Source organism: Phacochoerus africanus, chromosome X (assembly GCF_016906955.1).
Source record: "Phacochoerus africanus isolate WHEZ1 chromosome X, ROS_Pafr_v1, whole genome shotgun sequence".
NCBI classification, from domain to species: Eukaryota; Metazoa; Chordata; class Mammalia; order Artiodactyla; family Suidae; genus Phacochoerus; species Phacochoerus africanus.
In genome coordinates, this window is record NC_062560.1 from 86387840 (window position 1) to 86528307 (window position 140468).

A 140468-nucleotide genomic window follows, 5' to 3' on the forward strand; every position below is an offset into this window, starting at 1 on the left:
TTCTGGGTATGTCTTTGGGCCAAGTTATTCAATAATTACCATGATGTGTTTTCTGTTATGTTTTATTCTGCCAATGCCAGAGGCCCAGGATGGGGTCAAGGCCAAGAGGGGTTGCCGTGGGTGTTGAGGAAGACTTGGTGAAAGAAGGGCCTGTGTTGCTTGCTCCCCTGTTTGGGCCAGAGTGTGACTGGGCTGGCTTCAAGGCTGCAGTGATCTGTGGTATGCAGCTCTGAACTCCCTTAGATGCACCCTGGAGGCTGGCAGTCTTGGAAATTGCCACTATCCTGTAAGGGGATAGATAATCTGCATGCATGTGTACCAACCTTTTTAACAAAAACATGCCTCTGGATTTGTGCCTAGGATTCGGAGTGATTCTGCCTCCAGCATATGTGTATATGTGTGTGTGTGTGTGTGTGTGTGTGTGTGTGTGTGTGTGTGTGTGTAGCAGGGATTTGGGTTTTGGAGGGATGATTTTTCCATTTAATATTTAAAGATATTCACAATAGAATATGCTATGAAAGCAGCAGAGTGTTGTGGAGTATCTTTGCCAACGTAAGAAATACTCATTTATGAACTTTAAGAAGGCTTTGGTTGTGTGACAAGATGCTTAAAAGAAAATGGGAGGGGTTAACGTTTAGACTACGATTAACTCTTTGTAGTCATTCCTTTGGTTCAATAACATAGTGGAGGCAGGGAATAACACCAGGATGTGTTTGTTTTCAATATGTACTTAGTGTATGCTAACACCCTACAAGAGCATATTGTGAAAAAACAGGATACTCTTTTTCATGATAGTTTCATTTTTTGAAGCATTCATTTCAATAAAGACTGATTGAAAGCTATATGGAGAATTTTTTCTCTTACTCCTGTTCTCTAGTCATGGACTAGCAGCACATAATCCCCAGAGCCTTTTATTATTATTATTAAAATGCAGTGAAATCCCGAGTTCCGTTGTGGCTCAGTGGTTAAGGAACCTGACCAGTATCCATGAAAACACAGGTTCAATCCCTGGCCTTGCTCAGTGAGTTAAGGATCTGGTATTGCCATGAACTGTGGTGTAGATCGCAGATGCGGCTCGGATCTGGTCCTGCTGTGGCTGTGGCATGGGCTGGCAGCTACAGTTCTGATTCCACCCCTAGCCTGAGAACCTCCATATGGCCAGAGTGTGGCCCAAAAAGAAAAAAAAAAAAGATGCAGAGAAATCCAATGAAAGAAGAAGGGGTTTCAGAGTCAGACAGATCTATGTTCAAGTCCTGGATCTGCCACCTACTAGCTGTGTGACCTTGGACAGATTATTTAAACTAATCTTCAGCTTTTTTTGTTGTTGTTTTCCTGAAAAAATGGGGATTACTCTATCCCCCTTCCCACACACACACACACACACACACACACACACACAGGGTAGTTGATTGAAGCACCTTACACGATGTGGGGCAATTAGTAAGTACTCAGTAAACATTAGATTCACTTATCTTCCCTGGGGTGGGGGGAGAAGAAAGTGAGTGGGAAAAAAATTATTTGTACAGTGTCCACTACTTTATCTTAGATGCCATTTTCCTGCTAAAGAAGGTAATGACATGCACTCAAGAGTGACAATGTATGGACGCTGTCCCTCATGTCACAAGACCTCATACTGTAGCCCAGGTGTGTTGCTCTGTCTATAATGCAACTAATGTACCTTTCCAGCAATGATTCCGTGTAGCTGTATCACCTACTTAGATGCCATGTACATCCATTTGTGAATGGATTGTCTGTATCCAGGCAAGCACCATGCTAGTTTGATGTGTTTTGAGGATATTGCTAGTAGGATTGTCTTTTCCCAGCAAAAGTGAAGAGAAACTTGTTGGAAGAAAGGTCTTTATAAGCCAGTACTTCAATTTTTTGAATTTTTAAAAATTTTATTGGAGTGTAGTTGATTTACAATGCTGTATTAATTTCTGCTGCACAGCAAAATGATTCTTTTTCATATTCTTTTTTATATCCATAATTTTTTCATTTTTTATTTTTTAGGTGAGAATTGCAACTTTCTTGTTTTTATTTTTATTTATTTATTTATTTATTGTTTTTTAGGGCTGCACCCGTGGCATATGGAGGTTCCCAGGCTAGGGGTCAAATCAGAGCTACAGTTGCTGGCCTACACCACAACCAGAGCAACACAGGATCCGAGCTGCGTCTGCAACCTACACCATAGCTCGTGGCAATGCCAGATCCTTAATCCACTGAGGGAGGCCAGGGATCAAACCCACAACCTCATAGTTCCTGGTTGGATTCATTTCCACTGCACCATGATGGGAAATCCTTTTTTCATATTCTTTTCCATTAGGATTTATCACAGAATATTGCATATAGGTCCCTGTGCTATCCAGTACTACCTCAGTGTTTATTCAATTTTTTTTTTAAATAAAACCTTTGAGGATATGGTAACACCAGATCAAATATGACAACCTCACCCAAAGAACTCATGTTCACCTATAATGAGGAGAACCAATGATTAACTCTCAGAGCAACCGGCCTATTTTTCCCAGTTCCCATAAACTGTGTTATCTTTGGCAATGGAATCAGTTCAGTCAATATCAAATGCATCCACTATCCAAAATGTTTAAGTGTTCAGAATGCTAAAATTTTGGGTGTTGGACGGGGGAGGGAAATACAAGAAATTCACAGTCATCAACACGGAACTGAAGTGTCCAAGCAGAGAGCAGACAGGCCTGATGATTATCTACAATCAGTTCATCCAAGGTCAGCATCATCTAAGAGCACAAAGCCAAACGCAAGCCTTTAGGGGCAGCCATACTTGAAAAGTAGGAGGAAATTAAAACAGCAAAGTAAACCCAAAAAAGCAGTGAGAGGGAAGAAAAGCAGGATATTACAAGGTCAAAACAGAAAAAACAAGAATCTTCAGTGGCATCACATGTAGCAAGAAGTTCAAAAAAGAGAAGCAGTAAAAAGTGATTTAACCAAGGGGAAGTTAGCAGAGGTTTCTGAGGTTAAGTGGTTTCTGACTGGGCAGGTGGTTTCCATTATATAAACAGTGGCTTATATGGAATGAGATATTTAGATCAACAACTTATTTCACACAGAACATTAAGAAGCCATTATAATTAGATTCACTCATTCATTTCATTAGTGTTTGCTGTGCTCTTACAAATGCCTAACTACTAAGCTCCAAGGGGCAGGGATACCTAATAGAAAAGCCATAATTAAATCAAAATGACTTCTCTCTCACAAGGAATCTGGGGGACATTTTAGACCCATGGCTTAAAAATGAAACTCTTTCGGTTTATGTATTCTTTCCTGACATATTAGCCTTTTGTTTTCCTTTTTGAATGGTTTGGTTTGCCACATCACAGGCAAAGTGTCAACCTTGCAGGGCAGCAAATTTAAAAAATACCAAATCTCAATATGTCTTATGGGAGGAATGGTGTTAAGACTTTTTTCTACAAATACAAACAAAAGTCTATACAGAAAGTATAAAGGAGTCAAGGCTTCCCCATTTTGCACACACAAAAATGCATACATTGCTTTTCCTCTCATAATTTAATCAGTTTGGCTGGCTGGCATCACTATTAGAGTAACAACTTGGACTCTGACAGGAGGTTAAAAACCCCATCTCAAAGAATCCTATGTGGGCTCTGAGGAAAAACAGAAATGGCATTTATACCTTCTATTAGGGATTTCTTTTCCATGAAAGTTTGATGCCTATGACATAAACCCAACCTCTCATAGGAATAGGCCAAAGCTGCCAAGCTTTCCACACTTTCAGAAAACATACCCACAGAGCTCTCCTTCTCCAAATGGAGTTCAGAGTCGCTTTGCAGTGGGCAACCTGGTCCTGGAAATGAGACAACCCAGAGGATTATAAAATCCACCTCTACCTTTGTATATGCCCACGTTAGCTAGAAGGGACTTTTCTAACTGGCCATCTAAAATAAACAGTGGGATGGACTGGGAGCTTGGGGTTAATGGATGCAAACTATTTGCCTTTGGAATGGATTAGCAATGAGATCCTGCTGTGTAGCACTGGGAACTATGTCTAGTCACTTATGATGGAGCATGATAATGTGAGAAAATAGAATGTATACATGTACGTGTAACTGGGTCACCATGCTGTACAGTAGAAAATTGACAGAACACTGTAAACCAACTACAATGGAAAAAAATAAAAAAATATAAATAAAATTAAAAAATAAAATAAAATAAACCCACCTTAAAAATAAACATACCAACCCACCTTAAGGGTGATGCAGGGTGTTTTTTCTCTTCCTGCCTTCCATATCTCCTGTTGTTTTGTTTTTTTTTTTTTTCAGTAATGAGGAAACATTTTTAACTTAAAAAAAAATAAAGCTTTAAAAGGTTCTTTAGGCCATTCCAGTGAAAAATATCCAGTTGAAAATTGCTCTGATTACCCTTTAAATAAATCTGATTATCCTTTAAATCCTTCTTTAGCTTCACTAATTCCAGTAACTCTGATTCACTGCATTTGGAAAGTATTTTCCAATTGTTTTATCATGATGCTTGATGTCAAAAATCACCCATCAACTATTTTAATGGAGAATACCCTTTCTCTACAGTAACTCCAAGTATTTTAAACCATGGACCCCCAAGTTCATTATTAATCTTATTTAACTAGGAGTTTTTATCCACTTTCCTTGTAACTGTGATTGCATCCCCCTGAGCATCAAATACAAGGACCGTAAATGTGTGGCAAAGATGAGCTAGGTTCTACTAATGGTTGTATAAAGAAGCCCAAAACCAAAGAAAGAACCGCCCCATTCCAACTTGAATTTTAATTATTGATTCCCTGATTACCCTGAAGGTACAGGTTATATATCTCTCCCTATCCAGCTTTTTTTTTTTTGTCTTTTTGTCTTTTTGTCTTTTTTTTTCAGGGCCGCACCCGTGGCATATGGAGGTTACCAGGCTAGGGGTCCAATCGGAGCTGTAGCTTCCAGCTATGCCACAGCCACAGCAACTCAGAATCCGAACCTCATCTGCGACCTACAGCACAGCTCACCACAGCGCTGGATCCTTAACCCACTGAGTGAGGCCAGGGATCGAACCTGCATCCCCATGGATGCCAGTCAGTTTTGTTAACTGCCGAGCCACGACGGGAACGCCCTTATCCAGCTTCTTAATGTAAACTAATAAAAAAGTCTGATGTCTAGAAAGCTAAGCATATGCTATTTCACAGCAAGGAATATAATCCTTTCACAGGGAATAGTTTTTGTAAACAGGGACTTTAGATGAGAGTCAAGACTTGAGTTTTACATTTCCTATTGAAAACTACTCCAAGGAGAAATGGGGGGCTTAGCACTCTCAGTGGAAAACCATCATCCCAGCAGATTTTCTGCAAGTTAATTTAAACATGATGATTCTAGAGGACAACACTATTTATTGTGAAAAAGATTTCCATTTATTAACCAAAAGCACAAACCAAAACTAAGACTACTAAAGTTAACAATATGGACAATTAAGTCATATCAACCTGGTAAGGACATTCCAGCTAAAGCTAATGAAGATGAGTTGTTTTAAATTCCTAAAGCAAATGCAAAAACTCCCACAGTAATAATTAGAACCTTTCAAACACAGGGGATATGTAAATGGTAGTATAAAGACCTTAATTTGGAGGCAAAGACATGCACAGTGTTGTGTGTTGCAACCTGGTGCATCACAAAGCATTAGTAGTGCCTTATAAGACTTGAGTGCCTTAGAGATCAGAGACCGTTACCACCATTTGGCAACCCTGATGAGGGGTGTTATCCAACTACTGGCTGGAATTAAATTACACAATGTGACTCTCTGCCTATCAGCAGAACAGAGACTATGAAAACATTTTAACTTCTTGACACGGATTACACAATCACACCAGATAACCTGGCTGGGAAAAGGGCCAGTCTGGAACAGTCAATTTTCAATCACATTTCATCAAAAGCAAACCCACAGTGGCTTTCAAAAAGCCCCACACCAAGAAAAAGAAAAGTCAGGAAGAACACAGTATTGCTTCATTTACAATTTACTAAGCTCTTCCAGTGTTTCGGGGTGATATGGGGATTTCGATGATCTAACATGAATGGGACAAAAGGTGGACTTCGAACATATCAAGCAAATGTCTTGATCGAATCAGACTATTGATGTAGTTTTTCAACCTATTGATAAGTAATGCAGGTCTTCCATCCAGGCAATCTTGTAATTCACAGGGTGGGGTATAGGTATGTTAACATCCTAAAATTAAAGAAAAAAAGTTAATTTGCTTGTAACCCAAATTTCAGTGTCTGTATTCATTTGCACACATTTTAATCTAGTCTGCTAATGAAGACCTTCAGATGTGAAGGGCACCATAGGGATTATTAATTCAGCCACCTACAGTTCTCATGTTTTATCAATCAAATACTGAAGTTACTGAAACACGTTTCCCTAAAATCTGGCTCCTGGTTAGGCTAGCTGAGTTTATGGCCCTAATTATAGTCCACCAGAAGACTGCAATAAATGGGAACTAGTAAAAAGACTAGAGAAAAATGTCGGTATTGATTAAGAACAGAGCATACCTGCCAGGGACCCTTACAAATAAGGTCACTAGTGGGATTCTCTTTACTAGGTCCAAATCTGTTAGAAGGTGACCACTCAGGCTCTTTAGGCTGACATGTGTAAGTAAGCCCAAAGAGGCCCTTCTGTCCTTTTTGGCCATGGCTTGTACTGAGAGACCTGAGGCAAACTAGGTTCATCCATCACAAGTATAAGCTGGAGTAAACACCAACACTGATGCAACTGAGGACCAAAATGAACCTACCTTAAAGTTGGAGAGGAATAGGCCCATGTTACACTATCTCATACTGGTTATTTGTTATGGCACGAGAGAGGCAGTAGGCTAGAAAGATTCCGATCAGCTGGAAATAAAATACAAGCAAAATTACACACACACACACACACACACACACACACACACACAAAGCTTAAAGACCTCAGGATATACGTATATGCTTCTTTCACTTCTAATTCACTACTCATTTCCTTCCTTATGTTCGCTACAATTATATAAGCAGATAAGTGAAGCCCAACTACTACTGTGATCTGGAATTTCACAACCATCACTGATAAAAATCACTCAGGAAAACCTTGAATGTCTTAAGTTTGGGGGAAATTTTTCTTCCTCTCAGTTATCATATTCTTTTGGAGGATCTGGAGCAGTGCTGTAATGATGAAAATGTTCCGTAATATCTGTGCTGTCCAACACAGTGGCCACTAGCCACATACGGTTTCTAAGCACTTCAAATGGTTGAGGAGCCAAAATTTTAATTTAATAATTATAACTTCCGAAAGGTGGCTAGTGGAGATTCAGACATACCTAGGAGGGCACCAGGTCTTAGAGAATTTTGTAGTTGAAGAAACCAGTGTGGAAAAAATGTAAGACTGAAGACAACCAAAAATTGGAATGAAAATAGCAAAACAAAACAAAAAAAAAATAGCAAAGCTAAATAAAGACCAATCACAAATGACAGACTACATGTTTCAGATGTGTTTCTCTATTGTGATGAGCCACTGAGAGTTTTGTAAAATGTGACTTCTTTGAAAACACCCTTGTTATCCAAGCCCCCGAAGCCTTCAAAGTGGAAATCTTGTAGCGTACACTACAATAGCGATGAAACACATTTCTCCTGATGACAGGGACTTACCTGGAAGCAAGCAACTCCAAAGGAAATTCCCGCAACAACTCCCATTTCTGACTCTATAATGGTCATCACCTTTATGAAACAACCCTGATAGAAGAGAAATAATACTTTGATCACACATCTCTTGAGTTTCCTTATTTACTCAGTAACACCTGCCCTGCCTCATTTCAGACTAGGGTATTGGGCATTGTGAGTAAAAATTCAAACATTTTTTCACTCCTTACTTCATTGTTTACTTTATCTGCATCTCTCTGAGGAGAACAACCTTCAAGTTTACAGCAGCTCTTGGGAAATCCTTTCTCTGAATAATAATTAGTATCCTTCCAATCTCTATAGTCGGTGACACCACAACAATGCAACTGAAAAAAAAAAATCCAACAAATGCATTTATAATTCATAATACAACTCCGCAGTCAAACAATTAAACCATCATCTTAGATTACACTCAGTGATCTCTATCCTAAGACATATTTTAAAGTAGCCATCCTCTCTTGGCATTGTAATTCAAGAGATTAGCATTTGGGGACTGGCCTTACTTTCCTGCTATAGTTGGCACTAAGGGTATTTGATCCAAGATGTAAGTGGGGAGTGAAGAGGTGCACGAATGAGGGGAATGGTTAGAAGAAATGGGAGATAGGTCACTTAGTACCATTCCACACTTACTTCCAAAGACATGGCTCCATTCTCTCCTAATCTGAGATTATAATGAAAATATAGCACAAGTGGACAACACCCGGTAGGAAGGGCCCCATCCTCTGAGAGAATAGGGAATGTGTTCCCCTCTTGCAAAGCCACCCCTGGGAGCACTTACCACTTATGACCACTTACTGTAGTTTGGATCTTGTCTACTGCATCGCTTCTATAATCTCCCGTAGCATTATATTGTTTTAACGCTTTCTCATAATTATTCTTAAAGCTGTTCTTAATCTACAGCAAAGAAACACAAGGCCAAATAAGAAATTGGTCAAATGGTCCTCTCTTTGAGAGCAGCAACGGGTGTGGTAATTAACTTCTATGGCCCAAGTCTGTCCTCTAAGTGATACAGTTTAGCTATTAGCTAAGGGGACTCCTAAGCAAAACGTTCCAATAAAAGATGATAACCACTAGAAGTTCAAAGTCCTATGGGAGGCTGTATTTATTCAAGTGGCAGCTCTGTACTACAGTATCTGAAGTGGGTACTTTTAATTTTACAAAAAAAGTGGGCTAGGTTTTTTTACAAGAAAGCCATTCTTATCAGGTACAGATTGAAAAGTCAATGATTTTTAAACTAGTGAAAGCCATCTTTAACTCTTTTACTTAATTAATCCATTTCTGCCTCTTAGAGCATAAATTTTATATTAAGGCTCCTAAACTCAGGCTTACCTCATGTCTGAAAACAAATCCTACGATGGCGGCGACCAGTTCGACCAAAAAAATAAGAGTCAGAAACATTGCATACTGCAGGATAAAAAGAAAGTCAAAGTCAACATAAAGAAGATGCATCACAGTTGCAAAGTGAGTCAAAGGAAAAAAAATTGTCTGCTCAATCATTTCAGAATGTTTTTATTGAAAAGGGCAGGAAAAACAACAGAAATGGGAATCGGCAGCTAAATTGTTACTTGGTAAGTTTTCACAAGGAAGAGGAAAAATCAAAAAGGGCCACCCCAGTTCCAAGAAACAAAGCCTACAACATATAAGCCTTTTCAAAAATCAACAACCAATTCTAAGAAGCAAGGACTCACCAGTTTTAGCATCCATGCAGAAGCTCGGCAGGTAGCAAAACAACCGAAGGTGCCCAATAGAATGATGACAGTGCCAGTGCCAATGAGCACGAAGGGGACATTGGTGGCCTTCTCATTTAAAAGGGAAAAATAATTCTCTAGGCTCACCTTGCCCCAAATGCCAACGGCAAGAAGGATTACACCGGTGATCTATGTGAGAAATCATAAAATACAAAGTAACACACTATACAAGGCAGCATCTTCAAACCACAAACCACTAGGTGCTTACGAAACAATAGGTGTGAAAATTGATTTAGCAGTCTGTGGTCACAGAGCTGTGGCTGGGATGTGGCAGACGAGGGCGGGGGGCAGCTGTACAGGGGTTGGGAAGGGAAGCTGCACACAAGGACACGTCTTGATAAATCCACACGCTGGAACACTAGGTAGCCCAGGAAGCCAGGGGCCAGCTATGAAAGGTATCTTGACAAAATTCAACTTTACCCAGTTCTTTGGGTAAACACAAGCCAACTTCTATATTTGCCCTAGGTATCAGAACTTCTTAATCTTCCCTCAGGTCGGGGTAGGGGTGGTTCTAGGAGTCCCAGAAACTTTCCCCTTCCCCCCAGTTCAGAGATGAGCACAGGATACAAAGGGATGATACACAAAGCAAGCCCAAAGATAGATTGGCGGGAGTGGAGCCTTTACCATACTTACCTACGAAATACTCCCCTCTTATGAAGCAGTGAAAAGAAAGAGACTATTATGCAAGCGAGACCTCATGGGGGCCGGGCAAGCCTGGCCTCTCCAACGGTCCGGGGACACCCTCTGCTTCTTCCGAGGGGAGCAACTCCCTTACTCGCCCCCCATATCGAATTCGAACGCTGGGCACGTCTGGGTCCCGGTTCAGCCTCTCGGCTGCCGTTGCCGGACACCCCGAGGGCGAGATCCCCGAGCCAGAGCTCGAGCCCCTGCACAAAGTCAACAGCGCCCGGGTCCCAGCAGCGACCGCCGCCACAACCTCACCCCCGATCGGAGCTCCCAGCGCTCGGGGTCACACCCCCCACTCCGACCCATCCCCTCCCGTCCCCGGGCGCCTCCGTGTCTTACCCAGAAGATGAATGTGTAGATCAAGAGGACGCTCTTGAAACAAGTGATCACCGGTTTGGTCTGCAGCCTCCGAGACGGGGACGCCATGACTAGCCGAAGCCCCTGGCCCACCGCGCCAGGCGATCGGAAGAGAGTGAGCTAGGCGCGGAGTCCCCGAGTCTTCCCGGAAACTGCCGAAAAGTTACGAGCGTCCGCGACTGAAAAGAGCCGGAAACACTGTACAATTTTCTAAAGGGTAAAGTCCGGGAGGCCGTTCCGAAAATGACGACAATTTCCGAGCGCCCCCTGCCGAAGGTTGCCGAAAACTCTCTACAATAGGTTCTACTGTCGGAAATTCCTTAGATCTTCTAGTGGAGCTTGCTTCTTTTTTTTTTTTTTAAGCTCAAGGAATCTTTCCCGCCCCCCACCCCTCCCCCAGCCCTTATAACTGCATCATATTGTTTCTATCACCAGCAGCGCCAGCAGCGCTCTGAGATTGGGCCTCGCTGGCCCCTGGTGCCCTAGAAGGAAAACAAAAATGAAAAGAGGTTAAAAGTGACCTAAGGATATTTTATTTCGCAGCAAAATACTCTCAAGAAATATGGTTCCAAAGAGAAACAAAAGCAGATTGCAGAGCGATACGTACAGTCACAAGATTTTAGACAAAAACCGAAAGGAAAAGTACAATTTACCTGAGTAGTGGAATGACATTGATCTTTTTTCTCCCTTGTTTTGTGATTTTTTTGGAACATTCTTTTATGTGGTGGGGAGGGGGCATAAGAATGAATGGATTGTGGGAAATGATAACTTGTTGAAAGAATCCCAAAGGTAGGTATGAAAGATAATGAATTTTAGAATTTCTCTAGGAGAGTTTGTCAGACTCTTTTACCTCTTCTCCTCCCTTATCCTCTAATTGGAAAATTGAGGGAAGGCGTTTTAAAGTAATTAATCTTGAAATGTAAGTTCAGCTATTTGCTACAAACTTTAAAAAGAGAAAGTACTACAGAGAATGCAGGGTAAATCTGACCCCCTTTTAAATGCTAAAACTGAAAGGCACTGTAGTATTTCAACCCCCCTGGTTTTTCAAATCAAGAACCAGCTGATCACAAAGAAGCTGAAATCTGATGTCACAGATAATAGTTGAGTTCACACAACTAACAGCAAAGCCAAAACTAGAGATAACTGTGTTTTCCAATCCCTTCTCCTATTATACAAGCTGTATGGGCTATTTGGTATCTGCTCATCCCCAAGAAATTCTCCCATTTGCTTAGATCTTCCTAGAACTTGAGGCGTGTTCCTAAGGAGTTCAACTGCTTACAGGATGGGAATGAATCATCAAGAAGTTTCCTGTCCCCTGTGTCCACAGACAGCCCTGAGTCAAGCTTTGGGGTAAAGTGGAATCAAAAACAAAAAACAAAGAACAAACAAATAAAAAACCCAGCCCTCTTCACCTCGTCTCCGAAACAATGAATAAAAGCTTATCTTTGTTCAAGGCTTGACTTTAGGAATGATTAAATGGAAAGACAAGTCTCCAGAGAATTGAAAGGCCTTAGAAAATGGATTATGCAAATCAGCAGAGCCTGATTTTTTCCTAGGCTTTTTTTAGGCTTCGAGAGTGACCAAATGACTTGGAGTTCCCGGCGTGGCACAGCGGAACGAATCTAAGAACCATGAGTTTGCAGGTTCTATCCCTGGCCTCGCTCAGTGAGTTAAGGACCTGGCGTTGCCATGAGCTGTGGTGTAGGTCGCAGACTCAACTCAATCCCGAGTTGCTGTGGCTCTGGCGTAGGCCAGCAGCTACAGCTCCAATTAGATTCCCTAGCCTGGGAACCTCCATAGGCTGTGGGAGCGGCCCTAGAAAAGGCAAAAAAAAAAAAAAGAGTGACCAAATGAGCCATTTCAATTGTCCTTAATTTAAATAGGTGATTTCACTTCTCAGGGAAACCTCAAGAAAGGAATGTCTTTTTCATTTATTAAGGTCTGGTTTCTCAAAGTGTAAGCTCTTTGAGGGGAGAGACTGTGTCGTGTGTGTGTGTGTGTGTGTGTGTGTGTGTGTGTGTGTGATATTTCTAGAGGGATAGGATTAGAAGGCAGCATCAAGCTCCCTCTCCAACCCGTTACATCATCAGCTGACATCATCACTGACACAGAGTAATGTCACAAATGGGCATCTGCTGCATTGCTATGGCAATAAGTCCTGCATTAGTGAAGAAGTGGATGCCTAAACTTTTTTGCCTGAAACCTTGCTTTAAGCATATACCACAGAACCAGAAAACAGGAAAGTTCCATTGACTTGGTTACACAGAGCTTCCCTGTGCTTCAAATATTGACCTAGGACCAGCTCCTACAGCATCATGCCAGATGTCTCAGGTCCAAGAGAGCAACTATTAGAGAATGAATTATTGCCCTGCCACGCTTTAGACTAAAATTTTATCCTAAAATTAGAAAAACCTAACACATAAGTACCTGGGGAGAATGGGTAAATGATACATCTATACACCTTGTAAACACTAAGGCAAAGGTCAAGGTCATCAGGAAATACAGCAGACACCAATTTATATGCCACAATGCCATTGCTAGAGGAAATGAGGTTTAGGGGTGCTCTGAGTTACACAAGGCTTTCTCCCTGGACTGAATAGCACTATCTAAGAGGTTCTCATATTAAAACAAAAAAAGTATGAAAGGAGGTCTTGCTAACTTATTTTCATTTAAAGGGAAGGTTCCTCTGAAGCTTAGGTTTGTACCATATCCTCAAAGGGATTTTCGTTGTGAGCCTGAGAGCAAATAAATATTTCTCTGACTGAAGCAAAAAAAAAAAAAATGTAAAAAGCCACATCTTATTTCCAAGAATGTGTTGATTTTCCTCCTCTCCCTTCCTCTGCCACTCACAACGCTGCTTTGTTTGAATAACAGTTGGTGCCAAATTAAACCAAAAGCTAATATGGAATTTAATATTCCTATGGCCACAACACCTTGCACCAGTGCCTTCCACCCTGCTAGCCCCACCCCGCCCTCGGTTGCCATGCCAACAAACCCAGAAATTCCGTTTAGTTCAAATCTAAGCCTAGGTCTGGGTCCAAACCCAGACAAAGGGGCATCTAATTCCATCTAAGCAATGTAGAAAGTCATTCTCTAGGTCATAAGGTAAATTTATTCTTTAAAGTATTAATAATGACTGCAATATTAAGCATTGACTCTGTACTAACCACCGTTGCTAAGCGCTCCACAGGACACGTATTACCTCATGCATACATCACAAAAGCCTTTATTGTGAGGTCAAGACTACCACTGCCCACATTTTACAGATGGGAAGACAGGTTCAGAGAGGCTCAGTAACTTGCCTAGGACTAAGTTCTGGCAATTTCTGTTTCCCTCATCAGCAATGAGGCCCCGCTCTGTGATGAGACATGGCTGCCATTGTACAAACAGCTGTCTTGGCTGGGAATAACCCAAGCCAAGACAGCTGTACTCAAATGTTTAACTACAAACAAGGTCTCCTCGGAGCCCCTGAAGCACAAGAACCTCAGTGGTTTCCCCAATTCTGCCTTGTACTTGGGGTTTTTGTTGAATTTTATTTTTGCCTTCTCTCAATAGCCCAAGCACCTAGAAAAGTAACCCTGCCTGTCCCAGAAAGTAGAGAGTTCAACATAGTTTTTCAGATTCAACATCTTAATTTCTCCCCCTTTCTGATCACAAAAACACATGCCAGATGCTGAAAATGTAAGAAAAAAGGAAGATACTTTCCTTTTTCCTTATGTATTGCTGTTCCTTGTTTCACATTCAGTATTTAGTATAGATTAATGTCCCTTCCCCATTACCTCTTGAACCCTCAAGATTAGTTTTAAATGTTTCCCTTTGGCATTTAAACAAGTCCTTCCCCAACACACGTATCAACTTATTTCCTATAGCTTTTCCCAAGTGAATTTTCTGTACAATAAGCCAGTATGATTATCTCCCCAATAAAATCTTCCCTACTCCCCTCCCACTCTCCAAACTCAAAATCCCTGCCCCCAGCTTAAGGTTCAGCTCAACCCCAACTCAATGGGATCACCCCCCAACCCCCCCACCCCCCTGGCCACACACATACCTCTTTAACATCAGGGCTTATAGTCTGACCACTCACATTAACCCCTACCTTAAGTCAATTACTATGGTACCTGCTTGTAGTACCCACTTGCTTCACTACTTACCTGTCCTACATCCTGTTGTCTACATGTTCAGAAACTACTGAAGAGCCAGTTTGGCAGGGCTCCTGCACCCCCTTTTATACTCTCCAGTACCCTAGGACACAATGCTCAATTGATGAGTTCATCTGGTGCTCAGCCAATCCCTGTCCAGCTCATTGCTCGTGGTCATAGCTGGTCTCTGAGGCTAACCACTTAGTGGTGACTTAAGGTTTGATTAATTCAATGAAATGAAAAACTAAATAGCTAAGCCATCCCAGTATCACACCGACATAAAACAGAAAAATTAAGTTGAGCTGCTAGCTAATGTCTAGGGACATTGCTGCTCCCTGTCTTAGGAACCAATAAAAAGACATGAAGCATTTCACACAGAATACATCTTATCTCTTATTCACATAATGATCTTACCCTTTTCATTTGCTAATACCTTTTTGAGACTCCCTCCAATTACCTTTGGCTAAGTGCTTCTCATAAAATTTAAAAGCACCTTCCACTTATTTTCTTAAAATCTCATGTTTTACATTACAACCATTAGATAAACATCATTTAAACAGATAATTTAAACATCATCATTTAAACATAATTCACAGGTACAGTTTTACAAATCAGTTTCCTAACAAGGAATATTTTTTATTCTTCTTGTCTCTTGTGTATTCTCATTATTCCTCCTCTGGAATTCTCTTCTGTGTCTTTTTTATTCAGTTTTTTTTCCATCTACTCTTTTCAGGTTTTCCAAGAATCCTTTTCCAGCCCTGCTATTGCCTTTTCTGAAAAGGCTCATAATATACAACATGGGACACATAGAAATGAGAAATACTCCTAAATGGTATTAAAATTCACATTTCCATGTCAAATTGCCTCAGTCCATTTTCTAAGAAAGATGTTTCTAGTCTAGGCTTATTAAGCTTTGCTGAGACCTCAGCTAGGCAAGTCAGTTTCCATAGCTAATATTTCTTAAAATAATATCTCATTGAGGGCTGAGGGGCTTCATACTAAAAGTCTTGAACTTGAAAATGATACTGAACTTTAAGAATTTAAAAAATCTATATTTGTCCTGCTGCATAGCACTGGGAACTATGTCTGGTCACTTATGATGGAGCATAATAATGTGAGAAAAAAGAATGTATACATGTATGTTTAACTGGGTCACCATACTGTACAGTAGGAAATTGATGGAACACTGTAAACCAGCTATAACAGAAAAAAAATAAAAATCATTACATAAAAATAAAATAAAAACCTAGATTTGTATGAATGCAGTCAATCTTTTTGTCTCCCTCATCTTCCCAACTAAATCATACAGAGGTGTTTTATTTAACTTTATATCCCCGCAGTGTTTAATACAGTGTTATCCACACATAGTAGGTGCTGAAGAAATGTTGGTTTTTTTAAAATGACCCCACCTACTTTGGGTAAGAACTTCATATTACTGACCCCAGTGCTTCATAGGAAAGATATCCTTCTCATCTCATTAATCCCTTACTCTGATCTCCCTATGATTTCCATAATCTTCCCTTTTACTTTCTTCTTCAGCGTCTCTGCCACCCCTCTGTCCTGCTCCTTCCATCTCTAAGTGGGACATGAGGCCTTATGCAGTTCCTCATCTTAGCACATGCTGGGCTTTGTGTTTGGTGCTGGGGGAATGAAGAAGACTAAGGCAAGTTCCCTGACCTCTAGGCATCACAGTCTAGTAGGGTACAGGCATGAATCTGAGATGGAATAGACTAGTATAGTAGGGGACAGAGATCGTCATGGATCAAGAGTGAAAATTAGTGTGAGAAATCCTGTAATTGAGACATGCACAGAGTGATATGACAGGAAGGAAAGTGAAGTAAACCAGCTCTGGCTGGGGTGGGCTGAGGGGAGCTTCTCAGCAGCAAAGATGAATAATGTCTGAACAGTCCAGGAAAGAAAGGAAAGGGATACAAGATAGAGTAAACATATCTATTCTAGCCCACCAGGGTGTGAAAGGAAGAGCAAGAAGTTCAGTGTGTTCAGAATGAAGAGTAATGGAGTGAACGTTTAAAACTAGGCTGAGGATATAGGTGAGGTTTGCTTGTGCGGGGTATGTTATGCCCTGCTAAAGGCTTGTTCTGTACTCTTTGGCAAGAGGGAGCCAGTGAGGGGTTTTTTTTTTAAAAAAAAAAACAAAAAAAACAAAAAAACAAAAACAACCCTGGTAGAATTCATTCCTTAGCTCACTCACTCACTCTCAATCTCTCTTTCTCAATTTCTCTCTCTCTCTCTCTGTCTCTCCCTCTCTCTCTCTGTCTCTGTCTCTGTCACACACACACACACACACACACACACACACACACGCACACGCACACACACACTTAATAGATTCATTATTCCCTACCACATAAATTTAATATAAACTCCTATATCTGATTTCGAGGGCCCCAAAACTGGCTCTACCATATTTATTCAATTTTGTTTCTTACTGCTCCCATGAACCTGCTTACCGGTTAGCCCATCCCCTGCTGACCTAACAAGGAGCTCTTGTTTATGTCATTTCCCTGGCCTGAGAGCAGATTAAGGCCCATATCTTCCCACTAAGTCCTCACAGTGTATATCATAGCTTTTGGAAATGTATATAGTGTTATATAATTTGTGTCCCCTTTCTCTCCCCTAGTAAACATCAACCCTTTGGGAGCTGGAGAGTAAGTGCCACAAGATTAAAAATCACACAGTTCTTATTCACCATGCCTCCCGGTCCTTAGCTTATAGGAGATACCCAATGAAGCTCAGTCTGCTAAACACACATAATTGTCATTAAGATCACTTTTTGTTTAATGTCTATCTCCTTCAGTACATGAGGGCAAGGGTTTACATCTATTTTGCTCACTGATGTCTCTCAAGTACCTCGATGTGTGGCACATAATAGATGCTCAGCAAGTAGTTGTTGAATTAATTATGGATTAGGATGTCAGGGATTTTTGTCCACCATCCTTAATCCAGTAAATGCCTGATAAATGTATTGAATGAATGAGGCCAAAACCATGTCTTTGGCTTTTTTTACATAACGATCACACTGTCAAACACATGTTAAGCACTCAATACATATTTGTGATTGATGGATGGGAAAATGAAACAGACTTGCTACTGAACATTTTATTATCGTAAGCACAATTCTCCCCTTCATAACTGAGAAGGGGTTACCAACTTTCTTGCATACACAGGAAGAAATCTTTACTACAGCAGCTAAAAATTTTCTTCTACAAGCACTGCATTTTCAAGGATGGAAATGCAACGCCGAGGGGAGGGAAACTACCAGGAGCTGGTCTGTATCATGGTAGAACAGTCTCATTATCAGATACTAAAATGAAGAAAGCTGGCTTAGTGAAGAGAAACACAGCCCTCCATCAGAAACCACTGACAAACAGCTTAGCAATGGCTATAACCTTGCCACACACAGATAGATCATCTAGATTCGCTTAAACAGCCACCATCTAAAGCCACTCTAAGCATGCTTTCCCTCCACGCTTATTACAGGAAATCAGTTTTGATTCTGCAGGCTAGAAGCATATGGTATTTTTTTGGCAACAACAAAATTTTATCAGTAACTGAAGTCCGAAGAAGTTAGGTCATCAGAGAGTGTTTCCAAGTAGGTTTGACCCTGTGCATAGAAATGTCAGGGCAACTTGGAAATGGGGAGTACAAAGAAACTACAGGGGAAATCTCCAGGGAATGTCAAAATCAGCTCTACTCTCCCTCTTCCCCAGGAGTTTGTGGAATTGTTTTCATTCAATCCTGATGTCGTGCTGAGTCATTAAAAAAAAAAAAAGTGTTCTTCGGTGCGCCACATCGCTGGAGGCCCTTTAGCCAGCCTGTTAGTCATTACTATATTCAGGGGCTCGGGGCCAGCACCATTCACACTTTCCTCTGCTCTGCAGCAGACGAACTGAGCTCCTCTCATCCTTGTGTTCCTTCTCCCCCACCTCTCAAAAACTCTTCTCCGAGGGAGGAACTGCTATATCTTGGGGATAGTATAGCTTTAAGGAAACTTCTGGCAGATGTTGATGTCCTAACATCTGGGCAGTGTTAACAGAATCCTGGAGTCCCGGACAGACCGGGAGCCACTCGTTCTAGGAATGTTAAAGTAGATGTTTTTCTGACTAATGAGAGGAGCAGAAAGGAAGGAGAAAGAGAAAGAGAAGGAGAGAGAGCACAGAAAAACCCCAACAACAGGTAAGATCTGCTGCTTTACCCCTCCACACCATGCTACTCCATTTCACAACCCCTGGGCGGTAACAAGACCCAGGACTTGGGTGAAGTGGCTTGGGAGGGGTAGTGGGGGGAGGGAGAAGTTCTTTTATGAAACTGGACTATATGCTGCTTTCCGTTTGAGCCGTGACCTGGCTGCAGACACAAGTTCTCCCTACATTCCCAGCCCGGAGCAGAGGGATGGCCGACTCCGGTGGTGAGACAACTTTTCAGTCTGAGATTGGGGACAAGGTGGGCAGGGAAGGGGTCACTGACTCAGAACTCTGGATCTGCAAAGGAAAGCCTCCCTCGATCCCAAATCAAGGAACTGGATGGGAACTGCATGTAGGAGAGGATTCAATGACTAGTGCCTCTAGCAGTTCATTTTCCTGAATCTCTATTTCATATCCTGTCTCATCCTTTCATTCTCTCTTTCTGCTTTTATCTCTTGCTTTCAGCTCTGGCATATTTTTTCCTTTCATTCTTTTTTTTTAAATTTTCTTTTCTTTTTGCTGAGCTTCCTTCCTGCATCTTTCCTTCCATGCTGCTTCCTTGCCACTCTCTAGACAAATCTGAAGCCAGGTAGCAATGAATCGGAAGATGAATTTTTGCCATTTTTGGACTTCTCACGTCCCTTAGGGATGCTAGCCAGAATCTGCCATCTTTTTGTTCCTCCGTTCCTGGGACTGACTCCTCCCCTGAGCATGGCATTTCATTGAAAGCCTGTGGGTGAATGGGTGCTTGCTGAGAAGTAGCCAGTTTATACCAATGGACAGCAAGTTTTAATACTGTCATTTACAAAGTATTTGCCTAATGGGAACCACAAAACTCTCATCCCATTAGAGTGAGGATAGGACTGGAAGTAAGAGGGCAGCTGGAGCTTGCTTACCCTCTCCTCACGTACCTCAGTAGGCTCTTTCCAACCTCACTGACTTCCTGCTGGCTCAGCGGGGTAAAACCAGAAGGTTAGGCTGGACTCGAAAGCCAGAAGCCACTACCAAACCACTAAGCCTCAAAACCCAAAGCTAAGAACAGAGCCAGGGTGTAGTTACTGCCTGAGAGACCAGAGAAAGGAGACATCCAGTCGTGTTCAAGACAGAGTTGGTAATGATATCTAATATATATGGATCACTTCCCTATGTGCCAGACAATAATCTATTCTATAGGGTTGATACTATTATTATTCCCATTTTATAGATGAGGATACTGAGGCTCAGAGAAGACCCCATAGTAATAGGGACAGAATTGGATACACATCCTGATCTGTGGGACTTCAGAGTTCCAGCTCTTAGTCCATATACACTAACACTTTCCCAGATTAGTGATTAGGAAGTACTAGCTAGACTTCCTAACTAGTAAGTCTAGGTTAAACTTACTAGTCTAAGATTTAGATTGCATGATTCCCTCTTGGTTCTATATGACTTTATGTTGGCCCTTTCTCGGTATTTCAGTGTCCCTCTCTGTAACTTAGGCCATGGGAACATTGGCGTCAGGTATCACCAAGGCCAATTGAGAATGGGTTGTTTTAGGTCCTCCTCCTCCTGGGAGGAAAAGAGACCATAAATAAGAAATAGGGTCTTGTTATCCTATAGAGTGGAAGATCCTTACAAGGGGGGACCATGTAACAGGCATTCATTAATGTCGGAATCTCTCTTCTTCCTCGCAGATCCTGCATTTCTGCTCCCTCTCACTTTTGGAAGTTCATTGACAGCTGATTTCTGGAAGTCATTTTTCTTTGCCCGGGTACTTCTGGCCACATCCCTCTATTCCTCTCACCCTACCTCCACCACCGCCCCAACTTCCCCACTTTTCAAGGATGGCCCTTCAACTAACTCAAAGAGGAGCTCTCTCTCTGCTGCTCTTCCTCACTCCAGCCGTGACGCCAACGTGGTATGCAGGTAAGTTCTAGGAGCTGTTGTTCACTATTTCCAGGAAGAGCAGGGCCTAGACCAAGTCTTGGAGAAGCGAGGAGTTAGACTGCAGTAGGAGGCACTTCAATGAGATACAGAGAACTATGCTCAACAACAAAGGTGGTTAAACGGGCTAAGCCAAAGCAGGCTTTTGAGGCACACTAATAAGAAATATTTGAAAACAGACTGCACCAGCATAAAAATGAGGTCAGTCAGTGTATCCTTGTAGCTTATTTGTACAACAAAGGGAATATAGCAAATATTTTATAACAACTATAAATTGTGAATCACTGTATTGTACACTGTAATTTATATAACATTATACATCAACTATACTTCAATAAAAAATAAACTTTAAAAATGAGGTTGGTTATCGTGGCTTTTGAGGCCATTATCTTACCTGCTTCTGCACTTAGGTTTCTCTCTCTCTCTCTCTCTCTCTCTCTCTCTCTCCATCTCCCTCTCTCTTTTCCCTCACAGACTTATTTATAGGGTGAGATTTATATAGCCCCTTCCTGCTAAAGATTGTTAATGACAATTCAGATCACATTCTCTTAAACAGGAATTCTTCAGTTTCTTCTGACTTGCTTCTTACTTCAGAAGGGATGGAGATTTCTTGATCCATGAATGTTTCATCCTTTGCCCCTGGAGACATAGGGAGCTCAAGAGAACAGACTCAGCAAGGAGAGGGGAAAGAGGAGGGGAGGAATGAAGGAACGGTAATGAAGTGGCAGACAGAGGTTCTCGATGGGCCCCAGCTGGCATTCCAAGTGCTAAGAATATTCTGTGGGCTGCAGTGTCTGACTTCATGGGGGCTGAGGGGAGTAGGGGAAGGAGACAGGCCCAACTAATGGAGTTAGAAAAACATCCAGAGATGAGTAAATAACAAATCGCTTCCATCACAGCTGCAGTCCTTGTAGCTAAAATTTTCCACATGCTCTTAGCTCCTGGTGGAGGCCTCTGGCAGTAGCTCTGTTTGGAACAGCTGCATTAAGCTTTCAAACAAATATGCGAACTTCTTCCCCTCTTTGGCTTAACCTGGCTTTGTAGGGGGTGAAGCACAAGGGCTGACATTGAGATGGAGAAATTCAAGTCTAGCCCTTGGCAGAGTACACACTCTTTGGGGTTAGAGGAGCCCCAAATCCCCAGGAGATAATATGTGCAGCCATCCTCCCTAGCCTCCGCCTAGCTTCAGTTCAAGTACATGAGACCCAAATCCAGCCAAAGTCCACAAGACTATGGAGTGGAGGTTAGATGGTTCAAGCGAGATTTTGAACACCTGTAAGAAACGTCATAGCATGCAAGGGACTTTACCTTCCCCAGGGGGCAAGCCTGAGCTATTGGAGTCTTGAGGACAGTGCAGTTTGAAAAAAAAAAGCAACTTAGATTCACTCGAAGCTCTCAAAGGGTTTGCAATGGTGGCCACTGCCCATTTTCCACAAGAATCACCATGCTCGCCACTCCTTCTCAGGGGTCCAGGCTGGGGAATTCTCTGACAGGCCTGCAGACACACTCGTTCTGCCCTCTTCTGTTCTTAGGAGGCTATGTGATGAGAAAAAAATTGTAATTTCCCAGTACTCCTCCCCACATCACTAGCTCATCTGTTCATTTCTTCATTCAGTAGCTATTTTGTCATCACTCCCTACGTATCCAGCACTGTTTTCTTCATGGCTAGAGCCTTGTCCTCCAGGGAATAGTACAAGAAAGCAGCCAAATGTGGATTCGGGGCTAATCAGAAAAAAAGGACCCAGGGAGTTCCCGTCGTGGCTCAGCAGAAACGAATCTGACTAGTATCTGAGAGGATGCAGGTTCTATCCCTGGCCTCACTCAGTGGGTAAAGGATCTGGCATTGCTGTGAGCTGTGGTGTAGGTCACAGACACAGATCGGATCTGGTGTTGCTGGGACTGCGGTGTAGGCCAGAGGCTACAGCTCTAATTCCATCCCCTAGCCTGAGAACCTGCATATGCCACAGGTGCGGCCCTAAAGAGAAAGGACCCAGGAATAATCAGCTGGGGGTGGGAAGGGTTAAGAATATAAATCATGCCAACAGTGGGTTAAAAGTGTGCATTGGCATATCTGTGCCTTTCAGGAAGTCAGACAGTATTTCTTACAATCTAAGCATTAGTGTGGATCTTAAAATAGTCGTCAAGTATCAGTTACATTTCCAACCACACCTTTGTGAAGGGTAGTGCTTAGAGGGTCTGACTGTGCGATGAAGTTGGAGGAACCCAGTAACAGACCACATAGTAACCACTGATTGGCCTAAAGGAATCGTGGCCCGCTGCCCAAATTTCTCCCCACCAGGGCTGAAGAGGGACAAAAGCAGATAGAACAAGTTGAGAAAGGGGCCACCTCTGGTTTCTTAGATCTCATATCTGTATCCTAATAGTTGCAACAACAACAGCAAATACCCCAAAACTGGCAAAGAGGGAAAACAGAAAGGCTTAAACTGGTAAGGTGAATCTAACTTATTCCCATCACAAAGCAGACTTGGCACTGGACCAGCCACCTCTGTCCCCTGCTGGAGACTGTAATTATCTGACTGAGTCTCCCCCTCAGCTTTCCCACATCCCCTGTAATGCTGGAATGATGTGAAATGCTCGGTGGCCTTCGATCCCACACACGCAGAGTAAAAAAAAAAAAAAAAAAAAACTGAATTGCAAGAAAGATTTTGGATTTTTATTTCTGCTGAACATTGTCCAAAGCTCTCCCTACCACCATCTTTGATGGAGAGTCAGGGTTTGGTATCCAGGGGCTCAAACAGCCCTGGGCTGGAATGCCCCCTCTGCTCCTTAGTAGCTGGGAGACTTGGGCTGTTCCTTTAACTCCTCTGAGACTGTTTATTCATCTACATATTAGAGAGCGATGAGGACGTCTCCCTTACTGAGATGTCAGGATGATCTAATGCCACAACATATGCAATGGACTGAACACAGCATAGGTCTGAGTAAGGTTAGCAGTCGTTGTTGTTATTGTAGTTGTTGTCCAGCCCTAGCCCTCAGACACTGCTGTCTGCTCCTCTGGTAAACAGAGGCTTGCTCCCTGCTAGGCATTTCTTCACAAGCGAGCTCTGTAACAAGAGTGCGGGGACTAAATCCTTTAGAAAAACATGCACATCTGGCCTCCCGTTTCCAGGAGCTGCAAGGCTTTAAGGCTGATACTAAATTGAAAATTGAAACAGCTGACAAGAATTTGGTTTCTGGGAGCTCCCTGGTAGCCTGGTGGGTTAAGGATTTGGCGTTTTTCACTGCTGTGGCCAGGGTTCAATACCTGGCCCAGGAACTTCTGCCTGCCGTGGGTGCAGCCAAAAAAAAAAAAATTAATTAATTAATTAATAAAGTCCTTTTAAAAAAAGAATTCTGTTTCTCCCACAAAGAGACCTTTCAGGTGGGAAAGGGGCGAGAAGGGAGAGGACACCTGAGGAGAAATAGAGGAAAGCCAGGAGAAGCACTGAAGTGGAAAAATGGAGAAATAAATAAATAAATAAATAAATAAATAAAGGGAAGGAGAAAAAATGAACTCTTTCCTCTGGAATGAGGGCAAACCAACAAGGACATGATTTCATAAGGCAAACTTTCAGTTTGATTCATTCCCTTGTTCATCAAGTCCCTGGTTTCCCAACACAACCCCTCCCCCAGTCTGGGGCCTGTGGGGAATGGTGGAGCCTCATCATCTACCCTCTGCTCCACCCTTTAGTCCAAGGGGCCCCCCCACCCCCGACGTGCCTCTTCCCAGAGAGGAGGCAGGCAAGCTTGTGGTCGGAGTGTTTACACAGGCCAAAGGGCTTCGGCACTAAAACCCAGCCCTGTCCTGGTAGCACACCCCTCTCCTGGAAATGAGGAATTGTCTTCTGACTCCAGCAGGACTAGCTGCTCTATTCCCGTGCGTGCTTTAAGGCTCCAGGAGGCTGGAAAGAGAGCTTCCGGAAACTTCCCTCCGGAAAGAACCAAGTTGTATTCCAATTAGTTCAGATTCATGACCCATTTCCTGCCGTCTGGTGGAACACACTGTTTAGTCTCCCAGACAGCCGCAGACCGGCCTCCACCAGGACGGTGCCACTAAACGGGATGGGGGTGGATTCAGAATGTTCTCTAGCTCAACAGCTCCCTACTAAAGCTGCTGCCCATTGGAGGAACTGGATATTTCCCCAAAGGACTCTGCCTTCTTTTTTGCTTCAAACCAGAACAAACTGCCCAAGATGTGAAACTCTTTTCATGCCCTCTCACATTTTGAGCCCTCCCTCTTGCAAAACCTTGGCGAGCCTGGTTTTGCAGTGGCAACCAGGTGGCAAAAGGCTGGTGTCCTTCAGGCTGGTGGGAGCTTTAGTAATTATTTCCCTTTGAGGACTGTGAGAAGGCCTGTCACTAACAGAAAGACTTCTTGCCCTCAGGCTGTCTTTCCCTCTTATCTTGGACAATGGTCCATCCTTAGAAGTTGGTCAGCAGTGTCTCACTAAGACTCATGTGCTGCATCAAGTAAATCGGTAAATGGGTCATGATACATTGGCAGGACTGATGGGTGATTTTAAAAAGTTTGGGGATTTTTTTTTTTTTTTTTGCTTTTTAGGGCTGCACCTGTGGCATATGAAGGTTCCCAGGCTAGGGGTCAAATCAGAGCTGCAGCTGCCAGCCTACACCACAGCCACAGCAACTCGGGATCCCAGCCATGTCTGCAACCTACACCACAGCTCACAGCAACACCAGATCCCTGACCCACTGAGTGGGGCCAGGGATCAAACCCACATTCTCATGGGTACTAGTGGAGTTTGTAAACCTCTGAGCCACAACTGGAACTCCCTGGAACCGTTTTTTTCTTTTGAATGGAGGCTTCTAGTGCTACCAGTAAACTGTCACCCCTCCCCCATCAGGAGCTCACACTCCATGCACCTGAGGTGTTGAGATTTGACAACGATAGTTCTGTTGCTTTCAGGACAGGATTTTCCCCACTAAAGAGCCAGCTGGCTCCCTACCCACGGAACGCCATGTCTTCAGAAAGGGACCAAGTTGGAAAGGCGAAAAGGTGGGGAAGGACTTCCATGGGAAACCAATGTCCTGTTAATATTGTCTTCTTCTTTCTAGGTTCAGGCTACTACCCAGATGAAAGCTACAATGAAGTATATGCTGAAGAAGTCCCCCAGGCCCCCGCCCTGGACTACCGAGGTAATCCTCACTGCTTCTCAAGCTCAGGCAAGGCCTTTTTTGGCCTAAGGCCTAGGCCCTCCTTGAAGCATCCTCACCTGGCTTGGCTCATTCGTGTCAAAGCTGAAGCCCAGAAGGGATGTTCTGTTGTGGCTCATTGGGATAAGGACCTGATGTTGTCTCTTCGAGGATGCAGGTTCAATCCCTGGCCTCGCTCAGAGGGTTAAGGATCCGGCATTGCCGTGAGCTGTGGTGTAGGTTGCAGATGCAGCTCGGATCCCGAGTTGCTGTAGCTGTGGCGTAGGATGGCAGCTGTAGCTCTGATTGAACCCCTAGCCTGAGAACTTCCATAGGCCACAGGTACAGCCATAAATAAATAAATAAATAAATAAATAAATAATAAAAATTTTAAAAGCTGAAGCTCAGGAAATCAGGGGTGTGGTTTCCAGTCATGAACATGGTTACTACTTGCTGTGTGATCTCACCTCTCTAGCAGTAAGATTGTCATTAAGTATTGCCTGAGTACCTACTGAATGCCTAATCCTGTGTAAGGTAAGCCTTGGGCGATACAAAATCTAAGACAGGGTTTTTTTCTGCCTCAAGAAGCTTACATTCAGCTGGAGGATGTGGGTGAAGGGGCAATCAAATTAGCAAGGAAATGTGAAACCCTGTGGTAGCAGTAAATCCAGTAGGAGTTAAGAAAAAGAAGTGCAGTTCCCATCGTGGTTCAGTGGTTAACAAACCCGACTGGTATCCATGAGGATATGGGTTCGATCTCTGGCCTCCCTCAGTGGGTTAAGAATCCAGCGTTGCCATGAGCTGTGGTATAGGCCGTAGACACAGCTTGGATCTGGTGTGGCTGTGGCTGTGGCTGTGGCTGGCAACTGCAGCTCCGATTCGACCCCTAGCCTGGGAACCTCCATATGCCGCGGGAGCGGCCCAAGAAATAGCAACAACAACAACAAAAAAAAGACAAAAAAAAAAAAAAGAAAAGCGGTTTGCACCCTATAGGCAGCGGGAAGTAGAATGATGGAGGCTTGCTAGTCATTAGCGTAGATGGCTGAGCTGTCTGAGGGAGCAGGAGAAGAGTACCAACAAGGAAAAAGGCGATCGTCAGAGGCCAGTTGTGTAGGAGGAGATCGGGGTAGCATCTGTCACATTACAGAAGCCCTGGGAGAAGAGAATTTTAAGGAAGGGGAAGGGATAAAAGATCTACTGTGTCAAATATTGGAAAGAAACAAATGGAAGGTGTTGCAAACAGTATATTTGGCAACAAGAAGGTAAATGGTGACTTTTGAGAAAACAGTTTCAACAGAGAATTGATCAGAGTTTGGGGTCCCTCTATGCTTCTCTCTAGCTACCTTCTACCTATCTTCTCACTGCCAAATGGTCCACACACTGCCTATCAGTCCCAGCATCTGCCAACTCCCAAATTCCTCTCCATCCCAGCATCTGCCAACTCCCAAACTCATTATATACTGCCTGTTTGGTTCATTTTTCCTTACCATCAACAAAACAGTTACCTCTTTAACAGAAGGAGCCATGTCTGACACCCCATAAAGCTATGTCAAAAGTAGATGGCTCAAGAAATGTTTACTAACCTAAATGTCCATTGACAGAGGAGTGGATAAAGAAGATGTAGTACATATACAAACGGAATATTATTCAGCCATTAAAAGGAAAGAAATAACGGCATTTGTAGCAATGTGGATGGACCTAGAAATTATCATGCTAAGTGAAGTCAGTCAGACAGTGAGACACCAACATCATATGCTATCACTGACACGTGGAATCTAAAAAAAAAGGACATGATGAACTTTGCTGAACAGATACTGACTCACAAACTTTGAAAAACGTATGTTTTCTAAATGAGACAAGTTGGGGGGGGAATGCACTGGGGATTTAGGATGGAAATGCTATAAAATTGGGTTGTGATGATCGTTGTACAACTATAAATGTAATAAAATTCATTGAGTAATTTTAAAAAAGAAATGCTTACTGGCTGGTGGGCATTCTGGGAGCAGAAGCCAGATTGTAGGAGACTGTAAATGGGAAAAGTAGAATGGAAAAAGAGCAGCTCCAAAAGGTATTTTCAAGGGGTCCAGAAGCCATGTGATTAATATTAACCTTCCTCATTGGTTTATTTTTAAATGTTTATAAAACCATTTAGAAAAACGTAAGTCACATGGTGGCCTTTGGCCTTGAGGTCAGGTATTTCATGGCTCATTTGGGACTTAAGTCTCAGAGCGTAAAACTAATTCAGTAAGGTTATCTATGTTGAGGGAGGAGGGGTGGCCAGAAAAGTACAAGCAGAGATCCCAGCATTCCTTATAAGACCTTGTGACTTCATAATCAACTCTGCAACTGCAGTGCTTAAGAGAGTTTCTGTAATTTGGGGATGGCATCTCCAGATGGCAGCAGCATGTTTTTGCTTAAAGCAACATGGGCCAGGGGCTCAAATCCAGAAACTGATCCAGGGAATATTACTCCCATTCTCAGAGCTATATATATTTACACATTCATTTTCATTTGATCCTCAAAACAGTCCCGTGAAACTGGTTTTATTATCCCCATTTTACAGATCAGTAAACTAAGCTCAGGTAAGTTCAATTTGGAGAGTCACAGAGCTAAAGAGTGACAGAGCAGGAATTTAAACCCAGGTCTGTCTGACTTTAAAGCCATGGTCATTCCATCTCTTTCAGTAAAAATGTAACTCATTGGGGTTTTTTTAAGTTTTTTTTTTTTTTTTTTAAAAAGAGTTAACCAGTAAAAACCAGATCATTATTTTAGAGCAAAATGTCCATGTACTTTGGTGCCATTTTCACTAAGCTTGCACTTTCCTTCATCTCCTTAAACTGACTCCTAGTTTGGAGTCAGAAACCCTTCTCTGGGGTATGTCTCAGTCCTCTGAGCCACCACTTGCCCCTCCCCCCACCCCAGATTGCCAGAGCTCTTGAGCAAGCTGGTAATTCTGAGTTATCTGAAGATAATCACAAAGAAGGTGCTTTCAACCCTGTTGTCAGCACATTGTTTCCTATACAATCTCTAGAAGGAGATAGGTGGAGAGCAGAGACCACAGGCCTAAATTCATTTTTTTTTTTTTATCTTTTTAGGGCCATACACCTGCAGCATATGGAGGTTCCCAGGCTAGGGGTTGAATTGGTGCTACAGCTGCCGGCCTACGCCACAGCCACAGCCACAGCCACACCAATGCAGGATACAAGCCACGACTGTGACCTACACCACAGCTCACAGTAACGCTGGATCCCTAACCCACCCAGGGATGGAACCCACAACCTCATGGTTCCTAGTCAGATTCGTTTCCACTGCGCCACAATGCAAACTCCATGCAAGCCTAAATTCAAACCCCAGCTCCTCCACTTTCCAGCAATTTTGACCCCGGACAAATACAAATTATGTGCCAGTCACTATGCTTTGTATTTTATAAATGTTATTTAATTTCAGTAAATGTCATGCTTGCTATGGAGAGATGGGGAAGACCCCTAAAACACATTAAGTTTATTTTTAAAAGCATTGATGGGAACAGTGGACATAATATGCTACTCTGTGTAATAAAGCAGAAGGGAAAGTGAGATTTGCTTTATGTGTGTAAAGAAAATATTCACAGTGGTTCTGATGAGGCAGGACTAAGTGGGGGTAGGCATGGGAGCTGGCTGGGAAGGAAAATTATACTGTATAACTTTTTTTTTTTTTTTGCTTTTTAGGGCCACCCACACAGCACATGGAGGTTCCCAAGCTAGGGCTCGAATGGGAGCTGCAGCTTCTGGCCAACACCACAGCCACAGCAATGCTAGATCCAAGCTGTATCTGTGACCTACACCCCAGCTCACAGCAATGCCGGATCCTTAACCCACTGAGCGAGGCCAGGGATTGAACCCGTGTCCTCCTGGATACTGGTCAGGTTCATTACTGCTGAGCCACAATGGGAACTCCCTGTATAACTTTTTATATTTGGGTTTTGAACCATGTGGCTGTATTACCTATACAAAAATGTTAATGTATACTTCAAAATAGTAGCCTAACATGCTGCAATAACAGATATTGTGGTTAGAAAAAAATGGGTTTGAGATGCAGACCAAGCTTGGGTTCAAATCCCAGATCTGCCCCTTATTTGCTGAGGGATCCTGGGCAAGTTACTTCCTCATCTGCAAAATAAGGGATAAACACTTATATACCTTACGGGGCTGTTGGGGGAACTATATGCGATGCTGGATGGGCAAATGAGAATATAAAGCATGAAGTCTAGCACACCATAGCTACCCCATAATGACTAACACATTTCTTATCATGTTCTCGGTTTCAATTTCCTATCAACATTCTTTGGGTACATTGGTTCAACCAGTTATGAATCTCCCTAACTGTACTATCACCTCTCCTATATTTCTTCATCTCATCCACATCCATGGCATGACAGGCATTGTCACATGCCTCATTTACTTCCATGGACTGCACCCACCATGTTCCATGCTCTACCAGTCCGGTGAACATACCTCAAAAGGAAATGAGGTCAGCCTGGAATTACTTGTTCTCGAGGTCACTTGGAGATCATCACTTCTCTATCTAACTGCTCGTAAGCCTGTGTTTAACTGTTCTAGAACACTTTGCTATCAGTGCTGTCAGTCTCACGAGGCTGTAATTCCCAGAGGCTGCCTTCTTCCTTCTGGGGATCTAATGTACAGCATGGTGACTACAGTTAATAGTTCTATGTTGCATACTTGAAATTTACGAGGAAAGCACATCTCAAATGTCCTCACTACCCCCAAAACGGTAACTATGTGAGATGAGGGATGTGTTAATGAACTTGGTTGCAACCATTTCACAATGTATTCGTATATTAAAACATCACGTTGTTCACCTTAAATATATACAATTTTATTTGTTGATTATACCTCAATAAATCTGGGAAAAAAAGAAAATTGGGATAGTGTTTTTGCTCTTTCCAGCCTTCCAACATGTTTTGTTTTGTTTTTTTTCCCCTTTGGTAAACTTCCATGCCTGTAGTTAAGTCTATTTGTTCCCCTTCCAGTTTTGTTGAGAGTAAATGCTAAGCGTTCTCATCACAAGGAAAATGTTTTTCCTCTTTCATTAATGTTGTATCTGTATGAGACGATGGATGCTCATTAAACTTGTGCTGTACACCTTAAATTGATAGAGTTTAATGTTTATCGTGTCATACGTTACATCCCTAGTACTTATTTATCTTATTTCTGGGAGGTTGTACCTTTGACCACCTTCATCCAATCCCCCCTCCCCTCACCCCCTGCCTCCGGTAACCACAAAATTTCAATGTTCTCTTTATGCCGGTATTCCTCCAGGCCAGCAAATTTCAACTTATTTACAAAATAGCTAGATCCTCTATTACTGTCTCAGCATTTATCCTGAGGTTTGTATTTCCCTTTACTACAGTTCCTTGTTCTATCCATTCCAATTTTATGGACATTTTCCTTGGCAGAATGTGGGTAAAAAATAGGACGGGAGTGATTGTTTGGGTCCCAGCCTTGAATGTAACATCTTGATATGTGCTGTGACCACATAATCAACAGATCTGTAATAGTCATGCTTAAGAGACTTTCTGTCATTTGGAGATGGTGTCTCCAGATGGCATCTGTGTGTCACAGCCACAGGCTCAAAACTGATGCTGGAAGCCACAAGCCTGTTGAGACTTAAAGGATAGTTTTCTCACTGTCATCTGTCTTCATTCTCCAGCTGCCCTCAAACTGAGGCTCTAGCCTTTCTTTGTTCCTTTAGCTCCTGAAGAGGTTTTTTTCAAAGGCCCCCCCCCCCCGCTTTTGTTGTCTTAAATTATTTGGGAACTAAATGAGCTCCTATGGGGCTTTAGCCTTCCTGACCCCAGGCTATGAAATCTATTTCATCCTGTGTATGCATCCTTGAGCAGGTGGCCCTCTGCTTGTTTAAAGTGTTTTTATTTATTTTTATTTATTTATTTTCTGACCACAGCATGCAGCAGTTTGATGTGGGATCTCAGTGCCTAAACCAGGGATTGAGCCTGGGGCAACAGTGCTGAAGAGCCAAGTCTTAACAACTAGGCCACCAGGGAACTCCATGACCTCTGCTGGTTTATTTGTACCCCTTTAAAGTCTTAACCCATGCAGACGCGGCTCGGATCCCACGTTGCTGTGGCTCTGGCGGAGGCTGGTGGCTACAGCTCCGATTAGACCCCTAGCCTGGGAACCTCCATATGCCGCTGGAGTGGCCCAAGAAATAGCAAAAAGACAAAAAAAATAAAATAAAAATAAATAAAATCTTAACCCACTGAAGAGTTGTTTATTTTGTGTAGCCTATGAGGCATCTTTATGAGGCCTTTATAATTTAATGGCTCTGTTACCTTTTGTGCTTGATACTGAAGTGGGATCAGACTTTCCTTCCTAAGGAGCCTTTGATAATTGCATTCCCTTTCTCTCTCTAGCTTACATCTTTGTGTTATTTTTTAAATTATTGTAAATGCATGCACTATAAAGTTCACTCTTCTTGGCATACAATTCTATGAGTTTTGACATACATGTAGAATCAGGTCACTAGCACCACAGTGCCAAAATAGTTCCATCACCTCAAAAATTGCCCCTTTGACGTTATCCCTGCCTAGAATCCCTGATCTTTGGCAATCACTGATCTCTATCTCAATATTTTTTGGCCATGCCCAGGGCATATGGAAGTTCCCGGGCCAGGGATGGAACCCACGCCACAACAGTGACTCAAGCCACAGCAGTGATAACGCTGGATTCTTAACCCACTGAGCCACCAGGGAGCTCCCTATCCCAATGTTTTTTGCCTTATCCAGAATGTCACATACATGGAATCTGCAGCCTTTTGAGTCTGACTTCTTTCATTTTACAAACCACAATGGAGATTTGGGCAAGTTGTTGCATGTATCAGCATTGCCTTCTTTTGTATGGATAAACCACAGTTCGTTTAACTGTTCACCCACAGTAGGACATTTTAGTTGTTTCTGGTATTTGGCAATTATGAATAGAGATACTTTAAACATTTGTGTACAGGGTTTTGTATAAACACGGGTTTTTGTTTCACTTGAGTAAATATGTAAAGTGAGACTGCTGAGTCACCTGGCAATTGTATATTTACCTTTATAAGAAACGACCAAATAATTTCCCAAGGTAGCTGCATCATTCTGTATTTCCCCAGCAATGAAAGAGAGTTCCAGTTTCTCTCCATCCTCATTAACACTTAGTATTGCCGGTTTTTGGCCATGCTCATGGCATGTGGAAGTTCCCAGGCCAGGGATTGAACCTGAGCCACAGCAGTGACAGAGCTGGATCCTTAACCCCCTGTGCCACCAGGGAACTCTCTTGCCAGTTATTTTTTAAGTTTAGTCATCCCCATGGGTGTATAATGGTATCTTTTTGTAGGGTTGTTTTTTTTTATTTTTTATTTTTTTTATCTTTTCTAGGACCACACTTGTGGCATATGGAGTTTCCTAGGCTAGGGTCAAATCGGAGCTACAGCTGCTGGCCTGCACCAGAGCCACAGCCACACCAAATCCGAGCCGCGTCTGCGACCCACACCACAGTTCACGGCAACATCGGATCCTTAACCCACTGAGTGAGGCCAGGGATCAAACCTGCAACCTCATGGTTCCTAGTCGAATTCGTTAACCACTGAGCCACAACGGGAACTCCTCTTTTTGTAGTTTTAATTTTCATTTCTCTAATAGCTAATGATGCTGAACATCTCTTCATGTGCTTATTTGCCATCACCTCTTCAGTGACATGTCTGTTCATATATTTTGCTCATGTTCTAACTGGATTGTTTTACCTTTTGACTGTAGAGTTTTCCCAGTTCTTTATATATTCTAGATACTAATCCTTTGGCTGATATGTGGTTTGCAAATATTTTCCCCCAGTTTGTGATTTGTCTTTCATCTATTAACAGTGCTTTCTACAGAAGAAAAGTTTTTAGTTTTAACAAGTTTCAATTTCTTTCTTTCTTCCTTCTTTCTTCCTTCCTTCCTTCCTTTCTTTTTTTTCTAGGGCCGCCCCTGCGGCATATGGAGGTTCCCAGGCTAGGGGTCTAATCGGAGCTGTGGCCACAGTCCTACGCCACAGCCACAGCAACGCCAGATCTGAGCTGCGTCTTCGACCTACACCACAGCTCACGGCAATGCCGGACCCTTAACTCACTGAGTGAGGCCGGGGACCATATCTACAACCTCATGGTTCCTAGTCAGATTCGTTTCTGCTGTGCCACGATGGGAACTCCACAAGGTTCAATTTCTTGATTCTTTTCTTTTGTGAATTATGCTTTTGTTATCATGTCTAAGACCTCTTTGCCTAAGCCCTAAATCCTAGAGATTTAAAAGTTTTATAATTGGATTTTTTTCACTCAAGTCCATGATCCATTTTGAGTTAATTTTTAAGATATAAAACTCTTAGGTCGAAGATCTTTGCTTTGCTTTTCCTTTTTATTTACTTATTTATTTTTTTGCCTAAGGAAGTTCAATTGCTCCAGCATCATTTGTTCAAAAGGCTATCTTCCGTCCCCTGAATTGCTTTTGCACCTTTGTCAAAAATCATTTCAGCTTATTTGTGTGAGTCTGTTTCTGGGTTCTTTATTCTGTTCCATTGATCTATGTGTCTGTCCTTTCACCAATACCATGCTGTCTTGATTACTGTACTTCTAGCTTAATTTTCTTCTATTGCTACAGTCCCCCGATGGTGTTATACATTAAATATCCAGGATGGAGAAGCCACATGCTACTCACCGAGAGGAGGAAATTATCACAGCAGCCTGGGCACTCGTTGTGAGCTCTCCTGCGATCGGGGCTTTCGGCTGATTGGACGGAGGTCGGTGCAATGCCTGCCAAGCCGCCGTTGGTCTGGAACTGCCTACTGCAGGCGTAAGTGGTGTGTGTGCATATGCTGACATGTGCATGTGAGAGAGGTTAGATGACCAGCCAGCATGCCACCCAGGATATATGCCTGGAGGTGTTACTATGCCCTCTGTCAAGTGCAAATTGAAAATTATCCACGGGCTCCCAATAGGGCTTTTCTCCATCCTAACATTCTGGCTCATTTTCTCTCCTTGTGGTTATTGCTTAAGCAACATGGGTATTTAAGTAGCAACCAGCCCTCCTGGCTCAGGGGACCAGGGAGTGCCCAGAAGGCTTACCCCTAGAGTCTGCAGTTAAGGATTTGGCATTCTCACTGCTGTGGCTTGGTTCGAGCCCTGGCCTGGGAACTTCTGTATGCCAAGGGCCCGGCCAAAAAAAATAATAATAAAATAAAAAATAAGAAGGCAATTAGGGTGCTCGCTTTGGCAGCACATATACTAAAATTGGAACAATACAGAGAAGATTAGCATGGCCCCTGCGCAAGGATGACACGCAAATTCATGAAGCGTTCCATATTTTCTGTACTTTCCTTCACAAAAAAAAAAAAAAAAGAAGGCAATTAGGGAAAAGAGGCAATTAGACACAAAAATGTCAGGGCAGTTTGGTGTAGGGTTTTCTGTATTTTCTGCTGTCTCCAATTTAGTTTTCCATGTGCTACATGCCCAGGCCTCACTTTCATGTCATCCCACAGGCGACTGAGCTTGCTACTTGATTCTTTCTTAGAGATGAGATGCCACGCCTTGCCGATCATCACAAGTGGCACCTACACGTGCACAAATGGGGTGCTTCTTGACTCCCGCTGTGACTACAGCTGTTCCAGCGGCTACCACCTGGAAGGTGACCGCAGCCGAATCTGCATGGAAGACGGGCGATGGAGTGGAGGCGAACCTGTATGTGTAGGTAAATGCTCCCGGTTGTCCTGCTGCAAAGAGCCAGCCGGGCATTATGTCCATTGCAGAAGGCATTCCTGCTCACTGTGAGGGTGGCACCCTGGGTGCAGGCAATCGCTTTCCTGGGAGCTGGGCCTCCTCAGTTCTGCTGAGCATCTTGAACTGAGAGGCACCTTCTACCTACACAGTGTTGCTTCTCTGAGTTCATCCCAGGGAAGGCAGAGGGAACTCCGAGTCAGTACTTGATTTCTGATCTTGGCAGACATAGACCCCCCCAAGATCCGTTGTCCCCACTCACGTGAGAAGATGGCAGAGCCAGAGAAACTGACTGCTCGAGTGTACTGGGACCCACCCCTGGTGAAAGATTCTGCAGATGGGACCATCACGAGGTGAGTAGGGGATGCCTCCTGTGCCCGCCACCAGCTTATCCCAGGTGCTCAGGCTCTGCCCACACCGACCCACACAGGCTGAGAGTACAGTGATGACATGCCACAGGCCCCAGTTCTAGGAGTCACTTTCCTCAGTGGCTCTCTCACCCTGTCCCATGCAGGGTGACACTTCGGGGCCCTGAGCCTGGCTCTCAATTTCCTGAAGGAGAGCACGTGATTCGTTACACTGCCTACGACCGAGCCTACAACCGGGCCAGCTGCAAGTTCATTGTAAAAGTACAAGGTCAGAAAGAAGCCTTCCTTTTCTCATTGTTTATTATTCCTGCTCTTCCCTGACCCTCTAGATGCCCATCACAACCCTCTCTTCTCTGTCCCTGAAACAGACACCTCATGTATATTGGGATTGGGGAAAAAAACAAGTTCACTACACAGTTCATTCAAGAAGCCTGCATTACATGCACAGAGACATGTTCCAGAAACTCAACTCTCCATCAAGATTTCTCATTCTCCTAAATCTAGATAAAATCCACAAGGATTGGAGTTCCCGTCGTGGTGCAGTGGTTAATGAATCCAACTAGGAACCATGAGGTTGCGGGTTCGATTCCTGGCCTTGCTGGTTAAGGATCCAGTGTTGCCGTGAGCTGTGGTGTAGGTCACAGACGTGGCTTGGATCCTGCATTGCTGTGGCTCTGGCATAGGCCGGCAGCTGCAGCTCTGATTGGACCCCTATCCTGGGAACCTCCATATGCCCCGGAGTGGCCCTAGAAAAGACAAAAAGACACAAAAAAAAATCCACAAGGATAGTCTGCATCCATTTCTTTTCTTGGCCTTCTGATGATCAAAGCTAATCAGCCTTCATTCTTCAGCCTTTCTCCTCTGCTGAAATTGGTGGTATTGGCTGCCTGATTCTTGCTCTTTGTTTTGTTTTGTTTTCATCATAAAATTAATTTATGCTCATTATGGGAGCATGAATACATATGGGAAATTAAGAAATATACAAAGGGGAAAAAAAACTATTACCCTGTCATCCAGAGGCAATTGTGAATCTTTTGGTATTTTCCTTCCAGTCTTTGATTCACACATATTTAAAAAATATACAGTTGAGGTCATACTGCATATCCAGTCTTAGGTCACTTGTGTTTCATTATAACACAAGTCACTTTCTCACATCCTTTAAAGTTGCTTCAGAAATATTTTAATGACAGTATAATAATCTACTTCTAAGAATATATCATACTCTGCTTAACACTTCTCCCACTGATGGATATTTAAATCTCTTCCAGTTTATTTTTGATATTAAAAAGTCATTTGGGGAGTTCCCTGGTGCCTCAGCAGGTTAAGGATCTGGCATTGTCACTGCTGTGGTGCAGGTTCAATCCCTGGCCCAGAACCTCTGTATGCCATGGGTATGGCCAAAAAAAAAAATAATAATTTTGTAAGATGGTCCTCTTTATTCAGGGTGTCCCCAAAGTATAAATACAAAAAACAGCAATTTTTTTAAAAGATTGGTCATCTTTGATAGCAATCCTTCCACGTTTTATGAACATCTTTGTCTAATTTCAGATTTAATTCTGTAGGAAAGAAAACTTATGGCTCCATCCCTGGCCATTAAAAACACAGAGAAGTCATTCATTCTTATCATCCTGGTAATCTAGAAAACCCAGCATGGGCACCCTCTTAGCCTTTTTTTCTTTGTTTTTCTTTTTTTATTTTTTATTAAAGTATAGTTGATTTACAGTGTTGTGTCCATTTCTGCTGTATAGCATAGTAACCCAGTCATATATATATATTTTATTAAAGTATAGTTGATTTACAGTGTTGTGTCCATTTCTGCTGTATAGCATAGTAACCCAGTCATATATATATATATATATATATATATATATATATATATGCATTCTTTTTCTCATACTATCTTCTATCATGTTCTATCCCAAAAGATTGGACATAGTTCCCTGTACTGTACAGTAGGACCTCATTGCTTATCCATTCTAAATGTAATAGTTTGCATTTACCAACCCCAAACTCCCCATACATCCCACTCCCTCCCCACTGGCAAACACATCAGCTCTCCATGTCCATTTTGCAGGTAGGATCATTTGTGTCATATTTTAGAGTCTACACATAAGTGATATCATATGGTATTTGTCTTTCTCTTTCTGACTTATTTCACTTAGTATGGGCATCTCTAGTTGTGGCCATGTTGCTGCAAATGGCATTATTTGCCCTTTTTATGGCTGAGTAGTATTCCATTGTATATATATGTCACATCCTCTTAATCCAGTCATCTTTCAGTGGACACATTTAGCCTTTTTTTAAAAAAAAAAAAAGAGATGCAATAGCCCCTAATTTGAACTCCTCCCTGACAGTGAGACGCTGCCCAACTCTGAAACCACCGCAGCACGGCTATCTCACCTGCACCTCAGCAGGGGACAACTATGGTGCCACCTGTGAATACCACTGTGATGGAGGTTATGAGCGCCAAGGGACCCCCTCCCGAGTCTGCCAGTCCACCCGCCAGTGGTCAGGGTCACCACCCGTCTGTGCTCGTGAGTGAAACTAGGGTATGGGGAGAGTAGACATAGTGACCAGGGCTATTTTGGGGGATCTCCCAATGTCTATGGCACAAGGGCCAATAGCAGTGTGTATGGTGTGGGAATGGGGGTTCTGAGATGGTTAAGGGCCAGTGTTCCCCTTAGAACACTCCATCTCTAAGAAAAAAAAGTTTTAAAATCTCTAAGTGCTCTTTCAGGATTTACCCCCAAGAGAAGAGAGAAACAACCAAAAAAGTTTAACCTGAAAGCCTGGAACACCTCAGGCTGTGGTGACCCACCCTGTGATAAAACAGCAGACCATTCTCTGACCCCAGCCATGTGCTTCTACCCTAGCTATGAAGATTAATGTCAATGTCAACTCGGCTGCTGGCCTTCTGGATCAGTTCTATGAGAAACGGCGACTCCTCATCATCTCAGCCCCTGATCCCTCCAACCGATACTATAAAATGCAGATCTCTATGTTACAGGTGAGAACCAGTCCCCCAATCAGGGCTCAGCTCCTTCACACACCCCCCAACCCTGCTCCATTGCTCCCTGACCTGTTGTCAATCAAAGGCTTTTGGTGGACAGCATTTAATCAGTTGTACTGTGGACCTGTTTAGCTCATCTTAAAACTGCTACATTTTACTGAAAAGGCAGTGAGGCCACTGGAATGGTGGGTTGCAGTGGGGCCTGGTGAAGGATAAGGCAGTGTGGCAAAGCACTCTGCAGGGATTTCTAGGATGTATGATCAAATGTAAATGGGTGGGGTGGAGTTCCCATTGTGGCTCAGTGGGTTAAGAACCCAACTAGTATCCATGAGGTTGTGGGTTCGATTCCTGGTCTTACTCGGTGGGTTAAGGATCCAGCGTTGCTGTGAGCTGTGGTGTTGGTTGCAGACACAGCTCAGATCTGGCATTGTTGTGGCTGCCGTGTAGGCTGGCAGCTGCAGCTCCAATTTGACCCCTAGCTTGGGAACTTCCATATGCTGCAGGTGCAGCTGCAAAAAGGAAAAAAAAAAAAAGTATATGTGAGGGATTATGCTTCTTTCTTTTTTTTGCCTTTTTTTTTTGGTCTTTTTTTAGGGCTGCACCTGCAGCATATGGAAGTTCCCAGGCTAGGGGTTAAATTGGAGCTACAGCTGCTGGCCTACGCCACAGCCACAGCAACACTGGATCTGAGTGGTGTCTGCAACCTACACCACAGCTTACGGCAACGCCAGATCCTTAACCCACTGAGCGAGGCCAGGGATCGAACCTGCAACCTCATGGTTCCTAGTTGGATTCGTTAACCACTGTGCAATGACGGGAACTCCCAGGATCTGTGCTCTTAACCATTACTAGTGGCAGACAGAAGTGTCATAATATTTCAAAGTAAAAGGAGGGAGGTGAGTGATATTTATTTTTTTTCTCTTCGGCCACACCTGGGCATGCAGAATTTCCTGGGCCAGGGATCAAACCCACGCCACAGCTGTGACCCACGCCACAGCAGTGACAATGCCAGATCCTTAACCCACTGAGCCACAAGGGAACTCCATGTGATGATTTTTAACTTTCTACCAGATCCCTAGTTATAAAGCTACATGTGGGGGAAGGAGAAGTGAAAAGGACAGAATAGATATGACCAGTGGGACTTATAAAAAGAATAGACTAGGTTCTATCATTATTCTATCACTATGTTGTACACCTGAACCTTATAAAGTATTATAAATCAACTATACCTCAATAAAAAAATAAATAAGAATATAATAATAATAATAAATATGGAAGTTCCTCGCCTAGTGGTTAAGGACATGGCATTGTCACTGCCGTGGCTTGGGTTACTACTGTGGATTGGGTTTGATCCCTGGCCTGGGAACTCTGTATGCCCCAGGTTCAGACAAAAAAAAAATAGACTAGGTTCTTGAAGAGAATTTAAGGTTTGCTGACAAGACTCCAAGAACCAGCTCTGATGAGCCGCAAAGGGCTAGATACCCAGATAAAAGAAGAAGCTGTTTAGGGGGTTTCTAGAGGTTGAGTCTTATAAGTTACCAAGTCAATATTCAGAGGCCCATGATGAAAGCACCTTCATCAAAATAATAACCCTGATTATCTAGGCCAGAAAGGACCTCGTTCCTCCAGGGATCCAAAGTAGGAACAGCAGTAAGTACCTCAGCTTGAAGAGAAAACAAGAACAGGAACAGGAATCAGCCAGGAGGGACTGTGACTTTGAGGGCCAGATCTAGAGGAATAGCCCAGATATTAAAGAAGGGATTGGGGAGTGCCTGTTGTGGCTCAGCAAGTTAAGAATCCGACATAGTATCCATGAGGATGCTGTTTAAATCCCTGGCCTCGCTCAGTAGGTTAAGGATCTGGTGTTGCCGTGAGCTGTGCTGTAGGTCGCAGAGGTGGCTCGGATCCAGCATTGCTGTAGCTGTGGCATAGGTCACAGCTGCAGCTCCAATTCAACTCCTAGCCCAGGAACTTCATATGCCACAGGTGTGGCCATAAAAAGGAAAAAAAAGGGGGGGTGTGTGGCACCAGGCAGTGTTCACTGATGCTTTAAACCCCACCCCAGGTAACTGGCTAAAACCTTGTCCCTGCTGGATGAGGCAGGACAAAGAGCCAGAATAGAGTTATGGGGTGTCTTGCTCAGTTAGGAGGCAACAAGGGGTAAGGAAAAGAGCACTGACACTATTTTGGAGAAATTTTGGAGACTGAGAGAAGACAGTGGCCACCTAGCCTAATGGTGAGGAGCACACACTTGGACAGGCAGCTTCTGCCCTCATTTTGAATTTTGCCTGGGCATCTTATTGTCATGCAAATGTGAGCAAGTTACTTTCTCTTCTACAGAATAAGAATGATACTACCTACCTTGTTAGGGGTGTTGTGAGGATTGTTAGATTATTCTGGCAAAGCATTATGTACGTGTGTTCAGTAAACAATAGGCATTATTATCCTAGCACATTAGCTATCCATCAAGAACCTATGTAGCTTCCAGTTATAAAATAAATAAGTCCTGGGGATGTGATATATAGCATGGTGACTATAGTTATATTGTATATTTGAAAGTTGTTAAGAAAGTAGATCTTCAGAGTTCTCAGTGCAAGAAAAAAAATTGTGACTGTGTGATGATGGTTGTTAACTAGACTCATTGTGGTGATCATAATATAGACAAATATCAAATCATGAAACTGTACACCTGAAGCTAATACAATGTTATATGTCCATTAGTATCTCATTTTTTAAAAAAGAAATTATGTAGTTTAAAACCTATACAAAACTAAGCGAGAGAGATGATGTTTCTGCAATTTATCAATTACATTTCTCTTTTCTACCCCACATGGTGTAACCAGTTTCCACACTTTGTTAGCGTAAAGAAAACATTGTTAGGACAAGTGCTTTAGGAATGACAGAGGGAAGAGGTCCTAGATCCCCTGGTGTGATGGTTGGTGGGGGAAGAAACCCCTCTTTCTCCACCTTGGCTCCACATGGTCCCTGGAGAAATCGGCTAAGTAGCCTTAGGTTTGAGCCTGACAGCCTATTGCAAAAAACCTTCTATCCCCTCCTAGCAATCCACGTGTGGACTGGATCTGCGGCACGTGACCATCATCGAGCTGGTGGGGCAGCCACCTCAAGAGGTGGGACGCATCCGGGAGCAACAGCTGTCAGCCAACATCATCGAGGAGCTCAGGTCCAGGAAGGGCAGCGACCGGGAAGGGGTGGGCAGAAACCGTAGGCAGGACACTGGCCCCAGGAGGGTTGTGGGACAATCAGCAGACACTAGTCTCTTGGGGCGCTCCTTGTACTTGAACTCTTTGGGTATGTTAGGTAAGACCAGAAAGTGGCAGGGCATCAGAATCAAATGGGGGGGAGCACTTAAAATACAGATGACCACTCCAAATCACCCGAAGAATGTGCCTTTTTTTTTTTTTGTCTTTTTGCCATTTCTTGGGCCACCCCTGCGGCATATGGAGGCACCCAGGCTAGGGGTCGAATCGGAGCTGTAGCTGCTGGCCTACGCCAGAGCCACAGCAACGTGGGATCCAAGCTGCATCTGCAACCTACACCATAGCTCACAGCAACTCCGGATCTTTAACCCACTGAGCAAGGCCAGGGATCGAACCCGCAACCTCATGGTTCTTAGTCGGATTCATTAACCACTGACGGGAACTCCCAGAATGTGCCTTTTTTTTTTTTTTGGCTGCCCCATGGCATAGAGAGTTCCCTATGCCAGGGATGAGATCCAAGCCGCAGTTTCGACCTATGCCACAGCTGTGGCAAAGCTAGACCCTTAACCCACTGTGCTGGGCTGGGGATCAAACCTGCGTTCCAGTGCTCTGGAGATAAGGCTGATCTCACTGCACCACAGTGGGAACTCCCAGGACTGTGCTTTTATAAGACACCTCAGATGACTCTGAAGCAGAGCCAGAGCTGAGACGCAGACCCAAACATGACTAGATAAGCCCCAGATCCTGTTACCTTAACAGCCTTATCCCTTCTCCTCCAATCTCCAAAGGAGCAAAAGGCATCTTTAGGCACTGAAGTCTGAATCATAGCCATCTTCCTACAAGGGAAGAGAAGACTTGAGGGGACAGGTGGTAGAAGCTGACCTTTCTCATGATCTATCCATTATCACCCTTCCAATACCTCCACATATACTCAGAGCAGTAAAGCCATCACTGCTCTGTGTTCTACAAAACAACACCCGCCCCTAGAACTCAATCCCAGTAGGGCCAGATTCAGTCCACAGTAGAGGAGATGCTGGGAACCACTCAGAGGAAGGAAACTGTAGACTTGGTGATATTGATCAACCTCAGAGCTGTCATGTATGGTTGTGCGGGCTATGCCCAGCCCAACTCTAGGAAACACTAGTCATGTCATAGTGCGTGGGACTGGTGCTCCCCAGAGTTATTCTCTGCGGCCTGCATTGCTGTGTGTGATAGACCTGCTTAAGAGGGCCTGCAAGGACAGCACAGCCTGGTAATAACAAAGCTGCTCCATTGGGGCTGAGGAAAGGCCAGCTGAGCAAAGCTGGACAGGTAGGGACAGCAAGACTTGGGTCTGAGCAGAGAAAAACAAAGGGTCTTGAGATATGCAGTGGAGGGAATGGGGCCAAGGGATTGGGTGGGGGAAGGAATCAGTCCATCATTGGAGCTGTGTAAGGTCAGAGGTCAGAGCCTGGCAGGATGACACCCAGACAAGGTCTCACATCTCCCTGGGCTCCTCTCTCTAGGCAATTTCAGCACCTCACTCGCTCCTACTTCAACATGGTGTTGATTGACAAGCAGGGAATTGACCGCGAACGCTACATGGAACCTGTCACCCCCGAGGAAATCTTCACATTCATTGATGACTATCTACTGAGTGACCAGGAGCTGACCCAGCGCCGGGAGCAAAGGGACATGTGCGAGTGAACTTGAGCCGGGGCATGGTTGAGGTTCAGGGGAAAATCCCCCCCCCCCCAATCAGCCAAAACTGGGGCCTAATAAAAGGGGAAAAGGACTCTTAGGGACTCTTGAGGTGGGTAAGTTTCCTTGATCCTGGGACATTTCCAGGCACTTTTAAAGAACCATGTAATAGTTTCCCTATGCAAGTCTCTGCTTTAGGTAGCACTGGAGGAACATAAGAAGCTAGGGAGGGACTGAAGACAGGCCCTGGGAAGCAGGCTGTGGACAGAAGTTCTTGCTTTTCTAACCTGAGCCTCTGCCCTACTCTCCAAAGTCTTCCAGATAAGTAAATCCTGATTTCATTCTCTACCCGGCTGTGTTTTAAATGGTTCCTCTACCCTTAGGTGACAGCAGAGGGCAGCACCATCATAAGAGACAACCAGGACACTTGAGCCAATGTAGCTAGATCTTCCTTAGGGATTAACTGTGTGACTGGAAGTGGGAGGAGCGACAAAACACTCTTGAACTTTTGTGTCCCCCTTTTAGGGTATTGGGCTATACGTGTTCTGTTAATAATTGCTTCACCTAAGAGTTAGCAAAATGCTGCAGTGGGAGGGAGCTTGGGAAGAAAAATCTGGCCAGAGCTAGCTCTTGGGTAACAGTGTCTTATTACTGAGCCTCCAGTTCCCACAGCAAAAAGGGAGCCAATGCTGCCCTTTCCTCAGAGGAGCCCCCAGCTCGTGATCTAGGAAACCTCAAAACCACCAACCACAAACTAAACCCATGAAAAAGGCAAAAAGACAGACCCAGCCTCATGTAGTAACTTACACCCACTTGGAAGAAATGAGCACAGAGCAGGTGGAAGCTATGGCAGCACAAAGGCAAGCCTTCAGAGCCAGGCCTGCAAGGAAATTGTGGGTTCTTTGGGCTCTCGTGAAGCAGAACCACACTCAGACCCCTGCTCTGGCATCGGCCACACCTGAGCATGTGCTGGTGTTTGAAAAAAAAAGCATTCTTGGCATTCCCGTTATGGCTCAGTAGCTAACAAATCTGCCTAGCATCCATGAGGATGCAGGTTCGACTCCTGGCCTCACTCAGTGGGTTAAGGATCCGGCATTGCTATGGGCTGTGGTGGAGGTCGCAGATATGGCTCAGATCCTCTGCTGCTGTGGCTGTGGCATAAGCCAGAAGCTACAGCTCCGATTAGACCCCTAGCCTGGGAACCTCCATATGCCGCAGGTGCAGCCCTAAAAAGCAAGAAGAAAAAAAAGAAAGAAAAGCATTCTTCCCCCTGCTGCTGGGAACCTGCTTTTCTACACTCGTGGAACCTAGTGTCATGGTTCAGACTCAGCAGCCACTGACCTTCAACTTTACCCAGGGGGTCATCGGTAGGAAATTAGAGGGCAGAAGGAAGCAGGTTAGGTGGAAAGGAAGAGCTAAAATGCTCGCACACTATGTGCCAAGGGCTCTTCTAAACACTTTTAACTGAAATCTTCACAAGAACTGTATAAAGTAGGTCTCTTGTTATGAGCACCATGCCACAGACATGGGGATGGAAGCACAGGGAGGTTAGGGAACTTGCCTAATATCACACAGCTCAGAAGTGGCAGAGTTGGGATTGAAACCCCAACAGCCTGGCTCCAGAGTCAGTGTCCTTAAATATGCTATGCTGCCTCTCTACTTTTTCTACTTTTCATTTAAAAACAGCTGACAGCTCCAAGCAAGGAGAGAGGGTTCATCTTTATAATCTCACTCAGACTGAATACTCAGAGTGTGCCCAAGAGGTAAGAGGGAAAAGAAAAGCTCTCAACCCAAGAAAATTCACTCTCTCAAGCACAGTGATGGGACAGAAATCAAGAGCCCAGGACCAATGGCGGTGGGCGGTGGGCAGTCGGGGAGGAGTCATGAGTCACAAAGAGGCTGTTTTCACTGGGTGGTTAACGGACATCTCATTTTTAAAATGCAAAATTAAAAGTCAGGCAGTTTCTGGGTGAAATGGAACATGGAGGAAATGATCAAACTTGGAGCAAAAAGTCCCCTTCTCCCCCTTCCCTCCAGGGAAATATAGGAGCTCTGAAAGACAGGAAGCAAGTTATGGGCAGAAGGCAAAATACAATGAGTTAATGTGGGAAATCTCCGGTCAGACAGGGTCTGTGGCTCCAAAGTCAAAGACTGCACATCAGGCAAAATGAATGCCCTTCCTTGTCTTTATCACTAACCCTTCAGCGGGTCCAAGTCCCAGAGTGATAACATGAGAAGGCCCACTGTCCCCCAAGCAGAATTCCCACCTGGGTCTGACTCTTGCATATAAATGCTCCTCTAGCTCCAAAAAATTGAGAAGCTTTTGTTTCATCTAACTGCGTAGTCAAGGCAAATCAATCTTGCTTCCTTTAGGTCAAGCTTTACTGTTACCTCCTTTGGATTACGATTTAAGAAACCCCAACTCCTAAAATAGTGGAAGGAGACAGCAGTGGAATCAGGCCAACAGCCATACCCAAAGGGGCTAACCTCACTGGACCCTGCACTGCCTTTGTTCCTGGGTTTCTCCTCTTCCCTTCCTCCCCGCCCCCCTCCAGGGAGCAGGCACACACAAGCTATTCAATCAGCTGACATCCAAAGCATTCTGATTGTCCTACCCCATAAAGTAAACTAAACTTATTTGAGGGTTTTTTTTTTTTTTTTTTTTTGGTTTTGCAGGCCACACCCGCAGCATACGGAGGTTCCCAGGGTAGGGGTCTAGTTGGAGCTACAGCTGCCAGCCTACACCACAGCCACAGGAGCATGGGATCTGAGCTGTGTCTGCGACCTACACCACAGCTCACAGCAACGATGGATCCTTAACCCACTGACCAAGACCAGGGATCGGACCTGCATCCTCATGGATACTAGTTGGATTCTTAACCTGCTGAGCAAGGCCAGGGATCGAACCTGCATCCTCATGGATACTTGTTGGATTCTTAACCTGCTGAGCCACAACAGAAACTCTGAGATATTTTAGAAGAAAGGAGTCAACGCTTCCTTTGACTCTTGGCACATAACACACATATCCTCACAAGAGTCAGCATGGTCCAGTAGAGTCAGACCTCGATTCAAGTCCCAACTCTGTTGCAAGATAGTGAGTTTGACTTTCTTTACCTGTAAAAATGGAGGGTTTCCTACTTCATAACATGCTTAGAGAAATTAAGGAAATAATATATGCCTAGGAGAAAGCTTTGTACGCAAAAAGAATTCAATATATATTAATGTCCTTTTGTACAAGAAGTCAAGAACCACCTGAGCTCTACCTAGAAACCCAGAGCCTTATTTCTGAGATAAGTTATTTGGCATCTGGATTATTTATGTCTCAAAATTAAATGGTGGGTGAGTTCCCGTCATGGCTCAGTGGTTAACAAACCCGACTAGTAACCATGAGGTTGTGGGTTCGATCCCTGTCCTCTCTCAGTGGTTTAAGGATCTGGCATTGCCATGAGCTGTGGTGTAGGTCACAGACATGGCCTGGATCTGGCATTGCCGTGGCCATGGCATAGGCCAGTGGCTACAGCTCTGATTTGACCCCTAGCCTGGAACCACCATATGCCATAGGTGAGGCCCTTAAAAAAAAGAAAGAAAGAAAATTAAATGGTGGGAGTAGGAGTGAAGGAAAAGGCCATACCTCCTAGAGAAAGAGAAGGATCCAGAAAGAAATGGCACAGGATATCTTCTCTTCCCGTGCACTCTTCTCTCCTTCCTGCAGCTGCAGAGGTGGGGGGAGGGGCCACAAAGGTAAAGGGGTGATCACCTTGGTACTTTAGATAAAGAAAGAAAAGTGGTGGCACTTTTAAGATAGGCACTGATTCTCTTCCTAGATACCAAACACAAAGGTCAATGGATCAGAACTCAGCTATCAGGTAGCGATGTAGGGACAGGGAAACTGTCTTCGAGCCAGCACAGGATGGTTAGGGAACGGCATTTGTCACTTTGGTTTCTATCCTTGAAGCCATGTGAAAAGCAACAAGAGTAAGTCAGGACATCAGAGACAAAAGCATCAATAGAACTAACCGATGCAAACGCTTGACAAGGGAGAAAGCTTTATTGAAACACACATACATTTCATGGGGTGGAGAACAAAGGAGGAGCAGGTGACAGTTCATGATCCCAAGTTATGCCTTCCATTTCAGTATCAATCCACACGAGATAAACCTTTTAAAAAACACTCTTCCATTCACTTCAAACGTACAACAGAAACCGCAGGCTTCAATCCGGTGTAGGCTTACATACAGGAGAGTCCGCTAGCAGCCGACTCTACTGAAAGGGATTTCTTCTCTAGTACAGGCTCCTTTCACAAATGACTTTGTGTAGATACAACTGTGAGACTAAAAAGGTCAGTTTGCAATAGTGAGTTTCAGAAAATGAACCTTAGCTCGCTAGACCCTTCTTAGCAAAGTTTCAACCTATCACACCCAGGTTATATTGAGGTCAAGTTCAGGAAACTATAGAAAAAATGGGAACTGAAATCACTTCAAGAAAGGAGTCAGAAAAACTGGGAGATGCTCTGAACATGTTGTTTGGGACACTAACAGTGCTCAACCCGGAGAATCCCTGGACTGGTTTTAGACCATACGTGCCTACACAATAGCATACAGACCATATTATCGATAATATTCTGTGTGGTAACACAAGGTAGACACAGGAGCTAAGAAAGGTGTGATACATGTGAAGATACCTTTCATTAGAGAAGTTAGAAGCTCTCTAACAACTGCTGTATCAATTTAAAATGCAAGGAATTCAACACAGGCTGGGAGACACTTAATCATCGGTCCTCAGGGACCACTGAGAAGCACTCACCGGGCATGCTTGTGACCCCATCCAAAGGCCATTATCTACTTAAAGTGCTTTTCTAAAGTGGATCCCTTGTAAGGGTCCCCCAAGAGTCTAATGAAGGTGCCCAGAATTGGAAGCAACCTAGACATTTTCTTAGCATTTCCAGGAAAACCATTAGATTCAAGCAAGGTGGAAACTGCTATGAACAAGGAGTTAAAAGACGACTTCCAGAAATGTGTCAAGGTAGAAGTGGAGTTAAAGGCATAAATTGGAGAGAAAAGAACGGACCTACTCACCTCTCTGCCACCTTCTTCTGTCTTTAGTAGCCCATCCCTGCTTCCTGGAGCCTTGGCCTCAGACCAGGCACACCTTGAAATACAGACCAGTACAAGTGCCAAAGGCAGCCAGGGCTCCCTGAGGAAGGAGGAACAAGGACAGCAAGACAGGTGATAAAAAGGTGTTCTAAAAGATAAGTTAATTGAATCTCATAAAAAGAAAAATGGACTCTGAAAATATATACTAGCTTATGCGCAAATAAAAAAATTTTGAAGAGACCCTTATTCTTGAGCCTGCTTTAAAAAGGGGAAGAAGTCTACATCACTCTAGCATAATGAGAGTTGTCGAAATACACGTTTATACACACACATACATAACATACACACACACATTAAATTAGAAGTCTTTGCTCTTGGTTTCTTCGCTTCCTCTGACTTGCCCTGGACAGGGCTGGGCCTGCAGTGAAGGACAGGGGCTCACAAGCCCAGCTTCTGCTTGGCCATTGAGGCACGGAGGTGTAGAGTCCCTTCTGCCCAAGACCCTGGGTACTGTCGCATCTTCTGCCACAGGCTCACTTCTTCCCCAGTCGAGTCCATCCAGTCCACCACTTCCCCATTACTGATTCCTGAGGAGAAACATCAGAGGAAGCTCAACAGGGATCCCACTCCTCAGCCAAATGGAAAAGATGGGTTGCTACAAAGATGGACTGATGGGGAGAGCACTTTGGGGATGCTCCCTGTTGACTCTGCATGGCCATTTCTGTGCTCCTGAGACTCTATCAAGAGACTTCGAGTTGATAAAGTGGGTCTCTAAATAGCACATGGTAGTTCAAGACCCCTTATTCTGAGGCTGTTACAGCTACAGCTCTTCTGTTACTGCCAGTTTGACTTATAATGTAAGGGAAAGAGAGGGAAGGGGAGGGGAGGGGAGGGGAGGGGGAAGTGAGGAGAGAAGGGGAAAGGGGGAAGGGAAAGGAGGGGAGGGGGAGGAGAGGGAAAGGAGAAGGGGAGGAGGGGAGGGAGGAGAGGAGGAAGGGAAGGAAGGAAGGGAGCTGAACGACTTTTTTTTCTAGCTGTAGAATCCAGGCTTGAAGTTTAGACAATATGGGATCATATGTGGCCTCATTTTTATTCTCTTACATGTTCATTTCATTCAACAAACATTTACTGAGTGCCTACTGTGTTCGAAGTACCCTTCCAGGAGATGGAAATACAGTGGTGAACAAAGCAGAAAAAGTCCTCCCTGAAGGCAGCTCACATTTGAATAGAGAAGACAGAAAATACAAAAGTAAATCCACAGGAAAAAAAAAAAAGTAAATCCACAGGAGTATTTCAGATAGTGAGGTAAGTGTCATGAAGCAAATAACCAGGATGATTTGTAGTGCCTAGGTCAGGGCCTCCCTTAGATGAACCAGTCTGAGGGTCCCTCTGCAAAGGAGACATTTGAGTCAAATGCTAAGGAATGAGAAGGAGCCAGCCATTCCAGGCAGAGGGAACACTAATTGTGAAGAAGCTTGGTACATTTGAAGAGCAGAAAGCAATCATGGTGTTTGAAGCACAGTGAGCAAGCAAGAGAATGTTACAGGATGGATCAGGTAACAAAGGGTCCAGATTACACAGGGGCCTGTGGGCATGATGAGAAATTTGGATTGTCTTCTAAGCACAAGAGGCGACCCTGAAGGGTTTTAAGCAGGAGACTGACATTAACTGGCTTACATTTGTAAGCACATCATTCTAGATGATTTGTGTTAAATGCTTTATGTGAATTATTAATATACAAGCAATATTTCCAGCCACAGGAATGTAGAGACTATAGAGAGAGAAAAGAAGGTTTAAGACTAAATCTTGGAGTTCCCTGGTTGCCTAGTGGTTAAGGATCTGGCACTGTTACTGCTGTGGTGCAGGTCACAGCTGTGGCATGGGTTGGATTCTTGGCCTGGGAACTTCTACATGACATGGGTGCAGCTAAAAAAAAAAAAAAAAAAAAAGCCTTGAGAAGCACCAATATTTAGAGTTCAGGTGAAGAATAAAGATGCCACAAAGAAAAATGTGGTGTCAGTTGAAGCTAAGCATTTCAAGAAAAAGGGAGTGATCAGCGAAGTTTAATGGCCCAAAAATTCTAGGAAGAGGAAAACAAAATTTTGGCATTGCTCAGTGGCATGGTGGGACAGAAGCTAGATCACAGACTGAAGACTGGACTGAAGACTAAAGAAGAGGTGAGAACATGGAGACAACTCTTCTTAAGAAATCAGAAGTGAGGGACAGGGTCAAGGGAAGGTTTGTTTCTATTTCTTAAGATGGGAAATACCAGAGCATATCTGCTTTCACCTCCAGGAGGGAGGTAGAGAGAATGAAACTGATCAGACAGGAGAGAGAGGAGATTCCAGAAGCGAGGTCATTGAGAAGGTGATGGTGTGATCCAGAAGGCTTAGAAAGAGCGTAACCTTTGCTAGGACCTTTCTTTCACTGTCACAGGATAGAAGGTAGAAGTCAGAGGTACAGCTCCAGGTAGGTTCTTAGATGTTTTTGGTGGGATGATGATGGAGTTCCTGGCAGTCAGGGTCCTGTTTATCTGTACACATGACCAGTGCATGACCTCAGCCTCCCCCTAGCCCTGTACAGCAAATACTGGTTGAACTCAGTAAATACAGGTTGAACGTTAACTGCCGGAAAGAAGACAACTCTTGACGCAGCAGAGCTGTGTAGGGAGGGGGATGGGTCTCTTCAGAGTGAACTACCCAGGAAGCCTTGAGGAGAGTGAGGGTCGGGGGAGAGGCTCTCACCAGTGCCAACACCCAGCCTGACCCCTCCCAGGAAGTCATTGCTGGCCAGGGGCTCCCGGTCCCACACAGTCAGTTCCAGGCACATGTGTTGGAGATCTTCCAGCCTCACACCATTGTAGACAAATGTATGGTTGTAGTGGGGATTCAGGGTCTTCTTCATCACGGGAGTCTTACGCTTATTGGCCTTGTTCCTCATAGGAAGGAGGTATCTGGCAGAGGGCGGGGAGGAATCAACAGCCTATTCGAAGCGGGTGATATCTATCTAAATTCCCTTCTCCCCTACCCTAGACCTAGCCTAGGAAGCTGAGTCAATGCTCAGATCCGAGGACACACACTCCCTCCTTTGAATCTGCTGAAGCAGAGCTCCCAGTACCTCCACTAGATCATTCACCTGATTCACTTCCTTTAACCTGAAGAGAAAATTAATACAATATTGTTAGGGAGCTATTGTCTATACGCCACCAAAAATGGGTTTAAAATACTCGATTCCGTTTCCATTGGGTGAGGTCTCCTTTAATAAAACCAATAGAAATAACCGTAGGCATAGCTAAACATGATGTGCTAGAGAACTTAAGTCAGTGGGGTGAGCTGTCACTTGGGGAAAGCTGGCACTGCTTAAATATTGTGGGGAACAAAATCCTGAATCCCCAGGTCTTGCCAGTCAGGGACACAGATTTTTATTCAGGATCAATTAAGAGTGTAAGTCTGTAATAAAGGGAAAGTCAGACCTAACTGTCTCCTCTCCTGTCTGGAAATCACCCCTACAGCCCAGTCCAAACTGAGCTCAGACCAGTTGCAAACGTGGTAGTGGGGGTTGGGCCATTACCTAATTTCAGGAACAAAGTTGGCTGCTAGAGGTGGCAGGACACACGGGGATAATATCCACAGAGGAAGGTTAAATTGGGTTCCTCTCTTAGCTCTCTGGTCCTGAAACTGGTTAGTTTGGTGCTGGTCCAGGGACTCACCCCTTCACAAAGCTGTCTGACGTCCCTCCTGATTTGGCAGCCATCAGGTTCTTGGCTTCTTTGATCCACACCTGGAGCTCGCCGCCTTCCCCAACTTTACCTGGAAGGGATGTCAGCCATAGCAAGTGAGCCCCAACACCCCCAGATTTCTTTTGAGCTTTATCTACATAGTAGTTCCTCTCCTTGCCCCTGAAGACAGCAAACTCCATGATAATTGAACCACATCTGCCTTCGATTCTCAGAACCTAGCACAGTGCCTGACAGTGAGCAATAGGCACTCAATTCATAATAACAATAGCAATAAAGGCTTATTGAAAGCTGGCTACATGCCAAATTCTACATAAAGCATTTGTTCCTCAAAACAATCCTATGAGATATACACTATTACTGTCCTCGTTTTATCCATGAGAATATTGAGGCATAGAGAAAGTTGCCCAATATTTGTTGAATGATTGGAAAGGGGAACTCCTCCACTTGTATCCTGGATCCCATCCCCATGTCAACAAGACTTATCATGATTTCAATGATTTCAATCCCCACTTCCCATTTTTAATATCTCATTCTCTACTGATCCCATCTCCTCAGTCTAAACATATGTGAATCTCACTTCCTCTTTTAAAAAAGTCCTTTTAAAAGAAAATCTCCCTTTAACCTTATCTCCATTTCAAGCTCTCTTCCATGGCTCTCCTCTCTATCACCATCAGTTATCCTGGAAAAAAGTCCTCACTCATTGCCTCTACTCCTTTGCCCCATTCACTCAGCCTAGTTTCTACTGAAATCTGGCTTCTGCTTCCACTAATCCACTGAAAATGCCAACTAATGCCAATGAGCTGTGTCTTTTCATTGGGCTGACATCCCAGTGGTATTTCAATTCTGTTGACAACCCCCACTCCCTTCCTCAAGCTCTCTCCTGCATTGTTCTCCCATGATAACCCTCTACTGCCCTGGCTTCTTTTCCCTTCTTCATTCTTTAAAATGTTCCCTATGGTTCTATCCTGTCTCTCTTCTCTAGTCATTCTGCACACCCTTCCTGGGGACCTCATTGATTTCCCCAAATCCTCTAGATCAGACCTTGCTGCAGGTAACTTTTTAAGAACTTTGGCTCCCCGTGGTCACTGCATCAAGTTCAACTCCTTACCATTATATTCATGGCCCTGTTCAGCCAGGCTCCAGGCTCATCAATAATTGTAGCACCACCCCCACATCTGCATACCATAACTCCAGCCCCACTCAACTAAGAAGTTCACTGCCTCACACTCACATATAACCCCACATTTACCAGGCCTTTTTCAAACCTTCTCCCACACTATCTCCTCTTCCAGAAATGCTCTCCTCACCCCATCCTCTTTTCTGCCTGGTAAAGTCTTAAGTCCAGTATCATTATTACTTCCTCTTTAACTCTTCCAAATATAACCAGACAGAACTCATCACTGCCATCTTAGCATATGATTGTCTTTCTTTCCAAGGGGCAGAAAATATCATGTCTTATTCACCTCCATATCCACAGTCACTAGCACCGTGCCTGGTGTGTAGATTTACTCTTCCTCAGCCTTCCACTTCCTGCCCCTTATACTTATATACCACCCCTTCCAACCACCCCGTCTCAGTTCCAAAGTTTCTGTTCTGTTCTGACCTCTTAGTAGCTTGCCAGAGCTGGACCAAGACTGAGTTAATGGCCTCAAAACAACAACAACAACAACAACAACGAGTTCCCACCATGGCACAGCGGGTTAAGAATCCGACTGCAGTGGCTAAGGTTGCTGCAGAGGTATGGGTTCTATCTCCGACCTGGCACAGTGGGTTAAAGGATCCAGCATTGCTATGGCTGCAGTGTAGGTTGGAGCTGTGGCTCGGACTCAGTCCCTGGCCCGGGAACTTTCATATGCCACAGGTGCAGCCATAAAATTTTAAAAAGTAAAAACAAAATAAAAAGCAAAACAAAAAAAAAATATTCCAACTTTAAGGCCTTCCCTTCTGGTTGAAAAACAGAAATGTCTTACTGAGTAAAGAAATCTTCCCTAGAAGATGATCTAGTGCACTTTGCAATCTGGTCTCTCCCACAGCGCTAGTCGCTAGCCACCACCACATCACACAGATCTTGTCCAGAAAACTAAGAACTAAATCCAGGGCCCCAAAGAAAACTCACTCTTTTTCCGGTCACTTCCAACAGGGAGCTTGGAGGCTGGGATGTATTTCAATGAAACCACCAACTCGCCTTTGTGTGATGGCAAGCCAGTTGAGGCCTCAGCACTGACCTGAAACACAGAAATCCAACAGGTCAAGACTTGTTGAGACCTCTTGCTGAGGAGATTCTAAAACTACCCCCCAAAACAGCTTCATAGCATAAAAGCACCCTCCTCCTTATGAATATCTGCCAGGATCACTAGGCCACGGCAGCCACAGATTCTAAGGCAGTTTCTTCAAAAGGAGCTGCAGAAGAACTAACAAAGAGTCTTCCGCAATGCCCACTATTTTGCTATTTAGGGGATATAGTTACTAGATCCCAAATACCCTCAAAGGCCTTCCAGTAAGGCTGTCCATACAAACTCACAGGGGACTGACATTATGATGAAGAATCTTACTACCAACATTGTTAGTAATAGCTGCAAAGTGGGAACAACTGAAAAGTCAGTCAATGCAGGAAAGGTTAAATGAGTGATTTTAATATCCTCATATAGCATGTGGCATGCAATCATCAAAAAGGATGCAGTGAACCTCTATTTGCTGACATGGAAAGATATCCAAGATGTACTGTTAAGTCAACAAAGCAAGATGCAGAAAAAGTATCCCACTCATATTAATATATTCATATCTGTACATGTGAATATATATGCATATAAATAACAATTATTATCAATATTATTTCATATAGAATTGTGTGCCAAGTAATGTTGTCAATACTTTAAGTATATCATTTTGTTTAATCTTAAAGATAGTCCCCATGAGTACTACTATCCCCATTTTACAGATTATGGAACAGAGAAGTTGAGTAACGTGCCAAGGTCACACAGCAATTGACAGAGCCAGGATTCGAATTCAGACAGACTGGTTCCAGACTCCAAGCTTTTAACCACTATATGACATTATATAGAAAAACCCAGAAGGATACAGACAAACTTAACACTTGTATCTCCTAAGGTGGGAAGTAGGATGGAGAAATGAAAAAGGACCTTTGCTTTTTACTCTGTGTATATCTAAAGTTTTTTTTTTTTTTTTGCTTTTTAGGGCCACATCCGCGGCATATGGCATTCCCAGGCTAGGGGTCGAATCAGAGCTACAGCTGTGAGCCACAGCCACAGCCACACCAGATCAGAGCGGAGTCTGTGAGGTACGCCACAGCTCACAGCAATGCCAGATCCTTAACCCATTGAATGAGACCCAGGATCGAACCCACATCCTCACAGATCCTAGTCAGGTTTGTTAACCGCTGAGCCATGAAGGGAACTCCTAAAGTGTGTTTTTAATTAGAATAGCATGTATCACTTTTATGATTTTCAGACATAAAAAGTCCTTTTTTTTTTTTTCCGGCTGCACCCACAGCACGTGAAATTGTCTTGGCCAGGGACCAAACCCGTGCCACAGTAGCAACTCAAGCTGCTGCAGTGACAACGCTGGATCCTAACCCACTGCACCACCAGGGAAATCCAGTTTATGTTACTTCTGATTAATGACTGTCTCTACCACCAGGATCCAAATGCCAGGAGGACAGGAATCAAGCCTTTTTGTTGTTGTTGTTCATCCTAGTATGCCTGACACTTAGCAAAGTACCTGGCACATAGTAGGTGCTTCACAAACACTTCCTGAGTGACTACAAGCATGAGTGGGTGTCTGGGATGAGCAGCAAGTGGCCTTGGGCAGCAGCACTGCTTCACTGTATCGGCCCTGTGTGACTTGCTCCTTATGCTTTGGTACCCAGAGCATAAGTTGGTGCTCTTGCTGATCACAGGTACTCTTTCACTGGCCTGTGTTCACTGGGGCTCCTCTAACCTAGGGCCTCAGTTCTGAACATAGTATGTCAGGAAGACATAATCCCCACTGGTTTGGAAAAAGGCACCACATACCCACAATACATAGAAGTGTAGTATATGGGAGAGATACGAAAAAATTGTGGAGATGGAGGCCAAGAAAAGAAAACTGAATGGGAGCAAACAGATCACTATGGCAGAAAAAAAAGAAAACTCTGAGTCAACAAATGTGGAATGTTTTTAGTTAAAGTAGACATGTAATACTGGAGTGGTCTTTTTGTTGTTTATAAAATGTCTACACAATTTATTAGTCTCCAGATGTGAACTTCAGTGGACTCTTAAAAATTGTTGGAGTTTAGCCTTAGCTGGAAATTGGAGTATTTGTTTCAGTAGCAGATTTTCATCCCGGCTCAAAATAATTGCAATGAACACACAGCTCCATTCTAGTGCACCTTTTTCTTGTGATGTAAGGCATTTTTTATTGGCAGTTTACATGATGTTTTACAGTGACATTTTCAATATAATTTTATCAACTATAGGCCCCTGAGAGAATAACTTACATGCCAAATGCTTAAGAAACTCTAAATTTCCAATAATGTACTATAGTTTGGTAATAACTGCTTTCCCGTTTTTATTAGTACTTAAAGGGACATCTTTAATGTCACTATTTTTGGAGGGCCGTAGCTATCAAAACACTAGATGTACATGTCCTTTGACTCAGCAATTTCACCACCAAAAATTTCTCCTACAGTTACATTCACAAATGAAAGCCAAGATATATTATTACCGCAGAGCTTTGATAGCAGAAAGAAAAAAAAAAGAGGTAAACAATTTTCATGCCATCCGTGGGGGGACTGTAAATCAATTCTAATACAGGCACATGAAGAATACTCTCCAGCAATTAAAATGAGATAAATCTATTAAATGATGGCCTAGAAAAAATGTCCATGGTAAATAACAAATTATTAAATAAAAAAATCAAGGAGTTCCTATAGTGGCTCAGTGGTTAACGAATCCGACTAGGAACCATGAGGTTGCAGGTTCGGTCCCTGGCCTCGCTCAGTGGGTTAAGGATCTGACATTGCTGTGAGCTGTGGTATAGGTTGCAGACGCAGCTCCAATCTGGCACTGCTGTGGCTGTGGCATAGGCCAGTGGCTACAGCTCCTTTTCGACCCCTAGCCTGGGAACCTCCATATGCCACAGGTGAGGCCCCAAAGAAGACAGAAAAAAAAATCAAGATCTATATACACAATGAGGTTTACATGAGTCCATTTGTGTAAAAAAGAAAAAATATAAATTCATGTGGGTCTATCTGTGCTGTTTAATATAAAACTTCTATGAAGATATCCAAGTCATGGTTATTTCTAGGGAATTGAATCTGCTTTTCTTTTTATATACTTCTACATTATTTCAAAAAAAATTTTTTTTTGGCCATGCCTGCAACATGTGGAAGTTTTTGGGCCAGGGATCAAACCTGGCCACAGCTACTTGAGCCATGCAGTAACAATGCTGGTCCTTAACCCACTGAGCCACCAGAGAACTCCTGTTATTTTAATTTTGAACCATGTGTGTTAAGAATAAACCCTTTTCTTCTTAATGTTCTTAATAAGCAATATATGTAGACATGGTAAAAAGTTCAAACATTATAAAATGTTATAAAAGGGCATACACATAACTAAATCACCCTCCCGCCTCAGTTTCTCTTTCTAGAGGCAGCCACTACTCCTAGTTCCTTGTCTATTTTCCAAAGGTATTCTATGACCATGTACTGTTTTTAGTATTGAAAATGCTAGTGTAAAAAAGTTTTATAGAAAAACCCTGCCAGGGAACAGTTTTGATAATTAAGGTGTCAAAACTCTGCCTTATTTTTTTTACTTTTTGTCCTTTTAGGGCTGTACCCATGGCATATGGAAGTTCCTGGGCTAGGGATCCAATCAGAGCTGCAGCTGCCAGCCTATGCCACAGCCACAGCAACACAGGATGGATCCAAGGGTGTCTGTGATGTACACAACAGCTTGTGGCAATGCTGGGTCCTTAACCCACTGAGAGAGGCCAGGTGATTGAACCTGCATCCTCATGGATACTAGTCGGGCTCTGAACCCACTGAGCCACAACAGAAACTCCAAACTCTGTTTTAGCAATTTCATCTTAACCAGAATGACAGTAACCTACTAAATGTCCTGTATGTGCCAGGCACTGATTAGTACTTTGTATATGATCCTGCGCAAGAGGAATATTATTATCTCTATTCTTCATCTATTATTTTACAGATGAAGAAATAAGGTTCCCAAAAGTTAGGTGACTTACCTAGCTGGCAAATCCCAGAATCAGGATTCAAATCCAGGTCTGCACTCAGTTCCCAGGCACTATTATGCACATTGCTACACTCTCACCTGAGATGCCAATTCCAAAGTAAAACTGTTCCTGGCTTATGTGACCAAGATTATGGCCATTGGAATTCCATGAATTGCTTTACTTCCCACTTCTTTAGTGAAAAGGATAGCTTGGAAAAGGAGTGCAGATTAGGATAACCAAAAGGTTAGCTTCCAGAAGAGGCATAAGTTAGGATGTTATGGCATGCTCAAACTCTGGAAGATTAGGAGGCAAAGCCTGGCATGCATATGAAAGACTTCAAAGGAAAACCATGACTTCGTCCTTTGCCTGGCCTACGCAGAGATTACTCACACTTGCCATTCCAGTGCATCTGAAATGACTGTTAAACTCAGAACCCCCAGCAGAGTGTGCTAGAACTCCACACAAGGCTACATTTCAAGACTACCAACATGTCCCAGCAGAAGTCAGTGCAGACAATTCTACCTCAGATTCAAACTCTGTAAGGAGTTGTTAAAGTCGACTACCTTGCCATGTAAAGGGAGGCAATGATCCAGTTTCTTATCAAGCATCCAGGAATCCATCTGGACCTCTGCCTCTCCAAGGAAAGTGTTTCTGCCAAAACGACCATGATGCCAAACCGAGAACTGCAAAGTCCTTTGGGACAGGACAGATTCTGGGATCTCATACTGTGAAAGGAAAGAAGCCCAACATGATTAGTTCATGGTAATTCCTCAGGAAAAGACTACTCCAAAATCTGAGCAACCAGACCCAAAGTGAATATCAAATTACTTTAGTCCTTAAGCACTTTGAGGTTCCTCACTCAGAGCTTCCCCTTACCCTATTTCACAAAAAAACCTACCACATTCTGTGGAAGGGTCTAGAATATTCATTTTTTCCTTGAGTGGGCAAGAGAACACCAGAATATTCAAAAAGAACTGCCTGGGAGACTCCTGACCCCAACTGGCTTTTCAGCTTTTCAGAATGAATTTGTGGCCACGTGGAGCTCAACAGCACAGCAATCCAAGAAAGCTAGGTCCGCTTTTGTCTCTTCTCTAGGAGGCCGGAACATGAAGAGATGCCTATAGGATATCTTCATACACAGACACAGCCATGGAAAACTACGTGGACCAGCCAGGTGACAGAGACATAGCTACAGCTCAGCACACAAGACAGAACAAGTTCTACTCTCGGGCTCTAGATACTTACTGTGAGGATCTCATCATAGAGCGGGTTAACGGTGTCCCGCTTGATGCTGGTTTTTCTTTTGCCTTGGCGGGATTTGTCAGGCAGAAGGTAAGTCTTCACATAGCTAGAAACCAAGGAAAACATCAAGTAATTCCCTGTCTTTTCAGAAGCTCACTCTTCACTTCCCTGCTCTCCATATACATACACCATGACAAAATGAAAATGTCACATCAGGCCCTCTCAGACATGTCATTATTGCATCTTCACAATTCTGGTCCCCTTCCCACATCTCCTTTAACCATCCTCAATCCCACCTCCCTGTCCTCCCAGGAAGTGGTGGCCTCGGTTCCAGGGTGCCCAGAGAGATGCCGGGGTCTGAGCCATCATCTCCGAGCACCACACCGGGTCCAGAAGCACTCACGGGTTCGAATGCTTCTTGGCTTCGTCGGCATAGGCCAGCTGCTGGCACTCTTTCACATGAATAACCAGAGTCTGTGTTTGCTGCTCATACTTCAGTGAAAAGTTAACCTTGCCCGTCACAAAGATGTTCCCGAAGTCACCAGCTTCGCTGTAGATGCTCATCATGCTGCCAATGGTACTCTGAGGAGAAAGCACCCACAAACATCTGGCGAAGGTATGCTCCCCCGCCACACTGCTCATATTTTCTCTCAGGAAAAAGCCCCCAGTCACAGAACAAAACAAAAGCCCCTTCAATAAATAAGCCAGTACCACCAACCATCTCATACCCAGAATATAAGAGACAGTGCACACTCCCAACTGCTTAGGGTCATCTATCAGCTCACGGCTCCCCTAGACTCCAAGCTGCTCTTCTTGCCCTCTTCCTACACATTTTATTGTTAATTTTCAACTGCCCCAGAAGGTGTGCAAGGAAGAAAGGTAAGGTGCAGCTGAGTCCAATTTTGGTATATGTTATATATGCTACAATGTTAGCTAGAAGGAGTGAGTTACTAATTAAAACAAGGGGACTTCATTATCTGTGGGTTTCTTTTATCCACCTTATTCCTCTCAAGACCTATAAAGGAAAGTGCCTGTATCAGAACTGGTGGGAGGATCTCAGTAATAATCCACTCTGCAAGCCCACCATTCTCTTCCAGGAACATCCTGTTTCCCCTAAACATTAATCTTCATACTTTAGACAGAAACTAGTCCCCGATTATTTTTAAAAAAATTGTTTTCTTATTATGGCCACACCTGCAGCCTATGGCAGTTCCTGGGCCAGGGGTCAAATCAGAACTGTAGCTGAGATCTACGCCATAGCCATAGCAACACTGGATCCTCGCCACCTCTGCAACTCCGGATCCTTAACCCACAGAGTGAGGCCAGGGATCAAACCCACATCCTCACAGAGATAACATCGGGTCCTTAACCTGCTGAGCCACAATGGGAACTCCTCCTAGGCTCTGATTCTTAAAATGTGCCTTTAACCTCATGATTCTGATTGGTACTGCTATTTCTTAATCATATCCTTATGCCAATTAACCCTTGCCAAGGCCCTTCTCATGGCAGTAACTGCCCTTAAATACAATATTTGGAGCATGCCCTGATGAAGAAATATGAACTTGCTCACTTCCTGGCCTGGGACCTTTTTAGGGGAGAAGTTATGGGTTACTATTGACAAAGCTATGATGAACCTCCCTAGCCCTAACTACCTGATATAAGAATCTCCAGGGCAGAATCTGAGAAAGTCACCTCACTGCATACTAAGCAACTACTGTCCAAATTGAGGAAAAGAACAAACAAATGCATTGTATTTACTTGGAAAGAGTGACTAGAATTTCCCCAGATCCTGACTCTGCACTAGGGAGGTCCTTCCTTCCTTCCCAGTACCCCAACATGTCTATAGCCACAGAACTACTACAACTTACCATGGAGGAGCCACTTCGCATGCTGCTTCTGGCTAGCTTCTGACGATGCAACTTTACCAGGTGGTCAATGTCTTCTTCTTCCTCTTCCTCTTCCTGAAACAACGAATATAGATTCAGAGTTAATAAAAATAAGAAAAAGTTCAGGAATTCCCATTGTGATTCAGTGGAAATGAATCTGATGAGTATCCAGGAGGATGCAGATTTGATCCCTGGCCTCACTTAGTGGGTCAAGGACCTGGCATTGCCATGAGCTATCGTGTAGATCACAAATGCGGCTGGAATCCCGCATTGCTGTGGCTCTGGTGGTGGCGTAGGCCAGCGACTATAGCTCCGATTCGAACCCTAGCCTGGGAACCTCCATATGCTGCAGGTGTGGCCCTAAAAAGACAAAAAAAGAAAAAGAAAAAGTTCAAAGACTAATCTCCTTCCTTGAGTAGGGGCCTTAATTGCTGCTAAGCCCTAAGGTGTCATGTGCCCATATATATACTTATCCTTATGTTTCCCCATTTCATGCTTCCAAACTATATTCCAACCATCCTTCTCAAATTTCAAAATAATATCTTTCTCATGAGGCTGCCCCAACCCAACCATCTCTACATTTTATTAAAAATAAGTATTTATTTGAGCCCCTAATTGTATATCAAGCAATGTGTAGAAAATGAAAGAGACAGTCTGTTTCTTTAAGTAATTCAACAACCAGATTTACTTTAGAAATTTCAGGAAATCAAGATTCATGTTACCTTTTCCTAAAGAATTAAACATATGAATTTAGAGCATCAGGTAGGAAAGTCAACTTTAGGTATATAAAATTTCTTTCTTTTTTTTTTTTCTTTGCTTTCTAGGGCTGTACCCACGACATATGGAGGTTCCCAGGCTAGGGGTCTAATCAGAGCAACAGCTGCCAGCCACAGCCACAGCCACAGCCACAGCCATGCAGGATCCGAGCTGCAGCTGAGGCCTACATCATAGCTCACGGCAACGCTGGATCCTTAGCCCGCTGAGCAAGGCCGGGATCAAACCTGCAACCTCATAGTTACTAGTCAGATTTGTTTCCACTGAGCCAGGACAGGAACTCTGGTATATAAAATTTCATATAGCAAGCAAATGAAATACCAGGGTACTTACCATATCCACACTGAGGCCTGGGACAGATTTGCTTCTGTCTCCTAAGGAGCCACCTTCATGCCCCACATCTTCTGGGCGAAGATCGATCACAGATTTAGTGTATTCTGAGTGGAAAACCAAAAACCAAATCAAAGAAACCTACTCTTCTCCACACCAATAACCCAACAAGTACTCAAGAACTTCAATCTCAAGGCCATGAAGGGCAACCGGCTACCTGAAGGCCTGAGGATTTTTCTGGTGTTCTTCTTGAATATCATTTCACCCTCATCGATAGATACCACATTTTGACCCCCAGGTTGCGTTTCCTAGGAAGGGATAAGGGCAAGGAAACGGAAAAGGACAGTTGAGTAGGTGGGAGGGTGGGAGTAAGGAAGAAGGCTCAGATTTCACTAAACTATGACAAATCTTAAAGATTAATCTTAGGAATTTAATTTATTCCTAGTAAGTAATACAAAACCTATTATTCTCACATGTTTCAACCAAAACCTTAGCAAATGCTCCCAAGGGAACTGGACCTAAAATTTGTTTACTTGAATTCTTGATTTAAATTCTTCTTGAGAAAAGAAGAAAGAAACAGCAACAGAGAGACACAAGACACAGATCAACCAACCAACTAAAACTTACCATTTCTACTTGAAATTTGGGGGCAGCCATCTTCTTCCATTCTGGAAAAAGGCCAGATTTATCCAAAGAGTCTCTCCTGAGGCAGACATAGAAGCTATAATAAAATCACCTCCTCCCCTTCCCCTTCGATCTAGTGACCCAAGCTCTATGGAAGGAGAGACACTGGCTTGAGGTCACTACAGTAACCAAATCCAGAAGGTAAACCTCACATCTGATTTACGCTGAAGGAATGCAGACCATCAGATAAGCAACTTTGCGCAAACACAAACACACTCACACCCCATGCTGCTGCTGGTCCAGGAAGACTCCTCCAAGGTGAAGCAGCCTGTGGAAGTTAGCAAGTTCCAGAACTCTGTGCTCAGAGCCAATAGCAAAAGTGCTACTGGAAAACTTGTTGGCAACGTTGAAGAAAATACTTCATTCACCTTGCTGAGGACAGAACCAACAACACTGAAGGCAGCGGATCCCCACACCCTGGTGCTAGAGAAATGACAGGTCAAGGATTTCTCTTGTGACCTGTGGCACAGCAGGTTAAGGATCCAGGATTGTCACTGCAGCAGCCCAGGTTGTCACTGTGGAGAGGGTTCAATCCCTGGCCCAGGAACTTGCACATGCTGTGGGCACAGCCAAAACAAAACAAAAAAAAAACAAAAAGCAAAACAAACAAAAAAACTACGAAACTTTTGGAGTTCCCATGTGGCACAGCAGATTAAGAATCCAGCATTGTCACTGTTGTGACACCCGTGGTGTGGGTTCAATCCCTGGCTCCAGAACTTCCACATGCTGAAGTGCATGTGTATGTGTGTGTGTGTTGGGGGATGGAAGCAGCTCGGCTGAGTGGAGGGGCAGAGACTGGGGGCATCTCACCTGGACATGCTATCCGAGTCAGCTGTGTAGCTATCCAGACTCTCACTCTCAGCCTCCAGTGCGCTCTTTCCACTTTTCAGCTTGGGCACATCAAATGGCACACTAGAAGAAAAACCAAGAGCCAGCCCATAAAGGAAGTGGGTTCTCCTGCCAGAATCCAGGCTTCCTTCCAGCTCTTTCACAATGGTAGCTTAAATGATCTTTCTAAGAGCTGAATATATATATATATATATATATATATATATATATATATATATATATTTTTTTTTTTTTTTTTTTTGGCCATGCCCATGGCATGTGGAAGTTCTGGGGCCAAGGGTCAAACTTGTGCCACAGCTGTGACCAGAACCACTGCAGAGACAACACTGGATACTTTACCTGCTGTGCCACAAGAGAACTCTTGAATATACTTTGAAAACTGCTCAGCAGTTCTCCATCGCTCTTGGGAATGAGTTCAAACTCCGTAGCATGGCAAGACGATCCTTATGATTTGACCCTTGTTCAACTCCTCAGTCATCCTCCACTTCTCCTTATACTTTATGTTACACAATGATGTAGCTCTTTTGGTTCCCTGAATATGCCAAACCTCTTCCTTTTCCCTCTTTTCTCTGCCTGGGATGATCTTTACACAATGGCCATTTTTCTTCATCTAGCTAAATCTACTCCCTCTTCTGCTCTTTCTCGTCCATTCCTCCAGATCTCTCTGGCCATGCCACCACCACAAGTATAGATTTCTAACCTTCCTATAGGCTCCTAAAGCACCCTGATGTCTTGGTAGCAGTCATCATATGCATAATTATTTATGTCTTTTATACGAATTATTTAATTTGTTCAATAATTTAAACAAATCATTTGTTTAAAGTCTTTCTCCTTGATTAGACTAAGTAAGATCCGGGAAATCAATGGCCACATATTTTGTTCACTGCTGCATTCCCAATGCCTAGAAGAGAAATTAGCATAGAGTGGGCACTCAATTGTGTGTTGACTGAATTCTTAACTAAATGCCCTCAGTGGGGCTTAAAGTATACATATACATATAGAGAGAGTGTATGCCTTTAAAATATTATTCACAATGCCGGAATTCTTTTTCTGCTTAATGAAGGATGAACCTGGGTGTTAAAAACAGCAGTTCTCATCTCTAAAGGGAAGATCACTATTCCTGGACACTTACCTCAAGAATCTGTGAGAATAAGGGGAAAAAAATCATTCTTCCTCAAGTATCTCAAGAAAATTCACTTGGCTGCCAGGCTACCACACTCTCCTGGTCCTCTGACCTCACTGGCTGCTCCTTTTCAATCTCATTTGCTGGTCTCTCCTCATCTCTAAGACTTCTAATCTTTGGATTAGGACCACAGTTATTCCTTGGAATGCTTCTCTTTACTAATTAGAATTATCCTTAAATGATCTCATCTAGTCTCATGGCTTTGAATATGCTACATAGGGAGTTCCTGTTGCGGCACAGTGGAAACAAATACAACTAGTATCCATGAGAACTTGGGTTTGATCCTCAGCCTTGCTCAGTGGGTTAAGGATCCAGCATTTCCATGAGCCATGGTGTACGTCACAGATGCGGCCCAGATCCCATGTTGCTGTGGTCATGGCATAGGCCAGCAGCTGTAGCTCTGATTTGACCCCTAGCCTGGGAGCGTCCATATGCCGTGGTGTGGCCCTAAAAAGCAAAAAACTAATTAATTAAAAATAAACAAATATGCTTTATAAACTAACAATTCCCAAATTTATCTCTTACTCAAATACCAGACTTCTACTTCCAGTAGCCTACATAACATCTCTGCTGGGATGTTCCAAACATAGCAAGTCCAACACTAAAGCACTAATCCTTCCCCAAACCTGATCTTCCTTCAATATCACCAAATGGCAACTCCCTCCTTTCATTTTTCAGGTCACAAATCTTAAGAAATATCCTTGGGTCCCCTCATTCTCTCAAAATACAAATACAATCTGTTAGCAAATCCTCTTGACTTTACCTTCAATGGATATCTAGAAAATAACAAGCCCTCACTCACTCCACTGCAACTGCTCAAGTCCAAACCACCATCACCTAGCTCTTGGATGGCTGCAACAGTCTCCGAACTGAACTCTGCCCTTGTCCCCATACAATCTATCCTCAACAGAGCAGCCAAAATGAGCTTTTAAAATATAAATCAGGGAGTTCCCGTCGTGGCGCAGTGGTTAACGAATCCGACTAGGAACCATGAGGTTGCAGGTTCGGTCCCTGCCCTTGTTCAGTGGGTTAACGATCCGGCGTTGCCGTGAGCTGTGGTGTAGGTTGCAGAAGCGGCTCGGATCCTGCGTTGCTGTGGCTCTGGTGTAGGCCGGTGGCTACAGCTCCGATTTGACCCCTAGCCTGGGAACCTCCATATGCCGCTGGAGCGGCCCAAGAAATAGCAACAACAACAACAACAACAACAAAAAGACAACAAAAATATATATATATATATAAATCAGGAGTTCCTGTTGTGGCTCAGCAGGTTACAAACCCGACTAGTATCCATAAGGATGTGGGTTCAATCCCTGGCCTCGCTCAGTGGGTTAAGGATCCAGAGTTGCTGTGAACTGTGGTATAGGTCACAGATGCAGCTCAGATCCTGCGTTGCTGTGGCTGTGGTGTAGGCCAGCAGCTACAGCTCGGGATTCAACTCCTAGCCTGGAAACCTCCATATGTTGTGGCCACAGGTATGGCCCTAAAAAGCAAAATAAATAAATAAACAAAGTCTAATGCTGCAGAAAGATCCACTTTCTTTAAATATATATATATATATGTATATATATGTAAATATACATATATATATAAATCAAATACATCATTACCACATGACCCAGCAATTCCACTCCTCAGTATCTATCCAAGAGAACTGAAAACATGTGTCCACACAAAAGCTTGTGTCCCATCCCAGTGTTCAGCATTATTCACAATAGCCAACAAGCAGAAACAGTCCAAATGTTCATTCGTCAACAGGATGAATGAATAAAGGAAATGTGGTACAGCTATACAATGAAATATTGATGGTAAAAATTATTGAATAAAGTTCTGACACATGCTATAACATGGATGAACCTTGAAAATATTATGCTAGGTGAAATAAGCCAGATACAAATGGCCATATTCTGTATGCTGCCATTCATATGAAATGTCTAGGATAGGAATATCCAAAGAGACAAGAAAGTAGATTAGTGTCTGGGGGAAATAGGGAATGACTGCATAATAGGTGTGGGGTTTCTTTTTGGAGTGATGAAAATGTTCTGAAATTAGGAGTTCCTGTGTGGCTCAGCAGGTGAGGGATCTGACATCATCACTGCTGTGGCACAGGTTCAATCCCTGGCCTGGGAACTTCCATGTGTCACAGGCACAGCCCACCAGAAATGTTCTGAAATTACACAGTGGGGATGGCTGCATAACATTCTGAAAGTACTAAAAGCCACTGAATTGTATACTTTGTTAAAAATGATTAATCTTATGTTGAATGAATTTTACCCCAATTTAACAAAAGAAAAAATAATACCATGTCACTCAGAGCCCTCCTCATAGAAGACTCCTTACAAGTGCCAACAAAATCTTACCTGATCTGCTTCTCACCCCATCTCTGTCTTCATCCCCTACCCTCCCCCCTCTCTCACCATTCACAAATGACTCAGACATGCCAAACACAAACTCATGTTAGGGTCTCTACACCTGCTGCTTTCTCTGCCTAGAAAGTAATCCTTTCTCCCAGACACTCTCAGGGTTTCTGCCCTCTTTGCTTCATATCTTTTCTCGAATGCCATCTTATTGTTAAGGCTTTCCCTTCACTGGCCTAAAAGAAAACATCCTATATATACACAGGCTTTCCTGGCACATCCTTTTTTCAGTCTACTTCATTTTCCTCCAAAGAACTCATCAACACCTCATGTACGACATATTTACTTGATTTGTCATTTATTGTCTGTGTCCTCACTCTCAAATTTAAGTTCCTCAAAGCAAAGGATTTTGTCATCTTCACCTGTGCCTAAAACAGTGCTCAGCAAATAGTAGGCATTTGTAGATATTTGTTAAACAAATGAACAAACTAATAAGAAATGAACAAAGAGTGAAGTAACCAAAATATGTACTGTCTTAGGCAGTAGAGAGTCAACTCTCCAAGTTATCTTAACGTGATATTTAAGAAAGCTCTATGAAAACAGACACCCAGGGTTGAAATCCTAGGGCATGCCAGAAGTGAAACAGCGGCCATTTCTTGAAAGATGTATTAGCTTTCAAGTTCAAAACACAGCAAGGAGATTGATTTCATCTTTAACTTTAGAATCATTATTTTTTGCCCTTTTCTACAAAGAATAAAGAACCCAAAGTAGAACCATTCCTCTAGAGATACAGTTTAATAATGGCCCATCGAGAGTGTTTTCTGCTTGTATATTTTCCTAAAGATTAATACATACTGATCCAGAGCTGATACAAACTACCCTAGGGCAAAAAAAGCAATTATTTGACATCTGTGCAACAGAAAAATAGACTAAGAGACAGGAGTCCTGGGCTCTAACTATCTCTATGATCTCACTTATCCTGCTTTCTTTTCTGTAAAAATAAGGGAGGTAAATTAGCTTATCTCTGAGGCTCCATAATTTTATGGAAAAGATCATTTATGGCCACTTAATCTGTTTCCATGTTTAGGATAAATACGAGTTTTCTGGGTCCAATGAGACAAAGAGGTCATAGACAGCCAGAAACAGTTGGCTTTAGAAATTACATTCTGACCAGTGATGTCAGATGTGTTAATCAGGTTCAGGAAATAAAAGCCATTCTTATCCTATCCACAAAGGAAAAGGGAGGCCTCATCACCTAGAACAGATGAGTCACCTACCCAAAGCTGTGTGGATAAAGTCATAGTACATACATACAATGCAACACCATGCAGAAAGCAAAAACAATGAGGCAGATCCTTGGTGCTGACGTGGAAAGATAACAATGTCACATTTTTCTGTCATTTTTTTTCCTTTGCACCTTGAGCTGTAACTGACATAAGTTGCATGTGTTGAAGCATGCATTTAATGAGCTTGACATATGTATACACCTGTGAAACCATCACAGTTAAGTTAGTGAACACATCTACTATCCCCCAAAGTTTCCTCATGCCCCCTCATAATCCATCCCTCCCTTCTTGCCCACCCCATCTCCAAGGAAGGGATGATCTGCTGTCACAAAAAAATTAGCTTGCATTTTCTAGAATTGCATATAAACAGAATCACGCAATATGTCCTCTTTTTTCTTTAGCTTCTTTCACTCAGCGTGATTATTCTGAGGTTCATCCCTGTTGCTGCATGTATCAGCAGTCCATTACTTTCCACTGCTGAATAGTATTTCACTGTGTAAACGAAGCACAGTTTATCCCTTCTCTTGTTGATAGACATCTGGGCTGTCTCTAGGGGTTTTTTTTATTATTATTATTTTTCTTTAGGGCTGCACCTATGGCATATGGAAGTTCCCAGGCTAGGGGTTGAATCAGAGCTACAGCTGCCAGCCTACACCACAGCCACAGCAATGCTGGATCCTTAACCCACTGAGCAAGACCAGGGATTGAACCCGCATCCTCATGGATCCTAGTCGAGTTCGTTAACCACTGAGCCACGAAGGGAAATTTCTGTCTCTAGGCCATAGCTATCCCCAATAAAGCCATTATGAACCTTCATGTACAAGTCTTTGTATGGACATATGCTTTTGCTTCAAGTCTTTGTATGGACACATGCGTTTGCTTGTCTTGAGTCAACACCTAGAAATGTAATTGCTGACTCACAGGGTAGGTGCACATTTAACTTAAGACACTAATAAACTGTTTTTCAAAGTGGCTGCACCATTGTACATTCCTACCAGCAAAACTCCTTCCAATATGAAGGTATAGAGATTAAATAAGCAAGTAGGCAGTCCTAGGGTGAGACAAGGAAAACAAAAATCCTCATGATTTGCAATCGCATGTATCACAGGGGACCATAACAGAGGTAGGTAAGCCTGCTGAGGGACGTCATCTCTCAGGGCACTGGTATAATCTAGAGGATGCATCCAAAGCAGGACTGAGTGAGCCCAGACATTTAAGAGAATTTCAGGAGACTGAAAATCAGAATCCCTAAGTTATCTTTTGCTCCTCCCCTCGAATTACAGAAAAGCATATAGAAAGCAATTTTTTTGTCTCAAGTAATTTTTTAATTTTTTTAATTTTCTAGGGCTGCACCTGCAGCATATGTAAGTTCCCAGGCTAGGGGTCGAATCAGATCTACAGCTGCCAGCCTACATCACAGCCATAGCAACACAGGATCCAAGCCGCATCTGTGACCTTCACCACACCTCATAGCAGCACTGGATCCTTAACTCACTGAGCAAGGCCAGGGATCAAACCCGTATCCTCATGGATACTAGTCAGGTTTGCTACCACTGGGCCACGGCAAGAACTCATTTCCCAAGTTTTTTGAATTCTTTATTGAAGTATAGTTGATTTATAATGTTTCAGGCATACAGCAAAAAAAAAAAAAAAGGATATATATATCTTTTTTTTATTCTTTTCCCTTATAGGTTATTATAATCCATTGAATATGGTCCCCTGTGCTATACAGTATTTGTTGATTATCCATTTTATATACAGTAGCATATATCTATTAATCCCCAACTCCTAATTTATCCCTCCCCTCCTTTCTCCTCTGGTAACCATAAGTTTATTTTCCATGTCTGTGAGTTTCTTTGTTTTATAAGTGAGTTCATTTGTATAGTTTAATTAGATTCCACATATAAGTGATCTCATATGATATTTGTCTTTGTCTGACTTCACTTAGTATGGTAATCGCTAGGTCTATCCATGTTGCTGCAAATGGCATTATTTCACTCTTTTTTATGGCTGAGTAAATATCCCATATCTATATCTATATGTGTGTGTGTATACACACACACATATCTTCTTTATCCATTTATCTGACAATGGGCATTTAGGTTGCTTCCATGTCTTAGTTATTGTAAATAATGCTGCTATGAACAACAGGGTGCATATATCTTTTCGAATTAGAGTTTTCATCTTTTCCAGATACATGCCCAGGAGTAGGATTGCTGGATCATATGATAACTCAAATTTTAGTTTTTAAAGGAACCTCCGTACTTTCTCCATAGTGGCTGCAACAATTTACATTCCCACCAACAGTGTAGGGACAGTTCCCTTTTCTTCACACCTTCATCAGCATTTGTCATTTGTGCATATTTTGATGATGGTCATTCTGACTGGTGTGAGGTAGTACCTCAATGTAGTTTTAGCCTGCATTTCTCTAATAATTAGCAATGCTGAGCACCTCTTCATATGCCTGTTGGCCATCTGGATGCCTTCTTTGGAAAAATGTCTATCTAGGTCTTCTACTCATTTTTAAATTTTTTTAATATATTGAGCTATATGAGCTGTTTGTACAGTTTGGAAATTATGCCCTTGTTGGTCACATCCTTTGCAGTTCTTTAATGATTAGTGATGTTGAACATCTTTGCATGTGCCTATTGAGCATATGTCTTCATTGGAAAATGTCTATTCATGGTTTCTGCTCACTTTTTAATTGGGTTGTTTGTGTTCTTGATGTTGAGCTATATGAGCTGTGTATCTATATATATTTTGGATACTAACTCCTTATCCATCATATGATTTGCAAATATTTTCTCCCATTCTGTAGGTTGTCTTTTCATTTTGTTTATGGTTTCCTTTGTTGTGCAAAAACTTTTAAGTTCAATGAGGTCCCATCTGCTTATTTTTGCTTCTGTTTCCACAACTGTAGGAGATGGGTCCAAAGAAATATTGCTGCGATTTATGTCAAAGGGTGTTCTATGTTTTTCTTTTGGGAGTTTTATAATATTTGGTCTTACATTTAGGTCTTTAATCCATTTTATTTTTATATATGGTATCAAAGAATGTTGTAATTTCATTCTTTTACATATAGCTGTCCAGTTTTCCCAGGACTACTTATTGAAGAGATTGTCTTCTCTCCACTATATATTCTTACAACCTTTGTTGTAGATTAATTGACCGTAGGTGGGTTTATTTCTGGACTTTCTATCCTGTTCCACTAATCTATGTGTCTGTTTTTGTGCCACTATCACACTATTTTGATGACTGTAGCTTTGTAGTATAGTGTGAAGTCAGGGAGCCTGATTCCTCTAGCTCCATTCTTTCTCAATATTATTTTGGCCATTCAGGGCCTTTTGTGTTTCCATACACATTTTGGAGTTATTCATTCTGGTTCTGTAAAAATCGCTGTTGGTGATTTGATAGGGATTGCATTGAATCTATAGACTGCCTTGGGTAGTATTATCATTTAAACAATATTGATTCTTCTAATCCAAGAACACAATATGTCTTTCCATCTGTTTGTGTCATCTTCAATTTCTTTCATTAGTGCTGTATTGTTTTCAGAGTACAGGTCTTTTGTAGAAAGCAACTTCTACCCTTAAACTGAAGTATAACTGAGTGTGGGGAAGAAATAAATCTTGTCAACTTAAGGTGAAAAGCCTATCGAGAATTTGAACACTATTATCAGAGCAAACAAAAATATAGGTAGTACATCTTATGCTAAACATGAGTGGAATGAAAAGAAGTTGACTGGAGGATATATAAATATGTGATGGAGTGAGGAGAAATAGAAAAAATTTGCACAATGGACAAAGAACCCATTCTGGAGAATATAAACATAGTAAAATAAGTAGCTTTCTTGTGAATGCTTTACACTTACAGAGGAACTTACACTTACACAGGAACTTAATAAAAATATAGATTTGATAAAGTATAAGAGCTCAAACACAATATGATGAAACAACAAAATTAGAGGAAAAAGGAAAACGGAGAGCAAAGAATAAATTAAAACTTCAAAAAGATCATTCATTCAAATAAGTAAATTAGATATAGCAAAAAGGAAGGGAAGGAGGGGAGAAGGGAGAAAAGGGAAGAAACAAAATGGCTGAAAATCAACACAACAGCACAGAGGAAAGGGTTGTGCGATTATGGTTGAAGCTTTCACCTTTCTTTCTCTTTTGCATTTGGTAGGGGAAAAAAGGACCGAAATGGAAGGTAAAGAAATCCAATGACCCTGAAGTGGAGAACTTAACCAGTGAAATAGAAAGAGTTCAGAGGATACAATACAGAAAAATTTTCCAGCAATGAAGAAAGAACTCATCAAGGGTACACTGCATATTAGGAAAAATGAAACAGGATGAGCACCACTGACATCTATCCTTGTTAAGTTACTAAACTTCAAGAAAAATAAAAGGAATTTTTTTAGGCTTATTCACACATGCATGCATGCATGCACATGCATGCACATACATGTCTGCGTGCACATGCGCGCGCGCACACACACACACACACACACACACACACAGTAAGTTACCTACAAGGGAGAAAAACAAAATGCTAGCTGGCCCCAGACGTCTTTACAGTTACATTCAGTGGCAGAAGACAGTGGAGTAATGTCTACAACATTCTAAGATTAATAAAGTGTGACCCAAAAATGTAATCTCCAGCTGCAACATCATTTAAATTCATAAAGGGACTGGGCAGATATTCTTAACATGACAGAATAAAATAAATATAGCACCCACAAGCCCTTTTTTTTTTTTTTTTTGTCTTTTTGCCATTTCTTGGGCCACTCCCACAGCATATGGAGATTCCCAGGCTAGGGGTCAAATTGGAGCTGTAGCCACCAGCCTGCGCCAGAGCCACAGCAATGCGGGATCCGAGCCGAGTCTGCAACCTACACCACAGCTCACGGCAATGCTGGATCCTTAACCCACTGAGCAGCGAGGCCAGAGATCGAACCCGCAACCTCATGGTTCCTAGTTGGATTCGTTAACCACGGAGCCATGATGGGAACTCCCCACAAGCCCTTCCTGAAGGAACTTCTCAATGGTAAAATCCAGACAATCAAGAAATAGGTCAAAGTAAAGGATTCAGAAGTATAGATAAACCATGGTCCAAAGCCTGGTTGTAAGCACATAAGCCTTTCAAATATGAACTAAAACTAAACAGACAAAAAGCAGATGATTTATGGTTTCATAACAGGATAGAAATGTTGTAATTCCTGACAAAGAAAAAATAATGTGATAAATAGAAAGTGGTAGTGGGGAAAGTGTTGGGAGGAAGTGTAAGAAAGCTAATCTCCTCCTCTTTCATAGCATAGTCCACAGGTAATGTTTAATATTGAAAAACATTTACAAAACGACATTACAAAATGACTGAATTACTGTTTGACCTAGCAACTCAACTCCTTAGGTATATTTCTTTTTTTTTTCCTTTTTTTCTTTTTTTTTTGTCTTTTCGCCTTTTCTAGGGCTACCCCCGCAGCATATGGAGGTTCCCAGGCTAGGGGTCTAATCAGAGCTGTAGCTGCTGGTCTACACCACAGCCACAGCAACACCAAATCCAAGCCGCATCTGCGGCCTACACAACACCTCACAGCAACTCAGGATCCTCAACCCACTGAGCAAGGCCAGGGATCAAACTCACAACCTCATGGTTCCTAGTCGGATTCGTTAACCACTGTGCCATGATGGGAACCCCCTTAGGTATATTTCTAAGAGAAACGAAAACATATGTCCATGCAAAAACTCATAACAAATGTTCATAAGAGCATTACTCGTAATAGCCCAAAAGTGGAAACAACCCAAATGACCATCAATAGATGAATCGATAAACAAATGAGGGTATGTAAATACATGGAATATTATTTGGCAATAAAAAAATAAAGTACTGACACATGCTACAATGTGGATGAACCTTGAAAACATTACATTAAGTGAGAGAAGGCAGTCACAAAGGATCACATATTTTATGATTTGATTTAAATGAAATGCTCAGAATAGGCAAATATATAAAGATTAAAAGTAGATCAGTGATGGAAAAGAATCTGAAAAAGAATGGATGTGTGCATATGTAGACATGAATCACTGTGCTGTAAAGCAGAAATGATCACAACATTGTAAATATACTACACTTCAATAAAACTTTAAAAAATGAAATAAGTAGATCAGTGATTGTTTAGGGATGGGGAAATATATGGAGGTGGTGGGGGCAGTGACAGCTAGAGGGTACAAGGTTTCTTTTTCAGGAGATAAATACTTCTAAAAGCAATTGAGATGATGATTGCACAATTCTGTGTATATACTAAAAACCAGTGAATTGTGCCCTATTAATGGGTGAATTCTATGATCTGTGAATTACAGCTCGATAAGGCAGTTACTAAAAAGATACTACAAAAAATGACTAACTGCTCAATGGTTTTCATAATATTTTTTTCTTAAGCTTAGAGGGATGTTAATGACTAATATCTTTTATGGTAAAGAAACATTTGTTTGAAGATTAGCAATTCCTGTATTTTATTTCAATGTTTTATTCTATTAAAACTCAATTAAAAAAAAAACAACAAAATTCACAGCAAAAGGCTGAGCAATCTTCTCGCAAATGGACCAGAAACCTTAAAAAAGATATCCTACTCCAGAAGACAAAGAGGAGGCCACATCAAGAGGTAGGATGGGTGATCACATGATATAAAAAAACCCCATGCCTCCCAGAAACTAACTGGTTCACAGAGACTCACCTACAGGAGTGAGAGTTCTCAGCCCCACATCAAACTCTCACATGTGGGGATCTGGCACTGGGAGAAAGAGCCCCTAGAGCATCTGGCATTGAAGGCCAGTAGGGCTTGTGCACAGGAGCTCCACAGGACTGGGGGAAACACAGACCCCATTCTTCAATGGCAAACACAGACTTTCACATGCACTGGGTTCCAGGGCAAAGCAAAGGCTCCATAGGAATCTGGATCAAACCTGACTGCAGTTCTTGGAGGACATCCTGGTAAAACAGGGGTGAATGTGGCTTGTTGTGAGGGAAGGACATTGGAGGCAAAGCTCTCGGAATATTCAACAGTGTGCCTTTCTCTGGAGGTGGCCAATTTGGGAAAATCTGGCACCACCCATCAGTCAGTGCTGAGAAGCCCCAGGGCAAACAACAATCCAGGTGGGATCACAGCCACGCCTATCAGTAAACAGGCTACCCAAAGACCCCTCAGGGACACAGCTGCCTCTAATCCCATCCAGAGACTAAGCCCCACCCACCAGAGGGATCAGAATCAGATCCACCTACCAGTGGGCGGCCATCAGCCCCTCCCATCAGGAAGCCCACAGCAAGCCCTTCTACCCACATCAACCACAAGGGGGGCAGACACCAGAAGTAAGAGAGGCTACAACTCTATTATCTGTAAGAAGGTCACCACACCAAAAACCTATAAAAATGGAAAGACAGAGAACTACAACTCAGATGAGGGAGAAAGGAAAAACCCCAGAATATCAGCTAAGTGATGAGGAGATTCTCAGCCTCAGGAAAAAGACATTAGACTGTTGATGCTGAGGATGATGCAAGACATTGGATATAAACTGGACGCAAAGATGGATAACTCACATGAAACACTGAGCAAAGACATACAAGATATAAAACTTAAACAAGAAGACATGCAAAATACAATAACTGAAATAAAAAATTCACTAGAGGCAGCCAACAGCAGAATACAGGAGGCAGAAGAACGAATAAGGAAGGTGGGGGACAGGTTGGTGAAAATCACAGATGCAGAAGAGAAAAGAGAAGAAAGATTGAAAACAAATGAAGAGAGTCTCAGAGAACTCTGGGACAATGTTAAATGCACGAACATCCGTATTATAGGGGTACCAGAAGAAGAGAGAGAGAAGGGGACAGAAAAAATGTTCCAAGAGATAATAGCCGAAAACTTCCCTAACATAGGAAAGGAACCACTCACTCAAATCCGGGAATCACAATGAGCACCATATAAAATAAACACAAGGAGGAACACCCCGAGACACATACTAATCAAACTGACCAAAATTAAAGACAAGGAGAAAATCTTGAAAGCAGCTAGGGAAAAGAAACAAATAACATACAAGGGAACCCCAATAAGGTTATTGGCAGATTTCTCACCAGAAACTCTGCAGGCCAGAAGGGAGTGGCATGATATACTTAACATGATGAAAGGACAAAACTCCAACCAAGATTCCTTTACTCAGCAAGGCTCTCATTCAGATTTGAAGGAGAAATCAAAAGCTTCACAGACAAGCAAAAGCTAAGAGAATTCAGCAACACTAAACCAGCTTTATGACAAATACTAAAGGAACTTCTCTAGGCAGAAAAGAAAAGGCCACAACCAGAAACAAAACTTCCACAAATGACAAGGCTCACCAGTAAAGGTATATATACGGTAAAGATACAAAATCATCCAGGCACAATAATACCACCAAAACCAGAAATCGTGAGAAGAGGAGGGTACAAATGCAGGACACTGGAGATGCACTTGCAATTAAGAGACCAACAACCTAAAACAATCTTGTGTATACATAGACTCTTATATCAAAACTTCAGAATACCTGCAAACCAAAAATCTACAATTGATACACAAACAAATAAGAAAAATCAACGCAAGTACAACACTAAAGAGAGTCATCAAACCACAAGAGGAGAGAACAAGAGGAGAAGGGAAGAAAAAAGAGCAACAAAAACAAATCCAAAGCAGTGAATAAAATGGCAATAAGAACATCCATATCAATAATTACCTTAAATGTTAATGGACTAAACGCCCCAACCAAAAGACATAGACTGGCTGAATGGATACAAAAACAAGACCCATATATATGCTGTCTTCAAGAGACCCACTTCACTTCTGGGGACACATACAAATGGAAAGTGAGAGGATGGAAGAAAATATTCCATGCAAACGGGGATCAAAAGAAAGCTGGAGTAGCAATACTCGTATCAGACAAAATAGACTTTAACATGAAGAATACTTTAAGGGACAAGGAAGGTTACTACCTAATGATCAAAGGATCAATCCAAGAAGGAGATACAACAATTTTAAATGTCTACGCACCCAACGTAGGTTCACCACAATGTATAAGGCAACAGCTAATGACCTTAAAAGGAGAAATCAACAACACCACAATCATAGTGGGGGACTTTAACACCCCACTTACAGCCATGGAAACATCAGCCACACAGAAGATCAATAAGGAAACACAGGCCTTGAATGATGCATTACACCAGATGGACTTAATAGATATTTATAGGACATTCCATCCGAAAGCAAGAGAATGCACATTCTTCTCAAGTGCACATGGAACATTCTCTAAGATTGATCACATCCTGGGCTACAAATCCAACCCTGGTAACTTTAAGAAAATTGAAATCATTTCAAGCATCTTTTCTGACCACAACGCTATATGACTGGAAATCAACAACAAGAAAAAAATCTGCAAAAAACACAAACACGTGGAGACTAAACAACGTGCTACTAAACAACCAATGGATCACTGAAGAAATCAAAGAGGAAATTTAAAAATACCTAGAAGCAAATGACAACGAAGTTATGACACTCCAAATCCTATGGGATGCAGCAAAAGCCGTTCTTTTTTTTTTTTTTTTGTCTTTTTGCTATTTCTAGGGCCACTCCCGCACGGCATATGGAGGTTCCCAGGATAGGGGTTGAATCGGAGCTGTAGCCGCCGGCCTATGCCAGAGCCACAGCAACTCGGGATCCGAGCCGCTTCTGCAACCTACACCACAGCTCATGGCAACGCCGGATCGTTAACCCACTGAGCAAGGCCAGGGACCGAACCCGCAACCTCATGGTTCCTAGTCGTATTCGTTAACCACTGCGCCACGATGGGAACTGCAACAAAAGCTGTTCTAAGAGGAACATTTATAGCAATACAAGCCCACCTCAGGAAACAAGAGAAAGGTCAAATAAACAAGATAACTTTACATCTACAGCAGCTAGAGAGAGAAGAACCAACAAGACCTAAAGTTAGCAGGAGGAAAGAAATCATAAAGATCAGAGCAGAAATCAATGAAATAGAAACAAAGAAAACCCTAGAAAAGATCAATGAAACAAAAAGCTGGTTCTTTGAAGAGATCAACAAAATTGATAAACCCTTAGCCAGAATTATCAAGAAAAAAAGAGAGAGCACTCAAATCAATAAAATTAGAAATGAAAAAGGAGAAGTAACAACAGGCATCACAGAAATACAAAGGATCATAAGAGACTACTATATATGAAACCATATGCCAATAAAATTGAAAACCTAGAAGAAATGGACAAATACTTAGAAAAGTACAATCTTCCAAGACTAAACCAAGATGAAATAGAAAAGATGAAGAGACCAATCACATGAACTGAAATTGAAACTGTGATTAAAAACCTCCAACATGGAGTTCCCGTCATGGCGCAGTGGTTAACGAATCCGACTAGGAACCATGAGGTTGCGAGTTCGGTCCCTGGCCTTGCTCAGTGGGTTAACGATCCGGCGTTGCCATGAGCTGTGGTGTAGGTTGCAGACGCGGCTCGGATCCCGCGTTGCTGTGGCTCTGGCATAGGCCGGTGGCTGCAGCTCCGACTAGACCCCTAGCCTGGGAACCTCCATACGCCGCGGAAGCAGCCCAAGAAATAGCAACAACACAACAACAACAAAAAAAAAACTTCCAACAAACAAAAGTCCAGGACCAGATGGCTTCACAGGCGAATTCTATCACACATTTAGAGAAGACCTAACACCTCTCCTTCTGAAACTATTCCAAAAAATTGCAGAGGAAGGGACACTCCCAAACTCATTCTATGAGGCCACCATCACCCTGATACCAAAACCAGACAAAGATTCCACAAAAAAAAGACTATAGGCCAATTGCACTGATGAACATGGATGCAAAAATCCTCAACAAAATACTAGCAAACCGCATCCAACAATACATTAAAAGGATTGTACATCATGATCAAGTGGGATTCATCCCAGGGATGCAAGGATTCTTCAATATCTGCAAATCAAACAGTGTGATAGACCACATTAACAAATCAAACAGTGTGATAGACCACATAAAAACCATATGATCCTCTCAATAGATGCAGAAAAAGCCTTTGACAAACTCCAACACCCATTTCTAATAAAAACCCTTCAGAAAGTGGGCATAGAGGGAACCTACCTCAACATCATAAAGGTCATATATGACAAACCCACAGCGAACATCATTCTCAATGGTGAAAAGCTGAAAGAATTCCCGCTGAGATCGGGAACAAGACAAGGATGTCCTCTCTCGCCACTACTCTTCAACATAGTTTTGGAAGTCCTAGCCATGGCAATCAGAGAAGTAAAAGAAATAAGAGGAATCCACATTGGAAAGGAAGAAGTAAAACTACCACTCTTCCCCAATGACATGATACTATACCTAGAGAATCCTAAAGACTCTACCAGAAAACTGTTAGAGCTCATCTATGAATTTGGCCAAGTCGCAGCATACAAAATTAATACACAGAAATTGATGGCATTTCTATACACTAACAATGAAAGATCAGATAGAGAAATTAAGGAAGCAATCCTGTCTACCATCGCATCCAAAAGAATAAAATACCTAGGAGTAAACCTACCTAAAGAGACAAAAGACCTGTACTCTGAAAACTATAAGACACTGATGAAAGAAATCAAAGATGACACAAATAGATGGAAAGATATGCCATGCTCGTGGATTGGAAGAGTTAATATTAACAAAATGACTATACTACCTAAGGCAATCTACAGATTCAATGCAATTCCTATCAAATTACCAAGGACATTTTTCACAGAACTCGTAACAAAATATTTTAAAGTTTGTTTGGAAGCACAAAAGACCCAGAATAGCCAAAGACATCCTGAAAAAGAAAAATGGAGCTGGAGGAATCAGGCTCCTGGACTTCAGACTACACTACAAAGCAACAATCCTGAAAACCACGTGGTACTGGCACAAAGACAGACATATAGATCCATGGAACAAGATAGAAAGCCCAGAATTAAACCTATGCACCTACAGTCAGCTGATCTATGACAAAGGAGGCAAGAATATACAATGGAGAAAGGACAGCTTGTTCAATAAGCGGTGCTGGGAAAACTGGACAGCCACATGGAAAAGAATGAAATTACAACACTCCCTAACACCATACACAAAAAGAAACTCCAAATGGATGAAAGACCTAGATAGAAGACCAGACACTATAAAACTCATAGAGGAAAACATAGGCCAAATACTCTCCAACATAAACAACACAACATCTTCTCAGATCCACCTCTTAGAGTATTGACAATAAAAACAAAAATAAACAAATGGGACATAATCAAACTTCAAAGTTTCTGCACAGCAAAGGAAACCCTAAACAATATGAAAAGACAACCCACAGAATGGGAGAAAATCTTTGCAAATGAATCCACTGACAAGGGATTAATCTCCAAAAGTTATAAACACCTTCTGCAGTTCCATACCAAAAAAAACAAACAACCCCATCCAAAAACGGGCAGAAGATCTAAACAGACAGTTCTCCAAAGAAGACATACGGATGGCTAAAGAACACCTGAAAAGATGTTCAACATCACTCATTTTTAGAGAAATGCAAATCAAAACCACTATTTGATACCACCTTACACCAGCCAGAATGGCCATCATCAAAAAAGTCTACAAACAATAAGTGCTGGAGAGGGTGTGGATGAATCCCCTGTTGGTGGGATTGTAAATTGATGCAACCACTGTGGAAAACAGTGTGGAGATTCCTCAGAAAACTATAAATAGAACTACCCTTTTATCCAGCAATCCCACTCCTGGGCACCCACCCAGAGAAAACCACGACTCGCCAAGACACATGTACTCCAATGTTCATTGCAGCACTCTTTGCAATAGCCAAGACATGGAAACAACCTCAATGTCCATCGACAGGGGAGTGGATCTAGAAGAAGTGGTACATATACACACTGGAATATGACTCAGCCATTAAATGGAACGAAATATCGGCATTTTTTGCAACATGGATGGACCTAGAAACTATCATGCTAAGTTAAGTCAGTCAGACAATGAGACACCAACATCAAATGCTTTTGCTGACATGTGGAATCTGAAAAAAGGACAGACTGAACATCTTTGCAGAACAGATGCTGACTCACAGACATCGAAAAACTTATGGTTTCCAAAGGAGACAGTTTGAGGGGGTGGGGGGATGTGCTTGGGTTGTGGGATAGAAATCCTGTGAAACTGGATTGTTATGATCATTATACAACTACAGATGTGATAAATTCATTTGAGTAATAAAAAAAGAAAAAAAAAGGAAATTCAAGTAAAATTGAACAGTTTTTAATTTAATGTATAATGATCCAATATTATAATGTTTTTTCAATCTATCCATCCACCTACCCTTGTATCTACATTTGTGCACAAGATACCTGAAATAATTTTCACGTAATACGAATATGGGGTAGGAGTTCCCATCATGGCTCAGCGGAAACGAATCTGACTAGTATCTACGAGGATGCAGGTTCAATCCCTGGCCTCTCTCAGTGGGTTAAGGATGTGTTGTTGCCATGAGCAGTAGTGTAGGTCACAGATGCAGTTCATTCGTTCATTCGGATCTGGCATTGCTGTGGCTGTGGCGTAGGCCAGCGGCTATAGCTCCAATTCGACTCCCAACCTGGCAACCTCCATATGCCGTGGTACAGTCCTAAAAAGACAAAAAAGACAAAAAAAAAAAAAAAGGAATACTGGGGTAGTAGGAATTTGGGTGATTGTTGCCTTCTTTATTGTTTCCTACACTGGCTAAATTTTTAATAATGAGTATGTGTTATTTCTATCTGTCTTCAAATTGTTCTTACAAAGAACAAAGTAAATATGCCAAAATGTTAATGTTTATATGTGGGTTGCAGGACTAGGGATGTTCTTTCTCTTCCTCCTTTATCCTCTGTTATACTTTCCAAGTTTTCCTATTATGAACGTCTATCACTTTATAAATAGAAGCAAAAATACAAGAATTAAAGGAATGTGTGGCATTTCTTTAAATGGTTGCTTGGTCCTTACCTGGGCTCCTTCTGTTGCTCCTGAATGATCTTTCTTCCTGGCCAGACATCACCCAGCTGTGACTGATGGAGGAGGGACTGTCCCACTGTCTCTCTTTTATTCACTTCAAGACAAATAAAACCATGGCAGAGGGGTGATGATGAGGGGGAAAGGGAAACACAGCATGCTTGCAGAAAGGTTGGCAACACCATCTTCATATTCCCCACAAATGGGCTGAGCCCACGGAGGAACGCCACCACCAGTAGGAATGCACTAGGATTCCACACAAGAGGATCCATCCCTAAAGTCAAGCACCTCAAGGTTCGGTACCTGCAGGTTTGCGGCGCAGGGACATCCTGATTATCTCACTGCCTGTGCGGTAAGCAAAGCGATTCACTTTCTGGTCATAAAACCAGTCTCCAGTTGCCTTCTTCAACTCTCTGGGAAGAAATAAAAGAAAATAACAGATGGATTTTTAAAATGGGGAGCTTGAGGTTGGTATATGCAAACTATTACATTTAGAATGGATAAGCAATGAAGTATACTGTACAGCACTGGGAATTATATCCAATCTCCTGGGATAAACCATAATGGAAAATAATGTAAGAAAAGGAATGTGTATGTGTGTATATATATATATATATATATATATATATATATACACACACACACACACACACACACATACATATATATGACTGGGTTACTTTGCTGTATAGCAGAAATTGGCACCACACTGTAAATCAACTATACTTTAATAAAAAATTTAAAAAATAAAAAATAGAAGTTCCCGTCATGGCTCAGTGGTTAACGAATCCGACTAGGAACCATGAGGTTACGGGTTCAATCCCTGGCCTCGCTCAGTGGGTTAAGGATCTGGTGTTGCCATGAGCTGTGGTGTAGGTCGCAGATGCGGCTCGGATCTGGCGTTGCTGTGGCTGTGGTGTAGGTTGACGGCTACAGCTCCAATTAGACCCCTAGCCTGGGAGCCTACATATGCCACAGGTGCAGCCCTAGAAAAGACAAAATAAAATAAAATAAAATAAAATAAAATAAATAAAAAATAAATAAATAAAATGCCCCTAGAGGAGTTCCTTGGTGACACAGAAGGCTAAAGATCAAGCATTGTCACTCCTGTGGCTCAGGTCACTGCTGTGGTGCAGGTTCAATCCCTGGCCCGGGAACTTCCACATGCCATAGCCATGGCCAAAAAAAATTTTTTTAAATGGCCCTTGACATTTAACCAAAAAAGTCCAAGGGGAGAAATCCTAACAACAACTAGGGCTCCATTTCTTCTCTCTTCTCTGCCATAAGTAACACTCACATTTCCTTGGCGCACACCTTGCACCTCCAGGTACCATTGCTTTCCTGGATGCGGCAGTCCCGACACACTAGGTGATTACAACCCCGACAAGTGTTGGTCTTGGGAGTCAAACGGCCCAGGCTCTCCTGGCACCGGGCACAGGTCCGATCACTATAGTGTTGGCTGCCCCTCTTGGCCCCTTTCCTTTTGATCTCCAGTAACTCATTCTTCAGTTTCCTGCCAAGACCCAAGAGAAATACAAGTGATTCAGGATGTGCATAAGTCAGACAGAGAGAGGTTGAGGGGTAGAGACAGTAAGACTATTTGGCTCTGCGAAAGCAACAGCCTCAGAGCCCAACCTGACCCAATGAGGAGTTGTAAACTTCATATACAAGTTCCTCTGAAAGTCACATGAGAAGTATAAGAAAAAATTTGGGTATCATTGGTGAAAGGCTGGGCACCCATACTTTTGCGGGGATTCTTACCTAATCCTTTTCTCATCTGCTTTTCGGAGCTCCTCATCTCGTTGTAGAACATTAAGGATCAAATCCCTTTCCACCTCAGACAGAAAGGAGAGGTCAAGTATCTCTGACATGATGGACTCTATTTTTCTTCTCCTCTTCTTTCTTCAAGGCTACCAGACCAGGAGAGCTACCAGAGTTGCCTGAAATAAGATGAGAACTAATTTCACACAGGGAGTTTATTCCAGAAGAGGCCCATGGCCCTAGAGCCTTTTGATAGCCTACTTCCCCCTTGAGCCAGGCTCCAGAAATAACATAGAAGTATCTGAGCTATTTAACATACCTATTTCCATATGAATCCTATCCTGAAAATAAAGAGGCTTTGGTTTTTCAAGAAGAAAATCTTATTCATGACCCTGGCAAAGGGTTGGGTCTTTTAGCATAAGCATCTTAAGTCTGAAAAGAGCAAAATAGCTGAGTCAAACTCCCCCTCCACCAAGTGGATCTTCCATTGCTCAATTTTCAGTATTTTTAAGGTTCTCAAGTCACAAGTCTCTTAAACCAAATAATCAGTTAGTTGGTTTCTATAGTGGAGCAAACCACACAAGGACCTCTGCCAGTGAAGCCCATTGCACCTTTCCTGACCAGCTACCAGGTTCCCAGGATGTGGTCAGCTTCCTGCTACACTTCCAAACTTCTAGCACCTACTGTCTTCCAAAGTTATTGCTACCACAACCTCAAAAACATGTTTACCTATTTCATGCACATTTGTTGAGCATCCACTCCGAGAGGCATTGTGCAAAGTGCTGGGGATACAGAGATGAGTAAGACACAGTCCTGTCCTTAAGAAGTTCACAGAGTAGTAGGGGAGACAGATTCACACAAATATAGTACAATGTACTAAGCACTATTAGAGGGATAATACATTGTCATGGGAACTTAGAGAAGGGAGTAACTAATTCTATCTTGCCTAGAGAGAGCTATACATGTAGAAAGTTCTTACAGAATAGGTGGATTTTACCTTATAGTACAGAATATGTATTTGTTGGCTCAGGAGAATGGTAGGAAATATAGGTTGGGGCCATATTAAATATCTCTCAAATACTCTTAAAATTTAGGATTTTTAAATTGATTACACAGACAATAGAAATCCACCAGACATCTTTGTTGTTGCTTTGTTTTTGTTATTAGGAAAACACATCCTCGAAATCATTTTACAAAGAACACTCTGGATATACCACAGAAGACTGATTCAAAAGACAAATTGGAGGAGTTCCTGCTGTGGTGCAGTGGGTTAAGAATCTGACTGCAGGAGCTCCTGTCGTGGTGCAGTGGAAACGAATCCGACTAGGAACCATGAGGTTGTGGGTTCGATCCCTGTCCTCTCTCAGTGGGTTAAGGATATGGTGTTGCCGTGAGCTGTGGTGTAGGTCGCAGGCGTGGCTTTGATCTGGTGTTGCTGTGGCTGTGGTGTAGGCTGGCAGCAACAGCTCCGATTAGACCCCTACCTAGCCTGGGAACCTCCATATGCCTCAGGTACGGCCCTAAAAGGCAAAAAAAAAAAAAAAATCCGACTGCAGATAAGCAATGAAATCCTGCTGTATAGCACTGAGAACTATATCTGGTCACTTATGATGGAGCCTGATAATGTGAAAAAAAGAATGTATATATGTATGTGTATCTAGGTCACCTTGCTGTACAGTAGAAATTGACAGAACACTGTAAGCCAACTATAACAGAAAAAATAAAAATCATTTAAAAAATAATAATGTTAAAAATTTTCACATTAAAAATTTTAATTTGTATTAGTAAGGTTTTAACTAATACAAACTACACCAAAACTTAAAATTGTGGCTACAAAGGAACTGAAAACAAAAATTTCTTACTTCAAAACTAAATACGAAGGGCTCGTTTTTCAAATGTTTTCTAATAAATAATGCATTTTTTTAAAAAAAGAATCTGACTGCAGCAGTGCAGGCTGCTGCGGAGGCAAGGGTTCAATCCTAGGCCTGGCACAGTGGGTTAAAGGATCCGGCATTGCTGTAGCTGCAGTGTAGGTCACAGCTGCAGCTTGGATTCAATCCCTGGCTCTGCAGCTTCCATATGCCACAGATACTGCCATTAAAAAAAAAAAAAGACAAAGTAGAGTACAATTGGTAGCACATACACACTGTGAAACATGCATACTCCTCGGCCAAGCAATATCACTTCTAAAAATCCACCTAGTAAAAATACTCACATAAATGTGTATGCCAGGTATATATACAAGAAAGTTACTGCAACATTATTTATAAGAGCAAAAACAAGTTCTTTAACAGAGAAATAATTCAATAAAACTTCCATATGATGGCACACTATGCATCCCTTTTTAAAATGTGGTAGATCTGTATGAAAAGATGTTCCTAGGTGGGAAAAAAGAATCACTTCAGGACTAGAAGGATCTCTTTGGTAAATTATTTATCTATACATCTGAATAGGCAAAGAAAATGGTCTAGAATAAAACCCATCATCATTGGTTTCTCTTGGGGAACAGAATTGAAATGGGGGAACTTTTACATTTTACTTTACATAGTTATAATGTTTTTTACAGACATGTCTTACTTTTTTTTTTCTTTTTGGCTGTGTTCACAGTTTGTGGAAGTTCCCAGGCCAGGGATCAAACCTGTGCCACAGCTGTAACTAAAACCACATAAGTGACAACACCAGATCCTCAATCCATTTCGCCATGAAGGAAATCCCAGACATGCCTTACTTTTAAATTTCAAAGAAAGAAAACAATTCAAAAGAGACAAAGGGATTATTGTAGCATGCAATAACCCGGACAAAAAGACAACCTCGGTTTACTAACTATGCCTCTAACCAACTAGGCAAGTCACTGTATTTCTACCATCCTCTGATTTCTCATCTACAAAATGACCTACCTCACAAAGTTGTCAAGAACATTAAATAATGTGTGTTAAAGGGCCCATCATCGTGTCTGGAACACATGTTTGGAGTATACTCACTCGCCAAATCTGCTATAGGGCAGGCCTAAACCAGAACATCAAGGAGAAAGAACACAGAATAGGTTTGAGAAGTAGAACTGACAGAATGGAGTGACATGAGTGGAGGGGATGAAAAAGGTGAAGGCAAAGATGCCTACCGTGCATGTCTAGGTTAAACAACTGACTAGCTAGTAACTACTAATAGCGGTAAGGGCTATAAGAGAAGAAAGAGGTGTGGCTGTAAAGCAAGAAGTTTTGTTTTAGTCATTGACTTTGTGCTGCATACTGGATATCCAGATAACTCGGTTTCAGAAGTAGTTGGAGGTATAAGGCTAAACCTCAGGAAGAAATCTGAAAATACAGTCGGGGAGTCAAAGAACCCAGTATGGACAGAAAGTGAGAAAGGAAATAAGGATCATGCTTCACTCTCTGCTTTCCCTTGAAACTAGACAACAAGCCCTTTTCACTTTTTTAAAACTATTTTTTTTTCTTTTTTTATCATTTATCTATATATATATTTTTTCTACTGTACAGCATGGTGACCCAGTTACATATACATGTATACATTCTTTTTTCTCACATTACGTGTTCCATCATAAGTGACTAGACAGAGTTCCCAGTGCTACACAGCAGGATCCCATTGCTGATCCATCCCGAAGACAACATTCTGCATCTATTAACCCCAAGCTCCCAGCTCCTCCCACTCCCTCCCCTTCCCCCTTTGCAACCACAAGACTATTCTCCAAGTTCATGATTTTTTCTTTGGAAAGGTTCCTTTGTGACGTATATTAGATTCCAGATATAAGTGATATCATATGGTATTTGTCTTTCTCTTTCTGACTTACTTCACTCAGGATGAGAGTCTCTAGTTCCATCCATGGTGCTGCAAATGGCATTATTTTGTTCTTTTTTATGGCTGAGTTGTATTCCATTGTGTATATATATATACACCACATCTTCCTAATCCAATCATCTACCAGTGGACATTTGGGTTGATTCCATGTCTTGGCTAGTGTGAATAGTGCTGCAATGAACATGTGGACATGTGGGTTCATGTGGGGTTTTTTTTGTCTTTTTGCTATTTCTTGGGCCGCTCCTGCGGCATATGGAGGTTCCCAGGCTAGGGGTCGAATTGGAGCTGCAGCCACCGGCCTACGCCAGAGCCACAGCAACGCGGGATCCGAGCCGCGTCTGCAACCTACACCACAGCTCACGGCAATGCCGGATCATTAACCCACTGAGCAAGGGCAGGGACCGAACCCGCAACCTCATGGTTCCTAGTCGGATTCGTTAACCACTGCGCCACGACGGGAACTCCTCATGTGTTTTTTTTTTAAGGAGAGTTTTATCCAGATATATGCCCAAGAGTAGAATCGCTGGGTCATATGATAGTTCTATGTATAGTTTTCTAAGATACCTCAATACTGTTCTCTGTAGTGGTTGTACCAGCTTACATTCCCACCAACAGAGCAGGAGGGTTCCCTTTTATCTGCACCCTCTCCAGCATTTGTTATTTGTGGACTTCTTAATGATGGCCATTCTGACTGGTGTGAGTTGGTATCTCATGGTAGTTTTGATTTGCATTTCTCTAATAATCAGTGATGTTGAGCATTGTTTCAAGTGCTTGTTGGCCATCTGCATAACTTTTTTAAAACTAATTACCACAGGACAATAAAGAGTATAAACAGCATAGCAAAGCTATGCAGGTTCTTAAAATCTCAACATGTTCTTGACTTGCCTATTTTTTTCCCAAGTTTTAAAAAAATGTTTTATTATAGTTGATTTACAATGTTCTGTCAGTTTCTGCTGTACTTGCCTATTTCTTGATCTTTATTGAACTGAAAGATGCTAAGCTTCTTTCCTGGGACCTTGCTTAGGTAGTCTTGAGGAAACCTTAGTTCTTATCCTGAAGGAGAATATATACTCTTAGGTATTCTTTCATGTATCTATGCCACCACTGTTGCTGGTCACCATCACTGTCATCATCACCCCAACAGTTCCATTCATTGACAAATTTATTATATGCCAGGCAACAATATGCCTTACATATATTGATTAATTTAATCCTCACAACAACCTCAAGGATGAGGTACTATAATTATCCACATTTTATAGATGAGGACTCAGGAGAAGTTAGGTTAAAACTTGCATAAGAATAAACAGCAAGTAATTGCAATTGCTGGGACTCAAACCTAGGCAATGTGATTCTAGAGCTAGTGCTCTACTGGCTCTCTCTAGGCAGGATCATGGCCAAAGCAATTATAAAATATTGAACAGAGCAATCAAAAGCATTGTGGAAATGAATGTCCATATGTGTAATTATGGCTTGAAGCGCTGGCCAAAAAATCAGCGGCTCCTGTATAAAACAGGTATTACCAATTGCCTGGCAATTAAAGACCAGTGATGGCACAGGAACCCTGGAAATGAGAGCAAAACCAGATTTATTAGAAAATTGATGTTTTGGGAGATGGAGCAGAGTTCTGTAATGAGACAGGCACACTGGCACAATAATGAGACCAAGCAGTGTAAAAGCTAAGGAAGTAAGAGCATCGCTGAGGAAACAAAGATAGCACCATAAGAAAATAGAATTAAATATTGTTCATCCTCCCTTTATTTTTCACTCATGGACTTGATCAACCAGAACTGCTCCCCTCTGAAATCTTAAATTCAAGAATCCCTACTTTTTAGGAACCCTCCTACACTGTTGGTGGGAATGTAAGTTCGTGCAGCCACTGTGGAAAACAGTATGGAGGTTCCTCAGAAAACTAAAAATGGAGTTGCTATATAATCCAGCAATCTCACTCCTGGGTATATATACCCAGACAAAACTATATATGCACCCCTATGTTCATAGCAGCACTATTCACGATAGCCATGATATGGAAACAACCTAAATGTCCATTGACAGATAAGTAGATTAAGATATGGTACATATATATATACAATGGGATACTAATCAGCCATAAAAAATAATGATATAATGCCATTTGCAGAAATATGGATGGAATTAGAGACTCTCACACTAAGTGAAATGAGTCAGAAAAAGACAAATACCATATAACATTACTTATATGTGGAATCTAAAATATGGCACAAGTTAGCCTATCTACAAAACAGAAACAGACTCGCAGACATGGAGAACAGGCTTGTGGTTGCCAAGGGGGAGAGGGGAGGGAGTGGGATGGACTGAGAGTTTGGGGTTAGTAGATGCAAACTATTACATTTAGAATGGATAAGCACTGAGATCCTACTGTACAGCACAGGAAACTATATCCAATCTCTTAGGATAGAACACAATAGAAAAGAACATTGTTAAAAAGAATGTGTGCATACATATGACTATATATGTGTGTGTGTGTGTATATATATATATATATATGGAAAAGAATATTTTTCATCAAGATGGAAAAGAATATTTTTAAAAAGAATGTGTGTGTGTATATATATATAATATATATGACTGAGTCACTTTGTTGTACAGCAGAAATTGGCACAACATTGCAAGTCAACTATAATTAATTTTTTTTTTTCTTTTTAGGGCCACATTCACAGCTACGAAAGTTCCCAGGCTAGGGGTTGAATCGAAGCTACAGCTTCTGGCCTACACCATAGCCATAGCAACGCCTGATCCAAGCCGCATCTGCGACCTACACCACAGCTCACAGCAATGCCAGATTCTAAACCCATTGAGTAAGGCCAGGGATTGAGGCCAGATTCTAAGCCCACATCTTCATGGATACTAGTCGGGCTTGTTACTGCTGAGCTACAATAGGAGCTTCCTAATTTTAAAAATTAAATTAAAAAAAAAAACAGAATCTCGGGAGTTCTCTTGTGGTTCAGCAGGTTAAGGATCCGGTGTTGTCACTGCTGTGGTGTGGGTTTGATCCCTGGCCCGGGAACTTCCATATGCCACAGGCATGGCCAAAAAAAAAAAAAAAAAAAAAATCCCTACTTTTCAATCACAACTCATTACACTATACCTATTCTTCAGCCTCATCTAAACAACAGTCTCTTGAGCCCACCCTCCATTTTCTCATGGTCTTCTTGTCTCCTTCTGATCTGTCTTCCTTCCCTACCCTAGATTCCAGATGGCTCAACATTTGAGCCACTCTCACCAGTATCTTCCCTATCTATACATCTTCATCCCTCTGCAGCAACTGCCCATCAAAATCCCAAGCCAGTACCAATGCTACAGTCAGCTTTGTCTGTTCCTATACCCTGGTCCAGCATAATTCCTGGTCTACAAGCTCAGCTGGACCCTCAGTATCACTCATAAATCTTTTTACTTGCCTTTAGCTTAGTTCCCTTACCCAGTCCCTCCAAGTTCTATTTTAAACCTTCATTCATTTCACACTCCCATGCTCCTTTCCCCCAGTCCCCATCAGAAATCCTTGTTTCATACTTGTAAAAAAAATGGTTTTAGAATCCATCATCCATGACTTCCATCAGCTCCCTGCCTTCTCTCCCCCCTCACTTGCTAATCTGACTCCTTTTAGAATAGCCACCCTACCTTTGACCATTGGGTGCTATTTCTGACATTAACCCTGTTACCAGGCAGCTCACTTGAGATGATGCTATCTTGCAGAATCAGTAGTGGGGGAAAATAGAATAAGAAAGTTTTTTAAGGCAAGGAGAAAAAGCACAGAAAAAATGAAACAAATAGAAAGCGAAAAGTAAGATGGTAAAAACAAGCTCCAATATATCAACAAACATTAAAAAATATATTTGAGGAGTTCCCGTCATGGCACAGCGGAAACTAATCTGACTAGGAACCATGAGGTTGCGGGTTCCATCCCTGGCTTCACTTAGTGGGTTAAGGATCTGGCGTTGCCATGAGCTGTGGTGTAGGTCACAGATGCGGCTCAGATCTGATGTTGCTGTGGCTGTGGCCGACAGCTATAGCTCTGATTCAACCCTTAGCCTGGGAACCTCCATGTGGCCTGGGTGCTGCCCTAAAAAAAAAAAAAAAAAAAAAAAAAGGAAGCAAAAAAAATATATGAGTAAAACTCATCCTTTAAAACACAGAGATTAACAGACTATATAAAATTTAAAAATCCAAGTCTGTATAATTTTACAAGGGACACATCTAAAACACAAAGAGCAGGAAAGATTGAAAGTAAAAAAGATATACCAGGTAAATGCAAACTAAAGAAATTTGAGCTAGCTATAATAATATCTAAAAAATAAAACTTCAAGACAATAAAAGCATTAAAAAAGGTTAGATCATTGCATAGAGTAAAAAATATCTAGTATGTTCTATTAATATGCTTTAATAAAACATCTCCAAACATATAAAGGAAGATTGTACAACTAAAAAAAGAAACTGAAAAACTGACCATCAAAATGGGAGGTTATATAAAATAAGTTACAAGGATACAACATAGGAATATACCAATATTTAACAATAACTATAAATGGAATATAAACTTTAAAAATTGTGAATTACAGAGTTCTCCGTGGTTAGAGACTCAGTGTTGTCACTGCTGTGGCTTGGGTTACTGCTGTGGTTCGGGTTCAGTCTCTAGCCCAAGAACATACCACAGTTACAATGTTAGATCCTTAACCTGCTGAGCCACTGGGGAATTCCTGAAATGTCTTAATATAGCATCCTTGTGGGACCTCATGCCTATAAGAAGATATTTTAGAAAAGACGGCTTGTTTAGTTAGAAAATTACATACATTTGTTGCTCAAAATTCAGGATAATATTTTAATGCAAATGTTTACAAAGGCAAGATGGAACTGAAAAATACAGCATTAAAATGGGAGGTCAATATACCCCTCTCAATTACTGACAGCACAAGCAGATAAAATGACCATAAGTAGATTATTGATCCAAATGGATACATCCAATTTATACTGTAATCCTGTAGATTAAGAGATAATAATAATTAGTTAATGAACATTAATGCTAACACAGCTAAGTTTTCAAGAAGGCATAAGAAGAGCTCTCACAAATTATTTTAAATTCTGAAGATGAGCAGAACAAAACAGAGACATTTATTAGTTACATGACCTTTGGCAAGGGCCTAAGACATTAAAAAATTATCAAAAATATAGAATTCCTTCACTTAAATAAGCCAGCACACAGATCTAAACATGAAGATGTTAAAAAAAAAGATATCAAAATCAAACAATGTGGGGAAGGAAAGTAAGAAAATATAGATTCTTTTTTTATTTTAATGATGTATGTAAGCCTATATGACTATCAGGCTAAAGCAAGCAGATATAGGAAGGGGTTAACATACTTAAAAAACAGGGCAACCACAAATCAAAACCTAACATTACATTCACAAAAATATAGAATTCCTTGTAAGAATAGTATATAGCTTTAAAATCATTGTGCTGTTGGAGTTCCTGTCGTGGTTCAGTGGTTAACGAATCCAACTAGGAACCATGAGGTTGTGGGTTCAATCCCTGGCCTTGCTCAGTGGGTTAAGGATCTGGTGTTGCCGTGAGCTGTGGTGTAGGTTGCAGACGCGGTTCGGATACCGTGTTGCTGTGCCTGTGGCATAGGCTGGTGGCTACAGCTCCGATTGGACCCCTAGCCTGGGAACTTCCATATGCCGCAGGTGCGGCCCTGGAAAAGACAAAAAAATAAATAAAATAAAATAAAATAATTGTGCTGTTCCCAAAATGGAAACTGATGTGTATTATAAAAACATCAAATAATGTCCCTGCACTGGGCAGCAAGTAAAATAGATTTAATTTGTTGAGCACATCATTAGCCCTCCCTGTTCCAAATATTCAAAGTGCATTTAAATGTGAAAATAGTAATACTTACGCTCAAACTAGAAAGTTCCACCAGATGAGGCCTCTTTGAAAACAGGCACTGTATCAGGACTTCATACCCACAGGAGAGTACTTGGCACAGTGTCTGATAGACAGTATGAGTTCAATAAATGTTTACTGAATGTTTTCACCTAGAAATCTCTCTGTATTTATATGTTTAAACTTAAACGCAAACTAAACTGAAAGTAATAGAGTTGAAAGAAAAGTGTTTTTATTTTCCTGAGGCAGTAGAGTGTCATGGTTAAAAAGCATGACCTCTGCCAGACTGCCTGAACTTGAATCCCAATTTCACCAATTACTTGCTGTGTGACCTTGGGCAAGTTACTAAACATCTCAGTGCTTCAATTTTCTCATTTGTAAAAGGAAGATAATAACTGTACCTACAGTCTTGGGCTTATTATAAAGATTCGGTGAGTTCTTAAAATATGTAAAGTGTTTAAAGTAATGTGAACACAGAGTGTATGCTCTTAAGTTTTAGCTATTTTTATTTTGTCAGTTTTTATATGTGCATTTCTGCTTGAAGACTTCAATTGATCTTTTAAAATTGCATTTATTTTCTATTAAAGAATACAGATGAATTGTGAGTTAAACTGAATTGAGACACCATTTAAAGTTTTAGGGAGTTCCCGTCGTGGCACAGTGGTTAACGAATCCGACTAGGAACCATGAGGTTGCGGGTTCGGTCCCTGCCCTTGCTCAGTGGGTTAACGATCCGGCGTTGCCGTGAGCTATGGTGTAGGTTGCAGACGTGGCTTGGATCCCGCGTTGCTGTGGCTCTGGCGTAGGCCGGTGGCTACGGCTCCGATTAGACCCCTAGCCTGGGAACCTCCATATGCCACGGGATCGGCCCTAGAAATGGCAAAAAGACCAAAAAAATAAAGTTTTAGGCATTTTTTTAAGTGAGAAACTATGCTGACAACTTAAGAGATGGCAGAGAATTCCATAAAAATTGACCCATGCTCAAGGGCAAAAAGGCTGAACTGGCATTAAATTATTCCTCTAAACCTACAAGTAGTAATTATATGGTGGTTTTGCATATAAATCCTATTCCATCATCAGTCATGTCCCACTAAAGCGATATGATAAAAGTATTTTGTTGTTTGGGCCAAGGGCAATGGACACTTTTGGTAAAATTTATAGCTCGCTGAAAATGAAAGAGAACCAGCATCTTTCAAAGGTTATTAGCTTAACCAAGAAGCTCTGAATTAAACTGCTACTATTAAGCAAAGGATACTACGTTTTACACAGAAACTGATGAGTGATGTGAAAAGATTCACACTACTGCATGTCGGGTTCTGTGTACTTCTGAACAGACATTTAGAACTGAATCTAGCTATATCAAGAAACATGATGGTACATACATTTTTTAAAAATCAGAATTGAAATTGGGATACAAATTATAATTAATTGGTCATGAAAAACTGGGATTATAAAATGTCAGGGGCCTTGTACTTGTGGCCAAGAATGGATTTTTACCCTGCCTGAATCTCCCCCTGTCCAATGGATAAAATACATAAAACAATGGTGGTTTTGAAGACACTGAATATCAGTCAATGGAGGGCTGTGATCCCTGAGAGACAGGAAACAAATAGGGTGAGCCCTCAGGTTTTCTGGCTCACTGTCTTGAGAGAATTGCCAGGCCATGGTGCAGGGAGGAGGAATATAGACAGAGCCTGGTGAACTCCTTGCATTGAGGTGACATAGCTGAGTCTGGCTAGAGTTCATAGGCCAGGGTACCTGAGAGAGCCACACAGAGAAAGGTCTTCAGAGAGCTGCAGAGGGTCTCCCTCAAGTATTCAGCAAAGGACTGATCAGGACATGGCATGGCTATGAGGAAATTACCCTAATCCAAAGAAAGAACCAGCTGAAAGGATTCAAAAAAACAGTGCCCATCACTCATACAAGACAAAGAGTAGTGCCTGTTCCACCAGTCAAACTGGAAAACCTCATGATTCACAGGGCACTGAGTACTCAGAAGAGTCTTTTGCCTCCACAGTGGGAAATAATTAGCCTTAGACTGTGTGCTGCTTTGGTCCCACATAACAAATCTAAACAGAAAAGCCTGAAAGGATCAATCTGTTTCAAGTAATTCAAGCACATTTCAGAAGGAGTTCAAGTATATTTGTAGTAATATAAAAACATGCGGCATCCAACAAGGTAAAACTTACAATATCTATTACCCAATAAAAAATAAATAGACATGCTAAAAAGCAAGAAAATACAGTCCATGATGAATTGACACCAATGTTAGAATTAGCAGTCATTAAACAGCTATTATAACCATATTCCATATTTCCAAAAATTAAAGACAGACATGAAAGATATTTAAAAGGACTCAAATGAAACCTAGAGACAAAAACTACAATGTCTGAGATGAAAAATAACACAGAATTGGATTAACATCAGATTACACATTGTAGTAGAAAAGATTATTGAAGTTGAAGACAGTAATAGAAACTACCCAAATGAAACAGAAAGAAAAAAGAATGAAAAAAAACCCAGAACATTAATGAGCTATGGAACAACTTTAAGCTGCCTAATATATACATAATTGGGGTCACCAAAAGAAATGGGGCACTGAAAAATATTTGAGAAAAAAATAATGACCCAAATTTTTCTATATTTGATAAATACTATGAATTCACAGATCTAAGAAGCTCAATGAACTTCATGCACAAGAAATAGAAAACTAGACCACATGGCATAGAATAATCAAAAATTTTAAAAACAGAGATAATGAGAAAATCTTAAAAGCAGCCAGTGGGTGGGTGGGGCAGGAGGGAAACAACACATTACATACAGAAGAAGAAAGACAATGATGAAAGCAAATTTATCATTGCAAACAATGTAAATGAGAAGATAGTGGAACATCTCTAAAATGCTAAAAGAATACCTGTCAACTTATAATTCTAAACCCAGTGAAATGACATTCAGAAACACAGGTGAAATAAAGACTTTTTCAAACATGCAAAAATTGAAAGAATTAATCACCAATACACTTGCAATTATAAAAATTTTAAAGGTAATCCTTCAGGGAGAAAAAAAAATACAAAATAGAAATATGGGTCCATAAAAAGTAATGAAGAACACATGCTATTATAACTATGTGGGTAAAAATATTTTTTCTTTTTTAAGTATCCTTTAAAAACATAATTGACTCTTTAAAGCAAAAAATAAAAACCAATACATTATAAAGTTCAAGACATATGTAGAACCAAGTTAGAAGACATACACAATCTGATTTCAAGAGTTATTATAAACCTACAGTAATCAAGTGAGTGTGGTAGTGGCATTCAGATAGACAAACAGATTACTAGAAAAGAATAGCATTCAGAAATAAATCCTTATGTTTAGAGACACTTGCTTTTTGATAAAGATGCAAGGAAATTCCGTGGAGAAATGAGAGTCATTTCAACAAATGGTGCAGGGAAAACTGGATAGCTATATGCAAAAAAAAAATTTCTTAAATATGACACCTAAAACATGATCCAAAACTTGCTAAAACAGACTTCATTTAAAACTAAAAACTCTGCTCTTTGAAAGACTCTAAGAAAAAGACAAACCATATACTGGAAAAAACTATTTGCAAAATAGTTTATCGATAAGAGCTTGTATCCAGAACATACAAAGAGCTTTCGAAACTCTAATAACTAAAAAAAAAAAAAAAAAAAAGAGTTTTAAAAACAGACAAAAAAATTAAGCAAATACATCACTAAAGAAGACATATAAATATCAAATAAGCACCTGAAAAGATGCTCAACATCAATAACAATTAGGGAAATGCAAACTCAAATCACAATGAACTACTACTACACACGTATTAGAACAGCTACAATTAAAAATGTAACAAATGTTGGCCAAGATTTGAAGCAACTGGAACTCTCATACACTGCAGTAGGAATGTAAAATGGTACAACCACATTGGAAAACATTTTAGTAGTTTCTTAAAAAGTTAAGTATATATCTCCCCCATATGACCCAGCCTTTCCACTTTTTAGGTATTAACCCAAAAAGAGCAACAGCATATGTCCATGGAAAGACTTGCATGTAAATGCTAATAACGGCATTATTCATAATAGCCAAAAACTGGCAACAACCCAAATGCCCATTAAGAGAACTGACACAGCAATATGGATGAATCCCAAAATAATTATGCTGGCTGAAAAACTCAAGACAAAAAAGAACACATACTATGTGATTTCATGTATATAAACCTCTGGGAAATGCAAATTAATCTGTGGTTACAGAAAATAGATCAGTGCTTGATGGAAAAGTGGGGTATAATACAGAGAGGAACAGGAAGGGAGGATTACAAAATGGCACAAAGGAAAAGTTTTGAAGGTGATGGATATGTTTACTATCTTGATTTTGCAAACAGTTTCATGGGTACATAGAGATGTCAAAATTTATCAAATTGTATAATTATTTTTGGCTGTGACCACAGCATCTAAAAACTACTGAGCCAGGAGCAACGACCGTGCCATAGCAACAACCTAAAACACTGCAGTGACACCAGATCCTTAACCTGCTGTGCCACAAGGGAACTCCTCAAATTGTATACCTTAAATATGCAGTTTTGTATGCAAATTATACCTTAATAAAATTGCTGTTTAAAGTTTTAAGATTAACTGTGACTAAACCTTCTTGTAATCAGCAGTTTTACAATCCTGAAGTACCTATAAAGCAGTAGGAGACTAAATGAATTCAAACAGTAAAATGTTTTATGTCAAAAGAGATTTTTATAAAAAATATATAATACAGAGTAGATTCAAAAATGTTTGTATTATTTAATTTTGTTGCCTAAAAAGTGTATTTTTATCTTCTAACTCTTCCAAATGAAGAATTTCAGTGAGTTTTGACCATTTGTTAAAAATGGCAAGACATTATGCTCAGAGCTGAGAGGATAGAACAGCAACAAAATGTTTGTATAACTGTTTCTTGAAACTGTATCATTCTTTAGTAAATGCATCCAACAATGCATTTATTTTATTTTTAGATTTATGTTTTGTGAGATATCCTTTTTCAGTCATTAAAATCAAGTATAAAAATAAACAACTTAGAATCAGACCTTCAGGTAGCTGTATCATAAACCAAGATTTTGTTTAAACAAAGCACAAAATGTCACTGCTCTAAGATGAGAGCAAAGGCTGTTACGTTATTAAATATAAAATTAACCTTAAACAGGGTTCATTTCACATCCTTCTTTCTACTCCTGTAAATATATAATATTAGTCAGTAAATATACAGCTTGTGAATAAATATATGTATATTAGGGGTGATCAAAATTTGGGGTGGTAAGGGAGAGTGATCAAAAAAGGTGGGAAACGCTTTGCTTAAAGGAGGGTGAGGGGAAACCATTCTTATGAATTGCCATGTGTTATCATGACTCTGCTTGCATATAGTTATGATATATGTTAATTAGGTAAGTACAAGCCCTCCTGATGACTGTAATAGAGTTGCCCTGATGTAACTAGGGCAGCTTAATGAATAAGGATTTGTGCTGCCATAAGGTACATTCCAACGTGGACTCTATTAACTAATTGTGACCAAGGCCATTACAGCATCTGAAGCAGGCCAATCTAGCACTGTCAGAAGTAATCCCTATTATCTGTGTGGGTTTCCAAACACAAATGAAGCATAGCTAGCAAAATAGAGCCCACTCTGGAGGGGAAAAAAAACCTTAATTACTTGAAAATCTAAAGGTAAAAGGGAGTGGATTTTGGAGCATGGAAAAATGAAACCAAAACAGGTTATGCAGTGAGTCTGCAGAACTCAAAAGAAAAGAAAAGAAAAAAAAAGACTCTATGTAGAAAAGAAAGCTTCCTGGGATGAAGGGCTTCCCCAAATCCCCTTGTTTGGATCCAGCCACCTATGCACAAAGGCACCAACTGAGAACATCTTTTTTGGTTGGTAACAGCTAAATGAGTGTGCAACATTGCTTATAGTTAATGAAACATTCACATCCGGATACCATGTTGGTTATGTTATCAAGGGTCCATTTCATTTTAGGATCATCTCCCTCTTAAGAAAACAACTCTATGTTTTTTTTAAATGTGCCTCTCAGAGTTCCCGTCATGGCTCAGTGGTTGACGAATCCAACTAGGAACCATGAGGTTGTGGGTTTGATCCCTGGCCTCACTCAGTGGGTTAAGGATCCAGCATTGCCTTGAGCTGTGGTGTAGGTCACAGATGTAGCTCGGATCTAGCGTTGCTGTGGCTGTGGTGTAGGCCGGCGGCTACAGCTTTGATTAGACCCCTAGCCTGGGAACCTCCATATGCCGCAGGGGCAGCCCTAGAAAAGGCAAAAAGACAAAAAAAAAAAAATGTGCCTCTCTTAGATATCTAGTCAAGACCACTCAGGCAGATTTAAGGTAGATTCAAATTGCAAAGCTACTAAGTCTCAAATCTTTCCAAGTTCTCTTGGCTATAGACCCCTACTCCCATCCCTGCAAACCCATTCTGGCTCCTGGATTAAATAATGTAAATGCAGAGAGTTCCCCTTGTGGACCTGGCATTGTTGCCATGAGGGTGCAGGTTAGATTCCTGGCCTCACTCAGTGGGTTAAGGATCTGGCATTGCCACAAACTGTGGTGTAGGTCAAAGATGTGGCTTGTTTCCAGTGTGTACCATGGCTGTGGCAGCTGCAGCTGGGTTTCAACCCCTGGGCCAGGAACTTCCATGTGTGGCAATGGCAGCAGTTAAAAGAAAAAAAAATATGGAGTTCCCATTGTGGCTCAGCGGGTTAAGAACCCAACTAGTATTCATGAGGATGCAGGTTCAATCCCTGGCCTCACTCAATGGGTTAAGGATCTGGTGTTGCCACGAGCTGTGGTATAGGTTGCAGATGAGGCTCGAATCTGGCGTTGCTCTGGCTATGGTATAGGCTGGCAGCTGCAGCTTCCATTTGACCCCTAGCCCAGGAACTTCCACATGCTGCGGGTGCGGCCCTAACAAGAGAGGAAAAAAAAAATAATGGAAATGCATCTGGCCCCAAAGATTCTTCTGTGAGACATCCCTTTCCTGCCCTGGTCCTTATCTCTGAATATCTGTATGGTTTCAGGCCTTCAAAATCCCACTTCTTTCCCTGACCTGGAGCTCTGCATTCTACACTGTTTACAGAATGCTCACTAGTTAGGAGGGCCAACTATGTGCTAAATGCTGTGCTAGCTAGCTAAGGACAAAATAATACTGAGTACGTGCCCACAAAGAATGCACGGTCTACTCAGGGATACTTAGACAATCATAAAAGAATATGGGAGTCAAAGAAATATACACACAGGGTATTATGAGAATGCCAAGGTGGGGCACCTCTTCCAGTTTGGGGAAAGGGAACCAGAAAGAAATACCAGCAGTAGCACATGAACTGGTTGTAAACAGTATCTACCATTGGTTAACTAGGTAGAGGGCAATGCATTTACAAAAGTGAAAGCATGGAGCCATAAAGCAGTGTGTATACGCAAGCAGTGCAGTGACACTGGATAGCAAATTGTAAGGGAGGGTACGGAAGAGGTGAATGGGGATCCTATCACATGGGGGGATACGCTACATTCAGAAACATGGGATAATTAGTCTCTGACAATGGGAATCACTGAAGAGCTTTAGGTAAGGCAAGGACTTGTTAGATCACAGTTATGCAGAATATAGATTTGAAGTGGAAGTGATATAAACCCTGGGGGAAGATGATGAGAGCCCAAAGTAGAGGACAATGTCGGTAGAGTTGGAAAGGGACATACAAAAGACACAACACTGAGGTAAAATCTGCAGGAGCTATGAATGCTCTGTAACACAGAACAGCCTCTTCTACTAAGACTTGGAGTTCTGCTGTGCTAGATTTGTAATTAAGTGCAGTATGGCACAGAAATGTACCTACAAGTGCTGGATCTGGAGGCAGGTTCAAATCATAGCTTCACTACTTTTAGCTGTGTGACCTTGGGCAAGTTATTCAACCTCTCTGAGACTCAGTTTCCTCATTTTTAAAAACAGGGATTAGGAGTTCCCATTGTGGCTCAGCAGTAATGAACCCAACCAGTATCCACGAGGACACAGGTTCAATCCCTGGCCTCGCTCAATGGGTTAAATGATCTGGTGTTGCCTTGAGCTGTTGTGTAGGTCGCAGACACGGCTTGGCTCTGGCATTGCTGTGGCGTAAGCCAGTGGCTACAGCTCCAATTTGACCCCTGGCCTAGGAACTTCCAATGCTGCGGGTGCAGCCCTAAAAGGCAGAAAAATTAAATTAAATTAAAAACAATGATTAATAATAAGAGCTCCTGCCTAAGGCTGTGAGGATTCAAGTATATGTCATGAGTATGCATAGCATAGTGCCTGGTCTAAAATAAGCAACCAATTTTAGTAGATGTTTAGTTTTATTATTATTAACCACAGGCTTTAGAAAATATATACACATGTTGCAGTTTTTGACATCTCACTATGAAATTTGAGAAGACTAATTAGTATTTTTGCCCAGATGGAAAGTCACCATACCTCTCTGCAGAGAGGTAGCTGACAAGCATAAATATTAAGCAAATGTTAGTAATTAGATATGATCAGTTTACACCGTTCCAGACAGAATTTCAAGTGACTTACAAAGATACATAAAACATAACAAAACAGCAGAACATTTAAAAATAGGATCAAAAAGAAGAGAAGCAAGAGGGGAGACAAAGAAGAGGAGTGAGAATCAAGGCTCCAAAACCAAAGGGTAGCTGAGGCTTTCCAGTGGCTGGGGTCCAGACCTGCACAAGCCCACCCTTGGATCAAATTCACATCTCAGAGAGCGTGCCCGGACCTGCCCACCCTGGGGTCCCCTCTCAAAAGTGTTATGGGAACCATGGTGTTTTTTATTTTTCCCTAACAATGATAAATGTATGAAAGTTCTCAATTTTAAAAGATTCTGATTTTGGTTTTTGCACAAAGGTTCTCTTGCCCCCTACAATCCTTCTCAAAATAGGTTCTACCAAAGTGGAGTTTGCAGGTATCAAGGCATTTTGCAATTTTAGTTCCTTTTTTTTTTTTTTTTTTGTCTTTTTAGGGCCACACCCGCAGCATATGGAGGTTCCCAGGCTAGGGTCGAATCGGAGCTATAGCCACTGGCCTATGCCACAGCCACAGCAACATCAGATCTGAGCAGTGTCTGTGACCTATACCACAGCTCAAGGCAATGCCAGATCCTTAACCCCTAAGTGAGGCCTCATGGATGCTAGTCAGATTCTTTTCTGCTAAGCCATGATGGGAACGTCTTGGCTCCTTTTAATATATCTACCAACTGACAAAGATGAAGGAGAAGAAAAAAAGAAAAAGAAGAAAATGGCTAAGACTTCTACAACATCTCCCATGCACCAGGCACTTTTCTAAGCATTTTACATGTGTGGAGTCGTTAAGTCCTCACAAAACATAATATGGGATAGGTACCATAATACCATTTTTCACAAATGAGGAAGTGAGACACCCACCAAGTAAATAACTTGACCAAGATCATATTCCCTATAACAAATAGTCTGGTTTTTGAACCCAGGCAGTCTGATTCCAGAGTCTGAGCTTTTAACCTTGTATTATATGATCTCTTCATTTTCTGATAATATTGCTTGTACATGGTAATATTTGGAAAAGGGGAAAGGGGACATCCTTCCCTCAGGAACTGGAGGTAGAGGCTTTTTTTTTTTAAGTCCTCAGCTAATTTCATATGAATGTTTAAAAGGCCCATGGTCTGGCTTCTCAGTCCCCTGACCTCCCCACATAGTAGTGTGTGCCAGGCTCAAAGAGACTCTACACATGGGGAAGGACACATTCTCCTCATCCAGGAGACTCATTCTAAAGTTGGTAGGAGCAAACATAGGAGCAGTAACTAAAATATAATCTCTGGGAGTTCCCGTCATGGCTCAATGGTAAGGAACCCAACTGGTATCCATGAGGATGTGGATTTGATCCCTAGCCTTGCTCAGTGGGTTAAGGATCCCATGTTGCTGTGGCTGTGGCTTAGGCTGGCAGCTGTAGCTCTGATTCGACCCCTAGCCTGGGAATCTCCATATGCCACAGGTGTGGGCCTAAAAAAAAAAAAAAGATATATATGTACACAAAATCTCTTTGGTTAGAGCTTGGAAATGATGTAATTGAGAAAAGTGGGGACCATTTCCCCCAGACCGAATCCACATGGTTACCTTTCAATACCACCAAATTCTGTTCATCAATGGTTTGAAGAAATTCTCACTTACAGGACCAAGAGTCGTGCCTGTTCCACTTATGATAATATATACTTCTCTAAAGTAAGTCCCAGAGGGAAACGGGATGTCTTAATATATTTCTCCTGCAGAGTGGTTATCTGAATACATGTAAGTGGGGTCTTATTTTCATGATTTCACTTTTCCCCTTGTTCCTCAGCAACTCCAGGTATCTTAAACCAGCTGTAGCCGCCATTTGACCATTAGCCTGGGAACTGCCATATGCCGCAGGTGAGGCCCTGAAAAGAAAAAAGAAAAAAAAAAGAATCCTGAAGCAGCTGTGGCGTAGGTTGCAGCTGCAGCCTGGATTCAATCTCTGGCCAGGGAACTTCCATACACCATGGCGTGGCCATTAAAAAAAAGGTAAGAAAACAAGGAGTTCCTGTTGTGGTGCAGCGGTAACAAACCCAACTAATATCCATTAGGATGTGGGTTCAATCCCTGGCCATGCTCAGTGGGTTAAGGATCTGGCATTGCCATGAGCTGTGGTGTAGGCTGAAGATGCAGCTTGGATCCCTTATTGCTGTGGCTGTGGTATAGGCCAGCAGCTGCAGCTCCAACTTGACCCCTGGCCCGGGAACTTCCATATGCCTTGGGTGTGGCCCTAAAAGGCAAAAAAAAAAAAAAAAGAAAGAAAGAAAGAAAGAAGAAAAGAAAAGAAAACAAGACCATATGTCTAAACACTCCCCTCAGCAATAGGTGAAATTCACACATTAAGACAAATTCCATTTGGCCTTCCAGCTTGTAAGACCTACATGAGCTTTCTCTCACATGAGCCAGGCATGCTCACAAGAGGCCTGTGAGGTTAATGGGGTAAAGAATGGCCAGTTCATCCTCTTCTCTGCCAAAGTCCCTTTCCTTAATAGCCCAAAAGCTTAAAAAGATAAAAAATCCCCAGCTAAAAGAATAGAATGCTTTAAAATCCAGGTAATTTACATGCATGAAACACTTTTATTTTTTAAGTCTGGTGAGAGTTGACACATTGTCGTTTTTCAATAAGCCTCATCACTGTGTGAAACACCAGATCTTTCCTTAGTCAACAAGCTTTGATGAACCAGCACTTCTACAGGGGAAGACCCTCTCCTCTCGCCTGGGTCACAGATGGTGCGGCTTTCTAAACTGAAATCTAGCTAGCATCTAATTCTTTCTTGAAGGCCACATTACCTAAAAATCACCCACACAGTCCCCTTAAATGAGAAATCATGATGGCTCGTGACTAATCCAGCCCATGTTCACACATAACTGTGATTTCATGCATTTGGTTTCTTTTTTAATTTTAGGGATGCTGTGATCTTGCTATGGCCACAAAAGCCTTAAACACAATGAAATAACCTGTAGTTGAACTTAAAATTGAAGTGTATATGTGGCAGATAATTTTAAGGTGTTGTTTAAAGCCTATAAGACATAAAGTAAATGATAATTTCAAATAAAACATTAGTAGGCACATGAGTATGTATACACAAAAGAGTAGGTATAAATTGGAAAATACAAAGATAAAATATTAACTACTGCAAGCTCTCCTTCCCTCCTAAACTGCTTCACCATAATTACTTTACACATTACATCAATCCCTAGAATAAGATTAGTACATGTGTTATCAATATCTGGTCTATAGCTAGAAGCAAGTCCTAATAATAAAAAAAAAAAATCCAAGTATAAAAAACTTAAAACTGCTAAACTGTTCAAATTGCATGTGTATATATTTGTTTTATCTTCAATTCTGGCACAGCATATAAAAATACCTTAAAGGAGTTCCCGCTGCGGCACAGTGGAAACAAATCCGACTAGGAACCATGAGGTTGCAGGTTCGATCCCTGGCCTCACTTAGTGGGTTAAGGATCTGGCATTGCCATGAGCTGTGGTGTAGGTCACACATGCAGCTCGGATCTGGCATTGCTGTGGCTGTGGCATAGGCCTGCAGCAACAGCTCCAATTAGACCCCTAGCCTGGGTGTGGGGTGTCTAGGGCTGTCGTGGGTGTGGCCCTAAAAAGACAGAAAAGACCAAAAAAAATATTTTTTTAAAATAAAAATACCTTAAAAAGTTCAAAGGGAGGAGGATATATGAATTTTCATAATTCAGTTAATATAACCTACAATACAGCATAAACATTTGACCTTCGTAGCCCCACACACATAAACATTTGACCTTCATATTATTATTAGTTCTAAATAGACCTATACATTCAGAAATCAACATTATCAATGAGCTTGCCATTTTATTTTATAAAAATGAATAACCTCTCCCACTAGATAGTAAATTGTATGAGAGAAGGGACTTAGATTTGCTCTTCTCTGTACCCTTCAGTGCCTAGAGTACTGCCTGGCACATAATACAGACACAATAAATATTTGTTGAATGAATGAACTGGCAACAAAAATACCATATATCACATTCAGCCATGCCCAAAAGCTTATCACCCAGGACATTTCAATGTTTACTATCATTAATTCAAATACCCGACTCTAACTACAACCCCCCGTCCTTCCAGCCTGTTCACTCCATGATGTCCCCTACTCCACACAGGTTCTCATGGCTGGGAGGAAGTCCTCCATAGACCCTTCTACTTCTGCCCTGTCAGCTCCTTCCTGTCTTCACTTCCTTTCCTAGACAGTTTAGATTCTATTGCTTTGACTGTACTCTTGTCAATATCCTCAATAACCCATTTTCATTGCAAATACCTGATAAAAACATTACCATAGAAAAGCCCAACTGTTGTGCTTTATGCCTGCACTGGCACTACTGAGTTCTGCTGGAGAAAGAAATCACAATCTGGTAGGTTATTATCAATATGAATTCTTGATGGCCAAGCTCACTTCAACAATGCCTGACATTTTAGCTATGCTTCCCTGGTCCTAGTGTGCTCTCCCACTCACCACAATAACTATTTCAAGCCTTCCTCAAGCATCTCAATCCTGCAACCCAAACCCCGCCCCCCCAACCCCTTGCTCTAAGAGGATGACCTTTCCGCTTACATCACAGGGAAATGTAAATGGCCTCAGACAAGTTTCTGCCACCAAATCTATAAACATATTTCCTCTATATCTATCCACTTTTTGTTCTTCCCAACTGTGATGTCCTTCATTTGTTTAAGGGTAATCTCCACTTCATTCTTTATCCTCTCCTATCTGGCATGAAGACTTTACCCTGTAAGGACTTTGCTCTATCTATTATCCCTTCCTTCCCATCAGCGTTTAAAGACATCTAGGTCTTCCTAAATTGAAGAAGAAGAAAGAAGAGGAGGAGGAGGAGAGGTGGAGGGGAGGGAAAGGAGGGGGGAAGGGAGGAGGAGAAGGAGAAGAAGGAAAAAAACCTCTTGTATCTCAACCCTCCACCCTCTCTTTGCTCTTTAGAGACAAATTTCTCTAAGGAATTGTCCATATTCACTACCTCCACTTCATCATATTCCTAAATACTTCTCAACCCACCAAAGTCTAGTATTCCACCCCCTACTACCTTAGAATTGGTCTAAGGTCACCAAAAACCTCCTAAATCCAATGGACAGTAGTCAGTCTGTATCATCATAGACCTCTCTGAATCTTTAGCAACACTGACCATTTTTTTTCTTTTTTGTCTTTTGAGGGCTGTACCCATGGCATATGAAGTTCCCAGGCTAGGGGTCCCATCAGAGCTATAGCTGCCAGCCTACACCACAGCTAGAGGAACGCCAGATCCAAGCTGCATCTGCAACCTACACCACAGCTCATGGCAATGCCAGATCCTTAACCCACTGAGCAAGGCCAGAGATCAAACCCATGTCCTCACAGATACTAGTCAGGTTCGTTATCACTGAGCGACCATGGGAACTCCAACGCTGACCATTTTTCAACGGAGCCATTCCATTTTGAAAAACTTATCCTACTGATATTCAAGTAGATGAATAAATACATACCTCAAAGATGCTCAATGTTTGAACCAGCAAAAAAAAGGTCATACAATTTTAACATCAATAGGAAACTGATTAAATAAACCATGGTACATATATGTAATGGAATACTATGTCACTGTTTCAAAGAAAGAGGTAGTTCTATATATACTGACATTGAAAGCAGGGCATGAATATTAAGTAAAAAATACATCACAGGAGTTCCCACTGTGGTGCAGTGGGTTAAGAAACCGAATGTAGGATTTCCCGTTTTGGCACAGTAGAAACGAATCTGACTAGGAACCATGAGGTTGCGGGTTTGATCCCTGGCCTCGCTCAGTGGGTTAAGGATCCAGCATTGCCATGAGCTGTGGTGTAGGTTGCAGACGCAACTCGGATCTGGCGTTGCTGTGGCTGTGGCATAGGCTGGTAGCTGTAGCTCAGATTCGACCCCTAGCCTGAGAACCTCCATATGCCACGGGTGCAGCCCTAAAAAGCAAAAAAAAAAAAGATCTGACTGCAGTGGCTGGGGTCACTTCAGAGGTACGGCTTCGATCCCCAGCTCAGCACAGTGGATTGAAGGATTCAGCATTGCCACAGCTGCAGTGTAGGTCACAGCTGTGGTTGGATTCAATCCCTGTCCTAGAGACTCCCATGTGCCATGGGTGCAGCCATTAAAAAAATACATTGCAAAACATACTTATTATAATTCCATTTGTATTTTTTAACATATAATTGTAGACAAGATGGATGGATGAATGAATATATGAATGGAAGGAAGAAAGGAAGTCTTTCATGGGGGCATGGAAAATGTCTGAAAAGGAATACAAATTTAATGCTGTTACCTCTGGGGAATGGGATATGGACAGCAGAACTGAAGACTTATATTATCTTTTACTGGTTCAAGTCATAAAAATATACTCAGGTCCCTAAGTGCACCAACATTTCCAAAGTGGGTAAGAAAGAAGTTCAAAGGAGATCAAAAGAGAATGGCCAGGGAGACTGTATAAAATACATTTTAATGTTTCCAGAACTGAGGAAAGAGAGAAGGGTGGTTAGTGTTTTCGAACATGGAAAGAAAGATCTACTAAAAATAAGGAGAGGTAAGTTTACAATAAAAACAAAGAGCATGGGAGTTACCGTCGTGGCGCAGTGGTTAACGAATCCGACTAGGAACCATGAGGTTGCGGGTTCGGTCCCTGCCCTTGCTCAGTGGGTTAACGATCCGCCATTGCCGTGAGCTGTGGTGTAGGTTGCAGACACGGCTCGGATCCCGCGTTGCTGTGGCTCTGGCGTAGGCTGGTGGCTACAGCTCCGATTCAACCCCTAGCCTGGGAACCTCCATATGCCGCGGGAGCAGCCCAAGAAATAACAACAAAAAAAATACAAAAGACGAAAAAAAAAAAAAAACAAAGAGCATGAACAGATAATTCTTGAAAGGGGAAGATCAAATGGCCAATAGATGTAAAACAGAAAAAGTTTCACTCTTACTGATAACAAAGTGTTTTTTTGTTTTTGTTTTTGTTTTTTGGCTGTGCCTGTGGCATATGGAAGCTCCCGGGCCAGGGATGGAACCCACGCCACAGCTGTAACCAGAGCCAAAGCAGTGACAACACTGGATCTTTAACCTGCTGAGCTACCAGGGAATTCCAACAGAGACTTTTTTTTATGTTTGTCTATCAATTCAGCAAAAATTTCAAGACAATACTCAGTGTTTAAAAGGGAAGTTATTAAGAAGTATGCTCATACTTTGTTAGCTAATGTAAATCAGTTTTAAATATAAATTTGATTTTTTTAAAAATTGAACTTCATATAACTTACAATTGTGATTAAATCATTGATTATATAATATATTGTTTTTTTAACACATACCTTCCCTGCTAAAATAATGAAATAAGTTCCATACACAAAAGACCATCGTCTACCTTTTTCTCTACTGTATCTTAAGCACCTAACCTAGAAACTTGGCACATTGTTGGCTCTCAATAAGTCATACTTTTTGATAAGTTGTAAGAAATAGTTTAAAGACACTGATATTAAAGCTGTTCTGATGCTTTACTGTGACCTGAGAGAGCTATAAACAAGAAACAGTGTAGAGATTACAAAAATTTTCCATCCCTTATGAATTACTCAAGTTCAAGGTAGGTTTAGATAGACACAGATATGAAAGCCACTGTGGTCCATCATTCCAACTATTCTGGCAGCCCTGCCCAATCTCCTGTCCTCTTTTATTTCCATCCCAGACACCCGGAAAAATCCCCCAAACTAGATTGTCTACACTCTGTTTCTATACCTGAGCTGATGAGCGCTGTTGGAGAGCACCCAGACAGAGTTCTGTGACTTGCTGGGAGACAAATTCAAGTTATCCAATCCATTCTGGGCTCAGGATGATGTGGCAATCTGGATGATTTGCCTCTAAAGCACTCCTCTATCCATCCCTCTCAAATGCTGTTCCAATCTCTCACCTCTCTCATTTGGATGGAACCTCCCTCAAGATCTTGTTCTTCCACACCGCTTTCCTTCTCCATGGCTTCACCAATCCTGCCCTCTCTCCCTTCTGTCTCAATGGAAGAGCTACAGCCCTTTCTCTAAGCCCCACCTTTTCATCTCTTCCGCTTGGAAACCCCTACCCTCCTGCTTCCTCAGTGACCTTGCATCACCAAGCTCTGTCTACACATAAATGGGCTCATCTCTCTCCTATATTTAAAAGGAACGGAGGAGTTCCCATCGTGGCGCAGTGGTTAACGAATCCGACTAGGAACCATGAGGTTGCGGGTTCGGTCCCTGCCCTTGCTCAGTGGGTTAACGATCCGCCATTGCCGTGAGCTGTGGTGTAGGTTGCAGACACGGCTCGGATCCCGCGTTGCTGTGGCTCTGGCGTAGGCCGGTGGCTACAGCTCCGATTCAACCCCTAGCCTGGGAACCTCCATATGCAGCAGGAGCGGCCCAAGAAATAGCAACAACAACAACAAAAAAGACAAAAAATAAATAAATAAAAGGAAAGGAAATTAACATTTTCTTCTCCCCTGTGCCCCACTGTCTATAGGAAACACTAGGAAAGACTCCCCTTCCCACTGTAGCCAAGCCTCTTCCACATGCCCTTTTTTTTTTTTTTTTTTTCTGCCTTTGGTCTTTTTAGGGCCATACCCATGGCATATGGAGGTTCCCAGGCTTGGGGTCAAATTGAAGCTGGAGCTGCTGACCTACACCACAGCCGCAGCAACGCCAGATCCAAGCTGTATCTGCAACCTACACCACAGCTCATGGCAATGCTGGATCCTTAACCCACTGAGCAAGGCCAGGGATTGAACCTTCGTCCTCATGGATACTAGCTGGGTTCCTTAACCACTGAGTCACGACAGGAACTCCTGTAAACTGTAGTCCTTATTAGTTCCACTGAGTTCCCACTCCCCAACCCTTTACAATCTGCCTTCTCTCCTCCTGCTGCAGCAATGTCGTCATTGACCTAATTGCCAAATCTAATGAACATGTTTTTAAAATGTTTTATAGTATGTTTTATCTGATTACAAGAGGAGTACACATCAGGAACCAAGTTACGACATATGACAGACTAAAGAAAAAAACACTTGCACTCTATAACAGGCAATGGGTAAATATCCCTAATAAATCTAGTGCTCTTATAAATGAATGAAATATATACGCCAAAAGAAAAATGTGCAGGGAGTTTTCTTGTGGTGCGGTGGTTTAAGGATCCGGCATTGTCACTGCAGTGGTACGGGTTGCTGCTGTGGCACAGGTTCGATCCCTGGTCCCAGAAACTTCGGTATGACGCAAGTACGGCCGAAAAAAAAAAAAAAAAAAAAAAGCACTGTGCAAAGATGCTTATTGCAGCCTGTGGTAGCTTAGACTAAAGTGCTAGGCAGAGGAGATGGAGACATGGCTGAATATCATGACATGTCTGGAAGTTTAGGATGACAGGACTTCCTGATGAATTGGATGTGAGGAGGGGGTGAGAGGAAAAGAGGAATCGAGGGTGACCTTAGGTTCTTTTTTTTTTATTTTTCTTTTTATGGACACACCTGTGGCACATGGAAGTTCTCAGACTAAGGGTGGGATCGGAGCTGCAGTTGCAGGCCTACATCACAGCCGCAGCAACGTTGGATCTGAGCCATATCTGCAACCTATGCTTCAGCTTATGGCAAGGTTGGATCCTTAACCCACTGAGCGAGGCCAGGGATTGAACCTGCATCCTCATGGATAGTAGTCAGGTTCTAATTTTCACAGAGCCACAGTGTGAACTCTTGAACTTAGGTCCTCAGTTTGAGCAACTGAATGGATGATGGTGCCTTTTTACCCAGATAGGGGAGGTTGTGGGAAAGGCCTGGGGATCTGAGAGGAATCAGAAGTCCTGTTTTGGCCATGTTGTGTTTGAGATGTCTATTTGAGATCCAAGTGGAAATGCTGAATAGGCCATTGGATAGCCTATTAGAAGAAAGGCTTAGAAGAAAGGCTTGGGACAGGGGCATAAATATGGGAATAATGTGTACAGACAGATGGTATTTTAGAGGCATGAGGCTGGGAGAATGCTTCTAGAAAGATTCCGGATAGAGAAAAGTCCATGGACTGAGCCCTGGGTTCACTCCACTGTTGAGAGGTTAGGGAGATAAACTGAGTAGAAGAGAAGGCTGAGGAAAATTGTGTACAAACTTGAGTTTCAAAGACATTAACATACATCAAATGGTGGAGAATCACATATTTACCATTGTATCAATGATCCAACTGCTTCTAAGCCTGTCCTTTAAAAGACTTTAGTCTTATTTTTTCTTTCTGAACATTTCAAAACATTTAAACAGAATAGTATTTTTTTCTTTTCTGTTACATAGTGGTTTCCTCACACTGTAAAATTCTCCTAGTATAAAACTCGTAAAGTACTACACAAGTAGTAATCAGCAAATGGCTTTTCCATAAACTTCATAAGCCAGTAACTGCCTCATGCCTAAAAGGCTAAGAGTGACTTGAGGCTAGAGGCTTAATTTGTTCGGCACCTTTAACTTTTGGGGGCTGTTCACTTCCTTATCATACAGCAACTTTCTCCAGCATTTTAGGTATTTGAGCTGGCCAAATACCTAAAACACCTCAAGATATCTGACAATCCAGGCCCCCTCCACTTAGTGCAGCCCCTCTGCCTACCACAAGCACAGCATCTTTACATTTCCACTTTAAACTTCAGAAGTTTCCATCCAGAGACTCATGCCTTGAAAAAAGAGAGACAGAAAGTACTTCCAACCAAGTCAAAGTTGTCACCAGGCATGCAATCTCAAAGCAAAGCTCTATGAGATGAGAACTGGGCCTGGGGCACACTGGGGACACTTAGTTTCAGGTCCAGGAAAGCAAAAAGGAATACTGATTGATTCCTAGAATGGTAGTGTCATTCATTACTTCAATTAACAAATATTAGCAAGCACCTATGATGTTCCAGGCTCTGTGATGGATGCTTGGATCCATTGGTGAATAAAATAGACAGAAATCTTTGTCCACATGGAACTTACATTATGGAGGGGGGGAGCAAGACAGGCAATAAGAAAGAAAAATGAATAAAATACACAATATATTACATTAGAGTAATAAGGTAAGGAAAGGGCATATGGAATGCTCAGGGAAGGGGTTCTAAGTTTAAATAAGGAGAGCCTCACTAAGGTGACATTTAAGTACAAACTCTTAGCTGTCAGATTTCAAGTGCCTCCATAAGGTGTCCTCTGTCCTTCAATCCCACCATCACCTGACCTCAGGTCCTTACAGGTATGGCATCCCCAGGTCCTAGCACAAATATTTGTTAATCTCTTGCACTTAAGACAAAGGGAGCTCCAAGATCCAAACCTTACAGAGGTTACAACCTTCCAGGTGGAAAACCAACTAACAGCAGCATTAAGGGACTTCCCTGAGGTGTAAACAAAGTACATTAGGACACAGGATAACTGCTAATTCTGCTCAGGGGAAGGAAATGTGTGTTCAGTAAGGTGGTCCCAAAGGAGATGACTTTAGAGCTAAATCTTGAGAGATGAAGAGGAATTAATGGCAAGGGAATGTATACAGGTGGCAAGTTATCTCTTCAGGAATAAAAAAAAAGAATAATTTGAGCAAAGACCCAAAGATGGGATCAAGAAGGGCATTTATTTTCTCATGGACTGTCCCTGCCTAAGGTACTTCATCCACCCCACAATAACACAAGCACACACTCAGCTTCAGGCTCTCTGGTCTGGCTGTTGGGAAATCCTTATCACTTTCCACCCCCTCACTTCTCCACTAGCCAGCAGGAAAGGAAAAAATTGAGTCAGGCGCACATCCCTAGAATCCAGGGTCACACTCTCAGGACAATTCCTACTGAGCTGAGAGCCCCAGAGGTTTCATTCAACAACGTACACTCAGGGGTGTGTGTTTAGAGTGGCAGTGTGGCAACCAGCCAGCCCCACATTGGAAGTGAAGTGGATAACACATCAGTGAGCTAAGGGGTCCAAAATCTCTGCAGCGCCTCTGAGGTCAAGCCAAAGACCAAAAGTTAGGCTTTGGCTTGAAAGGAAAATTTTTAATCACTGAGTCCTCACCTGTGAGCAATTTAGTGTTCCTAACATCTAAGACAGCAGAGGTGGTGTGGCAGGGGATACAAACAGAGCTCTGCAATCAGATGGCCCCACTCTTCCCCCAACCAGTTGGGTGACTTGAGGCAAGGTACTTCAATTCTCAGTCTCCCTTTTATCCTAGCATGGTTATAATTGTAGTGCCTAGCAATTGAGTTGGCATTAAGATTATGTGAGATAATTATGTAAAGAACTTATCACAGTGCCTGGATCAATGGATTCTAGCAACCATGATTAGCAGCAGCCTTTAAGGGGAAAAGCTCAGAGAGCGTCAACGAGAATGCCACATATACTCGCAGACCAACTATCCCTGAACAGGTCCCCAAACTCCATTTCAAAGCTCTGACCTAGAGTGAAGCACCTGAAATTGTGCTACCAGCAACATTCATCCCCTGCCAGGAAAGGTCTCACAAGCCAAGTTGGTGTACGGTCCTTTTTTTTTTTTTTTTTTTTTAAAAACAAGGTTTTCAAGCAAGTTCTTAAAAAAAATAACATCTACAACTACAGCAGAAAACTTCAACTCTTTGCATTAAACATTGTTCTCTCCACAGACCAGCGAGTAAACACATAAGGTAATTACAACCTTAATATTAATGGATTTATGAGAGATGGGGTGGGGAGCTGAAAGAGCAGAAAAGAAGCCAGTTAAAAATAGAAGATACAAGATGTACTGAAGACTAATTTCTAGCACAAATGTACAAGGTCTAGGGTCAACCCTGCCAAAAGCAGTATTCTGGAATGCTAGGTCCTCTGGTTTTGAAGCAGGCAAGATCCTGGGGGAAGAAAAGGTTTGTTAAGGAGAAATAGATCACCTGTTGAAGTCACCAAAATTCTAACCACATGACTTCACCACCAATAAACCCAACCATCTTATTCAACTTTAAGGGCTGGAGAGACAGCTTTTCTGCCCTTTTACAAACCATCACAGTAGGCAGAAGCGTTCGGTGCCCCTTCTTAGGGCTCTGAGGACCCTCTTCCAGGAGCATACCCCCACAGCCTGACGTAAGGGTGACAAGATAAAGCGGTTCAGCTCCAGAGCACACAGCTGGGTCCTCAGCCCCAAGTGCAGACGGTGCCCACTGTGGCAGGACCTTGGCCAACCGGCCTCCAGCGTTTACCTGAGGCGGATCAGCCCAGGCTAGGGAAGCGGACACCGCGAGGTCCGTGGTCCGGAAGCAGTGCGGGGCAGAGACCACGCGCGACGGCCGGGCGCAGCGGGAGACACCGCCGAAAAGGTGACTCGACACCTCGGAAGGCGCGGTTCCCGCTAGGAGCTCGGCCCCACCCCCGCCCCCAGGGCCAGCTCTCAGAAGGGGCCCCAGGCTCTGGAGGGCGGGAAAAGCCAGCCACTCCGCAGGAAGCAGAGTCCCAAGGGGCACAACCCGCGGCGGCGACGGACTGGCCTGGGAAGGGGCCGGGGAAAGGACCTGGGGTGGGGGCAGGGGGAAAAAGCAAAGTGGCGGGGAGGGACTGCCCCAGCAGACATGAGTCAAAGCGTGGGGGTGCGGTCCGTAGAGGCGGACTGGAGAGAGGGAACAAGGGGTCAGCTAAGGCGAGACTGGGAGAGTGGAAGGGGGTAAGGAAGGGTGCAGGTCCCCGAGATGGGGGTGGGAGCGCCCAGGCAGCGAAATGGGACTGGGGGCCCAGGAGACGTCCCGGACCAAGGGCAGAGGGGCGGTCGAGGGCCACGGACCTACCTGTCACCTGCAACAGGTGCCGCAAGAGGGCGAGACGTCCCAGTGCCAGATTCAGGGTAGGGTCTCTGGCTCCGGGAAGACCGCCACCCAGCTCCAGCGGCCGGCCCTTCTCACCCTCCCGGGAGGCGGAAAAAGCTGCAACTTTCCCTGGAGCTGGGAGGAGCTGGACTCTTAAAGGGGCCGCACAGCACTCCGGGCTCCTTGGTAGGGGGCCGCACCACCCAAGTGGAGCTCTGGGAGCCCAAGTCTTAAGGCACTTAAGGAGTGCTGTCCCAGGTTAGCAAAGGGGGCTTGAGGACCAAGGATAGGAGTCTAAGACTAGACTCTCGGTGGTCACTCTCTCAATGATATACATCTTTCTCTTCAGCTCAGCTGAGCCAAAAGTTGTGTACTTCTAAGAAGATGAAGACTCAAGAGCATATAATTGGGGGAGATAAAATATGATACCATTCTCATGCTTTGACTTTCAGCTTTTTATGGCAAATAAAAGCATCTGTCTAAAATAGAAACTTTGGGGGGGGGAAGACAGAGACTAAATGCACACATGGATACAACTGATTAAAACATTCAACTCCCTACTCCAAAAAAGAGCAAATTAGATCAATAATGAAATTCTTTGGCAAAGGTTTTTGTTTACTTCCTTGCTTATTTTTACAACACTTAAAGAAGACAAAGTGGCCACCAAACAAGCTCTCTCATAATTGCCAGTAGGAGTGTATGCTGGTTAAAAACTCTTTTAGAAAACAGTGAGCAATATATATCAATTGACTTTAAAACGTTTATTTTTACCCAGTACTTACAGACTCCTCTCCCTCTCTCTCCTTCTCTCCCTCCATTCTTCTCATCAGCCATTTACCACACTCAAGTCCCTCTCATCTGTCATCAGCAATTAAACATGCTCAAGTCTCTGCCATATTAAAAAAAAAAATCCTCTCTATACACTAGGTACCTTTCCAGCTCCTCTTTATGGGCAAATTTACTGAAAATGTACTTTACAGGTACATTTGCAACCTCTACCCCCTTACTTCTTACTCAGCAATGTGGCATCCTTCCCTCAGCACTCCACTGAAACTGTGCTTAACAAGATACCCAACCAATGATCGCCATGTCAAAAAAAAACTATATTAAATAAATAAACAGAGCATTTTCACTCCTTATCTTGCTTAACCTTTCCCCTACATTTAATGCAGTTAGCCATTTCCTCCTCGAGTCTTCCTGTGGCATCTAAGACGCCATACACTTTTGTTTTTCCTCCTACCACTTTGCTCTCTCCTCAGTCTCCTTTGCTGACTCCATTTCAGCTTTCTAACCTCTGAAAGATGGACATTCTCAGGAATAAGCTATATATACCCTCTCCCTAAATGATTTTTCACTCACTTGGCATGACTTACCATCTGCATGACCACAACCGTATTTTTATAGCTCCATCCAGACCTTTTCTCTGAGCTCTGCTTTCTTGACATCTCCACTTGGACATATTGCAGGCACCTAAAACTCAACACATCCAAAGCCGAACCCACCACCTTTTATCTTAAATTTGCTCCCACTCCAGTGTTTCTTATCTCAGGAAATGACAACATGCCACCCAAGGCCAAAACTTGGCACCTAGCATAGTACCTGGCATGTATACATGACTTACTATAGTAAGTTCTCACTAGTATTTGTATAAAGAATGAATGTCACAGCAACATGGATGCAACTAGAGATTCTCATACTAAGTGAAGTAAGTAAGAAAGAGAAAAACAAATACCACATGATATCACTTATATGTGGAATGTAAAATATGGCACAAATGAACCTTCTACAGAACAGAAACAGACTCACAGACATGGAGAAAAGACTTGTGGTTGCCAAGAGGGAGGGGAGAAAGAGTGGGATGGACTGGGAGTTTGGGGTTAGGAGATGCAAACTATCATATTTAGAATGGATAAACAACAAGGTCCTACTGTACATAGCACAGAGAACTATATCCAATCTTCTGGGATAGAACATGATGGAAAATATTATTTTTTTAAAATGTACGTATACATATAACTGAGTTATTTTGCTGTACAGCAGAAATTGGCACAACATTGTAAATCAACTATACTTTAATAAAAAAGAACAAGAAAAAAGAATGAATGAATTTTTCTCTTTTTTTGGTCTTTTGTATTTTTAGGGCCGCACCCTAAAAAGATTTCCAGGCTAGGGGTCCACTTGGAGCTGTAGCTGCCGGCCTACACCAGAGCCACATCAACTCTGGACCTGAGCCATGTCTGCTACCTAAACCACAGCTCATGGCAACACTGGATCCTCAACCCACTGAGCAAGGCCAGGGATTGAACCACGTCGGGTTTGTTAACCACTGAGCCACGACAGGAACTCCTGAATGAATTTTTCTTAAGGAAACAGAGGAATACACAAACTTTTTCTACAATGATGTCAATCCCATTATTGCTTAGAATAATAAAGTACTAGGAAAAAACTCTAATGGTTCAATGGCTAAGTAAATTACAGTATAGTCATATAATGGAATATTATATAAACAATAAAAATATTTACATGTAGTTCATGACAGGAAAATGCTCATTCTCTGGCATTAAGTGAAAGATACAATATTAATATAAAATATGATCACAAAAATTAGTGGAAATGAGTATGTGTGGGGGAAAGGCTTAAAAGAAATATGCAAAATATTCATAGTGGCTGTCTGTAGGTTGTGGAACTAAAGGAATTTTTTTCCTCCTACTGTTTGTATTTTTCAACTTTCTTATAATGAGCAAGTATGGTTTTGATAATATAATTTTTTTTGGAAAAATCTTAAAGGGGAAAAAATCATTTTAATTCTAAAAGACAAAAGAGTAAAATTAAGCTTCCAAGTTCTACCCAGAGTTTTCTTCCATAGTTTACCCCTTCAATAACTCGCCCACAGCCTAAAGTATAAAGGAGCCACATCAAATAGGAAATCTTTTCTTCTGTCTAGTTTGCCCAAATCAGCCCTCAGGGCCCCCTCTGCTCATCCCTTAGTTTTGAAATTGTTCACCTCCCTAACAGGGCCTGTAGGAACTCAGACCAAGCACTTCTCTGCTCCTTTTGCAGGTGGTCTTTGGCAGAGCTGGAAACATCCTCAGGCAGAATATATTGAGAAGATATTTAATCCAATCCTCTTATTATTCAGTAAAATTTCCAGATTTTTTTTTATGTTTTTAACTTCTCTCTACATGTGCAGTTTCTCACCAAAGTCTACCTCATTGAGGAGAATGTGAGGATCTGACTCCTTTACACGGTCTCAATGAACCAGCTACAAATACATAGAGACAAACATAAACGATGAATCAAAACAAAGTCAGCGGCCTGTTTACACAGATTCTATGCTTTGCAAACTGCTGTCCATTTCTGTTTGATCCTCCCTGTTTGTTACAAGGATACTGTGCTCTAATTCTTATGCCAAATATTGTGAGAGGTCCAATGCCAGCAAACCCAGACACTAACCTGCTGCAACAATGTAAACAGGGGCTTATGATTATCCTCTGTAGAGTATGTAAGCTCCTGTCCCATAGTGAATTATTAGCTTCAATGAATTTGATTTTACTGTGTTGCGGGAGTTCTGGTTAGTGCAAACTAATAAGATGGAGATTTTCCTCAGCCATAGGTAACAGGATGCTTCAATATTGAGCAATTACTCAGAGGTAATATAAAAGTATTAAATATTTCAGTAAGATATAAATGTGTAAAAATAATATGACAACAAGGATATGCCCACTAGCAAGCTTAAGAAATGAGGCATTATGGAGTTCCCGTCGTGGCGCAGTGGTTAACGAATCCGACTAGGAACCATGAGGTTGCAGGTTCGGTCCCTGGCCTTGCTCAGTGGGTTAACAATCCGGCGTTGCCGTGAGCTGTGGTGTAGGTTGCAGACTCGGCTCGGATCCCGCGTTGCTGTGGCTCTGGCGTAGGCCGGTGGCTACAGCTCTGATTCAACCCCTAGCCTGGGAACCTCCATAAGCCGCGGGAGCGGCCCAAGAAATAGCAACAACAACAACAACAAAAGACAAAAAAAAAAAAAAAAAAGAAAGAAATGAGGCATTATCAATACAATGAAGTCCCCTGGGAGTCCCGTCTCGGAGCAGTGGAAACAAATGCGACTAGTATCCATGAGGATGCAGGTTTGATCCCTGGCCTCACTCAGTGGCATTGCCTTGAGCCGTGGTGTAGGTCACAGATGCAGCTCGGATCCTGGGTTGCTGTATCTGTGGTGTAGGCCGGCAGATGTAGCTCTGATTCAACCCCTAGACCCCTAGCCTGGGAACCTCCATATGCTGTGGGTGTGGCCCTAAAAAGCAAAAAAAAAAAAAAAGTCCTCTGTATACACCTCACTCCAAGGTTCTCACTGTCCCAGATTTGATCTTATTATTTCCATATATATCTTTATATATTTACTACATAAATGTCTATTCCTAGACAATATGTAGTGTTGTACTTAAGCAATATCACTCTGTATGTCCCTTCTGCAATTGCTATCTTCAACCAATATCAAGCTTAGATTTACCCTTGTAGCTTTAATTCATTCATTTTTCACTGCTAGAGAGCATTCCAGGCATAAAAGTATTGTATCTTATATGTGTTCTATCAATGGTACTTCTCAATTGCCAAAGTCTAAATTCTGGATCCCAGGACACTCCCTCTATTTCCTGTTGGATAATCATTTGATTTGGTTAAAAAAAAAATAGTGCACTAGTGGTCTACAGTACACATAAAGTGTAAAAAGTGGATTCAGTCTCTTATTCAGGCAAGACTAGAGTGTCCTCACCTCTACACTATTGGCATTTTGGACCAGATAATGCTTTGTGGTCCAGGGGAGGGTGTGTCTTGTGCATTGTAGGATGTTTAGTAGCATCTCTGGCCTCTACCCACTAGATGCCAGTAGTGACAACCAAAAATGTCTCCAGATACTACCAAATGTCCTCAGTTGAGAGCCATATATACTGAGTACTCATTACATGTGAGGCACTTTAGCAGGTGCTATGGGAAGAAAGCAGATGAATAAATATTGAGAAAATGTCCATTTATTCAAAGATATGTATTCAGCATCTACTATATGCAAAGTATACTGCGCTAGGCACTGAAATTTTGGTGATCTTTTCCTCAAGGAGTTCACAGTTTATTGCATGGGGTGAGGAAAGGCAGACAAACCATAAATATAAAATTATAACACAAGCCATAAATATAAAATTATAATACAATGTGGGAAGTGTGAAGCTGGGGAGATGTACAGGATATGTGGGAGCACCTAGGAAGGCTACCTACACTGGGCTGGTGGGGAGTGGTCAGTAAAGGGTCCCTGCAAAATGTGATAGGTTCTCCGAAACTTAAAAAATGAGTAGGAATTAGCTAGACCAAAAAGGGCATTTCAGGCAAAAGAAAAGCATAGGAAAAACCAAAAAGACTACAGGGAGTTCCTGCTGTGGCTCAGTGGGTTACGAACGGGTTCGATACTCAGTGTGTTAAGGATCCAGCATTGCCGCAAGCTGCAGTGTAGGTCACAGATGCAGCTCTGATCTGATGTCGCTGTGGTTGTGGTGTAGTTCTCAGCTGCAGCTCTGATTAGAACCCTAGCCTGGGAACTTCCATATGCCACAGGGGTGGCCCTGAAAAAGAAAAAAAAAAAAGACTAGAAACAGTAGGTCTATACAAAGGAAAAACACTAAAATTGGTGTTTGCTACAGCATAAAGTGTAAGGGAAAAGTGATCACATAAGAGGCTAGAAATATGGTATATTAGTTTGCTTAGTGGTAACAAAGGACCATAGAATGAGTGGCTTAAACAACAGAAATTTATTGTCTCAGTTCTGGAAGCTAGGAGTCCAAGATCAAGGTGATTGAAGGGTTAGTTCTTTCTGAGAGCTGTGAGAATAAATATCTGTTCCCCCTTCCTAGCTGCTGGTGGTCTGTTGGAAATCTTTGGCATTTCTTGGCTTATAGAAGCATCACTCTGATCTCTGCCCTCATCTTTACATGGCATTCTTCTGGGATATGTGTCCCTCTGTCCAAAATCCCCCTTTTTATGAAGACACTAGTCATAATACATTAGGGCCCACCCTAATGACCTCATCTTAACTAATTACATCTGCAATGACTCAATTTCCAAATTAGGGCACATTCTAAGGTAGTAGGGGTTAGGACTTTAACATATGAATTTTGGGAGGGATATAATTCAATCCACATCAAATGGGTAGGGACTAGAACTTCAGAAGCCTTTTAAGTCATGTTAAGAGATTTACTTTGTTCAGGAGCTAATTACAGCCATTCAAGGAGCCCTGGGATTCTCCATCATTTTTGGTGATGTCACTCAAATTATTTTTCATTCTTTTTATGGCTGGATATTTTCCTATATAGATAAGCCACATTTTGCTTGTCCCTTCATCAATTGATGGATATGTGGGTTGTTCCCACATTTTGGCTATTATGAATAATGTTGATATAAACATTCATGTATGAGGTTCGTTTGAACATGTTTTTAAATCTCTTGTATATATACCTAGGAGTGAAAAACTGGGTCATAGTAACTCTATGTTTAATCTTTTAAGGAATAGCCAGACTGCTTTCCAAAGTGGCTGAAAAATTTTGCAGCCCCTCCAGCAATGTATGATGGTTCCGATTTATTCACATCCTCCACAACACTGATTACTGTGTTTGTTTGTTTGTTTGGCCACACCCACAGCATGTGGACAGACTTGTGGTTGCCAAGTGGGAGGGGGAGGGAGTGGAATGGACTGGGAGTTTGGGGTTAGTAGATGCAAACTATTGCATTTGGAGTGGATAAGCAATGAGATCCTGCTGTATAGCACAGGAAACTATATCTAGTCACTTGTGATGGAACATAATAGAGGATAATGTGAGGAAAAAAAACATATATGTATATGAATATATATGACTGGGTCACTTTGCTGTACAGAAATTGACAGAACACTGTAAATTGACTGCAATAGAAAAAATAAAAATCTTTAAGAAAGCAAGTTTCCAGGCCTGTGATCAAACCTGTGCTGCAGTTGCGGCTTGCACCACTGCTGCGGCAACACCAAATCCTTAACCCGCTGTGCCAAGAGGGAACTTCCTACTACTGTTTGTTTGTTTGTTTTAATTAGACATCCCAGTGGGTAGAAAGTGTATCTCACTGCAGTTTTGATTTGCATTTCCCTAATAACTAATAATACTGGCTATCTTTTCATGTACTTATTAACCATTAGCATATCTTCTTTGAAGAAATGCCTATTCGAATCCTTTGTCTATTTCTAAATTGGGTTGTCTTTTATTATTGTGTTGTAAGGGCTCTTTCTGCTTATACTCTTGAAAAGAGAGTGTGTTGGGGAAAGGGAAAAGGGAGAAGGACCTTCTTAGGAGAAAAAGTAGCATGGAGTTGTAGACATATGTTAACAGCAGGTTTTGCTGTTTGATTCAAGAGTAGAGTCCACGTGAGGCGGAAAATGTACTAAATTGTGTTGAGGATGCGTCCTTTGTGGTTATGGTCAAAGCTAAGTAAGTGCAGGACTGGTTTGTTCTTTGGAGGCTGATAACTTTTAAGACCTATTCAAAGATTCATTCTGAGTGGACATTCATTCTAATAAAAGCATCTCTGATGGAAGGAAAACCATTACTTACCAGGATGTGAAAGTGAAAGATAGGGGCGTCTTGTTACAGAATGTAATGGCTGTATCTGTTTTATTTTGCTTTGCCACTTTAGCGATGTTTAATGCTGTTGCCTACTCCTTCCTTATTAAAGTCTCCACTCCTATGATTTCTGGAACACAGCCTCCTGGTTCTCCTGTCTCTGCCTCTCTTATTCTTCTCAGACCCCACTTCCTCTGCCCACACTTTAACATTTAAGGCTTAGACATCACATTAATTTATCCAGGAGAAGTCTGAGAGCACTAATATTTACTAGACCAGTGCCTGTTAAATGCACTGTTTTTAGGAGATGGAAATGCAGCAGTAAACAAAAACAACAAAAAGATCTTGCATGTGTGGGGCTTACATCCTAAGTCAAAGAAAGATAAACAGTAGCACTAACAGCAAGCACACAGTGCACTTACTATCATTATAATTCCTGTTCTAAGATATTAATCTAAGAGACACATACACATTTGGTCCTCACAAAAATCCTATGATGTAGATAACATTACTACTCCCATTTTACAAACAAAGAAACTGAGGCACAGAGAGGTCAAATGGTTAAGTCCAGATTTGAAGCCAGACAGTACGGCTCCAGAGTCCATGTTTTTCACTAATACTTTCTATGGCTTCTCAGTAATAAATAAACACATCAAACAAGACCAGCTAAGAAGTAGCTAAACTGGTATTTCAATTATCATTACTCACCAGTCATCTCCATTCCATATAGGAGAATTCTAAAGATTAAACGGATACTTTTTGTTTGTTTGTTTGTTTTTAGGGCCATGACCTCGGCTATGGAAGTTCCCAGGCTAAGGGAGCTGCAGCTGCCAGCCTACACCACAGCCACAGCGATGCCAGATCCGAGCTGTGTCTGCAACCTGCACCACAGCTCATGGTAATGCTGGATCCTTAACCCACTGAGCGAGGCAAGGGATCAAACCCACATCATCATGAATACTAGTTGGGCTCATTACCACTGAGCCACAACAGGAAGTCTCTAGAGATTAACTGGAGGAAGAGAAAGAAATTTGTGAAGGGAATTCATGGGCGTAGAAAGCACTATGTTTTCCCTGCTCAAGCCAAGCAAAAAGGTCCCAGTTAAATTTTTCAAGAGGGGAGATGGGAATCTTACTGACCCCTAGCCCGGGAACTTGCATATGTTTCAGGTGCAGCCCTAAAAACAAAAAATAAAATAAAGCTTCTCCTTCCACCCTCAACCTCCAGGACAGCTTGACTGGAGATCCCACAGGTCTCCAATGAATAAAAAAAAGTGACTTGCTCGGTTCTTTCACTCTCCTTGCTCCACTTCTTCCCCTAGGCTGAAGGTCTGCTGTACGACAGACATTTTTAGGCCTACGTGTGTTGCCACTGAAGTAGGAAGAGTTCATGGGAGAACTCATATGTGTCCTATGGTATCTAAAGTAGATAAAAACTTGTGCTTGACTTTTAACTGTAGAAATCTGAATGCAGAAGACTGGTTGAAATTGTTCACAGCAGCATGGCAAAGAAAGAGGTATAGGAGTTCCCGTCGTGGCTCAGCAGTAACGAACCTGGCAAGTATCCATGAGGATGCAGGTTTGATCCCTCACCTAGCTCAGTAGGTTCAAGGATCCGGTGTTGCAGCAAACTGCAGCATAGGTCTCAGACGCGGCTCGAATCTCTCATTGCTGTGGCTGTGGTGTAGTCTGGCAGCTGCAGCTCCAATTCGACCCCTAGCCTAGGAACTTCCACATGCTGTGGGTGCAGCCCCCTAAAAAGGAACAACAACAACAAAAAGAGGTCTAGGCTTTCAGGGTACCATGTTTTCTATGGGCCAGGTAGTTTCCTCAGAGTGTATCTGGCAATTCCAGCGGAAGAACAAGGATCCCATGAGAAGAGAGTTGTGTGGCAAGAACCAAGGGGAAAGACTGTCAGAGCATACATTGTCCCCATCAGGAATGGTGCAGGAAAGAGATCCACTGGGGGCAATAGGGAATGAAGGAGTCTCTGAAGAGACCACAAAAGTACATTACAAGAAAAGGCAGTATTCGGGCAATACGGAGAGCACTGACAGCCAGATTACACCAGTCCCAGTCAATTAAGCCTCACTCTCTCTTTAAGATCCCCTCTTCCAGGAGTTCCCACTGTGGCACAGTGGGTTAAGGATCTGGTGTTGCTGTAGCTGTTGACGTAGGTCGGCTCGGATTTGTTCCTTGGCCCAGGAACTTCCATGTGCCTCCAGTGTGGCTGGAAAAAAAAAAAAGACCCCCTCTTCCCAAGTACCCCACCCCATCAATACTGGAGAAGCCAGAAGCAGGTGAGCAAGCAGGGGAAGAAGTGGAGCAAGGAGAGTGAAAGAACCGAGCAAGTCACTTTTTTTTATTCATTGGAGACCTGTGGGATCTCCAGTCAAGCTGTCTCAGGTACTGGAGGTTGAGGGTGGAAGGAGAAGCTTTATTTTATTTTTTGTTTTTAGGGCTGCACCTGAAACATATGCAAGTTCCCGGGCTAGGGGTCAGATGCGAGCTGCACCTGCTGACCTACACATAGCCACAGCAATGCCAGATGTGGGCCACCTCTGCAACCTACACAACAGGTCACGGCAATGTCGGATCCTTAACCCAATGAGGGAGGCCAGGAATCAAACCCAGGTTCTCATGGATACTAGTCAGGTTCTTAACCCACTGAGACACAATGGGAAATCCTGAAGCAGAAGCTTTAAATTGAATGTAGATAGAAATTTAATTTTTGAATGGTTGAACTTTTTAATGACTGCTAATTAAACTAGTATAAATACCTGAGAGTAACCAAAAAGCTAATGGGTTATATACCTAACATGGTATGGGATAGTAATGTGCTACCAAATAAAAGCTGGGTAAAGGAATGATGAGGTGATATTTTACATAAGTTAGTCAAGGAAAGCTTCTCAGAGGGTGGATGCGAATGAAGTAAGAACCAAGCCATAGGCATATCCTTAACCTTCATACCTTTTCAGAATACACATTCTCCTTGGATGATCTCATCCATTCCCAAGGCTTCAATTTCCCATGATGACTCACAATCTTGTATCTCTACTGTAAATCTTCTCCTGATCTTTAGAATTATATATTTAATGCCTACCAGATATCCCCACCTTAATGATCACAACTACTTCAAATTCAGCTTCTCCAAATTTAACCTTAATCTTCCTTCCAAACTTCTGTCCCTAGTGTTTTCCATCCCAGTGAATAGCTTAACAAGTGGCACAAGCCAGAAACTGTCCCCATTCCTAACTATTCCCCAAATCCTATTATTCTCATCACCTAGATCTTGAATTCCTTCCCACTGCCACTACCCTAACTCAAGTCATAATCATCTCTCACCGGGACCACAATAATAGCCTCTTGACCTGTCACCCTACTTCCAATCTATCTTCCACACTGCAGCGAAAGTAATCTTCCCTAAATCTACACAGGATAATGGAGAAACTCAATAGCTCTTAATAGTTCTCAGAACTGAGTGTTTCATATGGCTTAGAGGAACTTCCATGATCTGCTTCCTATCTATCTTACAAGCCATCTTTCCCACCATTCCTTGTTCTTGAGTGCTCCTTTCCCAGGCAACCTAAATGATTTCCACTTACCTCCAAATCCCAAGTTCTCTTATGTTTCTTCCATCCTTCCTTTATTTTTGCCAGGCTAACCCTTACTCATGCTTCAACTCAAATTTGACCTCTTCTGGAAAGTCTTCCTTGAATCCCACTAAGATGGGTTCCTGTCCTCTGTGCTCCCATTGTCCCATAGCACCTTCCATATATTTTTGACATAGCACTCCCTCCATGGTGTTCTCATTGTTCAAGTGGTAGCCTCTCCCGTTAAAATGTGAGCTCCTCAAGAACAGTACTTATGTCTTATTAATCTCTCCATCCATAAGACCTGGCCTATAACATAGGTTCTCTTTCAAAAATCCAGACTGTTCCTCTGCCTGAACTCTTCTTTTCCTCTTTCCTCCTTTTTTTTTTTTTTTTTTTTTTTGCCACTCTTGCAGCAGACAGAAGTTCCCAGGCCAGGGATGGAACCTGAGCCATGGTAGTGATCTGAGCCACAGCAGTAACAACACTGAGTCCTTAACCACTAGGTCACCAAGGAACTCCTCATCTTTGCCTTTTAAATTTCCAATCATTCCTAAAGATTTATTAGCCCATCCTATGGGATATTCGCATGCTAAATAGCTAGCACATTCATTTCTCCTAGGGCTGGTTCTCAACCGGGAACAATACCCCCCTCCCCAGGGGACATTTGGCAATGTCTATAGATACTTTTGATCATCACAACTCAGGGAAGGGATTGGGTGCTACTGGCATCTAATGAGTAGAGGCCAGGGATGCTTCTAAACACCCTGTAGTACATAGTACACCCCCCACACACACAACAAAGAAGTATCCAGATGAAAACATCAACAGTGTAGAGGCTAAGAAATCCCACCTGAGGGCAAGCAAAGCCTCTCAGCTATAGTAGACTTTCTAGCCTTGTGTCTCTTAATGCTAAATTACAGAGCTGCTTGTGAATTTCAGTCCTGTCTTCTGGGGTCAAAGATAAAAGAAGAGGAAAGGGGAGTCATAAAGATAAAGTTCTTGTGGTTTGGGGTTTTTTGCTGGATGAGAAAAACCATGTTTGAATGTGTGCTAAAACCCATATTTGGGAAAATACAGAGACAAGCCATTCTATAAAGGGCCTAAAGGGCTTTAACTAAACTTAGAGAACTCTTTAGAGCCATTATTTTGACCCAAGCTAAGTTCACTAGGCAGACTCATGTACAAGTGGAAAAGGAAAGAGTAATGAACATTTGTTGAGCTATTTCTACATGCCAAACACTGTATAAAGTGCTTTAAATGCATTATCTCTTTTAATTCTCAAAATAGCATTATGAATTAAGCACTGTTACTATCTCCACTTTAGAGATGAGGAAACTGTGCCTCTGAGAATTTAAGTAACACATTAATGCCAAGTGAAGAAATAAGTACTTAAATCCAAGTCTTTCTATTACACCATGAGAGCACGTTTCAGTGCTGAAGGCACATAAAAATCAAGTTCTCAAGGCAGAAGATATCTTATAATTCTTTCAACATTTTTTTCTGTCAAACTTAAGAAAAAGTAAGGCGTTCCCGTTGTGGCTCAGCAACAGTGAACCCAACTAGTATCCATGAGGATTCGGCCTGGCCTCACTCAGTAACGCCCTGGCATCACTCAGTGGGTCAAGGATCTGGTGTTGCCACAAGCTGCAGTGCAGGTTGCAAATGGGGCTCAGATCTGGTGTTTTTAATGGCTGTGGTGTAGGTTGCGGACATGGCTGTGGCATAGGCCAGCAGCTGCAGCTCTGATTCGACCCCTAGCCCAGGAACTTCCATATGCCACAGGTAGTAAAAAGAAGAAAGAAAAAGTAGTTTGGCATCCACTCTAAGTCCACTTAACCCTTTGTTTAATTCTTCACCTGGGGCATATGGAAGTTCCCTGGGACAGCAATCCAATCTGAGCCACAGCTGCGACCTATGCCATAGCTGCAGCAATGCCAGATCCTTAACCCACTGTGCCACAGCAGGAACTCCAAGAGTTCTTTTATATAGCCTGTTATATCATCAAACTAAAACCTTGTTGCCAAAATATTGGCTGCCTCTGTATACTGATGCCAAATAGAATTGCGGAGACAGAGTTGGAGGAAACAGAAAAAGTAGCTTTAATTGCCAGGCAAAGAGGGGAACACAGCAGACTAGTGCCTCAAGGACTGTGTCACCCCCGCCCCTCAAGGGGGTAGTAAGGAGTCTTAGAGTGTTTGAGGAGCAGGACCTGATCAGCTCATGGACATTTTCCTGATTGGTGAGTGGTGAGGTGATTGGGAGTCAGGAGTCAGTGTCATCAACATTCTGGTTCTAAAGGGTCTAGGGTCTACGTGCTTGTGGGCAGTGTACAGTTGACTTCTTCCACCTGGGAGTTGTGCTTCGGCACCTGCAAAGCAGCTCCAAGGATGGCTCAGAATATTATCTATAGTCTTTGGAGTTCCTGTCATGGCTCAGCTGAAACAAATCTGACTGGGAACCATGAGGTTGTGGGTTCGATCCCTGGCCTCACTCAGGGGGTAAAGGATCCGGTGTTGCCATGAGCTGTGGTGTAGTTTGCAGACACGGCTCAGATCTCGAGTTGCTGTGGCTGTGGTGTAGGCCGGCAGCTACAGCTCCAGTTAGACCCATAGCCTAAATTTCCCTCGTTATCTGTGATCCTTTATTGGGACTTCCATATGTGGTGGGTGCAGCCCTAAAAAGCAAAAAAAAGAATATATTATCTATAGTCTTTGAAGAACTGAAGGTCCCTGACTTTGTTGAATGGCTGAATTATTACTGTTTTCTTTTTTCTCTGTATTTTTTTTTCACTTCCCTGATTAAACTGGTTCTTTGACTAAAGTTTTTCTATAGATAAAAAGGCAGGTGGAAGACATGAGTCAGGAGGGTCCACTCTAGGAAGCTTCACAAGGTCCTGTTTGGTTACAGTCTTATGAGTCTCTTGAGGATGAGGCTCTCGAGCTTGGAGCAGTCCTAACTGCTCTAATTTGTGCTATGTTGGGATGTAACTCTCCTTTTGGACTTGGAGCTGTTGAGAATGTAGATCCAGTGGAAGCTAAGCACCCGCTTGCCTGGCAACTTCCCCAAGGGCATTTATTGAAAGGATTGTATGTAGAGGAGGCCTTGTTCCCTGGGTGGGGGTTGGGGGGGGAACAAGGGAGTGCTGTCTTAGTTTCTCAGTAAGTAGGGACTCTAAAAAGCTGTGCATATTTTGTATTAATCAATTATCTCTTTTTCTCACTTCCCTTTCCTTGCTTCCTTGATGAAGAGTGCAGCTGGTGGCAACTGTTATAATTAGGTTCCAGATAGAAATATAATTGAATCATTACCACCTGATGATGATATGGTGGCTCGTAGATTTTGTGTCTCTCTGTGTTGGAGATGATAGCTCTTCTTTTGTGCAAAGGACAGGAATGGCTTCTGAGTAACAAGAGGGGTAGACCACGCTGATTATTCCTTGCCTTCTATCCCCATCCAATTTCTATTCTTCACAGCCTTTCTCTGTTTCCTAGGAAATTTAACCCTAGGAAACTGTATATTCTTGGCTCCCTTACCTGTTGGCTTGTAGTTGGGTTTGGTAAAGGGGTAGAAATGGTTAGAGACCAGATAGTAGGTAGAAAAGGGGGGGGGGTCAGGGTATTTCTCCCCCACTCCTTCCCTGCTCTGGCTCTGCACCTCTGGCAGGAGCTGTACACCTTCAAGACTAGAGTACCTACTAGCTGCCTCTGCCCCCACCCCTCCCCCTCCCCCTCCCCCTCTCCCCCTTCCCTTCCCTCTTCTCCTCCTCCTCCTCCCACCTCCCTCTCCCCCTCCTCCCCCCTCCCCCTCCCCCTCCTCCTTCTCCTCCTCCTTCCAGCGCTAACTGGGCTCTGGCAATTCTATTACTTCCTTTGGCTCTAGGGGTGGTAAACAGTTTCCCACTCATACTTCACTCTCCCTGTTTCTTCCTGTAACCTTGACCACTCACTGTAAATAGTCCTTTCACAAACTCTAGTCATCTGAACCATCTGGAGTGAATCATTTTCCTTCCAAGGCCCTGCTGATAAAGTCTGTTCATATCTTCATCCTTTGCCTTATCACCAAGATTTTAAAGAACAACAGTGCTGGTAGTGGAAAACTCCCCTTTTGGGTGTTTTTCTGTGCACTTTCTGGGCTGTTCTCTAGTACTTAGAGATAGAGCACCAGGGAAATAAAAATGACTCATCTAGGAAGGGTACCTTTTTAAACAAGAAGTTGAAAATAATCTACACAAGTAATACATGGTCATGATGGAAAACAGAAAACTACAAAGAGAAAATAAAGATATTGGAAGTTCTTTAGTGGCTCAACGGGTTAAGGATCCAGAGTTGTCACAACTGCTGCAGCTCGGGTTGCTGCTATGGTGTGGGTTTGATCCTTGGGCCTGGAACTTCTGCATGTGCAGATGTGGGAGCCACCCCCAAAAGGAAAAAAGTCTCCAGTAATCCCACTCTACAGAAATAACTGCTATTAACATTTTGAAGAATATCTTTTTTCCTTTTATTTATTATTATTATGGAGGTTCCCAGGCTAAGGGTCCAGTTGGAGCCATAGCTGCTGGCCTACGCCACAGCCACAGCAACGCAGGATCCGAGCCATGTCTGTGACCTACACCACAGCTCACCACGGCAACACCGGATCCTTAATCCACTGAGCGAGGCCAGGGATTGAACCCTAGTCCTCATGCATGCTAGTCGGGTTTGCTAACCACTGAGCCACGACAGGAACTCTGATGAATATTTTTTTAAACTAAGTTGTACACTTGTTTAAAACATCCACAATTCCTGAAGCAGTGCGAGCTTGAATTCTTGGGCTTTTGGTATTTTTCACAACTGCCCCATCTGTAGTAGGATATATAAAGCAGGAGCAATTGGAGAAAAGAGAAGCAGAGTGGAGAAGGACACAGACCTGGAGTGGTTCCATAGTTCAGCCCCTTTCTGGTCAGTCTTATTTGATGCACTGGATGGACCCCACCCACACTAAGTCCTCCTGGGCTGGGCTGGGGTTGTGTGCTCTCTGGGAGGGGCTGCCTTCTCCAGTTCTCACACTCTGAGGAAGCATGGGTAAATAAGCCTCAGTTGCACAGCTGGCTGCTCTACACAAAGCTCCTTTCCTTTGTAATACATGGAACCCTCTAGAGCCTAAAGGCAGCCAAGAGAGAGAGAGAGAAGTTAAGAACCAGTTAATTCTCCAGCAGCCCTGAAAAGGTTAATCTTAAATGGCCTACTGAACACAAATGTGTTTCCACAGGGCAGAATCTAATCTTATTGTGGGTAATAACTTCAGTCTTTGGAACTGGAGATTATTTTCTAGATACCAAGGTCATTTTGTTTTCCCCCAGAATCTGAAGAGCCAAAAAAATCCTGCTGTTTGATTCCTATGTCTCCTCAAAAGAAATGGCACTCTTATGTACGTGTATAACATCTTGTCCTTATTCCCTGTATTTGTTTTTCCACTGCCCAGTGTTGTGCTTACCACAAATAATCAACTCTTTTTGTCATCAGGTTTATAAATTAGGCTGTAAAACAAACCCCAGAGCGGGGGTGGGTGGGTGTGACTCTGCACAGGCAGAGATGTATGCAGAGGAGAGGCTACTCTGAGCTAGATGATTGGTGCTGATACACTTTTTTTTTCCCCCTGGGGGGTGTCCTATCTGATTATTTGTCTCACTGCTTCAGAGCAACAGAAGCATCAACTTTCTACCAGTTTCCTCCTCTGACAGTTAACAGTAGCATCAAAAGGATGCAATTTTGACATTGTCCTTGCTTGTTCTTTCTTTCTTGCATTATTATGCTCCAAGGCCCTAGTTTCGCTCTTGAAAGCTCCTGATGTGATTTTTTTTGAAGACCTAAAGAGATACCAGAGTTCACCAGTGGCTCAGCAGGTTAAGGATCTGGCGTTGCCACTGCTGTGGCTCTGGTTACAGCTGTGTTGTGGGTTTGGGTCCAGTTCTTGGCTGGGGAACTTCCACATGTCATGGGAGCAACCAGAGAGTGAGAGTGAGAGAGAGATACCACATGAAAAATTTGACACAGGCCAATCATAGGACTTAGAGCACAGAGGGAATCGATCTTATTTTAAAAAGAAGACCACTTTTCACTTTAACTCTGTTAGTCATGTATCTTTCTTTTGGAAGTCGTATTGCACCTTTTCAGTTCATGCTGAAACTAAAGGTGAGATAGTTGTAATTTTACTGAACTTCAAATAGAAAGGTATCTGGGAAGGGTGGACTGTTAGTAAACTTGTTTGTTTACTCAAAATAAGTGCCAGGACTCAACAAATTTGCTGAAGCTTCCTAGTAACCGCCCGCACATGTAATTGCTGTTTAATTTTGTCAGGCTTCATTCTCACATACCTTTGGCTATACATTAAAACAGTCTCAAGATTATCAAGTAGGAGTACAAGAAGAAGCACAAAGAGAATTTTAGGAGAAAGAAGCTGGGATTAAAACCCAGGTGAAGAGATGTGCAGACAGTCCCTCCTTGTAAGTCTAAAGAGAGAAATTTTGCATTATCAAAAAGAAATGGTAGGAGTTCTTGTTGTGGCTCAGTGGGTTAAGAACCCACCTAGTATCCATGAGGATGCAGGTTCAACCCCTGGCCTAGCTCAGTGGGTTAAGGATCCAGCTTTGCTGTGGGCAGTGGCTTATGTTGCAGATGTGGCTCTGATTTGACCCCTAGCCTGTGAACGTCCATATGCTGCAGGTGCAGGTATAGCCATTAGAAAAAAAAAAAAAAAAAAGGGAGTTCCTGTCATGGCTCAGGGGTTGCGGGTTCGGTTCCTGGCCTTGCTCAGTGGGTTAAGGATCCGGCGTAGCTGTGAGCTGTGGTGTAGGTTGCAGACGCGGCTTGGATCTGGCATTGCTGTGGCTCTGATGAAGGCCGTCGGCTGCAGCTCTGATTAGACCCCTAGCCTGGGAACCTCCATATGCCGTGGGTATGGCCCTAGAAAATCCAAAAAAATAAAATAAAATAAAATAAATAAGGAATGTCAGCAGCAAGGTAGGTGGAGATGTGACCTCAAAATCCTTGAAGATGAAGCCTGTGATATTAGAGTAGGAATAAGGAGAATGGAGAAGAGGCAATTAATGCATGTTGTGGTGTGAAATGGTCGAACTATATGCTACAATGTCAATAAAAACTGTCCTTTGCGTTGAGACATGTTGATGCTTGAGTAATTGAGGCATCATAAGGCAGGAACAATCCTATTAACAATGACCACCATTCTTATGAAGCATTATATATGATGCCAGAGCAGTCTTCAGTGGTGTTCTTGTTTACAACAGAAAAGTTGTATGATCCATGCTTTCCTTTGATTCTAGCCCATGCCGTAGTCACTTCCTGTAAGGGAAGGATGTAACTGAGCAGGACCCTGTGAGGCCTTCCCAGAGTGGACCTCCACTCATGTCCTCCACCTGCCTTTTTATCTATAGAAAAACTTTAGTCAAAGAATCAATTTAACCAGAGAAGGGAGAAAATACAGAGAAAAAGGAAATGAGTCAAGCAAGAGAGAGTAATAAGAATTTAGTCATTCAGAAAAGTCAAGGACCTTCAGTTCTTCAAAGACTATAGACAATATTCTGAGCCATCCTTGGAGCTGTTCTGCAGGTGCTGAAACCCCCACCAGGTAGGAAAAGTCAACTGTACACTGCCCACAAGCACGTAGACCCTAGACCCTTTAGAACCAGAATGTTGATGACACTGACTCCTGACTCCCAATCACCTCACCACTCACCAATCAGGAAAATGTCCATGAGCTGATCAGGTCCTGCTCCTCAAACACTCTAAGACTCCTTACTACCCCCTTGAGGGTCGGGGGTGACACAGTCCTTGAGGCACTAGTCTGCTGTGTTCCCCTCTTTGCCTGGCAATTAAAGCTACTTTTTCTGTTTCCTCCAACTCTGTCTCCGCAATTCTATTTGGCATCAGTATACAGAGGCAGCTGATATTTCATCAACAAGACCTCAGCAGTCTGTATTGGCAGGAGCACAGGAAGAATATAAGGAACTGAGTTCTATGGGTGTTGACCAAGGGGGAAAAAGTGTTAAAACTCGATAAGGTTAAATTCACTGATTAATTCATTCACCCAGAATTTGAAATTTTAAGGGACTGCTGAAGCACTGAGGTATTGAAACTGACAGCACTTATGGCCTGAACCCAGCCTAAACCCAGATTGAGACTTGAACCCACATGCCAGGACTCGAACCCAGCCTAAACCCAGATTGGGACTTGAACCCACAGTTTTAAATTAGAATCACTCACCCTGTGTCTGGACTCACTGAGGTTCAGGTTCCTCATGTCTCTACACAGAAGGAATTCAGCGAAAGACAAAGTGATAGGCAAGAAATAGATTTGGATAGGACACTTGTGAGAGAAGCAAGCAGGCAGGCAAGAAAGCTCTGCCCCGAGGATTTGGTGGGCTACAGTTTTATCTTCCAAAGGGAGTAGGGGTTGGAAAAGCCCACCTCTTCCTTTCTGGGAGCAGCAGTTCCTCCTTGGTGTCAGGTAAGGTGTGTATTCAAATTAGCAGAAAGGTGGTCCTCAAACTGCTGCCCTTGGTCTGAATCTGAATGCAGGCCTCATCCCACCGCCCACCCAATGACCTGAGGCAATTCTTGCACTTCCACTAGTCAGGCAAGCCTGCCTTATGCTGACGGCTTTTTTGAGCAATTTATTTACTTACGGTGATGTCCCAATTTCCCCTAAATTTCCCCCTTTATCTGTGATCCTTTATTGGGACTTCTAAAACTACCTGTGCCTACTCCATTCCTATCAGTATGTTGTAATGGTGTTTCGTTTTGTTTTGTTTGCTGCACCCATATGATGTAAAAGTTCCCAGGCCAGGAGTCAAACCTGGATCCTTAACCTGCTGTGTCACATGGGAATTTCCTATAATGGTCTATTAAATTGGCTAATCAAAGCTTGGACTCAAAAACCTGCCTGCAGTCATTGAAATCAAGATGCCTGAACTCTGACATCCTCTCGGAGTGCAGAGATTCAGGGAAATGAATACGGTAGAACAGATTTACTTGCAAACTGTTTGGCTACCCCTAACCATACCTTTTGGAGGACACACAGGACACACCCTTCACCGAGGCATTAAAAAAAGTATTGATGCCCTTTCTCTTCCCTCCCATTCCTGAGCAATTCAGTCTAAAAGCTGTTAGGTGGGAGCAAAGCAAGGTAGGCATCTGGAAGGTGGGGCATTCGAGCTTGAGTGGGGTAAAGAAATGTGAATGGAAAACACTGCCTGCCATATCAGCAAACAAAGGATGCTGCACATCCTCAGCCCTGGCAGCCACCTCCAGTGATGGACCCTGAGGGGAGTCAGGATGGGAAAGCACAGGATACTGGCCCCAGAGAGCTGAGGTGCATATCAAAGGAATGATTTCAGTGAGCCCAGACTCTTGCATCTTCCCATACATAGAAAAGCACTAAATTCATTAACTTGAGATGCCCGGTTTCCTTTAATCAGCAATAACCTTTAGATGTTCCCCCATCTGGTTTTTGTTGCAAAACCGCTATATACCCTGGCTCCTTCCTCCCTTATCTCTTCAGAGCATCCTTCAGAGCTCTCGGGGAGGCTGTCTTCTGGGCTTAAGTCCTTGGAAGTTCCGCCAAATAAAACATAATTATCAAAATTTAGGTTGTGCATTTTATTTCAGTTGACAGAAGGCATGGTATATGGTTATAAAGCCCAAGCAGGGTGTTAAGGGCCCTTATGCACATGGAGGGCATCACACACAGAGGCAGTCTGGCATAGAGTGTCAAAGCCAGAGTGGAGAAAGGAGGAAGTTCATGCAGAGGGATGGCCTGGCATGGTGTTCTGGTACCCAAATAGGGTTAGGAGAGTGTTCATTCTAGAGGACAGTCCAGCGTGGGGAGTCCCAGCCAGGGCCAGATGAGAAGAGCACCCCCGAGGAGAGGTGTTCTGGCATGGATTAGCAGACTAAGGACAGTGACGAAAGCATGCACACAGAGTTAGGCGGGCTGCATAGTGTGGTGAATCAGAGCCCCTCGCAGAGGGGTGTTGGATCCCAAGGGGGATGAGAAAGGCATCCATGGGGAGAGACGGCCTAGCATGGGATGTTCCAGCTTGAGTGGGATGAGGAGGGCGTCCACCCTGGGACACAACTCAGCATGAAAGTCACAACCGAGCAGAGTGAGGAAGGGATTTACGTAGAGATACAACTTGGCAGGGAGTAAGAAGGGTGTCCCTGATGGTGAGAAGCCTCATATAGGATGTCAGATCCTGAGCAAATTGAAAAGTGCATCCACGAAGTAAAGTGGTCCCGTTAAAGCAAGATGTCAACACCAGAGCAGGAAGAGTGTTGGAGACCACTGAACTGCTGAACTCTGCAGAAAGCAAACTTGGTAGTGCAAAAGCACGATAAGCCAAGGAATGCTTGTGATGGCAAAAGCCAGATAAGCATGTTTGACAATGCAGAGTTCTAAAATGCAGGGACTCCTGTCAAAATAAAATAAGGGGCTTATACATTAACTATGTTGTTCTTTAGGCAGCTGCACTATATCCTAGATGTATACACCTGTGACTTTTATTGCTAGTAGTCTCCCTAAATCTCACTAAGAGATAGCTTCGACACTCCCTCTGCCTGCTTTTGTTCACTAACCTAAACATGTCACTTTCCCTAATAAAAGTCTTGTGGGCTAGAGCCTAGAGGCCTTTGTTCAGAGAAACAGAGTGCCTCCTGGTCCCCCACTTTTAAAATGTAAAAGAGGAGTTCCCGTTGTGGTGCAGTGGTTGATGAATCCGACTAGGAACCATGAGGTTGTGGGTTCGATCCCTGGCTTTGCTCAGTGGGTTGGGGATCCAGCGTTGCCGTGAGCTGTGGTGTAGGTCGCAGACGTAGCTCGGGTCCCGCGTTGCTGTGGCTCTGGCGTAGGCTGGCAGCTCCAACTCCGATTAGACCCCTAGCCTGGGAACTTCCATATGCCATGGAAGTGGCCCAAGAAATGGCAAAAAGACAAAATAAATAAATAAATAAAATGTAAAAGAGTCTTGTTTGTTTTGCATGCCACGCCATCCCTCTTTCAGGATCTCCTGTTGACCTGCAGTGTAGGATGCAGCAGAAGATGAAGTCATATATGCAGGGGTAAGGCTTGGCATGGGGTGTCAGATGCAAGAATGAAAAGGGTGTCTATGAAGGGAAGAGACTTCCTGGTGAAGGACGGAAGAACCCATGTGGGGGGTGGAAAGTTTCCATACAGGTGAGGAAGCAGCCTAGAGAGCGGCGTGTGAGCCCAAACAGAGTGAAGATGATGTCCCCAGGGAGAGGCTGCTTGTTGTGGGGTGTCAGAGCCCAAGCAGTGTAAGAAGAGGGGCAGCCTGGCATTGAAGGGCGGCCTTGTCTGGAATGTCAAAACCCATGTGGAGTGAAGAGGACATCCACCCAGTGGAGGAGGAGTGGAGTGGGCAGTGTAAAGTGTCAACTTAAAAAAAAAAAAAAAGCACAACCTAAGAGTTGAGAGTTCAGTTTTATTGGGGGCAAAATGAGAACTTAAGCCCAGGGGGCAGCATCTCAAGTAAACTTGAGAAAACTGTTCTGAGGAGGCAAGGGGGGAGCTGGGATATATAGGGATTTTTGCAACAAAGGGCAGGTAGTAGGAACAAAAGATGACTGCTAATAACAGAAAACCAGGT

At 42.4% G+C, this 140468-nt stretch overlaps 3 protein-coding genes and 1 non-coding gene across 4 annotated transcripts; 2 read left to right on the forward strand and 2 right to left on the reverse strand.

Annotated features, from left to right (window-relative positions):
- Window positions 1-5997: 5997 nt before the first annotated feature.
- On the reverse strand, window positions 5998-10756 carry TSPAN6 (tetraspanin 6). Its single transcript, XM_047765450.1, has 8 exons — window positions 10475-10756; window positions 9389-9577; window positions 9030-9104; window positions 8496-8594; window positions 7892-8026; window positions 7671-7754; window positions 6788-6884; window positions 5998-6222 (listed from the first exon to the last, which is right to left on the reverse strand). The coding sequence occupies exons 1-7, from the start codon at window positions 10559-10561 to the stop codon at window positions 6816-6818; spliced, it is 738 nt and encodes a 245-aa protein (XP_047621406.1). The 5' UTR covers window positions 10562-10756; the 3' UTR covers window positions 5998-6222; window positions 6788-6815.
- A 7705-nt stretch (window positions 10757-18461) lies between these two features.
- On the forward strand, window positions 18462-44329 carry SRPX2 (sushi repeat containing protein X-linked 2). Its single transcript, XM_047765595.1, has 11 exons — window positions 18462-18828; window positions 20510-20741; window positions 25833-25913; window positions 34594-34785; window positions 35503-35679; window positions 35932-36058; window positions 36220-36341; window positions 38428-38607; window positions 38947-39080; window positions 42143-42264; window positions 43807-44329. The coding sequence occupies exons 2-11, from the start codon at window positions 20660-20662 to the stop codon at window positions 43985-43987; spliced, it is 1398 nt and encodes a 465-aa protein (XP_047621551.1). The 5' UTR covers window positions 18462-18828; window positions 20510-20659; the 3' UTR covers window positions 43988-44329.
- Window positions 35193-35299, forward strand: LOC125119035 (U6 spliceosomal RNA). The gene has a single exon (XR_007132992.1). It is a non-coding gene; the product is annotated as a U6 spliceosomal RNA (small nuclear RNA).
- A 3681-nt stretch (window positions 44330-48010) lies between the features above and the next one.
- On the reverse strand, window positions 48011-117713 carry SYTL4 (synaptotagmin like 4). Its single transcript, XM_047765167.1, has 17 exons — window positions 117570-117713; window positions 85449-85627; window positions 84985-85200; window positions 83991-84100; window positions 83682-83784; window positions 64771-64872; window positions 63904-63979; window positions 63494-63584; window positions 63280-63383; window positions 62155-62247; window positions 60690-60868; window positions 60290-60392; window positions 59608-59769; window positions 54930-55038; window positions 52784-52883; window positions 51819-52027; window positions 48011-49661 (listed from the first exon to the last, which is right to left on the reverse strand). Exons 2-17 carry the CDS (start codon window positions 85556-85558, stop codon window positions 49513-49515), a joined length of 2016 nt encoding a protein of 671 aa, XP_047621123.1. The 5' UTR covers window positions 85559-85627; window positions 117570-117713; the 3' UTR covers window positions 48011-49512.
- Window positions 117714-140468: the final 22755 nt, after the last annotated feature.

Coding starts and splice junctions, on each gene's coding strand:
- TSPAN6 (XM_047765450.1), bottom strand. CDS start 10,561: ATGGCGTCCCCGTCTCGGAGGCTGCAGACCAAACCGGTGATCACTTGT. Junction 9,578..10,474: donor TCTACACATTCATCTTCTGG/GTAAGACACGGA, acceptor TTTCTCACATAG/ATCACCGGTGTAATCCTTCT. Junction 8,027..8,495: donor TAGACAAGATCCAAACTACA/GTAAGTGGTCAT, acceptor TTTTTTTTTCAG/TTGCATTGTTGTGGTGTCAC.
- SRPX2 (XM_047765595.1), top strand. CDS start 20,660: ATGGCCCTTCAACTAACTCAAAGAGGAGCTCTCTCTCTGCTGCTCTTC. Junction 35,680..35,931: donor AGGCGAACCTGTATGTGTAG/GTAAATGCTCCC, acceptor TGATCTTGGCAG/ACATAGACCCCCCCAAGATC. Junction 39,081..42,142: donor TGCAGATCTCTATGTTACAG/GTGAGAACCAGT, acceptor ATCCCCTCCTAG/CAATCCACGTGTGGACTGGA.
- SYTL4 (XM_047765167.1), bottom strand. CDS start 85,558: ATGTCAGAGATACTTGACCTCTCCTTTCTGTCTGAGGTGGAAAGGGAT. Junction 84,101..84,984: donor AAGGTGTGCGCCAAGGAAAT/GTGAGTGTTACT, acceptor ATTTCTTCCCAG/AGAGTTGAAGAAGGCAACTG. Junction 60,393..60,689: donor GCCAAGAAGCATTCGAACCC/GTGAGTGCTTCT, acceptor CTTGGTTTCTAG/CTATGTGAAGACTTACCTTC.